The sequence below is a fragment of the Nannobrachium achirus genome (genome assembly GCF_963921795.1).
Source record: "Nannobrachium achirus genome assembly, chromosome: 12".
NCBI classification, from domain to species: Eukaryota; Metazoa; Chordata; class Actinopteri; order Myctophiformes; family Myctophidae; genus Nannobrachium; species Nannobrachium achirus.
The window spans coordinates 57,261,278-57,403,777 of NC_137832.1; the positions used below are offsets into that span (position 1 = coordinate 57,261,278).

At 43.8% G+C, this 142,500-nt stretch overlaps 2 protein-coding genes across 2 annotated transcripts in view; both read right to left on the reverse strand.

Moving 5' to 3' along the window:
- Nucleotides 1–16,983: 16,983 nt before the first annotated feature.
- vcana (versican a) lies at nt 16,984–92,509 on the reverse strand (the record flags this gene model as incomplete). The annotated part of the gene is made up of 14 exons (XM_080738792.1): nt 16,984–17,168; nt 17,743–17,925; nt 19,250–19,394; nt 23,254–23,336; nt 25,338–25,496; nt 30,223–30,336; nt 31,725–31,838; nt 77,218–77,441; nt 78,480–78,549; nt 83,668–83,795; nt 85,797–85,971; nt 88,933–89,063; nt 89,714–89,969; nt 92,491–92,509. 14 exons carry the CDS (start codon nt 92,507–92,509, stop codon nt 16,984–16,986), a joined length of 1,986 nt encoding a protein of 661 aa, XP_080594918.1.
- A 38,259-nt stretch (nt 92,510–130,768) lies between these two features.
- The window catches only part of LOC308295111 (DNA repair protein XRCC4-like), an 89,127-nt gene continuing 77,395 nt past the window's right edge, over nt 130,769–142,500 (reverse strand). The window contains exons 8-9 of the mRNA XM_080738079.1: nt 141,681–141,807; nt 130,769–131,072 (exon numbers count right to left, since the gene is read on the reverse strand). Coding sequence (XP_080594205.1) covers nt 141,689–141,807 — 119 coding nt within the window. The 3' untranslated portion in view covers nt 130,769–131,072; nt 141,681–141,688. The remainder of the gene's footprint in view (nt 131,073–141,680; nt 141,808–142,500) is intronic.

Consider the following 142,500-nt stretch of genomic DNA (forward strand, 5'->3'; position numbering starts at 1 on the left):
TGCTAACACCAACTGCTACACAAGGTTGCACACACTTAGCGAGCTGCAGGCACACTTAAAATGTCTTAGAAATTTTCTACTTAATTCTAAATCTAATCCTAGATTTTTCAAAGTACGATAACTCGGAAACCAATGGGTTCTAAGCGCCCGTCTTTTAGTACGTTGTATATTTCATCGAGACGAACGCGTGGATATGAAATTATACTATAGTATGTTGTCAAAACATAGATTTTAAGTCTTAAGTTTCCGATAGTGCCTATATTTTACTATGTTGTATAGCTCGTTGAGACGAACGCGTGGATATGAAATTAATTCATTTTTTTCAGATTGTCTTCAAACCCCCCCAAATTACATAAGACTATAGTAAGGCGTCAAAACATAGATTTTAAATCTTACATTTCGGATAGTGCCTATCTTTTGGGATGTTGTATAGCTCGTCGAGACGAACGTGTGGAACCCTACTTTTTTTCGACAAATGCAATCCTAGATTTTTCAAAGTGCGATAACACGGAAACCTATAGGTTTTAAGGGCCTGTTTCTTAGTATGTTGTATAGCTCTTCGAGACGAACGTGTGGATGTGTGACACATTGCTGTGCGACCCCTGGAACCCTACTTTTTTTTCGACAAATGCAATTTCAAAGTGCGATAACTCGGAAACCAATAGGTTTTAGGCGCCTGTCACTTAGTAGGTTGTATAGCTCTTCGAGACGAACGTGTGGATATTAAATTAATTATTATTATTTTTTTCAGATTGTCTTCAAAACCCCCAAAATTACATAAGACTATAGTAAGGCGTCAAAACATAGATTTTAAGTCTTAAATTTCCGATAGTGCCAATCTTTTGGTATGTTGTAGCTCGTCAAGACGAAAGTGTGGATGTGTGACACATTGCTGTGCGACCCCTGGAACCCTACTTTTTTTCCGACAAATGCAATCCTAGATTTTTCAAAGTGCGATAACTCGGAAACCAATTGGTTTTAAGTGCCTGTCTCTTAGTATGTTGTATAGCTCTTCGAGACGAACACGTGGATATGAAATTAATTCATTTTTTTTAGATTGTTTTCCAAACCCCCAAAATTACATAAGACTATAGTAAGGCGTCAAAACATAGATTTTAAGTCTTAAATTTCCGATAGTGCTTATATTTTGGTATTTTGTATAGCTCGTCGAGACGAACATGTGGATGTGTGACACATTGCTGTGCGACCCCTGGAGCCCTACTTTTTTCGACAAATGCAATCCTAGATTTTTCAAAGTGCGATAACTCGGAAACCAATAGGTTTTAGGCGCCTGTCACTTAGTAGGTTGTATAGCTCTTCGAGACGAACGTGTGGATATTAAATTAATTCTTTTTTTTTTTTTTTCAGATTGTTTTCCAAACCCCCAAAATTACATAAGACTATAGTAAGGCGTCAAAACATAGATTTTAAGTCTTAAATTTCCGATAGTGCTTATATTTTGGTATTTTGTATAGCTCGTCGAGACGAACATGTGGATGTGTGACACATTGCTGTGCGACCCCTGCTGGAGCCCTACTTTTTTCGACAAATGCAATCCTAGATTTTTCAAAGTGCGATAAATCGGAAACCAATAGGTTTTAGGCGCCTGTCACTTAGTAGGTTGTATAGCTCTTCGAGACGAACGTGTGGATATTAAATTAATTCTTCTTTTTTTTTTCAGATTGTCTTCAAAACCCCCAAAATTACATAAGACTATATAGTAAGGCATCAAAACATAGATTTTAAGTCTTAAATTTCCGATAGTGCTTATATTTTGGTATTTTGTATAGCTCGTCGAGACAAACATGTGGATGTGTGACACATGTGCGACCCCTGGAACCCTACTTTTTTCGACAAATGCAATCCTAGATTTTTCAAAGTGCGATAACTCGGAAACCAATAGGTTTTAGGCGCCTGTCACTTAGTAGGTTGTGTAGCTCTTTGAGACGAACGTGTGGATATTAAATTAATTCTTTTTTTTTTTTTTCAGATTGTTTTCCAAACCCCCAAAATTACATAAGACTATAGTAAGGCTTCAAAACATAGATTTTAAGTCTTAAATTTCCGATAGTGCTTATATTTTGGTATTTTGTATAGCTCGTCGAGACGAACATGTGGATGTGTGACACATTGCTGTGCGACCCCTGGAACCCTACTTTTTTTGACAAATGCAATCCTAGATTTTTCAAAGTGCGATAACTCGGAAACCAATAGGTTTTAAGCGCCTGTCTCTTAGTATGTTGTATAGCTCTTTGAGAAGAACGCGTGGATATGAAATTAATTCATTTTTTTCAGATTGTCTTCAAAACCCCCAAAATTACATAAGACCATAGATTTTAAGTCTTAAATTTCCGATAGTGCTTATATTTTGGTATTTTGTATAGCTCGTCGAGACAAACATGTGGATGTGTGACACATTGCTGTGCGACCCCTGGAACCCTACTTTTTTCGACAAATGCAATCCTAGATTTTTCAAAGTGCGATAACTCGGAAACCAATAGGTTTTAGGCGCCTGTCACTTAGTAGGTTGTGTAGCTCTTTGAGACGAACGTGTGGATATTAAATTATTATTATTATTTTTTTTTCAGATTGTTTTCCAAACCACCAAAATTACATAAGACTATAGTAAGGCGTCAAAACATAGATTTTAAGTCTTAAATTTCCGATAGTGCTTATATTTTGGTATTTTGTATAGCTCGTCGAGACGAACATGTGGATGTGTGACACATTGCTGTGCGACCCCTGGAACCCTACTTTTTTCGACAAATGCAATCCTAGATTTTTCAAAGTGCGATAACTCGGAAACCAATAGGTTTTAGGCGCCTGTCACTTAGTAGGTTGTGTAGCTCTTTGAGACGAACGTGTGGATATTAAATTAATTCTTTTTTTTTTTTTCAGATTGTTTTCCAAACCCCCAAAATTACATAAGACTATAGTAAGGCGTCAAAACATAGATTTTAAGTCTTAAATTTCCGATAGTGCTTATATTTTGGTATTTTGTATAGCTCGTCGAGACGAACATGTGGATGTGTGACACATTGCTGTGCGACCCCTGGAACCCTACTTTTTTCGACAAATGCAATCCTAGATTTTTCAAAGTGCGATAACTCGGAAACCAATAGGTTTTAAGCGCCTGTCTCTTAGTATGTTGTATAGCTCTTTGAGAAGAACGCGTGGATATGAAATGAATTCATTTTTTTGAGATTGTCTTCAAAACCCCCAAAATTACATAAGACTATAGTAAGGCGTCAAAACATAGATTTTAAGTCTTAAATTTCCGATAGTGCTTATATTTTGGTATTTTGTATAGCTCGTCGAGACGAACATGTGGATGTGTGACACATTGCTGTGCGACCCCTGGAGCCCTACTTTTTTCGACAAATGCAATCCTAGATTTTTCAAAGTGCGATAACTCGGAAACCAATAGGTTTTAGGCGCCTGTCACTTAGTAGGTTGTATAGCTCTTCGAGACGAACGTGTGGATATTAACACTTATGTTGCAATGATTTTTTCTCTTCAATGTCTCGCGTTGCCATGGTTACCATAGACTTCCATGTAATTGTGCAATTGTGTAAAAAGTGCAAGCCCATGCCTAGATGATGCACCACGTGTGTAGATGCTGTTCACAGCTTTCAAACAAAAAAATCCGCTTGGAAATCCGTTCAGGCATTCATGATTTATGGGCCATTATGTTTTCTTCAGATGTAAACAAACATGGCTGCCATGTTTGAAAGAATGGGTTGGTATGGGGGTTAAACATGCAATTTCGCGATCGCGATCATGCCTAATACATTTCTGGAGGTCCAAAAAAAAAATTGGAAAAAAAAATTTTGAAAAAAAAAAAAAAAAAAAAAATTCAAAAACGGCCCAAACTCGGGAAACTCGGGGTTGGCACAGCGTTGGTATCAATACAAACTCGGGAAACTCGGGGTTGGCACCAGATGTGTTAAATTAATTCTTTTTTTTTTCAGATTGTCTTCAAAACCCCCAAAATTACATAAGACTATATTAACGCGTCAAAACATAGATTTTAAGTCTTAAAGCTATACTGTGTAAGATGCCCAACTAGTGGTCATTAGCCCTATAGCAAACCGCGGTCGCGTCCGCGTCTTTCGGCCGTTTTTCGTACCTTCAGACCCCCGCGTCTGCCTCCACCTCGCTGAGATCTATCTTTTGAGGGGTCCCTTGTTCCTGTGCGTTCAGTAATTCCAGAGATACGGACTCCTTCACCCTGCCTGGTAGGCGAAATTACCTAGAGAAGGGATGGTACAAACGGGCGACAACAAATATGGCTGCCATAGCGACCCCACTTCAAGATGCGCTGTGATTGGCCGGCAGTTGTATAACCCTCGCTGTGATTGGCCGGTAGTGTGATGACGCAATTTTGGCGCGAGATCCGGTCCCCGGCAAGGATCGCAGTTTACATATATAGAGAAGGCTTTACAGGCTGAAATTCATGGAGTGGGTGTTCTAAAACTTAAGCGATTTAACAGTTAGGACAATTTTAAGATTTGTTTTATAAAAAAAGTTACATGGTACAACTTTAAATTTCCGATAGTGCTTATATTTTGGTATTTTGTATAGCTCGTCGAGACGAACATGTGGATGTGTGACACATTGCTGTGCGACCCCTGGAACCCTACTTTTTTCGACAAATGCAATCCTAGATTTTTCAAAGTGCGATAACTCGGAAACCAATAGGTTTTAAGCGCCTGTCTCTTAATATGTTGTATAGCTCTTTGAGAAAAACGCGTGGATATGAAATTAATTCATTTTTTTCAGATTGTCTTCAAAACCACCAAAATTACATAAGACTATAGTAAGGCGTCAAAACATAGATTTTAAGTCTTAAATTTCCGATAGTGGTTATATTTTGGTATTTTGAATAGCTCGTCGAGACAAACGTGGATGTGTGACACATTGCTGTGCGACCCCTGGAACCCTACTTTTTTCGACAAATGCAATCCTAGATTTTTCAAAGTGCGATAACTCGGAAACCAATAGGTTTTAAGCGCCTGTCTCTTAGTATGTTGTATAGCTCTTTGAGAAGAACGCGTGGATATGAAATTAATTCATTTTTTTTAGATTGTCTTCAAAACCCCCAAAATTACATAAGACTATAGTAAGGCGTCAAAACATAGATTTTAAGTCTTAAATTTCCGATAGTGCTTATATTTTGGTATTTTGTATAGCTCGTCGAGACAAACATGTGGATGTGTGACACATTGCTGTGCGACCCCTGGAACCCTACTTTTTTCGACAAATGCAATCCTAGATTTTTCAAAGTGCGATAACTCGGAAACCAATAGGTTTTAGGCGCCTGTCACTTAGTAGGTTGTATAGCTCTTCGAGACGAACATGTGGATATTAAATTAATTATTATTATTTTTTTTCAGATTGTTTTCCAAACCCCCAAAATTACATAAGACTATAGTAAGGCGTCAAAACATAGATTTTAAGTCTTACATTTCCGATAGTGCTTATATTTTGGTATTTTGTGTAGCTCGTCGAGACGAACATGTGGATGTTTGACACATTGCTGTGCGACCCCTGGAACCCTACTTTTTTCGACAAATGCAATCCTAGATTTTTCAAAGTGCGATAACTCGGAAACCAATAGGTTTTAAGCGCCTGTCTCTTAGTATGTTGTATAGCTCTTTGAGAAGAACGCGTGGATATGAAATTAATTCATTTTTTTTAGATTGTCTTCCAAACCCCCAAAATTACATAAGACTATAGTAAGGCGTCAAAACATAGATTTTAAGTCTTAAATTTCCGATAGTGCTTATATTTTGGTATTTTGTGTAGCTCGTCGAGACGAACATGTGGATGTTTGACACATTGCTGTGCGACCCCTGGAACCCTACTTTTTTCGACAAATGCAATCCTAGATTTTTCAAAGTGCGATAACTCGGAAACCAATAGGTTTTAAGCGCCTGTCTCTTAGTATGTTGTATAGCTCTTTGAGAAGAACGCGTGGATATGAAATGAATTCATTTTTTTCAGATTGTCTTCCAAACCCCCAAAATTACATAAGACTATAGTAAGGTGTCAAAACATAGATTTTAAGTCTTAAATTTCCGATAGTGCTTATATTTTGGTATTTTGTATAGCTCGTCGAGACGAACATGTGGATGTGTGACACATTGCTGTGCGACCCCTGGAACCCTACTTTTTTCGACGAATGCAATCCTAGATTTTTCAAAGTGCGATAACTCGGAAACCAATAGGTTTTAAGCGCCTGTCTCTTAGTATGTTGTATAGCTCTTTGAGAAGAACGCGTGGATATGAAATTAATTCATTTTTTTCAGATTGTTTTCCAAACCCCCAAAATTACATAAGACTATAGTAAGGCGTCAAAACATAGATTTTAGGTCTTAAATTTCCGATAGTGCCAATCTTTTGGTATGTTGTATAGCTCGTCAAGACGAACGTGTGGATGTGTGACACATTGCTGTGCGACCCCTGGAACCCTACTTTTTTTCCGACAAATGCAATCCTAGATTTTTCAAAGTGCGATAACTCGGAAACCAATTGGTTTTAAGCGCCTGTCTCTTAGTATGTTCTATAGCTCTTTGAGAAGAACGCGTGGATATGAAATTAATTCATTTTTTTTCAGATTGTCTTCAAAACCCCCAAAATTACATAAGACTATAGTAAGGCGTCAAAACATAGATTTTAAGTCTTAAATTTCCGATAGTGCTTATATTTTGGTATTTTGTATAGCTCGTCGAGACGAACATGTGGATGTGTGACACATTGCTGTGCGACCCCTGGAGCCCTACTTTTTTCGACAAATGCAATCCTAGATTTTTCAAAGTGCGATAACTCGGAAACCAATAGGTTTTAGGAGCCTGTCACTTAGTAGGTTGTATAGCTCTTCGAGAGGAATGTGTGGATATTAAATTAATTCTTTTTTTTTTTTTCAGATTGTTTTCCAAACCCCCAAAATTACATAAGACTATAGTAAGGCGTCAAAACATAGATTTTAAGTCTTAAATTTCCGATAGTGCTTATATTTTGGTATTTTGTATAGCTCGTCGAGACGAACATGTGGATGTGTGACACATTGCTGTGCGACCCCTGGAACCCTACTTTTTTCGACGAATGCAATCCTAGATTTTTCAAAGTGCGATAACTCGGAAACCAATAGTTTTAAGCGCCTGTCTCTTAGTATGTTGTATAGCTCTTTGAGAAGAACGCGTGGATATGAAATTAATTCTTTTTTTTTTTCAGATTGTTTTCCAAACCCCCAAAATTACATAAGACTATAGTAAGGCGTCAAAACATAGATTTTAGGTCTTAAATTTCCGATAGTGCCAATCTTTTGGTATGTTGTATAGCTCGTCAAGACGAACGTGTGGATGTGTGACACATTGCTGTGCGACCCCTGGAACCCTACTTTTTTTCCGACAAATGCAATCCTAGATTTTTCAAAGTGCGATAACTCGGAAACCAATATGTTTTAAGCGCCTGTCTCTTAGTATGTTGTATAGCTCTTTGAGAAGAACGCGTGGATTTGAAATTAATTCATTTTTTTCAGATTGTCTTCAAAACCCCCAAAATTACATAAGACTATAGTAAGGCGTCAAAACATAGATTTTAAGTCTTAAATTTCCGATAGTGCTTATATTTTGGTATTTTGTATAGCTCGTCGAGACGAACATGTGGATGTGTGACACATTGCTGTGCGACCCCTGGAACCCTACTTTTTTCGACGAATGCAATCCTAGATTTTTCAAAGTGCGATAACTCGGAAACCAATAGGTTTTAAGCGCCTGTCTCTTAGTATGTTGTATAGCTCTTTGAGAAGAACGCGTGGATATGAAATTAATTCATTTTTTTCAGATTGTCTTCAAAACCCCCAAAATTACATAAGACTATAGTAAGGCGTCAAAACATAGATTTTAAGTCTTAAATTTCCGATAGTGCTTATATTTTGGTATTTTGTATAGCTCGTCGAGACGAACATGTGGATGTGTGACACATTGCTGTGCGACCCCTGGAGCCCTACTTTTTTCGACAAATGCAATCCTAGATTTTTCAAAGTGCGATAACTCGGAAACCAATAGGTTTTAGGAGCCTGTCACTTAGTAGGTTGTATAGCTCTTCGAGAGGAATGTGTGGATATTAAATTAATTCTTTTTTTTTTTTTCAGATTGTTTTCCAAACCCCCAAAATTACATAAGACTATAGTAAGGCGTCAAAACATAGATTTTAAGTCTTAAATTTCCGATAGTGCTTATATTTTGGTATTTTGTATAGCTCGTCGAGACGAACATGTGGATGTGTGACACATTGCTGTGCGACCCCTGGAACCCTACTTTTTTCGACGAATGCAATCCTAGATTTTTCAAAGTGCGATAACTCGGAAACCAATAGTTTTAAGCGCCTGTCTCTTAGTATGTTGTATAGCTCTTTGAGAAGAACGCGTGGATATGAAATTAATTCTTTTTTTTTTTCAGATTGTTTTCCAAACCCCCAAAATTACATAAGACTATAGTAAGGCGTCAAAACATAGATTTTAGGTCTTAAATTTCCGATAGTGCCAATCTTTTGGTATGTTGTATAGCTCGTCAAGACGAACGTGTGGATGTGTGACACATTGCTGTGCGACCCCTGGAACCCTACTTTTTTTCCGACAAATGCAATCCTAGATTTTTCAAAGTGCGATAACTCGGAAACCAATATGTTTTAAGCGCCTGTCTCTTAGTATGTTGTATAGCTCTTTGAGAAGAACGCGTGGATTTGAAATTAATTCATTTTTTTCAGATTGTCTTCAAAACCCCCAAAATTACATAAGACTATAGTAAGGCGTCAAAACATAGATTTTAAGTCTTAAATTTCCGATAGTGCTTATATTTTGGTATTTTGTATAGCTCGTCGAGACGAACATGTGGATGTGTGACACATTGCTGTGCGACCCCTGGAACCCTACTTTTTTCGACGAATGCAATCCTAGATTTTTCAAAGTGCGATAACTCGGAAACCAATAGGTTTTAAGCGCCTGTCTCTTAGTATGTTGTATAGCTCTTTGAGAAGAACGCGTGGATATGAAATTAATTCATTTTTTTCAGATTGTTTTCCAAACCCCCAAAATTACATAAGACTATAGTAAGGCGTCAAAACATAGATTTTAGGTCTTAAATTTCCGATAGTGCCAATCTTTTGGTATGTTGTATAGCTCGTCAAGACGAACGTGTGGATGTGTGACACATTGCTGTGCGACCCCTGGAACCCTACTTTTTTTCCGACAAATGCAATCCTAGATTTTTCAAAGTGCGATAACTCGGAAACCAGTTGGTTTTAAGCGCCTGTCTCTTAGTATGTTCTATAGCTCTTTGAGAAGAACGCGTGGATATGAAATTAATTCATTTTTTTCAGATTGTCTTCAAAACCCCCAAAATTACATAAGACTATAGTAAGGCGTCAAAACATAGATTTTAGGTCTTAAATTTCCGATAGTGCCAATCTTTTGGTATGTTGTATAGCTCGTCAAGACGAACGTGTGGATGTGTGACACATTGCTGTGCGACCCCTGGAACCCTACTTTTTTTCCGACAAATGCAATCCTAGATTTTTCAAAGTGCGATAACTCGGAAACCAATATGTTTTAAGCGCCTGTCTCTTAGTATGTTGTATAGCTCTTTGAGAAGAACGCGTGGATTTGAAATTAATTCATTTTTTTCAGATTGTCTTCAAAACCCCCAAAATTACATAAGACTATAGTAAGGCGTCAAAACATAGATTTTAAGTCTTAAATTTCCGATAGTGCTTATATTTTGGTATTTTGTATAGCTCGTCGAGACGAACATGTGGATGTGTGACACATTGCTGTGCGACCCCTGGAACCCTACTTTTTTCGACGAATGCAATCCTAGATTTTTCAAAGTGCGATAACTCGGAAACCAATAGGTTTTAAGCGCCTGTCTCTTAGTATGTTGTATAGCTCTTTGAGAAGAACGCGTGGATATGAAATTAATTCATTTTTTTCAGATTGTTTTCCAAACCCCCAAAATTACATAAGACTATAGTAAGGCGTCAAAACATAGATTTTAGGTCTTAAATTTCCGATAGTGCCAATCTTTTGGTATGTTGTATAGCTCGTCAAGACGAACGTGTGGATATGTGACACATTGCTGTGCGACCCCTGGAACCCTACTTTTTTTCCGACAAATGCAATCCTAGATTTTTCAAAGTGCGATAACTCGGAAACCAGTTGGTTTTAAGCGCCTGTCTCTTAGTATGTTCTATAGCTCTTTGAGAAGAACGCGTGGATATGAAATTAATTCATTTTTTTCAGATTGTCTTCAAAACCCCCAAAATTACATAAGACTATAGTAAGGCGTCAAAACATAGATTTTAAGTCTTACATTTCCGATAGTGCTTATATTTTGGTATTTTGTATAGCTCGTCGAGACGAACATGTGGATGTGTGACACATTGCTGTGCGACCCCTGGAGCCCTACTTTTTTCGACAAATGCAATCCTAGATTTTTCAAAGTGCGATAACTCGGAAACCAATAGGTTTTAGGAGCCTGTCACATAGGTTGTATAGCTCTTCGAGAGGAACGTGTGGATATTAAATTAATTCTTTTTTTTTTTTTTTTCAGATTGTTTTCCAAACCCCCAAAATTACATAAGACTATAGTAAGGCGTCAAAACATAGATTTTAAGTCTTAAATTTCCGATAGTGCTTATATTTTGGTATTTTGTATAGCTCGTCGAGACGAACATGTGGATGTGTGACACATTCCTGTGCGACCCCTGGAACCCTACTTTTTTCGACAAATGCAATCCTAGATTTTTCAAAGTGCGATAACTCGGAAACCAATATGTTTTAAGCGCCTGTCTCTTAGTATGTTGTATAGCTCTTTGAGAAGAACGCGTGGATTTGAAATTAATTCATTTTTTTCAGATTGTCTTCAAAACCCCCAAAATTACATAAGACTATAGTAAGGCGTCAAAACATAGATTTTAAGTCTTAAATTTCCGATAGTGCTTATATTTTGGTATTTTGTATAGCTCGTCGAGACGAACATGTGGATGTGTGACACATTGCTGTGCGACCCCTGGAACCCTACTTTTTTTCGACAAATGCAATCCTAGATTTTTCAAAGTGCGATAACTCGGAAACCAATTGGTTTTAAGCGCCTGTCTCTTAGTATGTTGTATAGCTCTTCGAGACGAACGCGTGGATATGAAATGAATTCATTTTTTTAGATTGTTTTCAAAACCCCCAAAATTACATAAGACTATAGTAAGGCGTCAAAACATAGATTTTAAGTCTTAAATTTCCGATAGTGCCTATATAGTGCCTAACCATTTTCAAGTTGTTTCTCACGTACCCCCTGCAATACCCCCAGGTATCCCTAGGGGTACACGTACCCACATTTGAGAAACACTGGTCTAGGCCAAGTCCTTTCCTCTATGCTATAGAGCCAGAGAAACTTTACTGGACAACATAGTTATTAATCTCATAGGATTCAGAAGCCATGTAGGTGGACAGTGAAAGGCAGAAAATGTTCATAAAGGTGTCAAAGGACATACATTTTTGCCATTTGTCATGAATGATGATGAAGTATAGGGCCAAGGGTGATGTATTGACAGCTAGCAGCTAGCACACAACACATTTTAAAGCCTTGTTTTAGCTTGTATCCAAGTAGATGAGAAGAAATAACGTGCAGTCAGTAGGCCTTAACATCAGTGCTCATTGGAATTTTTGTATTCTATGACTCTATGGCACAGAGGAAAGAACTTTGCCTAGACTATCAAAGGTTGGTGGTTCAAGACTAGTGAAATGCTTTTTTTTGTCTTTGTCTGTTTTGTCTTGTATGTCATGACTTTTGAATAAAGATTTATTAAAATAAAAAAACAAAAATAAAAAGCTTGAGCAAGTTGAAAAAATCCACCAAATTTTCCTCTTCTTAGGAAATGGCACATCACATTTTAAGTCTTAAATTTCCGATAGTGCTTATATTTTGGTATTTTGTATAGCTCGTCGAGACGAACATGTGGATGTGTGACACATTGCTGTGCGACCCCTGGAACCCTACTTTTTTCGACAAATGCAATCCTAGATTTTTCAAAGTGCGATAACTCGGAAACCAATATGTTTTAAGCGCCTGTCTCTTAGTATGTTGTATAGCTCTTTGAGAAGAACGCGTGGATTTGAAATTAATTCATTTTTTTCAGATTGTCTTCAAAACCCCCAAAATTACATAAGACTATAGTAAGGCGTCAAAACATAGATTTTAACATCGCAGAGGCTTTCCACCTATTCTTTCCAACACTTTCCTCCTCAGTGGAAAGCATAGGTGGAAATTCTCTGCGCTGTCATTTCCTACAGAGGAGGAAAATGTGGTGGATTTTTTCAACTTGGTCAAGTTTTTTCTTTTATTCAAAAGTCATGACATACAAAACAGACAGTGAAAGACAGATGTTTTTCACTAATCTTGAACCACCAACCTTTGGTTGTCTAGGCCAAGTCCTTTCCTCTGTGCTATAGAGCCATAGTAAATTCACAGGACAACAAACTTATTAATCTCACAGGATTCAGAAGCCTAAGCTCTTTTTCCATGTAGGTGGACAGTGAAAGACAGAAAATGTTTATAAAGGTGTCAAAGGACATTCATTTTTGCCATTTGTCATGAATGATGATGAAGTATAGGGCCAAGGGTGATGTACTGACACTAGCAACTAGCATATGACACATTTTAAAGCCTTGTTTTAGCTTGTATCCAACGTGCAGTCAGTAGCCCTTAAGATCAATCCTGATTGGCTACTTTTTCACTCTATGGCTCTATAGCACAGAGGAAATGACTTGGCCTATACATCTAAAGGTTGGTGGTTCAAGACCAGTGAGAAACATTTTCTGTCTTTCACTGTCTGTTTTGTATTGTCTTGTATGTCATGACTTTTGAATAAAGTTTATAAAAAAATAAAAATAAAAACTTGACCAAGTTGAAAAAGTCCATCAAATCTTCCTCCTCTTAGGAAATGGCACAGCAGATTTTTTCAACTTGGTTAAGTTTTTTCTTTTTTTTATACATCTTTATTCAAAAGTCATGACATACAAGACAATACAGTACAGAACAACACAAACACAAAATACAAGTTATCAATACATCAATACAGAAAAAGGAATGGAGGAAAGAAGTCGCCAATCAGCATTGATGTTAGGGCCTACTGACTGCACATTCTTTCTTCTCATCTACTTGGACAGAGAGAAGAAATACCCTCATGGCATGGTAGGATATAGCCTATAGTCTAATAGCACAATCTGCTGGCAACAGAGCTGTACTGCATGCATCACAAAGCTGTGAAATATATTTTTTCTAGTAGCCTACAGGAACTTCAATCTTGCGATGTAGCACGCTGTGAGCTTGTACATCGGCTATTTTTTAATAGCAGAAGTTAAAAAGAAAAAATAGCTTAAGTGGTAAACCTACGTTTTGTAGCCGGCATAGAAGTCAGTAGGTCTAAGTAAGTAAGTACCACTGTCAAATAATTGTGATGTAGTAGAGTAGAAGTTTCTTTGAGTATAAAACAAAGCGAAGTGACACACGTGAATATCTCCTTAAGGGGCTGTTCTGTCTGTGACGTCAGTTACTTTATGTGTACAAGCACGGATCATACATTCTGGCTATCCATACATGGAGATCCATACTAATTCACACAAAGTGAAATGTAGGAGCGGTGTGCACCACTCAAAAAAGAATTGTCAAGTACAGTACTTATAGTCACTAATTACAAGCACTTAGTTAATTTCCACCAGTGGGAATATATTGTTTGAAGAGAGAGAGAGAGAGAGAGAGAGAGAGAGAGAGAGAGAGAGAGATAGCAGAATTAAGAACAGTTCGTCACATTTACATTTTGGTTTCATACTGTACCGTATGCATAGGGAAAGTAAAGTGGTCAATATTATATCATAGTCCTCTCCATTATCATTGTTGCCCACTCCTGAAGTAGGGCATTAATTTACAAAACAAACACAACAAGTTACAGTAGAATGTAGTGATCAGAGGCTTCTGCCTGGCAGCAACTAAATGCCCTCTAAATCCTGTAAAACGCATTATTACGCATTATTACTTAAACCATTATTTTATTCTTTAGCTATTGAAAGAATAGCAGATATATAAGCTCACAACGCGGCACTCGAGCTTGTAGATCTTTTAGAAAAATCGTGACATTTTGTGCAAGGCTTTGAATATTGTTGACCCGATTCTCTAAGTGTCTTCTAAATCCTTCTAAAGGCCTCTCCATACTTCGACCGAAACCGCCGTTTTCGGTCAAAAGGTCCTTTTCTACCATAAAATTATATCCCTCTGGACTTCTAAAAAGCATTGGACCGAACGAGAGTTCGGAAATGTGCACGTCGGAAAACACAACTCACCGAACATTTCGGTCGAAGTATGGAGAGGCCTTAAGGGTTTTGAAAAACACATGTTTCTACGTCAGCGGTTCTCAAACTTTTTCATGTCAAGGACCCCTAGAATTATATGTATTTGGCCGCCGACCCCCGTCTCAAAATATTATGTATCAGGGACCCCCCCCCCCCCCCAGAAGAAAATATTTGAGTTACAAATGTTCGCTTTTAAAATGCTATACTAAGATTTGCAAAAGTATCATGATTTTTCAATAGTAGCAGACCTACAAGCTCGCAGTGCGCGTTGCGAGCTTGTAGATCTGCTATTTTGGAATAGTTAAAAAGACACGTTCCCAGTTTGAATGGCTTAACATGTTCTACCATACAGATTGGACAAGACAAAAACATAATAGAGTTTTTATGAAATCAAATGTATATTTTGTTCTTTTATTTCTCTTGGTGATTGGGAGCAGGTCAAGCAGCTTCATCTCAATTCAACAAATTCACTAACAGCCCAGACATTCACATTGTAAAATACAAAACAAAAAAATAAAAATAAAAATGTTATTATACTATAAATATAAAATGATATTATGTGCACGTTAATGCTGAAACAAACACACACAAACACACACACACACACACACAAACACATGCACGCACGCACGCACACACACACATACACACACACACACATGCACGCACGCACGCACACACACACACACACACACACACACACACGCACGCACACACTCTCAAACACACATTCACAGACCAAACAAAAAAAAAACATCAGACATTTTCTTTTCCCACCAAAAAGGAGCAAAATGCTGGAGAATGCACATTTCCATCAGTATCAATACAGTATCTTTACAATGTGTATTTCAGTAAAGTTAGAAAACAAAGACTATTGCAGCTGTCAGGGGGGTGTCTCCATATACTCTTTGGTCCATTCATGTCCTTTTTTTACCTTGCATAAAAGCTGTGTTTATCTACCGTAAGGTTTTGTAAAGTGTCACTTTCACCGCTTTGCATTAAACTCATGGTTGTGACGCTGGCTTCTTTGGGTTTTGGTCAACGCAGGAGGTGACGGGGGGGGGGGGGGGGGGGGGGGGGGGGGGGGGGGACAAAAGCCACGAGAAAGAATGAAAAGCAGCTCGGAAATAAATTACACCCATCTCTGGTTAAAAACAAAAACAGGCATTACGTTCAAGTGTCTCTTTTTTTTTCTTTCATGTTTTTTTTTTGTGTTTCACAAAATACATTCTCTGTAGTGAAAGATAATACCTTGACCCAAGACAAACAGAAAAGGCAGAGACGACAGAATAGCTGCTACCTCTAAAACTACTCGATGCTATTATCGGTGGGAGGAGGTTGACAAGTGAAAGCGATAAATGTAGAAGTGGATGTAAACAAAAGCAGGGAAGAATTGCTGTACTAGAGACTGTAGAGAATCACCATAGGAGAGAGATTTTACAACACGACTTGAGTCACACTTCCCTTTCTTTTGCTTTTAAAGAACGGCTGTTTGACTATATGGCTTTGCCTCGGTACACATCTGCGGTTCTATCTTTTTTTCTTTCACGTCTATACAATAGAATCCATTAGAACGTTTGTTTTTGTATATATTCACTCTGTATAAATCTATCTATCATAAATATTTATGTCGGCGCGGAGTGCCGTCCTCAACACAGCTGACGCAGTTTGTTCAAAACCACCGTATATATCACAGAGGGAGGTCGCCAGCAGTTCAAAAAAAACATATAAAATCGGAAATTGGACGAAAGGTTTCCCGCCTGGCTTCCAACACCTCTTAATAATCTGTAATGTGATTGGCAGCCATTCAGTCATCTTTGAGGTTTGATGAATGGAAGACTGAACATTTGTATAAAGGTTGCCTACGTAATGCATTTGATATATCAGTCTACTAAATGTAAACATTGAGGCCATTAATATCACTGGTTGCCTCTACTGGTGTTCTCGGAAACCCCAGTATAGTTTTGTTTCTACCAGAACAATGTAATAGTATTACTCCAACTTAGCAGAGAGCTTCGATGTAGATATTATGCATACAAGTCCAGGTCAAACTGCTCTGCATCACAAATCTTTACATAACCTACCGTAAGCGCTATCATTTCATAAAAGGTGGTTTCTGGTTATAAGTAACACTTGGGTGATTTTTTGGTTTTGTTTGTTTGTTAGGTTTTCTTGAAGAGCGCAGTCATGCGTGAAGCTATTTTCCAGTACATGTTTGTTCCATGAATGCGTTGTTTCGGTCTAAAGTTACGTCTTCTTCTCCAGAATGAAGCAATGAAGTGTTTTCTCTTTTCCAGTAGCCAGCTGAAGGTATGCGTTTTTCTTGATTTCCCATTGTTATATAAAAAAAAGAAAACAGTGTCCGTTTATGAGAATATCCTTTTTTTCGAAAACGAACGTCTTTGACCAAAAAAGTTAAAAGAAAAAAGGAACTCGTTCAGATCCCATCGTCATGGAAAAACACGGGAGGGGTTTATTCCCACCCCCCTAAGCCCCTGGGTCCGCTCCACCCAGAGACAGACGGTGTAATCCTGACATGGCGGTCAAAGGAGGCCGCCAGCCCGGCACAGGGCAGCCAATCACTGTCTCTTCAGCTTGTGCATGGTCCGCCTCCGTACGCGGTTGCGCTGGTGGAGGTTGAAGAGGCTTTGCGGGGCGGAGTCGTCGGGCCTGAGTCGGAAGTTGTTGATGCTGTACAGGCTGCTGTGTGTGTGTTTGTGCTGGTGCTGTTGCCTCCTCGTAAACATCCTCTGGTAGGTCGACGCTGAAATGGCACGGGAGATGACGGAGAAAAGACAGTTAATCAAACTGTTTCCATCTATTTTTTCACCCCTTTTTGTAACCCGGTTTAGTCATTATGTGACAGGTATCTTTGACAAATAGCATTGTGCAAGAAAAATACAAAGCCTTTTAGTGTTCTTTTTCATTTTCCCAACAAAGTGAATTTTTCAGATAGGAGGTTTTGTGCGATATATGGGGCCCTATTTCCGTCCATGCTAAACCCCTTATCCCTAAACTTCTTTGCACTTTTTTCACTATTTCGAAAAACACAAGTATTTCAAAATGTATTTTAAAATAGTAAAACAATATGTTTAGGGATAAGGGGTTTGGCATGGACACAAATATAGCTGATGGAGTCAAATACACATAATAGCCCCCATCAAATGCACATACAGTACATGGAGTCAAATGCATATATGGATATCAACATGCACTGACATTCAGACACATCATAAACCATGCCAAGCACATCAAACATTTTGAGTGTCCAACGTAACTAGACTAGCAGCAGGTTCTGTCAGGTATGTTTGGCACATTAGCGAGGGATTTGAACTCACAGCTCAGGCAGGTGATTTTGGGGAGGTCCCATCGCCCGTCTCCGCGACAACGGATGGTGGGCTGGTGCCTCTGGATGAAGCCGTGGCGACACTGGTACCTGACCAACGAGTTGATCTCGTACCGCTCCCTCATCTTGCCGAAGGTACGGGCGTTCTCCACCAGAGGGGGCTGGGTGCACGACACTGCACGGGGGGAAACATGACAAAAGGTCAGATACAATTTAATGTTTTTTTGTTTTGTTTTTTCACACTCTTGTGTGTGTGTGGGGGGGGGGGGGGGGACTCATAAGAGGACATATATTTAGCCCAGCATGATGTCACAACCGTACAGTATCTTCATTTCAGCGGTATCTTCATAGAATCGTCCCTCGCTCGTGCTTATTATCAGACACCACCATTTCCGTCTACTCACTCTGTGGGCCCCATCTTGCACGCTGCCTTACCCCTCATGCCTAAACTCTTTTTTAAATAGCCAAAGCTGGCTGTTCTATGCATGTTCTAGGTCAGTGTTTCTCAAAGTGGATTTCAGGGACTCTCTAGGTTCTTTTATGGTGGTCTAAATTGGCCCTTACATGTCTGTAACTTTGACAGCGTACAAATGGTACATTTAGTTCTTAACTCTTATACCGCTTTGGACGTTCCTGTTCGCCCCAATTCTCAAGAGACCTCCGCGCCAATACCGCGCTCGTTCGCGTTCATTCGTTCGTTCGTTTACCTTGTTGAAGCTGATGAGGGGTCGCGCCGCCGTGTACTGTAAACACATTTTCCGCGGTGATGGTGTAAAAAATCCATTATGCGTTAACATCAACGGAGACCAATTCACTTCCTTGTTGATTTCTCTGGCTGTGAGGCTCTGTGGCCAGTGACTGGTCTGAATCACATAACAGGCAAATTCACATTCCTTCTCGCATGACGCCGCCCTCTGCTGCCTGGCAGACCAAAGTGCACTATTGCACAATAAAAAAAATAAAATAAAAAAAAAATGTCTATCTATCTACTATAACGTGGCAAAGGTAAGCTGCTTTTTGATGGCACCAGACCCAATAAATAAATAAATAATCTGGCAGTAGGAGAGTTAAGGGGACACCTTCAATATTCAAAGTTTGAGAACCACTATTCTAGGTGTGTGTTAGCCTCGGTACCAGGGACGTGCAGAGAATGACATTTCTCCAAGCTCATAATGTGTCGCAGCGGGTATTTTCGGTGATTGGTACTTTACCGGCATGTATTTCTACTCAGAGAGGGCAATTCTTTCAACATAAGATGCTGCATTCAAGTTCAGGAGAGTTTGGACAAGGCAATTCTCTTGAATGCTGCCTTCGGCTATAGCATGGAAAGAGGGCATTTGCATTTATTTCACCATAGTAAAAACTGCATTCATGGTCTGGAGAGGGCACTTTTTTACAGACAGGGGCAGGGGCTCAAGCCCCCTTTGATGTCTATGTGTGCACGTGGCTGGTTCTAGGTGTGTGTTACCCATGTGTTGTTCTAGGTGTGCGTTTCTTACCGGTGCCCTTCTTGCAGGTGAAGGTCAGATGGTAGTTGCAGGGGACGTCGTTCCACTGTCCGTCCTCGTGCCAGATCATCACCACACAGTCCTCTCCTGACGAGAAGAAGCTGTCGGGCTGGTGGGGCCTCCAGTTCTCATATTGCTGCACACAACAGAAAACACACGTCCGTTTTAGTGGGGAGACAACCAATCGAACAAATCAATCCGGTCATTTTGGTAATCGATTTCCCAGAATAGCGAAACATATGGTCATTTCCATCGGCCATTATCTTTTCTTTCTTTTTTTTTTAAGCGGGCAGGAAGGGCACACGGCCCGGAGTCTAGGGTCCCACCACCACCAGTCTAAAACAATCACACAAACACAAATGACTAGGGTTGTGAGCTTGTAGATCTGCTAATTTTGGCAAAAGTTCTCAAAATATGAACACTAGAGTTCAAGTGGTTAAAAAGGGGAAAAAAGGTTCTATCACTCAGTTTTGGAGGACCCCCTGTAGTAACTCTGAGGACCCCCTATAGGGTCCCGGACCCCCTGTTGAAGACCCCTGCTATAGCTACTGTATACATGTCCTCCATCCATCTGCCCGGCCTCACTGCCACACTGACGCGTGTGCAGCAAACTTATCTGCAAAGTGACTGCTGGATCATAGGAGCGCCGCTTATCTTCAGGAGGGTAATTGCTGAACCCGATAAAGCCAAGCGATATCACGCTGCAGACAGCCCAGGGGTCGAAGGCCAGCGGTGCAACGGGAGGCTCATAATTAGCACCTCTGCTGTGCATCCTTCTGATAACAGGACACAGGCAGCGGCCTGTGATTCCCTGCACGTCCACAAGAGGGGGTAGCTACTTCTAATATCAATCTCTGTCTCTCTGTCTCTGTCTCTGTCTCTCTCTCTCTCTCTCTCTCTCTCTCTCTCTCTCTCTCTCTCTCTCTCTCTCGTATGTGCAATTAAATATGAAATATAATTAGGCGTAAATAAAAGTGTAAACAGAGCTGTGTTACATTGCAACTTAGAGGGAAGACAATCTTATGAAACTGTGAAAGTTGTGCACTCTCTCTTTCTCTCTCTCTCTCTCTCACACACACACATGCACGCATACATGCACACATACACACACACACACGCTCCCTGGGAGTCTCTCCCCTCGTTTAACCCGACCATGACATCATCATTACAGTACAGTTTACAGAGACTCTGACAGCGGCACACACACACACACACACACACACACACACACACACACACACACACACACACACACACACACACACACACACACACACACACGCACACATGCGCGCACGCGCAGCACACACAATGTCGACACAAACCTCGGTGAGAAAAGCAGCCAAAATGTTTCATTGCACCAACGTTGCTTTTATGAAGCATTCTGTTCGTAGAACAAGAATATCTGTCATAGAACATGTACAAACACATACATACAGACGCACACGCATGTGCACAGACATACACACACGTGTGTGCGTGCATGCGTGCGTGCGTGCGTGCGTATACATGCATCAGTGTTTCTCAACCACTGTGCCTGGGGACCTTTGGTGTGCCCCTGAGAAGGGTCAAGTGTGCCCCTTGAAACTGCTTGAAAGCCACTATTGTATTCATCATTTTAAAAATGATTTAAACTAGTGAAAACAGACGATCTACAAGCACACAACGCCTCGCACCGTGAGGCGTTGTGTGCCTGTAGATCTGCTGTTTTCACTACTGTTGTGCGACAGCCTTGTATGATGAAGCAGGGCTTTTACTTTGCGAAGAAACAAGGCTTCTTCCAGACAGTGACGATATTTACACCCCCGTATTATGTTGGTGTGCCCATGGATTCTTGGGACATGAAAAGTGTGCCCATGCAGAAAAGAGGTTGAGAAACACTGCACTACATACACAGCTGTATAGCTTCCACCCGTGAGGAATGCCAGTCTGCACTGATCACATCAATAGTCTTTCAGCACATTCTGGGTTCAAACGACGTGTCTTCAAAGCTGTGACCCCCCCACATACTCCCCTGGGGGCAACGCTAGCCTGTTATTATGGTTTACACACACACACACACACACACACACACACACACACACACACACACACACACACACACACACACACACACACACACACACAAACGCACAAGCACGCACGCGCGCCAGTACGCGCACAGGCCTGCACGCATACACACGGTTAACCACACATCCTACTCAAAATAATCACACTTGTATCAGCCGTCCGGCCATGTGTGCCATGGGCGCTGACAGACATAACATAACAAAAACAACACACACACATACACAGACTGTAATACACACATACAAACAGAGTAACAGACAGACACACACACAGAAACGTGCACACACACGCGTGCGGTAACGGAAGCACATGCATGAGCGCTACATTGGCGGTGGCCTAAAGGCGCATATGGGTGAAAGGTTCTCGGCTCGAACCCCTGGACCTGCGGGGAAAATCTGGCTTTGAGCAAGACAGAGAAACCCCAAATTGCTTAGTGGCGAACAACAGTAAAACAGTGGTTGTACTGGTCAGCTCCCCGTAAGGTCAGCTCCTAGTACAACAGTAGACTGTGGTTGTACTGGTCAGCTCCTAGTACAACAGTAGACTGTGGTTGTACTGGTCAGCTCCTAGTACAACAGTAGACTGTGGTTGTACTGGTCAGCTCCTAGTACAACAGTAGACTGTGGTTGTACTGGTCAGCTCCTAGTACAACAGTATACTATGGTTACTGGTCAGTTCCTTGTACAACAGTAGACTATGGTTGTACTGGTCATCTCCTAGTACAACAGTATACTATGGTTACTGGTCAGCTCCCAGTGCAACAGTAGACTATGGTTACTGCTGGTCAGTTCCTAGTACAATAGTAGACTGTGGTTGTACTGGTCAGCTCCCAGTGCAACAGTAGACTATGGTTGTACTGTTCAGCTCCTAGTACAACAGTAGACTGTGGTTGAACTGGGCAGGGTTTGATGAGTGAGGGATTGTGAAGCAGGGTGTTGCTATAAAAGAGCATTCTGTCTCAGCAGGCGCTCACGCACGCACGCGTACGACCCCTGCTGACTCGGATTCTCCCTTTCTGCAGCTTGGGACAGGTGTGTGTGCATGTACACACACACACACCTCTCTACAAGAGACTGACTGTTTATCTTCTTAACCCTCCTGGTGGAGGTGTGGGGGTATCTTTGAAGTTGGGGGGGCCTCAATCGGTTTGACATGTACATACATAGTAATTAGCCACTTTCCTGTCTACTGTGTGTGTGTGTGTGTGTGTGTGTGTGTGTGTGTGTGTGTGTGTGTGTGTGTGTGTGTGTGTGTGTGTGTGTGTGTGTGTGTGTGTGCGTGCGTGTGTGCGTGCGTGCGTGTGTGCGTGTGTCCTGACAGGCCGGCCAGGTCCCCAGACATGATCACATGATGATGTCACAGGGAGGCTGCGTCATGAGAAACACGCCACCGGTTTCCTCCCCTCGCTCCGTGAAGGAGGGCGAGAGACAGAGAGAGACAGAGAGAGAGAGAGAGAGAGAGAGAGAGAGAGAGAGAGAGAGAGAGAGAGCAAATGCACAATTCTAGGTTTTGTAAGCAAGCTTGTCCTGAGTTGCAGTGTAAAACAGCTCTGTTTACACATGTTATCTCTCTCTTTTAAATTGTACATACTTTATTTTGTTTTGATTGTTTTACTCCATTCTCAAGAGAGAGAGAGTGAGAGAGAGAGAGAGAGAGAGAGAGAGAGAGAGAGAGAGAGAGAGAGTCTTCGAGCAAACCTCATCGTTGTCATGTCATTTGTCATCAGCGTCACGCACGAAATATTCACAGTGACTCCGTTTGCCCTGCTTGTTTGGGCCCAGAATGGCGCGAGAAAGCGTTCATTCGGTCACAACATGCATGGCACTGTGCGTGTGCGTGTGCGTGTGCGTGTGCGTGTGCGTGGGTGGGTGGATGGATGTGCGTGCGTGTGTGTGTGTGTGTGCGTATGTGTGTGCCTCTCTCACCATGGAGCTGCCATCGGTCCAGCGGAAGTCGTTGTCAAACATCTTATCGTTGAGGCCGATCCACTGGTAGTCCTGGCCCAGACCTGCCGGCCAAACACAACACGTTACACTGGGTCCTTTTTAGGACTTTTACCTCTCGCAGAATGTGAGAGAGAGAGAGAGAGAGAGAGAGAGAGAGAGAGAGAGAGAGAGAGAGAGAGAGAGAGGTAGCATTTTCTACAGATTAATGCATTTGGGACGGGAACACCTTCTGGGGTTTTACCTTTCAAGATGGGAACGCCTTTTGGGGTTCTTGTTGCTACTGTACAGCATAAATATTAAATACATTTGAATAAATATTTTGTAGCTGTCGGGTGTAAACCTTATGCTGTATGTCGAAAACCTTCCTTTTTTGTTATCATTTTAAAAACGATTTAAAATAGTGAGAATAGCCAATCTACAAGCACAGGCGTTGTGTGCTTGTAGATCGGCTATTTTCACTACCTTTGCGCAACACTTTTGTATGATGAAGTAGGGCTTTCATTTATGAAAGAATATACAGATTTGAAACTTGAGATACAAGGTTTGAGATACAAGGTTTCTGCCCGACAGTATTTGAAGTTTCCGAAAACTTAGGTAAGGATTTAGAAGGCATTTTTTTAGAATCGGTCTCAGTCCTAAAATACTTAATCATCATCCTTCCTGAGATAAATAACATGCCTGTGTTCTCTCTCCCTCTATTCATGATTTTTGTACCATTATCACATTAACTATTATATTGTCTCTGGGAGGAAACCTCATATGTCCAAAATCTGTTACTTTTCAGGATTCAAATTAGAAAACAATCAAAAGCAGCAGACCTGAAAGTTTGTAGATCTGCTACTTTTGATGCTTTTGACACTGTGACACTGTAGTGTAATCAAGTAGGGGGCGTTAGTTTACCGAAAAACACAACGAGTTAGGAGGTTTCCCGACAGTGACAATATTGTTATCTATCTACTTTACTTGACGCTGAGCACTGAGAAAGACCGATGGGGTGGAAGCACGTCCAGTGCTTTTCTAGGTGAGGCACATAAATAAAAGAAAGGGCATTTATCAAGTGCTGGCTGGTTTTTATATAACCTAAAAATACTTTTTTTTCCATCTGCTGTTACACAAGCTTAAATAATTAAACCTATTTAAACCAAGTCCATTCTAAAAACACCTTCTAAATTCTAACCTAGGTTTTCGGGGGAAAAACAATCTATCAAACAATCTAACATATTGTTGTTGTCGGGTGGAAACCTTGTATGTCCAAAACCTTTTCCTTATTTTATAATCATTTCGAAAGCGATTTAAAACAGTGAAAATAGCCGATCTACTAGCACACAACGTGTGCTTGTAGATCGGCTATTTTCTGCTACTTCTGTGCAACACTCTTGCATGATGAAGTAGGGCTTTAACCCTCTAAGGCCCAAATATAGAAATACTTGAAATAAAAAATTTAAAAAAATCAGATGGTGTTGTAGGAGTCCTAATAAGAGGAAAATGTAATGTTTTTTTCAAAAAAATGTTTTTGTAAGGTTTTATAGCCATAAATCATAAATCATGCTCTAATTTACATATGGGGGATATTTTTCACAATAATAACATATGTACATGTTCTAGACATTCTAATGATCACCAAAAGAAATAGTACAGGCATTTTACTTATGTTTTTGTGTGGAATAGCTTCCATGAAAAAGTGAGATGTTGTTCGTCAAAACTCTGGAATGTCAGCGGGTGTGGCGGGTGTGAATGTCAGCCCCTGTGGGGGGTATTTATATGCAAATATTGTGGCCAATGGCATTGTAATACTAAACAATAGAATCCAATGGTGATGTTTAGGTGGTAGGGGGAGCTAAAATAAAATGATTTAAACCTTTTTTTGGATAAAATACAAACGTTGTAATATTACAACAGTGGGCCTTTACCAAAAAATAACCAAAAAACTTGGAGATCCAAGGTTTATACCCGACAGTGACAATATATAGCAGACAGATGCTTTCCTGGAGTGAAAGGTATAACAACGTATTGGCTTTCCAAGTCTAAATGAGTTGCAGTAAGAGCTAATGTTTGAGACGTACGGTTGACAAACTGCTGCTCCTCGTGCGACAGCAGGCTGGTCAGGTGGGCTCCTTGCACGCGGCACTCCCTCTCTGCCGCGTCCCAGCTCTTCCTGTTGGGGAAATACTTGTAGCAGTGGCCCTGGAACTTGTGCCAGCCATAGTCACACATCTCCGTGTCTGGTGGAGAGGGAGAGAGAGAGAGAAAGAATCACAATCGGTTTTGTTGTCACTTCCACGATAAAACACATTATACTCAGTAGGCGAGGGGAGCGAAATACCATCCTCCTCGAATCATGATGCTTCACAATTAAAAACAACAGAGTAGAGGCAAAGGCATTAAAAATATTAAAGAGAGAGAGAGAGAGAGAGAGAGAGAGAGAGAGAGAGAGCAGACAACATTAGTAGGAAAGTTAAATGAGTTAGGAACCAAATGGACCCTCACAGGGCAGCAACTCTTAGAGTGTACTCATGGACACTTACAACCGTACACTCTTAAGAGTTAAATGAACAGATTGGGATGTCAATAAATAAATATATCATATCAAATGGTGGCCCGTGGCCTACAGCTTATCAAACCGGGGATCCTTGAAATGCAAAAGGTTGTGAATCAATGCATTAAACACCAAACTATCAAAGTTTGTGTTTTAATCTAATCTGACACCTGGGTGTATCCTGCAGGCCTTCCGCTATCTCCGACTATTGTCTCTAATCTGGAGGCAAGGACAAGATGTCCTCCCAGATGACAGGACAAAGATGTCCCTCACAGAAACACTACAAGTCATTATCAACATCACAGAAGGAGAGAGCAGGGTGGAGGGAAGGGGGAGGGGGGCACTTAAGAGTCTATTTATTAAGGCAAGAAGCACCTGGACAGCTATGGGAACCAGAATGTGTCTGCGTTGTGTGGCCGTCACATAAAAAAATTGCAGAAAGTAAGTGATATTTTTGGGGGGATTCAATTAGTGTTAAATAGCTCTGTGTAATAATCATTGCTATAGATCAGCCGGTTTTCAACCTTTTTCATATCAAGGCCCATTATTTATTCTGCATTTGAGCTACCATGGACCGCATGAGATTTAGCCTCTCGGACCCAAAACTAAAAATATTTTGTTGTCGTTGGATAGGATTTTGTCCACGTGTGTCCATGGATGTTGGTACCATTAGGAGAGATAACAGGCCAACGCTGACCAAAACATATATTTTCTAAATCCTCTAATTGTGTAGACGTCTTGTAAATTAAGTAATGCAGATGTTTAACAATAATTTAACTAATTTTCACGTAAAATGTAACCAAATGATTTGGTTTCATGTTACGCTCTCAAGAGTTAAAGCTCTATAAGGGTCCATTTGGTTACCAAGTCTCCATAATTTAGCTGGGGACCACTTGGAATCCCCTCAAGGACCACTGGTTGAAAACCACTGTAACAGCACCCTGTAGACAATATGCCTTCCGGTTGGTTCCAAGATTTCTAACGGAAGTTACGTTAGGGGAAAACCGTGGAAGCTCTCTTCCAGGGAAGCTCACACTGCGGAAGTTGAACGTTTTCTGCCTTATATTGTCACCAGGCTTTTCTCTTCGCTGATGAGTAAAGCCTGGCTACGCGAGGCTACTGTAACAGGCGTCTCGTCTTCCAGCTCTTCGATAAATCAGAAAGCACATTTGCAGGTCAGGATACCAATTTTATCCAATCAGGGGAGAGAGCTCATAGGATACAGTGACATTGGAAGTGATGACACAAGGAAGTGGGGAGACAGCATTGGAACTGGAACACCATAAAACTGAAGCTGATGCATATCAGTTCTCTCTCCTGATTGGCTGAAAGTGGCAACCCACCTTTGAAAATGTGAATTGTCTGCGTATGAAAGAGTTGGAGAGACAGGGAGACCCCTGTTCACTGGACCAAGCACTATATAGCAATGATTACAAGCACAGTGTAATATTTGAACAAAAAGCCTTTTGTTTAAACCAAAAGAATATCACTTTACACTACACTAATTGCACAAATAGTAGTAAAGTGAAAACAGGTTGAGGCTAATGACAGTCAAGCCCTGCAGCTTTGTAGGTCAAAGACGAGATAGAATGTTTGGAGCTGAACGGGGCCTTGCCAAAGCACAAGGGTCTGAAAACATTGCACTGCACGCGATTCAATAAGGTGTGTACATTTTATCTGTGCGTGCTTGCGTTTATTGCTACTTGTGATGGCCAAATGTCCCCACAAGTACAGTATATGAATACCTGGAAATGTATTGCGCTTTTTGAAGTACGTAAAGTCGCTTTGTGGTATAATAAATTAGAATTTCAGGAACATACATTGTGAGGGCAATTTCCCAGAGGGTTACTTTTTCAACACAGTAATGTAATGGGGGAAAAAAAGGAAAATAAGAAAATGTACTTTGTACACCAGTGAAGTACTTTTACTTCTACTCCATTACATCTCAGAGACAAATATTGTACTTTTTACTCCACTAAAACGTTTTAAACTTCTGCATAAGGAGTACTTTCTACTTTTGGTACTTTCACCACATTTTGATGCCAATACCTTTGTACTTTTACTCATGTAAAATTTGAATTCCGGACTTGTACTTGTAACAGGGTATTTCTACATTGCAGTATGAATACGTTTTTTTTTTCCTTTTGAAACAATTGAGTACTTTTTCCACGGCTGGACTGAAGTGCTGGGGGCTGAGTCTATATTCGTTGTCCACACCACTGGGTTTAAGTAGTTAAGCTTTATTTTTTCCCCCGACCGTTGAGCGAGAGCAGCTGTGCGTGTGTGTGTGTGTGTGTGTGTGTGTGTGTGTGTGTGTGTGTGTGTGTGTGTGTGTGTGTGTGTGTGTGTGTGTGTGTGTGTGTGTGTGTGTGTGTTTAGCACGCGCTCTGAGGGCGTTCCCGGGGTGTGGACGCAACTGGACTGGGACGACCGTGCCCTGTGTTCAGCAGCGCACAGCGCGGACCGGGCCCACCGTACAGCAGAGTGGACGACGAGGGGAAACGAGGGCAGTCAAATATAATATATTGTCTGCGTCGCTGTTGTGGCAGAAACCTCTTACTGTATGTTTTTTTCTCCCGTAAAATGAATGCCCAAACTTGATCACACTAACTACAATGTCACACAAAAAGCCTCAAATGTAGTACGGCTACTTTTGACGTTGGCTGAATTTGAATCCTGAGAAGCAATAGTCTTGGACTGACAGAGGCGATAAGGCCTGAAGAATTGTGGCTAGGGGAACGAAATCATGAGCTCATTCTCAGCCCTCTGAAGTGAAACAACGTCAATAATGTATTATGTCTTACGACCGTGAAGATTTGTCCTCATTATACGGTGGTGAGTGTTGAGGATTTACAACGTTAGTTTAGTGTTCCAATCTTCTATATGAGCTCAAGGTTCCATGTCCCATGCTGTAACTGTCAAGACTACCTGGCTGCAGACACTAGGGTCCTGTTGATGTCCACGGGAGACAGGAACATCAACAAGTGGCAGGAAGTGACCTCACACCTCTTTCTTGCTCTACCCCATGGAGGTTCTGTTTAGGGTTAGGGGGTAGAGTTGGGTTGTCTAAAAGATAAAAGATAACATGTACACATAGCGACAATGCGGCTCAAAGGGACTGTAGTGCCTTGGACTGCAAGGCAGAGACGTCACGTGACCTCCACAAGCGGCATGAAGTCACTTGACACTGTGAGGTCACTTCCTGCCACTTGTTGATGTTCCTGTCTCCCGTGGACATCAACAGGACCCTAGTGTCTGCAGCCAGGTGCTGCTCGTAACTGTAGCTACGCTGGCCTAGTGAACTAACTGCGCCTTCTTTTTAATCTCAATTCATGGCAGCACATTTATGTAGGCTACACATCTGCTAATACTGTTCGAAATATCATCCTACCTGCTGCTACATAATTATGCTGTGTATGTGCTTATATATTTGTTTTATTTTCTGGGGGATTCTTTGGCCCGTTTCTGTCCTGCTGTGTTTTTATTTTCTCTCCTGCTCATACTCTATCTCTATCCTCGACAGAGTTAGAGATATGTGGTGTGCCTGTGATATGTGGCACTAAAGTTGACTCTGATTCAGATTCTGCTCGTACAGCATAAATAAAATGACCTCCCTACAAGGATGATAGCTATACGCTGAGGTCCATGCATACCTGAAATGAACACCCACAACACACCTGGGCTCACAGTGTGTGTGACATCATCAGTCATGGACATGTTGTCAACCGTCTGTCTTAAATGTCTGTCGATAAGCGTCGCCCCAGGCTACCTGTTCTAAACACGCAAGTATTTACAGTAACAGAGGCCTCTGCTCCTGGGAATTAAGATGCAACTGTAACATGCGGTCGATATGGCGAGACAAAGATTATATCTATTACTCAGAGCTACCGCCTACAGAGAGAGAGAGATAACGTCTATTAGACCACTGCCCAGATGTTGGGAAACAGCGCATAGTAGACAATACTCGGCTGTGTGCAACTGCCGAGTGAGTGAGTAGTTCCACAACCCAGACTAAACTCCAGCCCTATAGCGAGACCATTAGAATGATTCATGGTCCCATTGTCTGAGGGTTTCTCGACGGGGCCGAGATAAAGACGAGCATTCGAAAGACGAATCAAATAACGGCGCAAGATTGATTTACGGACGGGGCATTGTGAAATGCGTCGCAATCTCCGCGTCATCACTCGTCTAAACAGACATGCCCACAGCGCACACATTGTTTATTTTAGCATGTCAAGAAAATGAAAAAGGGAAAAAAACACTTGGGGATGTTGAGACATGTTGGAGCAAATTAAACCACAAGAGAAACACATAAAAAAAATATCCATCTGTCAGTGAATATTCAAAGCAGATGATGGGTGAAATAGAGAGAAACAGAGAGAGAGAGAGAGACGCCAAAAAGACAAACTTACCCTCTTCACAGAACGGTCCGGAGTAGCTGGGAAGACACACGCACGAGAAGGACGCCAATCCGTCCACACACGTGCCTCCATTGCGGCACGGGTTCGACTGGCACTCATCAGTGTCTGTATCAAATACATAGAATGTACATAAGACACAGGGTGGGGACATACAGTAGTAATCACATAGTCTTTGCCTTGGTTGGTTAATAACTATAGAAGAGACAGAGGAAACCAAATACAAATCATAAAAGTTGTATTGCGTTAACATACTCTACCATACATATTGTACATAGTGTATATAGGCTATACAACAGAAGTGTTGCTCTCTGGGTGAAAAGCTTGTATTTCCAAAACTGTTGCTTTTCAGTAAATGGAAATGGTGTTCTTTTTCATTTGGTCACAAGCTCCTGTTAAAACTTGTCATTGGAAAGATTGTTTCAAATACTGTTTCAAAAAGATGTTCAAATACACCGTAGCAGATGTATAAGCTCACAACCTGTTGCGGTGCTTGTAAATCAGCTATTTTTGCTTTTCTTGTATGATACTGTCACACGACAAAGTATAAAATAGGAGATTAATTCATGAAAAAATACAACAATACAAGGTTTTTGCTGGTATCTGTGTGAGGATAACCACTTAAACCTCAGCATCCTTATTGTGGTAAAAAAAAAAAAAGAAAGAAAAAAAGAATAGGCAGATCTACAAGCTCACAATCTGTTAACTATTTTCAGTGAATATATATATTTTAATGTACAGCGAAAGTGGTTAAAAGAAACTCTCATGGCTCATGCAGCATTCCAGGCCAGAGCTAGACTAGCTGAGGCATTGCAGTTTGAACAAGGCATTTACAATAGTCAAGACATGATGTAATATGAGCTGGAATGAGTTTGTGTGAATCATGGAACAAACGTGCAGCGCTGTGAGGGAGACTCTCACTGTACTCCTAGATCGTACCCAGTGGTGGAAAAAGTACTACATTTTTTTACTCAAGTAAAAGTATCAATACTGCAACATAGAAATACTTTGTTACAAGTAAAAGTCTGAAATTCAAAATGTACTTGAGTAAAAGTACAAAAGCATTGGCATCAAAATATACTTTAAGTACCAAAAGTAAAACTACAAAAAAAGTTTCAAATTTGTAAATCTTTTCGCAAAGTAAAGCCCTGCTTCATCATACAAGGTCGTCGCACAAAAGTAGTGAAAACAGCAGATCTATAAGCACACAACGTGCTTGTAGATCGGCTGTTTTCACTAGTTTAAATCATTTTTTAAATGATAAATACAAAACAAACGGTTTTGCACATACAAGGTTTCCACCCGACAACGACGAAATATAACTCATGTAATTGGCCCACTGGTCACTTGTCATGATCTGAAATGGCAAATCTTTGAGTAGCAGCAGCGCCATAGAGCGATCTCTCTCTCTATAGCGCGCAATGAGGGCCTCTCCAACTCTTTTTCCCGGGCTGAATCAGAGGCCCAGCACGTCCCTGACTGTACTGGTACTGTACCTATTTCACAGCGGTCTCCACTGTAGCCAGGGGCACAGCCGCACGACTGGATGCTGCCCGTCTTGAAACAGGAGCCTCCGTTCAGACACACGTTCTCCGAGCACGAGTGAACACCTGATGTGGTCAACGAGAAGGAAAGAGAAATTGAGAAATCAAAATAGGTGACTTTTGGAGAAATTTCCATTAAGTCAGTGTTTCCCAAACCTATTCCTTAGAGCCCCCCACCCATTCTTATGACCGAAAAAAGCTGAGAGCCCCCCCCCCATACACACTTGTGTTTTTTGCAGAGTTGCAACTGGCAGTTTGTGAGCTTGCAGAGCTGTTAATTATGAAACTTTCACATTGTTTCATGTTTGACAAGCTGCAGCTGATATCACATTGACTGGATGAACGCAAGTTATGAATTTGGGCAACATTTTTTAATATTTTGGACTACCTCCAGACCGACCTCACCCTCCTCGCCCCTTAGGCACACCCCCGAGGGTCCCACAGGTTGGGAAACACTGCTTATTTAAAAAATGTTTTAACAAAACATATAATCTATCTTACAACTTTAGATATAGACACATACCTAGAATTTCCACTGCCCCACCATCCATGGGATGAGCCATATCATGTTCCGTGTCAGAGGACATGGTCGATTCCTCCGCTATGATTGGTGGTTTTCCCTCGGGGAGCAGAGATCCTGCGCTGTAGTCCACGTTATCATCCTCGTCGGTGACGGATGAAGGCAAGGTCATAGTAGTAGTAGTGACCACCCCTGATTGGCTTTGTGGGAGCGCTGTTGTCGGCTCGGCCACTTCCCGTCCCGGTGAACCGGCGTCAGGAGTGACGCCGTCCTGGGTCTTTCCCACTGCTTCCTCTTTCTCTGAGTAGCTGTCCGTGACACCCAGGTCCACCCTGGTGTCTGGGGACGGGGCCGGTGGCGGACTAGTGGTGGCGTCTGGCTTGTACACCTTCTGGATGACGTCGGGGGATAGGAGGGGTCCCTCCATGCTGTCGGCCATTGTCTTCTCTGTAGTCGTTGCCTCTCGAGAGCTGCTCTCGGAACTGGACGATTCTATCGTCTCTGCGGCTGAGCTAGCGGTGCCCTCAACCGTCGTCTTCTCCTCTGAGCTGCTGCTGCTGCTGCTGCTGCTCCGTGAGGTGGTCTCGGAGCCGGGGGACGGAGCGGAGGCAGAAGGCACTACGGCGATGGCCGCTGCGGGCAATTCCGTACCCTCAGAACTGCTCTCTGAGATGGCAGACGACTGACTGCTGGCCGTCTGGTACACAGAGGAGGGCGTGGTGGAGAGGGAAACGGTTGCTGCGTAAGGTTTCGCTGTCTGGGTGTGTGCTGGACCCGAAGGGGTCAACGTGGCTTCTACATCTTGATCCGGTCTGCTCTCTGCACTGCTTGAAACTTGTCCTACTGTGGGTTCGGCCGTTTCATCTTCCTCTGAGCTGGACCCTGCTTCGTGGCCAGAAGAGGTCATTGTTATCGTGGTCTCCCCGTCTGGCAACAAGGGACTGGTGGTGACAGTGGACGCGGTTTGAGGACGGTGTGTTTGTGCAATCTCAGACCTGGCTTCCTCAAGTGATCCCAGGGCAGTGGTTTGCTCCGGGGCGGGGGCAATTGTTGAGACGAATTGAACCTTTACGTCAGGCTCCGAAGGTGCTTCTGTAGAACGGGCAGTGGATACAGAATGAGAGGAAGTAATGTCCTCATCTTGTGATGTCAGGGTTGATGTTGTTGGGACTGCAACTGTAGTCTGATCACCTGAACTGACTTCCTCTGAATCTGCGGAGGCAATGGGTGCAATCTCTTCATCTGTTGGAGTAACTGATGGTTTCTCTGTCTGAGATGTGGCGTCAACCTCTGCTGCTGCAAGTGACACTTCTGTCGGTTTCTCTGTGCTGTAAAGAGATGAACCTCCGGTGAGGGCAGATGTTGATGAATGGGCTTCATGTGATGCTGTAGTCGATGTTTTCTCCGTCACAACGCTTTCTGCTGAATCGAACGGCATTGCTGTTGGTGTCTCGGTACTGAACAGGGAAGACATGGTTGGGCCCGACTCAGACACTACTGAGTGCTTATCTGTGGTAGAGCTCCTTCCTGTGTCAGCTGACATTGTGCTTGTTATGTCAGTGTCTGTTGTCCTCTCATGATCAGTGCCTGCAGTACTGGAAACCGATGAAGTGGATGTCTGCAAGGATTCAGCGGTGCTGACAATTTGAGGTGCCTGTGTCGAGGACGCTTCAGCAATTAGCTTCTCTGTACTCATGTCACTCGAGCTTTCTTCCGTTTCTCCTCTCTCATCGGTTGGAATTTCAGGCGACGCGACAGGCGACAGCGTGGTAGCACTTGGAGTGACAGAGACCGGAAGAAGGTTATCAGCAATGTCGTCACCTGAGCCGGAGCTGTCTTCAGCTGTTGAAGAGATGCTTTCGCTTGCGTCACCTATCACAGGGACAGGTTTCTCTGTGCTGTGCATAGAAGAAACGGTGGTGACAGATACTGAGTCTTCAGCCGATCCCCTCTCATGTGGCATTGCAGTCACTGCTGGCGTTTCCGTGCTGGACATGGAAGAAATTGCGGTAGCTGCAGTTGATGTCTGTTTAGCTGACCCATCAGAGGAGCGTTCACCTGAACTAGTGTCAGTGCCTGCAGGACTAGGAACCGATGGAGTTGAAGTCTGCAAGGATTCAGCGGTGCTGACAATTTCAGGTGCCTGTGTCGAGGATGCTTCAGTGATTAGCTTCTCCGTACTCATGTCACTCAAGCTTTCTTGCGATGCAGAGGTTTCCGTTTCTCCTCTCTCAACGGTTGCCATTTCAGGCGACGCGACAGGCGACAGCGTGGTAGCGCTTGGAGTGACAGAGACCGGAAGAAGGATATCAGCGATGTCTTCACCTGAGCCGGAGCTGTCTTCAGCTGCTGAAGGGATGCTTTTGCTTGCGTCACCTATCACAGGGACAGGTTTCTCTGTGCTGTGCATAGAAGAAATGGTGGTGACAGATACTGAGTCTTCAGCCGATCCCCTCTCATGTGGCGTTGCAGTCACTGCTGGCGTTTCCGTGCTGGACATGGAAGAAATTGTGGTAGCTGCAGTTGATGTCTGTTTAGCTGACCCATCAGAGAAGCTTTCACCTGAACTAGTGTCAGTGCCTGCAGGACTAGGAACCGATGGAGTTGAAGTCTGCAAGGTTTCAGCGGTGCTGACAATTTGAGGTGCCTGTGTCGAGGATGCTTCAGTGATTAGCTTCTCTGTACTCATGTCACTCAAGCTTTCTTGCGATGCAGAGGTTTCCGTTTCTCCTCTCTCGACGGTTGCCATTTCAGGCGATGCGACAGGCGACAGCGTGGTAGCGCTTGGAGTGACAGAGACTGGAAGAAGGATATCAGCGATGTCGTCACCTGAGCCGGAGCTGTCTTCAGCTGTTGTAGAGATGCTTTCGCTTGCGTCACCTATCACAGGGACAGGTTTCTCTGTGCTGTGCATAGAAGAAACGGTGGTGACAGATACTGAGTCTTCAGCCGATCCCCTCTCATGTGGCGTTGCAGTCACTGCTGGCGTTTCCGTGCTGGACATGGTAGAAATTGTGGTAGCTGCAGTTGATGTCTGTTTAGCTGACCCATCAGAGGAGCGTACACCTGAGCTAGTGTCGTCTGTCGAAGGCAGAATAGAGCTTGTTTCTGCAGACTTTGAAATATCCTCATCCTCTGTTGATTTATGAGTTGAGTGAGTGTCTGCGTCCTCTGCGGATGTTGAAAGCTCCTCACTCTTAGTTGAAGCTGGTTCAGGTGCCGTCGTTACAGCTGTAGGGGTCTCGTCAATTGAGCTCTCTACTTTGGCTGACGTGGCAAGTATTTCGGGTGACATTGCTGTTGGTTTCTCAGTGCTGTAGAGAGAAGAGGTGGTGCTGTCTACTGCAACTGTTTCAGAAGATATTGTGGAAGCCCCTGTTGTATCAACAGCCAACCTCGGAGGTGCAACTTCAACGAAGATGGGCGTGTCATAATCTAAAGTATCATCTTCAAAAGGCAGCAAAGTGCTGATGGTCGATGTCACACTAACCAAGTCGGGAACTTCACCAGCTGTGGTGGATGTTAGCTTGACTGTTTCCTCTGATGTGGATACAGCACCGGCCTCTGTAGCGGCAGCAGAAACGGTGGGTCCTGAAGACTGACTTGTGTCCTTACTGGGCAGCATAGAGCTTGTTGTGGCTACTACCGTTGCCTTAGAGGAGATGTCAGGAAGGTGAGTGACTGAGATCTCAGACTTGGCCTGCTGGAAGGACTCCTCGTGTGTAGCAACTGGAACTGGGACAAACGTGGACACAAACTGAATCTTCGCCTCGGGCTTCGCAGATATAGACAACGTGGAGTAAACAGTGGGAATGGTCTGAGGTGGTGGTTTGGACGGGTCACCAGTACTGTACAGGGATGATACTGTGGTTGTAAGAATTGATGCTTTAGTGGACATTTGGACTGGCCCACTCTGGTCATCTGCGGTCTCCTCTGTTGTTGAAGAGGGGGTGGAACGCAATGACGTCTCGGAGACAGATGCTTCAGTTAGCGGACCCTCGGTAGCAACGGTCTCTGATGATTGAGCTTCTCGCGACTCTGTGAGGGGTCTCTCTGTGCTGTATAGGGAAGATATCAGGGTAGCGACAGTCTCTTGACTTTTGTCTGTAACCGTTACAGGTAATATTGTTGCCGTCACAGTAAGCCTTTCTCTGATCTTGTCAGAGGTTTCGTCTCCCGAGACCTCCACGTCTATACCTTCTGTTGCCTTTTCAGTACTATAGAGAGAAGATACGGTAGTTGTAGGTAGAAGTTGGCCAGGTTTCATGTCGCGGTCCAGTCCACTAGTTGCCACTGTGCTTTGAGTGATCATATCAGTTCTTTGGTCCACTGGACTGTCCTGATCGGTGACATCTGAGACAGCCGCCACTGTTGCTTTCTCTGTGCTAAACAAAGAGGAGGATGCGCGTGTCACTGCCTGTTCAGACGAACCTTTGGTGATGTCGGGTGAGCTTGTGGATGTCACATCCTTTGATATGGCTGTGCTGTACACAGAGGGCCCTACCGTTATAGGCTCTTTACTAAACATAGCAGGGGTGTCATCAGTTGAGCCCTCCTCAGAGTCCATATCGGCTATAGAAGGAATGGTTGGCTTCTGTCCAATCTGTCCAGCTCCAGGCTCACTGGTTTGGTCCACTGAGCTTCCCTCAGCTGTTATCTCTGAAACAGAGGCGATCATTGTCGTCTCGGTGCTGTACAGAGAGGAGGGTGCACTCGTTTGTCTTACAGACGCTTCCGTGGCAAGTGTTCCAGGTACGGTTGGTGAGATTGTTTTTTGACCATCCTCATCTGTTGCACCATGTACTTCTGTGAACATACCAGAGGGCTGGACGTCATCCGACGGGGAGTCAGTTGGTTTCTCAGTGCTGAACAGAGACGACATTGTAGACTTCACCGCTTCTTTGGTTGCCGTCCCACGTGGCATCGATGTCACCGTTCCTTCCAGCCTTTCTGTGCTAAACACGGAAGACACTGTAGTTGCAGACGTCGTCTCACCGCCTTCTGCTGTACTGAGCAACGATGCAGTGATGCCGGGCTCTTTGGTGGACATATCAGGGCTTCCTGAAGATGAGACAACTGATGGTTCCTCTGTGGCTGCGGTCTCCACAGCAGAAGGCGTGGTCGTTTTCTCCACGTCTTCTTCGGCTGTCTCACTATCCTTTGAGGGTGTGCTTATCTTTTTAGTGGGGGCTGTTGTAATGTCAACCGGGGAGATCTCCCATGTGTGTGGCGTGACTGACACTACAGCGGCATGTGTGGTTGTTGCTGAGGCCATGTCTGTTGTTCCCTCAGTAGTGGGTTTAATAGTCGTGGGTGATGCAGTGATAGAGGTTCCTGTCTCCACCGTGCTGACGACCATGTACTCTGCGCTGGATACTGCAGTGTGTGAGCCCACGTCTGTGGATTCACTCACAGCCTCGGAGGGCATGAAGGAGACAGAGGCGATCTCAGTAACAGACTGAGTGACATCTATGTTAGCGTCGTCTTCCACCAGGGGGACGCTTGAGCTCGGTGTGAAGGTTTCCTCAGAGCTCGACTCCGACGACACGGCTGTGGTTGAAGCTTGTGTGGTCGCGGTCTCTGCACTGCTGTCGATCTCTGTAGGGCTGCTAGTTAACTCTGAACTGGAGGCAGCATACTCAGTAGGCGTTGATCCTGGTAATAAGTCACTGATTGACGGCGTCTGGGCCGTGAACAAGCTCAGCAGCTCAGGAGTGATTGAGGTGACACTACCCATCGCAGAGCCCTCTAGCTCTTCTCTGACGTCCAGCGCCTGTGGTGTCATGGTAACCACCACGTCGCCCCCTGCCTCCGACGTCTGAATAGTAGGGTAAAAGGAGGAGGGGACCATGGAAATGGTATCAGCATCGATGATGCGATCATCTTTGGTGCTGATGCCAGGCGTGGGGCTGCCTTCCCTCACGCTGTCTGTGACTGTGGAGAACAGATCCTCGTCCCTCGCATCCTCCGTGAATATGATGGTGGTGCTCGACGACAGTTTGGTGCCATGCAGGACCATGGTTGGGGTTTGTTCCGTCAGGTCGGTCTTGGCTTGGCTGCTTGTAGGGCTAATGATCATAACCTGCTGGTCTGTCACACCCTGGTAAATAATGGAAGGAATGGGGGTGGTGATGGATGTGAAACCGGGCGGCATCTGGTCACCGGTCAGGCTTACGGTGGTGAGGTCGCCCGGGGTGTCATCGCTCACTGAACTCACAGCCATGTGTGGTGTCATGGTTGTGTGTTCTGGCTGCGTCATGTGCTCAGATAATGTGACATCGTCCTCTACAGTGCCGTGAACAGGAGTGTCTGTCACTTCAAGGGTTTCAGGATCCAGGGAAATATGTCCCTCGTGTGAGATGGCCTGCTCATCTGAGCCTGGGGTCAATGAAACAAAAGATTCTGTTTCACCCGTCGCCTCCCCAAATATGGCTGGATGTGAAATGTCTGGACTAGATGAAGATTTGTCAGCCACATACATAGTAGTGATTTCTGCATGAGGCGACGTGGAAGTATGAGCTGGTTTCTCAGTGCTATCGAGAGAAGACATTTCAGTAACAGCGGCCTTTGAAAGTCCAGACACCGCTGGAGACTCTGTGCTGAAAATGGAAGACACAGTACCAGTGGCTTTAGTAAACATTTCAGGGGTCTTCGCACTTGAACTGTCCTCTTCTGTAGATGATGTGCTTGTGCCTACGGACGGAGTACTACTGACAGTATCTGGCTCAGGCTTTACCGTTGTGCCTGCGAGAGGAGACACCGATTCAACCAACAAGGCCTCTCTACTAAGATCGCTATCTGATGTTGAGGACGTAGCAGTGTCTATGACAGGAGGTTCTGTGCTGTGGATGGTGGAAGCAGTGGTAGACACCACAGGAGCTCCTGTGACTGCTGTGGTCTTCCCAGACGGGACATGAATGTACTCCCCTGAGCCCTCATCCTCATCCTCGCCGCTGCCTTGCTCAGTGCTCGGGACTTGTGGAGCCGGGGTAGAGGAATCAGGGTCTTTGATGAACTGTGTGCTTGTCCGGGTGGACGACTCAACGCTCAATGTTTCAGATGTACTCACGGTATCATCACCCTCAGTCTCGTCCGTTGCCACCATGAATTCATCCTTTTTGGTGGTGGCCTCTGCTGGAAGCTCTTCTCCGGAACCATCGGGAGTTGTCTCCAGGTCATCCTCTATGGAGGTGACCCCGCCGGATCCCTCCATGTCAACATAGGTGGAGGTCTCCTGCTCGGTGGACACACTAACTGCTGTCTGTATGGACTGAGAGGTTGTAGACACATAGGGGCCTGTTGTGATGGATGGAGATGCAGACGCTGAATATTCCACAGCAGGCTCTGGGTGCTCGGTTGATGTGGGCGTTTCTAGAGGCGTTTCATCTGTGGGTTCAGGAACAGCAGCTTCAGACACGTTTTGTTCAGCATGTTTGGTTTCGTCACTGACCCCTGTAGATGTTAAGGGTGCAGCCGTTTGCAGAGGGGATGTTGCAGTAACAGGCGTGTCTTCTCCGGAGCCTTCTGCTTCTGGTAATTCTCCACTTCCAGTCATAGAAGGCATCCATGTCACCAGTGAGATAGGATGTGGAGTCGAAGATGGGGATTCCTCTGTGGTTAGCTGTGAGAGGTGTTGGGTTGATGATTCAACACTTGGAGTCGTAGATGTACTTTCTGTCTCAGAAGTCTCAGCTTCATCTGTGGTCACAGAGAATTGATCTTGAGATTTGCTGGTGACCTCTGCTGGTAACTTGGTTCCGGAAACATCTGGTGGCAATATACCTTCAGTGGGTGTGATCTCTGACCCATCCATGGATGTTGAAATAGATTTATCTGTCTCCTCTGTAACATCTGTACTGTCGTGTGCTGTTGTTTCTGTGCTGAACAGAGACGTTGGTGTAGTAGTGTGAATACTGTCTGAAACTACCGAGGACATTTGCTTGGACACTGTGCTGGTCATGACATGGTCTGGTGCCTCAGTGCTGAAGAGAGATGTAGCAATGGAAGTAACAGCACTTTGAGAGACAGAGGTGACAGCAGAAAATGCGGGCAGATGAGTGTGAGCCTCTTTTACTGAAATCTCTTTATCTGTTGGTTTCTCTGTCTGAGATGAGGCGTCAGTCTCTGCTGCTGCAGGTGATGCTTCTGTCGGTTTCTCTGTGCTGTAAAGAGATGAACCTCCGGTGGAGGCAGATGTTGATGAATGGGCTTCAAGTGATGATGTTGTCATCAGTGGTTTCTCTGTGCTGAAAGCTGAAGAAACTGTGGTTGCAGCAGCGTCTGTTTCTTTAGTAAACACATCTTGCGTCTGGACTCCTGAACGCTGCTCTGTTGATGTGGGAGAAGGTACGGTTTTAGGACTAATTGATGATTTCTCTGTCACATCGCTTTCTGCTGAATCAAGTGGCATTACTGGTGTCTCTGTACTGAACAAGGAAGACATGGTCGCTGATGGACTGAAAGTATCTTCAGTGGACATACCAGAACCTTCTTCAGTCAATAATGATTTTATGGATGTGGTGGAAATTGCCTCGGCTCCAGATACATCTGGTGGTGTCACACCTTCAGTAGGGGTGATGCCTGACCCTTCCGTGTCCATGGATGATAAAATAGTTGTATCTGTCTCCTCTGTAATATCTTTACCTCCATGTGCTGTTGTCTCTGTGCTGTGAAGAGACGTTGGTGTAGTAAAATGAATAGTTTCTGAAGCCACTGAGGACAATTCTTTTGACACCTTGCTGGTCATGATATGATCTGGTGCCTCTGTGCTGAAGAGAGATGTAGCAATGGAAGTTACAGCACTTTGAGAGCCAGAGGTGGCAGCAGGAGATGCAGGCAGAGCAGAAGAGGGAGACTCTGTTACTGAAGTCGCCTCATCTGTTGGAGCAACTGACGGTGTCTCAGATGTGTCGACAGTCGCTGCTTCTGCAGGTGATGCTTCTGTCGGTTTCTCTGTGCTGTAAAGAGATGAACCTCCGGTGAAGGCAGATGTTGATGAATGGACTTCATGTGATGCTGTTGTCATCAGTGGTTTCTCTGTGCTGAAAGCTGAAGAAACTGTGGTTGTTACAGTGACTGTCTCTTCTCCTGAATGCTGCTCTATAGAGGTGGTAGAAAGTCCGGTTTTAGGAGTAGTCGATGTTACCTCTATCACAACGCTTTCTGCTGAATCGAGCGGCATTGCTGTGGGTATCTCTGCACTGAACAGGGAAGACACAGTTGACGATGGACTAAAAGTATCTTTAGTGGACATGTCAGAGATCTCACTACCAGAACCCTCTTCACCCGTAAATAATGATGTTATGAATGTGGTGGAAACTGTCAGCAGAGTTGTTGACTCAGCAGGCCTTACAGTTGCTCTTGTAAATGTAGGAATGGATTCCACAAATGTGCCCATTGCCTCATCTGGCAGAATGGATACTGAGGTACTCTGAGACACAGTGCTCACGGCAGATTCAGAAGTCTGAGTTGCTGTTGGTTTCTCTGCACTGTCGATAGAGGATACTGCAATGTCATCTCCAGAGCTTTCTGCTTCTTCTGAATCTCCACTTCCTACCTCAGACACAGAAGGTGCTGCTGTCATCATTGAAACTGGATATTGGGTGGAGGATGAGGGTCCCTCTGTGGTTAGCTGGGAGAGGTGTTGGGTTGAAGATTCAACATCAGGAGCCTGAGATGTGCTTTCCGACTCCGCAACCTCAGCTTCATCGGTGGCCACAAAATCTTGCTCTGTTGGAGTAACTGAAGTTTTTTCTGGCTGAGATGTGTCGTCAGTCGCTGCTGCTGCAGGTGATGCTTCTGGCTCTGTTGGAGTAACTGAAGTTTTTTCTGGCTGAGATGTGTCGTCAGTCACTGCTGCTGCAGGTGATGCTTCTGTCGGTTTCTCTGTGCTGTAAAGAGATGAACCTCCTGTGAAGGCAGATGTTGACGAATGGGCTTCATGAGATTCTGTTGTCATCAGTGGTTTCTCTGTGCTGAAAGCTAAAGAAACTGTGGTTGCAGCAGTGGCTGTCTCTTTAGTGAACACGTCTTGTGTCTGCTCTCCTGAACGCTGCTCTGTTGATGTGGGAGAAGGTCTGGTTTCAGGAGTAAATGGTGTTTTCTCTGTCACCATCTTTTCTGTTGAATCGAGTGGCATTGCTGTTGGTGTCTCGGTACTGAACAGGGAAGACACGGTTGCTGATGGACTGAAAGTATCTTTAGTGGACATTTCAGAGCTCTCAGTGCCAGAACCCTCTACATCAGTAAATAATGATTTTACGAATGTAGTCGATGCTATCAAAAGCTTGTGGAGAGTGGTTAATTCATCATGCTTCACTGCAGTTTTTTCTGTACTGTAGATGGAGGTCACAGCAGCGTCATCTCCAGAGCTTTCTGCTTCTTCTGAATCTCCACTTCCTACCTCAGACACAGAAGGTGCTGCTGTCATCATTGAAACTGGATATTGGGGGGAGGATGAGGGTCCATCTGTGGTTAGCTGGGAGAGGTGTTGGGTTGAAGATTCAACATTAGGAGTCTGAGATGTGCTTTCCGTCTCAGCGGTCTCAGCTTCATCTGTGGCCACAGAGACTTCATCCTGAGGTTTGCTAGTGATCTCTGCTGGTACTTTGGTTCCAGTAACGTCTGGTGGGGTAACACCTTCAGTATGTGTGATCCCTGACCCTTCAATGTGCACAGATGTTGAAATAGATGTATCTGTCTCCTCTGTAATATCTGTACTGATCTGTGCAGTTGTTTCTGTGCTGTACAGAGACGTTGGAGTAGTAGTGTGAATACTGTCTGAAGCTACTGAGGACATTTCTTTGGACACTGTGCTGGCCATGACATGGTCTGGTTCCTCAGTGCTGAACAGAGACGTAGCAATGGAGGTTACAACACTTTGAGAGCCAGAGGTGACAGCAGAAGATGCAGGCAGAGCAGAAGTGTGAGTCTCTTTTACTGAACTCTCCTCATCTGTTCGAGTAACTGAAGGTTTCTCTGTGTGAGATATGTCGTCAGTCTCTTCTGCAGCAGGAGATGCTTCTGTCGATTTCTCTGTGCTGTACAGAGATGAACCTCCTGTGAAGGCAGATGTTGATGAATGGGCTTCATGAGATTCTGTTGTCATCAGTGGTTTCTCTGTGCTGAAAACTGAAGAAACAGAGGTTGCTACAGTGGCTGTCTCTTTAGTGAACACATCATGCGTCTGCTCTCCTGAACGCTGTTCTGTAGATGTGGGAGAAGATCCGGTTTCTTGAGTAATCAATGGTATCTCTGTCACAACGCTTTTTGCTGAATCAAGCAGCATTGTTGTTGGTGTCTCGGTACTGAACATGGAAGACACGGTTGCTGATGCACTGAAAGTATCTTTAGCAGACATGGCTGAGATTTCATTGCCAGAACCCTCTACTTCAGTAAATAAGGATTCTATATTTGAGGTGGAATCTGTTTGGAGAGTTGTTGACTCAGCGGGTTTTACAGTTGCTCTTGTAAATGTAGGAACGGTCTCCACCAACGGAGGGTCTACTTTGCTGTCATAGTCTACTACCTCATAATCTGGCAGCATGGGTACTGAGACACTTGGAGAGGCGGTGCTGGAAGTTACAGCACTTTGAGAGCCTGAGGTGACAGCAGAAGATGCAGGCAGAGCAGATGTGTGAGTCTCTTTTACTGAACTCTCCTCGTCTGTTGGAGTGACTGACGGTTTCTCTGTCTGTGATTTCATGTCTGTTTCAGTTACCGCAGGTGATGCTTCTGTCGGTTTCTCGGTGCTGTCGAGAGACAAACCTGCGGTGAAGGCAGATGTAAATGAATGGACTTCATGTGATACTGTCACTTGTTTCTCTGTGCTGAAAGGTGGAGAAACTGTGGATGATACTGTGGCTGTCTCTTTAGTGAACACATCTTGCGTCTGGTCTCCTGCACGCTGCTCTGTAGATGTGGGAGAAGATTCGATTTCAGTAATTGATGCTGAATCGAGTGGCATCGCTGTTGTTGTCTCGGTACTGAATGGGGAAGACACGGTTGTTGAGGTCTGACTGCCCAAACCCTCTTCATTTGTAAGTAGGGATTTTATGTACGCAGTAGACGCTGTCAGCCACTTTTGTAAAGTGGTTGATTCATCTGGCTCCCCTGAACCATCCTCCTCTGTTGGTATGAACACTGATCTTGGTTCAGACACTACTGAGGGCTTATCTGTGGCAGGGCTCTTCCCTTTGTCAGCTGACATTGGTGTGGGCTTCTCCGTATCGAGGAGAGAAGGAGCCTCAGTTAGAACAGATGTCTGACTGTCAGTTTTCCAGATGTCATGAGATGTTGTTTGTCTTATTTCTGTGCTGACTGTTGAGGAGACCACAGTGGGGGCAGTGAACAAACCCTGCGTTTTATCGGTAATAAATTCAGACTCTGTCTCGTCAATGATGGGTACGGATGAGGGCTTGAGGGCTCCAGAAGTGAGCTGTGAGCTGTCAATCACTGTAGTGGACAAGCTGCCGGTTTCAACATTTTGGTCTATGGTGGAAATCAAAGGAGAAGTAGAAGATCCCTCCGTGATCATTTCAATTGTTTGACCAAATGAGCTTTCATCTTCAGTAGATGAGGAAATCGACTCATCGATGATCGCCACTGCTACGGGTGTCATTGTGCTGAATGGCTTCAGAGTCTGCTGGGTCGTGTCAGCATCTGACGTTGACTGTGAATGTGGGGTCGTAGTGGTCAGTGGCGTGCTTTGATCCGGAGAGAGTGGAGCGGCAGCGCTCACCGTTGAGTCTCCACTGGGTGGTAGAGATGGCGTGACGCTTGGGGAGCTCGCTGAAGTTGCAGTCACAGATGAGTCCAATGACTCAGCCAATGAAGCTATTGCTTTCTCTGTGCTGTATAAAGAAGAAGCTACAGTAACATAGGTTGAGGAATCTGTCTTTTCATCTTTTGGTTTCTCTGTGGTGTCGAGAGATGTTGCAACATCTGACTTTGGACTTCCAGTTGACCGAGTTTCATCCAATGCTGCGGTCACTGCTGGTGTCTTTGTGCTAAATAGTGAAGAAGCTGTGGACACTATAATGAGTTTGTCTGCTGTAATCTCCTTGTCTCCTTCTGTGGTTGTTGCACGGGAGGAAGGAATGGTTTCAACCGTCGAGTGATCTGTCATAATGCTATCATCTGGGTCCACTGCATCAGTAAATGATTGTACAGGAACTGAACTTGGCGAGGCGGTCGCTGAACCTGTTCCTGTTACATCAGTGACGAGAAACACGGACGGTCCTTCTGAGGGGGATGGAGTCATCATTTGTCCTGCGAGATCAATTTGCGCTGCTTCAGATGACAATGCTGTCGCTTTCTCAGTGCTGAACAGAGATGACGCTGTGACTGAAGAGGTCTGGGTGAAAATGTCAGTTAACGGGTCGGTTGAACCCTCCTCATCATCTATAGGGGCGAGAACGGAACTCATCTGTGTCAGGTCAGCAGCAGGAGACACAGAGGACTTTTCTGTGGATGTGACTTCAGATGTCTCGGGTGACAGTGACGTCGGTTTTTCAGTGCTGTACAGAGAAGAGGCTGCGACGGTTTTCAATGAACCATGTGTTGTTTCGGGTGATGTTGTTGTTATCGCTGGCGTTTCTGTGCTCTTGTCAGCTGCAAGAGAGGACGTTTCTGTCTGCCTTGTTATAAAACTCTCCTCTGGCTCAGGTGAAATTGCTGTTGATTTCTCAGTGCTGAACCAAGAGGAAGCTGTCTCCTTAACCGATGCTTCAGTGGTTTGGTCACCTGACCTTTCTCCCTCTGCTGAAGTGTGAACAGAGCTTGATTGTGGAGTAATTGAGGGTGTTTGTGTTGATATGATGTCCAATGTTTCAGCCAATGAAGGTGTCGGTTTCTCTGTGCTGTATAAAGAAGAAGCTACAGTAACATAGGTTGAGGAATCTATCTTTTCATCTTTTGGTTTCTCTGTGGTGTCGAGAGATGTTGCAACATCTGACTTTGGACTCCCAGTTGATCGAGTTTCATCCGATGCTGTGGTCACTGTTGGTGTCTTTGTGCTGAATAGTGAAGAAGTTGTGGACACTATAATGAGTTTGTCTTCTTTAATCATATCAGTCTCCTGGTCTCCTTCTGTGGTTGTTGCACGGGAGGAAGGAATGGATTCAACCATCAAGTGAACTGTCATAATGCTATCATCTGGGTCCACTGAATCGGTAAATGATGGTAGAGAAGCTGAACTTGGCGAGGCGGTCACTGAACCTGTTCCTGTTACATCAGTGACGAGAGACACGGACGGTCCTTCCGAGTGGGATGGCATCATCGTTTGTCCTGTGAGATCAATTTGCACTACTTCAGGTGACAATGTTGTTGGTTTCTCAGTGCTGAACAGAGATGACGCTGTGACTGAAGAAGTCTGAGTGAAAATTTCAGTTAACGGGTCGGTTGAACCCTCCTCATCATCTATAGGGGCGAGAACGGAACTCATCTGTGTCAGGTCAGCAGCAGGAGACACAGAGGACTTTTCTGTGGATGTGACTTCAGATGTCTCGGGTGACAGTGACGTCGGTTTTTCAGTGCTGTACAGAGAAGAGGCTGCGACGGTTTTCAATGAACCATGTGTTGTTTCGGGTGATGTTATTGCTATCGCTGGCGTTTCTGTGCTGGACAGTGAGGATGAGGCTGTGACTGGAGTGGTCTGACTAAACCTCTCGGAGAGCTGCTCATCTGAGCCGTCTTTGCCTGTCGTAGTGGGGACGGAGCTTGGATCTATCTTGTCAGATGCAAGAGAGGACGTTTCTGTCTGCCTTGTTATAGAACTCTCCTCTGGCTCAGGTGAAATTGCTGTTGATTTCTCAGTGCTGATCCAAGAGGAAGCAGAGGTCGTTGCTGTCTCCTTAACCGACGCTTCAGTGGTTTGGTCACCTGACCTTTCTCCCTCTGCTGAAGTGTGAACAGAGCTAGATTGCTGAGTAATTGAGGGTGTTTGTGTTGATATGATGTCCAATGTTTCAGCCAATGAAGCTGTCGGTTTCTCTGTGCTGTATAAAGAAGAAGCTACAGTAACAGAGGTTGAGGAATCTATTTTTTCATCTTTTGGTTTCTCTGTGGTGTCGAGAGATGTTGCAACATCTGTCTTTGGACTCCCAGTTGTTTGAGTTTCATCCGATGCTGTGGTCACTGCTGGTGTCTTTGTGCTGAATAGTGAAGAAGTTGTGGACACTATAATGAGTTTGTCTTCTTTAATCATATCAGTCTCCTGGTCTCCTTCTGTGGTTGTTGCACGGGAGGAAGGAATGGATTCAACCATCAAGTGAACTGTCATAATGCTATCATCTGGGTCCACTGAATCGGTAAATGATGGTAGAGAAGCTGAACTTGGCGAGGCGGTCACTGAACCTCTTCCTGTTACATCAGTGACGAGAGACACGGGCGGTCCTTCCGAGTGGGATGGCATCATCGTTTGTCCTGTGAGATCAATTTGCACTACTTCAGGTGACAATGTTGTTGGTTTCTCAGTGCTGAACAGAGATGACGCTGTGACTGAAGAGGTCTGGGTGAAAATGTCAGTTAACGGGTCGGTTGAACCCTCCTCATCATCTATAGGGGCGAGAACGGAACTCATCTGTGTCAGGTCAGCAGCAGGAGACACAGAGGACTTTTCTGTGGATGTGACTTCAGATGTCTCGGGTGACAGTGACGTCGGTTTTTCAGTGCTGTACAGAGAAGAGGCTGCGACGGTTTTCAATGAACCATGTGTTGTTTCGGGTGATGTTGTTGTTATCGCTGGCGTTTCTGTGCTCTTGTCAGCTGCAAGAGAGGACGTTTCTGTCTGCCTTGTTATAAAACTCTCCTCTGGCTCAGGTGAAATTGCTGTTGATTTCTCAGTGCTGAACCAAGAGGAAGCTGTCTCCTTAACCGATGCTTCAGTGGTTTGGTCACCTGACCTTTCTCCCTCTGCTGAAGTGTGAACAGAGCTTGATTGTGGAGTAATTGAGGGTGTTTGTGTTGATATGATGTCCAATGTTTCAGCCAATGAAGGTGTCGGTTTCTCTGTGCTGTATAAAGAAGAAGCTACAGTAACATAGGTTGAGGAATCTATCTTTTCATCTTTTGGTTTCTCTGTGGTGTCGAGAGATGTTGCAACATCTGACTTTGGACTCCCAGTTGATCGAGTTTCATCCGATGCTGTGGTCACTGTTGGTGTCTTTGTGCTGAATAGTGAAGAAGTTGTGGACACTATAATGAGTTTGTCTTCTTTAATCATATCAGTCTCCTGGTCTCCTTCTGTGGTTGTTGCACGGGAGGAAGGAATGGATTCAACCATCAAGTGAACTGTCATAATGCTATCATCTGGGTCCACTGAATCGGTAAATGATGGTAGAGAAGCTGAACTTGGCGAGGCGGTCACTGAACCTGTTCCTGTTACATCAGTGACGAGAGACACGGACGGTCCTTCTGAGTGGGATGGCATCATCGTTTGTCCTGTGAGATCAATTTGCACTACTTCAGGTGACAATGTTGTTGGTTTCTCAGTGCTGAACAGAGATGACGCTGTGACTGAAGAAGTCTGAGTGAAAATTTCAGTTAACGGGTCGGTTGAACCCTCCTCATCATCTATAGGGGCGAGAACGGAACTCATCTGTGTCAGGTCAGCAGCAGGAGACACAGAGGACTTTTCTGTGGATGTGACTTCAGATGTCTCGGGTGACAGTGACGTCGGTTTTTCAGTGCTGTACAGAGAAGAGGCTGCGACGGTTTTCAATGAACCATGTGTTGTTTCGGGTGATGTTATTGCTATCGCTGGCGTTTCTGTGCTGGACAGTGAGGATGAGGCTGTGACTGGAGTGGTCTGACTAAACCTCTCGGAGAGCTGCTCATCTGAGCCGTCTTTGCCTGTCGTAGTGGGGACGGAGCTTGGATCTATCTTGTCAGATGCAAGAGAGGACGTTTCTGTCTGCCTTGTTATAGAACTCTCCTCTGGCTCAGGTGAAATTGCTGTTGATTTCTCAGTGCTGATCCAAGAGGAAGCAGAGGTCGTTGCTGTCTCCTTAACCGACGCTTCAGTGGTTTGGTCACCTGACCTTTCTCCCTCTGCTGAAGTGTGAACAGAGCTAGATTGCTGAGTAATTGAGGGTGTTTGTGTTGATATGATGTCCAATGTTTCAGCCAATGAAGCTGTCGGTTTCTCTGTGCTGTATAAAGAAGAAGCTACAGTAACAGAGGTTGAGGAATCTATTTTTTCATCTTTTGGTTTCTCTGTGGTGTCGAGAGATGTTGCAACATCTGTCTTTGGACTCCCAGTTGTTTGAGTTTCATCCGATGCTGTGGTCACTGCTGGTGTCTTTGTGCTGAATAGTGAAGAAGTTGTGGTAACGGTAGCCATGGAACTGACCGTTGCTCCAGTTTCGTGTTGCCCTGTTGTAATGTGTGTTTCATCAGTCAGTGATCGGTGCTGGGTTTGCTGCGTGGCCTTATCGACACTCAACTCTGATTGGTCCGTGACAGAAACTGAGGACGTGACGGACTCGTCTGGTCTAACTGTGCTGTGGACCAACACCATGGTGGTAGGCTCTGCGGCAGCGGGGGAAATCACTGTTTCCTGGCTGGGTGATTCTTTTTGTCCAGGTGACTCAGTAGTTACTGACTCACCAGTGGCTGGTTCACTGGTAACGTATTGCGTGAAAAACTCCTTTATCATATCAAAGGTGCTGTATAATGGAGAGGAGGCAGCTGGTTCAGTTGTGGAGGGAACAGGGGTTGTCTCGTCTCTGGGGCTCTCCTTGTGTGTGGAAGTGGGCGGAGAGGTCTGTCCGGCCTCGTCGACAACAGGAACTGTCGTTTCAGCCTCGCCTGCTGTTTCTCCCTCTTGTGACGACGCTCCAGCCTCCGTTGTGTGCTGTTCCTCTTCCTCTGCCAGGCTTACGCTCGGAGATGACGCGGCGGTTCGCGGAGAGCTCTGTTCTCTCGTGAACGTTGCAGGGCTGCTCGTAAACATGTCAGGCCCTTGGGTTCCCGAGCCCTCCTCTGTGAAAACAATTGTTGTTGTGTCCTTCCCTGTAGACGAGACAGAGAGCATTGGACCGTCTGTTTTTCCCGTATCATCATCTGCTGACGTGGATGTTCTCTCCTCGACGTGAGCGGGGGTGGGCGTGGACGCAGTCTGTGTGGAGGTTCCTGCAGATGTGCTTTTTGTCTCCGCGCCGGTGCTTTCGGCTTCGTCTGTGGCCGCGCTTGTTTGGGAAACGGAGGAGGAACCTGTGGATGCCTCCTCTGGGGTCAGCGCTGAGTCACTGGTCCCGGCTGGCGATGGATGGGTGGTTTGAGCTTGTTCAGATGCCTCTGTTCCCTCCGTCGTAGACGGCTTCGGTGTGGAAGCTGAATGAGGAGAAGCATAGGGTTATTAAATTATACTAATGCAATAATGGAAACTAGAATAGGGAAAAAAGGCATTTTTGTGATTTGTGTGTGTGTGTGTGTGTGTGTGTGTGTGTGTGTGTGTGTGTGTGTGTGTGTGTGTGTGTGTCCTTTAGTTCCAATATTTGCAGCTGTGCGCAGCTGTGTCAACATTTCTTTTTATTCTTAAAAAATGTTGAAAATAGCCGTTGTACAAGCTCACGATGTACATAAGCTTGTAAATCGTCTATTTTCAATTTCTTTCTGAGCTTGTAGAATCTCACTGCTGACCACCCCATATTATATATATTTTTTAAGACATTAAAACGAATATGAAAAAAAAAAAGGTAAACCTTGATTTAAAAAAGGGAAACTAAACTAGCAAACCCACTTTAAAAACACATCAAACCAAAACTGAAATTGAAAACCAAAGTTCAATAAGACTTTGAAACTTCAAAACTATAATGACCTTGAGCGTCTGCAGTGGTTGTGACGTCACTCACGGCCTCACAACAGAGAACAGCCTCCTCACTGTGAGTGGTTTCTGCTAACTCTGCTCCTTGTGTTGTCTGCTCTTCCTCTGCAGGGAGCGTGTGAGGAGGCGGCGGCGGCGCTTGCACACCCGGGCGATAGTCGATGCCGTCATCGTCGGGTCCTGTACAGTGATAATTTTGACAGGACATTTTTATTTACAGTTTAGTCACAGTCTTTTGAACAACATGTAATTTTAGTTTTAGTCATATTTGTGAAAGGTTTTAGTTTTAGTCTGCTTTTAGTCGACTAAATATCAACAGACTGAATCTACAGTTGATTTTGTCGACAAAAGTGTATTCTGTCGATGGCATCGTAATGGCCGATAATACACACTGCATTGGTTGCATGCTGAAAATAGCCGATATACGAGTTCACAACGCATCGCAAGCTTGTAGATCTGCTATTTTCAGAGCGCAACACCTGAGAGCAACCAAACATAAAATGACGTCTTGTAAAAATATCTAGTCTTAGTTTTAGTCATCATAGCTTAGTTTCTATTGTTTTTATTTAGTTTTCGTCAGTGGAAAAAAGGTAGTCGACGATAATTTTTCGTCAAAGTTTTAGCCCCGTACCCGCTGAGAGGGAGTCATCTGTCGGGTCGAGGGAGGGCCAGCTGTAATCCACCACAGTGGTCATCTCGTCGCTGGCCCCCAGATCGGTCACGTTGGTCGCAAACTGGTCACCCCTGGCTTCCTTCTCGTGCGGGCTGGCCGGCGGCTCCAGCGTGATCTCCTGTTTGCCGTTGACGAAGCTCACGGGCGGCGTGACGGTGACGGACGGCAGGGAGATGAGTTCGGGACCTCCGTGGCTGAGGATTGGCTCACCGTCCGCCAGAGAGGGGGTGGGTTCATCGGGCACCACAGGGACCTCCGCGTGCCCCAGGAACTTCAGGACTTCTTCGACTGAAGGGGGGAAAAGGAGAGGAAATTAGGAATGTGACGAGTGGACTCCAAGTGTGATCGTGTTGTTCAAAATATCGTTATATCGCTGTTGGGTGTGGAGACCTTGTATGTCCAAGCCGTACAAAAATGTTTTTTTTTAACCAAAAAGCATTCAAAGTTGAAATATGGAGATACAAGGTTTCTGCCCGACAGTGACAATATGATGAATATGATCAAATGAAAACCAGCAAATTCAACATAAAAGAGTTTATGTGTGCATGTCCTGAACTGAACCGTGGATAGAAAGAAAGGAAGAGAAGAGAAGAGAAGAGAAGAGAAGAGAAGAGAAGAGAAGAGAAGAGAAGAGAAGAGGTTTCAGAGCAACACTATCAAACCTGAATCTGCGTTCACATTAAAACTAATAAAAGGTTATCCAGCAATATAATTACATCCATGTGTTCGATAACGATAAGTGATAAGTGTAAATTCTTTCTTGGTAAGATTTCAGCATTTCTGCTTCACTTTGACAGAGACAATGAACAGCCTTATGTTGGAATCCAACTTGGGCAACGCTTTGACAAGGAGTTTAGCCTTATTTCTCACTATGTTATGCATCCTGGGTCTAAATCCTTTTCAGAAAATGTAAACACCTATTTAGTTGTACAGAACTGAATGCACGGTATGACCATTTACAACCCAACGAAAAACACAAACATGTCCAGAAAATCCCGTAATAAATTTAAAAAGGAACAAGGCCTGGAGAGACCCGGTACGTGTAAAGGTCTTGGCTTCCTCTGCTTATCTGAACACGATCCCAAGCCACAAATCCGCGATGAGTTATACCCCCAAATTAACCCGAAAACAAAATATTATCCAGAGTCAACGCGACCCGTTATAACACTCGGGAGTCCACAGTATACCAATACAAAGAGCTTTTTGTTGCGTCGAGGCCAAAAAGGGGAAACCGCAGAGATCACTCATGTCCACGGGACAGGCGAGGGGACACCGAGGATCGTCTTTCAGCGCGAAGACAACTTATTAGATTCATAAAAATCGGAAATTATAGTGTCCACCGCAGCCTCTGGAACGCTGTTCCGGAGGCTCTATGCAAGAACACGCACCACTGGATGTGACCTGCGCAGCGATCCGTTGACCTTGAGTGACCTCAGAATGACATGGCTCGAGGAATGTCTTACGACCAAAACGTTGCTTTTAATAAATGTATCTCTGGAATGTGCAAATGGCAGCTAGTGTGCGGGTGTATTTCTTCATTGAAATTCATTAATTCTACGGCTTTGTGACCTACGCACCTGCTTGAGAGGAACTACTGGGTGTGCGACAGTCTTCTCTTAAAAAAGAATGACATGGGTGAGACGCCCCCCCCCGATGCATCTCAACCAGTGGTAGAAACAGTACTACGTTTCTTTACTAAAGTAAAAAGTATTATCAATACTGCAATGTAGAAATACCCTGTTACAAGTAAAAGGTCGGAATTCAAATTGTACTTGAGTGAAAGTACAAAAGTATTGGCATCGAAAAACATACGTAAAGTACCAAAAGTAAAAGTACAAAAAAACGAACTTGGAGATACAAGGTTTCTGCCCGACAGTGACAATATTTTAGTGATTATGTTGCGAGGAAAACGTTGAGTTTTTTGTGCAAAACAAATGCTTGCAATGGATTCAGAATCATGACAAACCCCTAGTTAGACCCCTCACATCCTACTTAGAGCAGATTCTTTTCTGGGTATTTCCCTCCTGTATAGAAAGTCGATAGGAGCCCAACTTGAAATGAATAATTCTATGGGTAAACTTCAAAATAAAGTTTGGTACCCAAGGCTAAAATCCATCGTTATGTCCTAAAGAAGCCTCGCTTTTATCCGCTTCGTTTCGATAATGTCAAAAACCAGGGGTTAAGCAACCACACTATAACCCTATGGTCCAAATAAATATTTTGGCAAAGGTCTTTTTTGGGGTGGGGAGGGGGGAGCGCACTGACTGACTCACACGGCTGACTCACGGAACCTCTGGAAACAACTGGATCACGAGACGAGACAACACACTGCTGTTTCGTATCCCCTCCCCTCGCTGCCAAATATCCTTCACAAATCCCACCAGTTCCACACGGTCTTCTCTGACACATTCCACCAGGGAAAGGCAGGTGCTAAATGGAAAGGACTAATGCTTGATTTAGTGTACAGTCGTTGTGTGTGAGGTGGTCTCTGAGGTGGTCTGAGGTGGTCTGTGCTTGTAGGAAACAGCTTGGATTGTTTGTTGGACCGTGATTGGTTTACCACTGTTTACCGGTCAGAGGCACAGGGGGGAGAGAGGATGAATGACGCAAACGTCTCACTCTGCTGCCATGTACTGTACTGTACTGTACTGTACTGTACTGTAGTGCAGGGGTCTTCAACAGGGGGTCCGGGACCCCTAGGGGGTCCTCAGAGTTACTACAGGGGGTCCTTCAAATCTTTGTGTGATAGAAACCTTTTTTCTCCTTTTTTTATATTAACCCCTTGAACCCTAACGTCCATATTCTGAGAACTTTAGCAAAAAATAGCAGATCAACAAGCTCACAACGCCTTGCAGATCGGCTATTTTTGGCAAAGAGGTTTGGTGTAGAGGGGCAAAAGAGCAGACTAAGTACAGAGTGAAAGGTCAAGTTTATTAAGTATTGACGGTTCAAGTAACACAAATTGACATGAATCCAAAATACACTGATGATTGTGCTGTCAAACGATGAAAATATATGGTCCATTTGGAACCCCTGTAGCAATCCAACCCCATGTACTCTCTCTCTCTCTCTCTCTCTCTCTCTCCCTCTCTCCCTCTCTCTCTCTCTCTCTCTCTCTCTCCCTCTCTCCTCTATGTCTCTCTCTCTCTTCCCACAGCCACTGTGATTATTGGTTAGAATACAGAAACACCTGCCGTGCAGACACACACACACATACACACCTGTTTACACCTGGCCCAGCCTGTGAAAAAAGGCTATATTCACACACACACACACACACACACACACACACACACACACACACACACACACACACACACACACATATGCACACATGCACACACACACACACACACACACACACACACACACACACACACACACACACACACACACACACACACACCTGTTTACACCTGGCCCAGCCTGTGAAAAAAGGCTATATTCTCACACACACACACACACACACACACACACACACACACACACACACACACACACACACACACACACACACACACACACACACACACACACACTCACACACACACACACACACACACACACACACACACACACACACACACACACACACACACATGCACGCAGGCACACACGCCCGCACGCACGCAAGCAAGCATTAAATTGAAACATTGAAACATGTGGTTTCAGTCGTGTTAGGGATTAAGTTTACCAACAATATATACGATTATTATTACATTACATCCACCCAGAGTGGATCAGGGGAACGACATGCTGATTTAATTTGTAGTGCGTTTGATGTGCCTGTCACGTTTTGTCATGGATATCTGTATTGTTCCACATGGGCACAGCACGGGTCGGTGGGTGGAAAACCTTGTATGTGCAAAATAGGGATGGGACGTTAAGCGATATTATCGTTTATCGTGAATAAAAAACACTCACGATAATCGCATCGTGGAGATTTAATTTATCGTGATATCGTCCTCTGTCATGCACCGGGATGAATTCACCTTTTATTTGCCGAGCTGCATATCCGGTACCACTTAAACCCTCTATAATTGGTAAAAGGTACCAATATACGTACTTGATAGTCTTTTTTTCACTCTCTATCAAATGTCTTTGGCAAACAATAGCAAATCTACAAGCTCACAACGCGTTGCGTTTGTGACGCGTTGTGAGCTTGTAGATCTGTTATTTTTGGGCAAATGTTCCGCCCCAGGATAATGGATTTTGATTATCGCGATAATATCGTAAATGGCGATTTCTTTTGTCACAATAATCGTGATATGATATTTTCATATCGTTCCATCCCTAGTGCAAAACGGTAACTTTTTCAGGAAATAGGCGGAAAAAAAAGAACCTGTGTACCGATGTAGTTGTTATGAAGCCACAAGCTCCTGTTAATACTCTTCATTGGTTCAACATGTACGTATAAAAACACACAGACACACGTAACCACTTTCAACCTGTTTCATAGTCGTCAGTGACAATAGCCGATCTACAAGCAGACAAAGATGCTCGAAATCATTCGTGAAAGTAGTCGATCTACAAGCTTCTAGACTTTTTGCGTGACGCTGTCATGATATGAAAACAACAAAGTTTAAAATAGGGCGTCGATTTATGCACAGAATAAATAACAAACACGTGAAGTGTGGAGATGCGAGGTTTCGGCGCGGCAAACGGCGGCGATGTGAAATATAAGCTGGGTGGGCCCCCGGGAGAGAGAGTTGAACGCACGCTCCCATCATAGACGCCAGCGTTTTTTGGCGTTCCCCCCTCGTTGTGTAATTACACGTGGTGTTGACAACCTTCACATTGTTAACGTGATGTAGACACGCTCTGTAAACAATTAACTCAATTTCTTCAGCTAATCGTTCACGAGATTCCTCCATCAATCAAAAACAACACACATGGATCATTCTGATTGGACGATAGCAATAGCAACACTTTTCCCCTACACTTTATTATTTTTTTTTTGTAAACTTTCCTAATCCAATTTCAGACAACATCAGATGACAAATGTGTTTGAAATAATATAATAATGGTGTGTGTGTGTGTGTGTGTGTGTGCGTGTGTGTGTGTGTGTGTGTGTGTGTGTGTGTGTGTGTGTGTGTGTGTGTGTGTGTGTGCTTAGACTAGAGTTATAATGTTTAATACTTAGTTGTGTGCCAGTGTCTTGCACCAAAAATAGCCAATGTACATGCTAACTTTAACAATTATTTTATACTTTGGCAAAAATAATAGCAGATACAAGTTCATATGTAGATCTGTTATTTTTGAAGAATTTGTGTGAATTTTTCTTTCTTTTAGATTTTTTTAAGCGAACATATTTAAGTAAAATCTTTGCTTCCCTGTGGCAACGTACATATAAAAAATGATATATAGCAAGCAACATACGTGATATATAGCAACATATCGTCATTGTCGGTTTCAAATGTGTACTTTTTTTCGTAAAGTAAGCCCTGCTTCATCATACCAGACTGTCGCACAACACTTGTGAAAATAGCAGATCTACAATCACACAACGCCTCGTTGTGTGCTTGTAGATCTGCTATAGATCTGCTATAAAAAAGATCTGCTATAAAAATTGTGTGCTTGTAGATCTGCTATAAAATCACTATGAATACAAAACGAACGATTTTGGGCATACAAGGTTTCCACCCGACAACAACGATATGTTTTTTTTTCTTTGCTTTTTTCTTTTCAGAAAACTATTAGGATTTAGAAGGCTTTTGGGCCTCAGGTCTTCTAAAGGGTTAACTGTGCCATGGTGTTTTCCCAGTGCGCCCGGGTCCCACAGTGCTGATGACATCATGGCGGCGCTACGAGGCTGTTCCTCACACAGAGCGGAGACTCTGCGTTAGCGCTGACATCACCCTCTGACCACTGATGTCACTACGGTACACGCCAGTTATGCCATGTGCTAAGGACATCATGTGGGCATCTGGGTTCGCTGGGATCGTATCGCTGTTGTCGGGTGGAAACCTTGCAAGTTCCAAGAACGATCGTGGTTTAAACTAGTGAAAATATCCTATATCAACAAGAACATAACGCCTCGCGTCGCGAGGCGTTATGTGCTTGTAGATCTGCTATTTTCACTAGTTTTGTGCGTCAGTCTTGTATGATAAAGTCCTGCTTCATCATACAAGACTGTCGCACAGAACTTTGCGAAAAAAACGTACGCATGTTTGAAACTTGGAGATACAAAGTTTCTGCCCGACAGTGACCATATTGTATGAGTCTGCCAACGTGCGCTGCATGAACTCTGCCAGGAACATGCACACACTGCTGCCCGTGCACGTGCGTGCTCTACCAGGCATACAGCACGTACACACACACACACACACTACTGCTGTTGGCTCCAGGTCCACTCCTCATCGCCTGTGTACTGGCCCGCCTCCGCAATCACTCGGGCCAATCGCTGCTCAGCCCCAGCAGTGGTCGGCCAATCGCTGCTCAGCCAGCCCATCATTGGACCGAGCCATGCGATCAAAGATCTCCGCCTATACCGGTACGTCTAAGTTCCAAACCATAGGCCGACCGCAGCCGATCATCTCAACGATCGTTTAGCGTAGCACGGTGGTTCTCAAACCTTTTAATTCCCAAGGACCCCCATAACTCTGAGGGTGTTCAGAATGGAACCAAATTGACTCCTACGGGTCCATTTGGTTCCATTTGTAACACTCCCAGAGTCACACACAACTGTCAAGGGGCCATTTGGACCCCCTCCCCGCCATTTGGAACTCCTTCAGAAGGAACCACACGGGGTCCCTGGACCACTCTTTGAGGCAGAGTGTTTCCAGTGAGCCAACATGCACAACATCAGCACCCTGTCTCTGTCTCAGAATGGAACAGAGCCTTCATTAGTATCATTGGTAACACTTGGAGGAAGTGATTTCTTTCCAATATGGCTGCTGTTCATAGGGCCTGTTAGTTAGCATCCCCCTGGGACTCCAAAATTACGTCCCCGGATAATAATAATAACATATCGTCGTTGTCGGGTGGAAGCCTCGTATCTCCAAGTTTCAAATGTGTACGGTTCTTTCGCAAAGCAAAGCCCTGCTTCGTCATACGAGGCCGTCGCACAAAAGTAGTGAAAACAGCAGATCTATAAGCACACAACGCCTCGCGGCGCGAGGCGTTGTGTGCTTCTAGATCGGCTGTTTTAACTAGTTTAAATCGTTTTTAAAATGATAAATGCAAACCGAACGGTTTTGGACATACAAGGTTTTCACCCGACAACGACGATAGGCTATAATAATGAAAAAAAAGTTTGAGAACCACACATCTGATGCAGCACTTTGGCAGAGCTGGTGTCTCTGAGGACGACCGCTAGCCAACAGCAGGTAAAGCGAGCTGGAAGGACTCAAGCTGGACAGCAGGTAAACACCACGGCTCTGCTCGCTGGCAGAGACTCTGAGCCCTGCTCTGCTGCCTTATGTTATGTGGTGTTATTATGAATGATGTGTTGTTATGTTATGTTAACCAGAACACCTGCTAATCCAATAAACCACCCCCTGCCTGCGGCCAAAAAAATAAATAAAAAGCTTTCTACTTTGCCTTTTTTTCTCCTCCCCCTCCGATTCGATCCGTCTCCCTCTACATTTTGAAGTCCCCCTCTCGTTCTCTCTCTCCCTCTCTCTCTCTCTCTCTGTCTGTCTGTCCTTCTGTCAGGGACATGCTGGGCCCCTGATTCAGCCCGGGAAAAGGAGTTGTAGAGGCCCTCATTGCGCGCTATAGTATAGAGAGCGATCTCTCTCTATAGCGCTGCTGCTACTCAAAGATTTGCCATTTCAGATCATGAGAAGTGACAAGCCAGTGGGCCAATTACATGAGTTATATTTTGTCATTGTCGGGTGCAAACCTTTTATGTCCAAAACCATTTTAAAAATGATTTAAAGTAGTTAAAACAGCCGATCTACAAGCACACAACGCCATCGGCTGTTTTCACTACTTTTGTGTGATAGCCTTGTACGATGAAGCAGGGCTTTGCTTTGCGAAGAAATGTACAAATTTGAAACTTGGAGATACGATATTTCTGCCCGACAGTGACGCTTTACTTTGTTGGCTGCCCAGCCCCCAAAATGGAACGAAGGCCGACAATTTATTTTTATTTTTTTCCTAATGGCCGGCCTGGACCGGCCGGGAATGAATCGGCCGTTCGGGAGTTGTCCCACTTTTCCCAATGGCCAGCACGTCCCTGCCTTCTGTCCATCCTAACACATACACGTGAGCATGAGGGAACTGTAAAGAGAGACTGAGTGGAAACCAAACGGAGGATGACTCAGCCTCCTTTCTGGAAGCGTTTACCGTGTCATCGCAACAATGGGGAGTTTGGGAGCGGCGGCCTGATTCATGCATTTTATCCATGGATTTATACTTAGCTAGATAACGTGGAACGACAAGAACCTTTTAAAAGCTCTTTAAAAGGGAAACTTCGCGGTCGAGGCCGCCGGAAGACCCTCTACAAACAAACCGCCACAGCCGTGATCGTATCAGGGTGGCTCGGAGCCTTGTGTCTGAGCGTTACAACTCTCAGTTCCTTGGAATCACATCTAAAAAATAGTTTTTTTTATTTTTTATTGAGATGTTTAAAATTATTTCTCTCTCTTGTTTTTCTATTTCATGTTCACCCCTTTTGATTTTATTTGTATTCAAATGACCTATAATATTGTGGCTTTTACTTTGTGTCCTGAATAGGCATTTTCACACCCTTTTATTTTTGTTTCGTTGTCCCTTTAACGTCCCTTTATAATGCATTTATTCAGCTTGATGTTTTCTGCAAAAGCACACTTCTCTTTGCCTTGCCTTGCCTTGCCTATCTCCCTCTTAGGCTAGTGGGCAACCACTTTCACAGAAAATAGCCGATCAACACTATTATTTCCAGCTAAAGTTTTCCCCACAATAACAGAAAACGGAAAAGTCCCTAGCATAAAGCCCTGAGGGCCTCCGGCCAACAACATACTGTAGGATGGTTAAGATGTTTTGGCTTCAGTGTCCCTTCTGACGCAGGCTTGACATGAGGAAAGAGACCAGCAGCTATTTGAGCTGTGTGTAATTGTCTCTGGACTCGCTCCCAGCCAGCACTATAATACTATACATCCACACTGGCACAGAGCCAGCTCAGCACCCTGGACAGCGGCCGCTCTGCTCTACATACAGACATACTGTACATGTACTGTATAGCGTCTTTGGGCAGGCAAAGAAAACCTGGTATGTCCATATAACCACCACTGGCGTGTCCCAACAATGCGGTACATATTGACACAATTTACACGTTTCCACATGGTAAATGGTCTATTCATATTACAAGCCATGTTCTAACCCTTAGAACAGAACAGTACAGAACAGAACAGAACAGAATAGAATAGATCTTGTTTGCCTGACTATCGGCATAACATCGTATTTGGTCAACGGTCTTATGCCTCATTCCCACCGGGCACGATAAAGATAACAAATATCTTTGTAAAAATCGTTCGCAACTGATGTGGATGGTAGCGTCCTGTTGTCGGCAGGACGGCAGTTGTTGTTAATTATTATTAGTTATCTTCATCGTTCCCGGTGGGAATGGCGCTTCATACATCTTCCGTCTCACTCTTGCTGGTGCCTACAAATGGCTCCTGACACTTTCCTCCCTCCGTTCCACCCAGCCTGCGCTCTCTTCTTCACCTCTCTTCCACAACTCCCCGCTACTTTGGATTATATATATATATTTATATACTGCTTACTGCTTAGAATGTTTTACTGCTTCGAACATTAACGCTCGTCCCAATTTTTTTTGCGGCGCAAAGCCAATACGAACGCTCATTCTTTTACCTTGTTTGAGCACTGTAAGCTGATGAGGGGTCGCGCGTGTGTGTACAGTAAAAAAACATCTCCCGTAATGCTGCTCTCAAATTTCCACCACACGCAAACATCAATGGATGTCCCAAATCACTTCCTGGCTGTATTCTGTGGACCTGATGTAGAAAATGCATCTCTACGCTCTGAAAGACGGAGAGAGGGGAGGGCCATTTCACATTCATTCCTTGCATAAGGCTTCCCCCCTGCCGTCAGTTTGGCTACAGTACAGATATATGTGTCCTTTAAAACGATTATGTTTGGAAATGATCCATAGGTAATTTTCTATAACATCGCAAAGGTAAGCTACTTTTTGATGGCACCAGCACAAATAAAATAATAAATATGGCAGTAGAACTGTTAAAAATATATAATAAAATATATAATAAAAAAAAAAAAACTACGATACAAAAGAAAAACAACACTTACCAGATTCGTTGAGCTTCTGCGCGTCTACGTGGGTGAGAATGACTTGGATGACGGGGCCCTCGGGTCCCACAGCTGCTGAAGAGATGTGGCCCTCGGGTGCTGCAGAGGTGGTGCGGCTCTCGGGTGCTACATGGGTGACGTGGCTCTTGGGTGCTTCATGGGTGACGTGGCTGACAGCCGCCATGGTCGGCGCTATAAAGTACTCGCCCTCGATGTCCCTGTTGTCGGACAGAGCCTCGCTGCTGGTGGCCTGCGTGGCCTGCGCGGTCGACTCGCCGATGACACTGATGCCGCTCGATGACGTCACGTCCTCCTCCGAGGTCTCGCTGGCGATCGCCATGCCGACGGACGTGTGAGGCGGTGCGGCGGTACCTATAGGGGGCGATAGCAGACAATATGAAATTATTGAAATATCACAGTATTTCTCTTTTTTCCAAACACATACTGGAGATAGCGATAACGTGACAATAATATTGATTGTCTTTTTTTTTCACCCAGAGAGTGGATTCTTGTCCAACCTATTAGCAACAGCAACAAATGGGTACGGAAGAGGGGCGGGACTTGATAAAAAGGGTGAATTTGGAAGAGAGAATAAAATAAGACTAGAAATCATGGGGGAAAAGCCAACGCTGATGCCAAACAACACCTATAATCTCACATCACGATTATCGATGTAATATCGATATCGTTAAGGGTTATTTACAGCAGTGGTTCCCAAACATTTTAGCTCGAGACCCGGAAAAAAAAAATATTTGATGTCTCCCTGGGTCCCAAATGAGTGAAAATAGCAGATTTACAAGCTTATCAATACTTCTTAAACATTCGTTTTCTGATTAATGGAATTTCTTGGATTTATTTATCCAAATCCATGTCCATGTAGATCTGCTATTTTCACAATTTCTGACTCTAATATTTGACAATTTGGCCAATGTTTAATTTGCCATTTCAGAGGTATTAACAAAATCAATAACCAAAGACAATGCATAGCTATTTTTTCCAGGACCCTTGATCAATTCCAAAACTTTTCCAGTACTGGAAGAATATTTTTCTAATTTCAAAATATTTCCAGGAATGTCATGACCGTGGGAACCCTGTGGTTATTTCTCAGCCCTTCAAGTTGTACCTGTTACGGGCGTGTCGGGCACAGGCGTGTGGCCGGCGTCCTCCTTGTAGACCACGGCTGGCGTGTGGACGGCGTCCTGGGACTCGGGCAGGGGACGTGACGCTGCTGTGGTCTCCATGGTGGCCGGGGTCGCGGCGGTGGTGGCGTCTGCGACGGGGACCGCCGCGGTGGTGGCGTCTGCGACGGGGGCCGCCGCGGCAGCGTCTTCGGTGACTTCGGCAGACTCCGGCGGTGCCACCGTCTGGTATGGCAGCACAATATGGACAACATTTCATATCTCTGTATTTATTGTGAAATATTTCGATGTCCATACGATATACAATATGACCGACCGTACAAATGTCACGTTCAATATGTTAAGTGTTGCAACAGGGAAAACTAAGCATTATTCCAAAAAACAGCATAATAACAAGTCAATATCACTCTTGATTTTAAGTGCTATTTAATTCCCACACTTGTTACTCGATATTGTAGTGTAGCAACAGTGAAATCTAAGCATTCTTTAAAAAAATTGTAAACGATTAAAAACAAGGTCAGTTTCACTCTTATTTTGAATTTCTCCGACCGAAAGTAAAATGCTTACTTTCCTAGGACGCACGCTCTTATCTTGAGTCAAATCTCTGAGTTCAATTTCGTCCATAGATGGGTTAAATTGAACTGAGCGGCGATGTATCGCCCATATCATTGCCTTTTGCGATAGGCTACCGATATTGAGCATGGTCATACCGCGATAACGATACGATAACGACATATTATGCAACACTACCGTCTGGTAGCGGTCCGGTAGCGCTTCTACACCAGGCACCAGTGTCTCCAGCTCGTCCAACGGCCAGCTGTAGTCCTCTGGCGTGGTGGAGTGGAGGTCGGGATCGGGCATGGGCGTCGGCAAGGACTCCTCCTCCTCGTCAGAGGACGGCTCGGTGGTGGTAGACGGATCTTCCTCCACGTAGGGCTGTCACACACAAGACATGTTTGCCGATGATTAATTGTCGTGCACATAATTGCTTTTAATGATTTAACTGTGGTCTTTCTTTTTCTGGCTTTGGAACGCTGGAACGTCTAAATCTAAAAACACAGTAATATCAGCCGCATCGGAAAGAAATTGGGCCTCTTCCTTACTTCCTTCATACAGTAGGTATTCTTTTTTTTTATTTTTATTTTTTACCAATGATACTAATGAAGGCTCTGTTCCATTCTGGTCAAACAGATTCAGGGTGCTGATATTGTGCATGTTGGCTCACTGGAAACACTCTGCTACACCTGTGGGTCTCAAAGTGTGGTCCAGGGACACTCATGGTTCCTTGGGGGGGGGGGTTCAGAATTACACACGCAGAGAGTGTAACTCTCAGAGTTATGGGAGGGTGCATGACATTTTTAAAAAGGTTTGAAAAACACAGTGCTACATTAAATGGAACAGAGCCTTCCTTAGTAGCACTGGTAAGAACAGTGACGGGGCCTGCCCTACTGTACCTCCGTGGCGAGGCGGGACTCCACGATGGTCTCCTCCGTCTTGCCCAGGGCGGCCATGGGATCGGTGGCGGGCGAGGGGTCCATGACGATGGCGATGTGAGGCTGGACGGTCCCCACCTTGATCACCTCCGGGTCCTCAGACGGTGTGGCGGACGGCGGGGACTCTGACGGGGTGAGGTTATTACGGTTAACGAACTAACAAAGTAAAACCCCAAACTAGCACTGAAAAGAAATGTTGGTTTATTTACAGATGTGCCGTTTCATGTTTTCAGGCTTTACTGCTCTTTTCCTGAACATGTCCTGCAAATGCATGTTTTTCCCCACAGGTTTCTTTCCCTGTTTTGCCTTTCAAATTTTTATGGAGAATAGGCTATTATCACGGAGCGGGGCGGGACTTCCGCTTTTACGGCAAACAGGCAGCCCGACATCCGCCGCCCTCTAACTCTATGGTGCGGGCTACTACGACAGCCCTTTATTAGTTATTTCTCCGCGTTTCCATTATTCCAAACATTCAACGTTGATAATAAGTTGATAGGATAGAAAATTATAATATTATAAAGCATTAAGGCTAAATGAAAATAGCCGATTTACAAGCTCAGTCACAGTCACAGTATTGATACTTTTACTTGATTACTTTTTCCATCACTGCACATGCAGTGCACACACACACACAGAGCTCCGCATTCCTCCCTCAGCCCTCTCCTCTCTCGTTCTCTCCTCTCAGTCTAGCCGGCGCAGATCGATCCTATCAAGTCCCGCCTCGCTCCGTGATAATAGCCTATGGAGCGTATTTTTGCAGAAACCCGCAAATGGCAAGAAACCACTCCATTCCCATTGAAAAGCAGAAACGTCCTTAGTTGTAGTTCTATGTCGACATTTCATACACAAATAATTCAGCCATGCCAGTTTTTAGCACAGCTGCAGAAAATGGTCAGAGATATTCAAGAAATACTGCAACTAGCCCCCGACTACCCCATATTATACAAATAATACAAACAAATAATGGCTAAAAACACCAAAGCGAAGAAAAACCAAAGTGTTTCACATTTTTAAAACTAAACAAGAAAACCCACTTTAAAAAAAAAACTGTTTAAAAAACCAAGCTGACACTGAAAAAACGAAATCCAAACCCTCCCCCACCAAATAATAATTTAAAAACAAAATATATATATATATATATATTAACCTTGTTCCACGGTACTTCCGGTCAGGAGTACCGCCGCGGTTTCTGGCCGGGCGGGGAGAGTCGTCGTCGTGATCGTCGCCGTCGTCGTGGTGACGGTCGGTGCGGGGAACGTGTCGCCGCGCTCGGCCCCCTCCGCCTCCTCGGTGCCGCTCTCGGGGACAAAGTCGCTGATGTCGAAGTCGGCGTGTGGCGTCGTGGTGGCCGTGGCGTGGTGGCGCCTCGTGGAGGGCGTGGTGTACGCGGCGGCGTTCACCTCCTCTAGCTCCTCCTCCGTGCCCGCCGCGGGCGTGGCCCTGGGCGGAGCCATGCTGGCGGAGAACATGGACGTCACGGGCTCCTGCTCGTCGTCGGGGGAGGTAGCGGACGCCGCTTGGGTGGTGGAGGTCAGAGGATCCTGTTCTTCCATGGGAGACTGGGAGGTGGTGATGGCACCCAGGGGAGACTGGGAGGTGGTGATGGCACCCAGGGGAGCCTGGGAGGTGGTGATGGGGGAGGTGGGGTCCAGGGGAGACTTGGTGGACACGGTGGTGGGCAGAGGAGCCGACGTGGTGAGGATGGACACCTCCACGAAGGACGTCTGGTTGAGCACGTCCAGCCGTCCTGTAGAAACACGCAGCAGGGACGTTTAGAGAATGTTAGAGAGGCAGGGGCTGAAATGTCTAAAAGGGCCTTTTGTTGGAAATATCGAAAATAGCCGAGCTTGGAGGTCGGCTATTTTCGACTCACGATACCACACTGAACTAAGCATAGTCAAGTCAATACTGGAGATGTGGTTTAAGGCATGGATGTCATGGAAAGGAGCTGCATTTGCATTTCTTTCACCATAGTAAAAACTGCATTCATGGTCTGTAGAGGGCACTTTTTACAGACAGATATAAGGGCAGGGGCCCAAGCCCCCTTTGATGTCTAAGTGTGCACGTGCCTGGAACACACACCAACAAATACATTAATCCAAAGAAAAGAAAAGAAAAAAAAAAGGCTGAAAGTATCGTGAGGGACATTTACCACGCCAGCCATGGTCTGCTCAAAACCACTGCTGCATCCACGGCCAAGCAAACGACACAAGGAGCATCGGGAGCAAATACAACCAACAAGACTCCTGAGCGGCTTCTATCTAGCATCAAGTAGACATGGTGAATAAGAGATAAATAAGCCTGTGGCCACTGCACACTGAACTGAACTGGGTCTCTATAATGCACAGACCGATCTGATCTGTGTTTTAAATGGACTCTCTTTTACATACAATTCATGACTCGTAAATTTCACCCACGTTACTTGTCATGGGATGGGACAATAAAGTTTGTTTCCGTCAACGTCACAATTAAACCTTTCAGTGTGTATGCTGTCCACAGTTCCACTTTTTATGCTGTTTGTGGTCATTTAATGCCATACTGAGTACTTCATCATACAAGAGTGTCAAGCTAAAGTAGTGCAGAAAGCTCACAATAGCTACAAGTTCGCAAGAGAGAGAGAGAGAGAGAGAGAGAGGGAGAGAGAGAGAGAGTGAGAGAGAGAGTGAGAGAGAGAGAGTGAGAGAGTGAGAGAGAGAGAGAGAGAGAGAGAGTGAGAGAGAGAGATAGAGAGAGAGAGAGAGAGAGAGAGGAACAAGACAAACAAAGCAAGGTGATGCGGGGTAACAGAGGCGCTGACCCAACTGATTGTCCAAGCGTTCTATTTTTGGAAGGTAATTTAATCAGGGTCTATTTATAAAACCTTGCTTTTCCTGACTCTGTTCTCCTGGTATGTTAAAGTGTGACACTGCCAGGCAGCGATCACACAGCCAACGTACTGGTGTTGCTGGCATTATGCCACAATTAAGAGCAGTTGTGGCAGAGCAGTGGTGGCTGAGTGGTTAGTGTCCACACCTAGGACTCCGGAGGCCCCAGAGGTCGCAGGTACGATTCCCCACTCCAGCTACCACTGCTCCCCTTCCCCCTTGTGCTCCTTGTGGGCAGCACTGGGTTGAGTTCAGCTGGGTTAAAGCTGATAAAAAAAAGCAGCTGGGTTGGGCTGCGATATCTGAATTTCCCCCGCGGGAGGAGTATGTATTCATTGTATTATCATTCATTAAAACAACCCCCCCCTCCAAATCTCTTCACTGATCTTCCAGCTCATAGTGCAACTTGTAGACCTGCTACTTTTACTGAATGTTTGGCAGAAATTAGATTATTAAGTGGTTAATTTCAAGGACAGTTAGTTTGATATGCATTAGATGACGGACCCCCGTTTCATATGATTCTTTAATCCCTGGGACCCCAATCTACTGTTAAATAACTATTCATTTAATTCCATTTGGTTCCATTAGGTACACTCTCAGAGAGTTACAGACTTGTGGTTTTGGTTCCTGACTATGAATAAGTCATTCAAGTATGTTGTTGGAAGTATTTATTTGTAATATGAGATGTAAATTAGATTACAAAGAGTATAAATTAAAGAGCTTAAAATGATTAACTTCAGTAATCAGAAATATATCTATCAAATGAATGAGATGAATCTGGGTGAAATAGGAGGCGCTGGCTGCAACAGCGGAAAATGTGAAAATAAACAGAAACCAACCAAATTGAACAACAATCCCTTGCCAAATTGACACATTGATTTATGAACAGATATAAAGCCATCAAAAATGTTCCTCCGAGGCAAGAGGTTCGTGAACGTGAAAAACGAATTAGCTGCAGATCGATAAATCAAACAGCGTGTCAAAAAGTCACTGAGAAACCGCAGTTATTGTGACAGTTGTTCAGTGCCACAGTAAACAGCCAGGGTCCCATGCAGCACATTGGGAGGCAAGGTTTACCAGCAGTGGTGGAGAGTGAGTAGAGTGTGTTTGCTACAAGTACTGTACTTGGGAACAGGTTTGAGGTACTTTTACTTCACCAGCTCAGCGGCCTTGGGGTGTAAAGTGTCCACCTTGAAATTGGAGGGTCAAGGGGTTTAATGCCCCGGACCGGGACATACCAAAGACTAAAAATGGGACCCAATTCCTCTCTGCTTGGCACTCAGCATCAAGGGTTGGATTGGGGGTCCTGCGACATACTAGCATCACATCCAGGGTGTGTACTTGTACATCAAGCTGCCTCACGCTACAGAAACAGGAGATTTCCAATTTTGTACTTTTAAATCAAATGTATTTTGAATTCCGGACTTTTACTTGTCACAGAGTATCGCTACATGGCCGTATTGATACATTTGAGTACTTTTCTCCACCACTGGTGTTGCATGTCTTGCAGCACATGCTGGATTCAGCATGAAGCGATTATGAGTAGATTAGTGACCAGCAGGACTCTCTAGAGCTTCTCCCCTTGGAACTGGATTTCCCAGAAACTTCTTTAGACTTAACAATGTTTGGCAAAAATCGCCACAGCTTGCTGCTGCTCTTCAAAAAACTGCCTCCGTCAAAGCCAATACGATCAAGCTGCAAAAAAAAAGAGCCAGTTCCTCCAAAAAAACTAAACAGAACGCATCAATTCTCTCTGCGGTTTCTCTAGGGGGTTATTAATGTACTGGACGTTCTTAAACGACTGGTCCCTGGCGGTGTTGCATTGATGATTTAATGTCTACACGCGTGACTGGACCAATACAAGACCTTGTTCAGCGGTCCAAAATGTGGACCCTCACGGGTCCCCAATTTGGTTCCATTTAATACACAAGGCTTTTACAATGTCGATTTAGGGTTCCAGAAATAGTTACGTTCGGTTATTCTCAAACCTTTCTTTTTAAATTCAAGGACCCCCAGTTTGATATGCATTATAGGCTCCTATGTTTGTATATTTATCTGTTAATCTCTGGGACCCCGATTTCGGATCTACATGGAAAACCCTCAGAGTGTTCATTTAATTAATTAACACCTTAAGGGTCCATTTAGTTCCATTTGTACACTCTCAGAGTTACAGACCCTTAAAGGAGTAGTTCACCCCTGAAATGATTTTTAATTTTAATTTTTTCTATTGATTACTCATGCCATTGAGTTCAGTACTATTTTAGTTTTTTGTCACATTACTAAGACAATGATGTGATTACAATAAATCTACCCTCATTGATTCCGGATGGGCACCGTCCCCATCCGGAATCAATGGGGGTAAATTTACTATAATCAAATTTTTGTCTTAGGAATTCGACAAATACAAAAAAATATTATTGAACTCAAGTCTCCATGGCTCGAGTAATCAATAGAAAAAAAGGCATGTTGGGGGTGAACTACTCCTTTAAAGGTCCATTTAATTCTCATGAGTCACTGACCCTCAAGGTCCATTTGGAACCCCCTGATGGTCCCCTGGAACCCGGCGCTAAGAACCAGCGATGATGGAGATTAGCTCATTTTCTCAAAGTTTACTTTTCCCCCCCTCGGTTTCTTTAAACAACGCCAAGAAGAGCACTTTGAGCTAGTTTTTGTTCCTTTTTTTTTCTTTTTGCTCAACATCCCAACCAGGGTCTGAAAACACTCACTCACAGGGCCATTAAGAGGAAATTACAACGGCGTATAAACGTCTTGCAAAAGAAATAAAAAAGGTCCAGTGTTGTGGGTTCCGTACTGCTGAAAGCTGTGCTGTGTCTGTCCTCCCACGCTCCTGTCTCTTGTCTGTCTTTGTCTTGTCTGTCCTGTCTGGATGTTTACTGGTGTTTCCCCTCGCGGCCTGCCCTGTGGTCCAGCCGTTGTTCGTTTTTCCGTTTTATTTGATCAGCTGGCTGCCACGATGACCCTCGACTAGTATCACGATGCACGCAGTCACTCTGCCCCCGGTCAACTCAGTACGCAGTGGTTCTCAAACTTTTTTGTAACTTTTTTTTTCCATCCACGGCACTCCTGAATCATTGTTACTTTATAGCACCATACATTTTTACATCAGACAGGTTTCTGGACTGTCCAGAGTGAGTGGATGGAGATGGTGTCCTCTTATGATCAGGGCCGGATCTAGCCATAGTACTAGGGGGGCAAGAAGAAACACAAGGTGGGCGACCTTCCCGGCTGCGTGGCTTGGCGAAAAAATAAATAGGGAGTCAAACGCCCCAAAACCCCCGAAATGTATAGGAAACTATGCATTTTAGCACAGTTATACCTATAACACACTACCCCCCATAACAGGCCACTGCTTATGATGAACACCAGAGAGGAGGACCAACTATATGAAGATAAGGTAGAACATTTGCAAAAGTGCTCCTCTAAGCGACAAATGGTGAATCCCACAGTAGCTGCCGAGTGACAAGCAGAAGGTCCTTCTGGGTGGCATGGGCCAGCTACATTCTAGTAATGTGACATCACTCAAATTCACCATTTTTCCTGGAAGTGTCATTGATTGGGAAAACTTTCTCTGCAGCTGACATCTCACACCACTTTTTCCGCCTTCTCTCTCTCTCTCTCTCTCTCTCTCTCTCTCTCTCTCTCTCTCTCTCTCTCTCTCTCTCCCTCTCTCTCTCTCTCTCTCTCCCTCTCTCTCTCTCTCTCTCTGACTACCTCACACACAGTGGACAGAGTGCTCAACCTCAGTACCTGAGTCATAAAGAATATATAGACAGTCATAAAGAATATATATACTCCTGGTCCAATATTACTCCACTACTAAGTGTGAATGTTGCTCAGTCAAAATTGTATTGAGTAAAAGAACTAGAGCGCCTGCTTTTAGAATACTAAAACTTTGACTTTCACAAAGAATTTCAAAGATTTTCAAGAATTTCCCCCCGAAATAGCCAGGAGTAAAAAGCACAGTATTCATCTTCAAAATGTAGTGGAGTGAAAGTATCCCAAAAATATAAACACTTAGAAAAGCATAGTTACAAAATATATACTGTATACAAAATATATAGGCCTATATTTACACAAGTAACACTAGTAAATGTAGGCTACTATAGTCACTGTCCACCACTGGGCTCTCACACAGCGAAGCAGCAGAGTGGAGACAGGTTTGTGTAAAGCAGACTCCAGCTGTTGTGTGAAACTATCTGTGATGTAAGGACTGGGGGAGTGAGGCACTTTTTTCCCTAGCAGGGGGAAAAACACACCACGCCACTGGCCAGTGCATTATCTCACTCGCCCGCCGGTTTGTGATGCTGTCACCGTTTGCCCGGCAGCAGGCTTTTGTTTTGCCCAATGGGCAAAACCCAGACACCAAATCACACACCGAAGTTATCCTCCCCTGCCCTCTGGCCCCAAACGCCCTGACCCCTTTTCTCTTCCTTTCTGTGTAGTCTAACAAACTCATGTTTACATGACAATCCCTCACCCCCACACCCTTTTTGCTCGCTTAATCCAGTGGTTCTCAACCTTGGAATTTGAAGGTCTCCTCTTAACTTTGACAGTGTACAAATGGAAGCAAATGGACCTGTTACGGTCCATTTGGTTCTGTTTGTACACCATCAGGGTTACAGACCCCCATAAAGGAACCTAGAGTCACTGAAACCCACTTTGAGAACCACTGGCTTAACCAATGCTTACTTACTTGTTCTGCATCAGGCAGACTGTATAGCAGGGTTTCTCAAAGTGGGTGCCGTTGGCACCCTAAGGTGCCTTGACGCAAGTCCCGGGGTGCCGGCTCAGAATACTTTGATAATATTTGGAATGTATCAATGTCACTTGAACTTTAATTGGTGTGGGTACACCAAGTGTCTACACCAAAAATAGCAGATCTACAAGCTCATTGTGATGTTAGTCTTCCTATGATTGTGTCTCAGTCTACTTTAATGAACCTACAAAGGACCCCAATGTAAACACGCCATAGTGTTTTCTTGGGTTTAAATAAAGTATTCAATCAATCAAAAATCCTGCATCTGTAACTTGAAATGCTGTGCTGTCTCTGGCGCTTGTATTTCCTCTGTATGGGACCAATAAAAAGGTATCTATTTTGTTTTTGTTGTTTTGGGGGGCGGCGCTGGGCTGGGAAGCTGGGAAATGACAGAGAGAGAGTTTAGCTCCCACGAAAACACGAAAGAGGGGGCACTTGAAAAGCTCTTAGGCGAGAAGTAAAGCCGACATGATGATGATGTGGGGAGGGGGGGTGTTTGTGTGACCTATGAACCCCGGCGGGGGGCTTATCGCCATGAGAGACTTTCGTTTAACCACTTAAACCCTCTAAACTTAGTAAACTGGACATGCGTTGCCTCGGCACTTGTTGTTTTGTCTTTAAAAAAAAGGTACTAGGTATGGGACGATATGAAAGTTTCATGTCACGATTATTGTGAGCAAAGTAAATCACGATTTATGATATTATCGCGTTAATTACAATATCCCCGACATCCATTATCCTGGGGCGGAACATTTGCCAAAAAATAGCCGATCTAAATGTTGCGACGCGTTGTGAGCATGTAGATCGGCTATTTTTTGGCAAAGAGATTTGGTAGAGTGAAAAAATAAACTGTATCGTATATTACAGTATAAGTACGTTTTACGAATAGAGGGTTTAAATGGCACCAGATATGCAGCTCGGCAAATAAAATGTGAATTGATCCCAGTGCATGACGGAGGTCGGAGGACGATTTCACGATAAATTAAATCTCCACGATACGACTATCGTGAGTGTTGTTTTATCACAATAATATTGCTTATCGTCCCATCCCTAAAGGTATGCCGACGAACATTTTCCGTCATAGCTTTAGTCGAACGCCACCGGCTCTGGATGGGCCATAACTGGGATTTGTCCAGTTTTGAACCTAAGTCTTACTAAGCTCTGCCCCTGAGGGCGAATGCAGGCGAGGTGACGTTTGAAATCACCCGCTTACACCCAAAAGTAACAAAAGTCAGAAATGCCACACCTCAGCCTTTTTTTCTGTCGGGGTCCACCCCCTCCCCACCAGGGTGTCACAAGGGGGGAAAAGTGGAACTGAGTTACTACTAGGGCCCAAGGTGGAGGGGCCTTCGTTATTTTATACATTAGCTATTGAAAAATAGCAGATATACAAGCTCACAGCGCAGCACCAAGTGCCGCGCTGCGAGCTTGTAGATCTGCTATTTTTGAAAAGTCGTGAAAATGTGTGCAAATCTTTAAATATCATGTATTTTTTAAGCTCAAATTTTGCTTCTGGAGGGTCCCTGGAACTAAATAATTTGAGATGGGGGTCCGTGGCCAAATACCTATCTTTTTGGGGGTCCTTGACCACCACTGACATACATAGACTTTTCAAGATTTTTCAAAAATAGTAGATCTACAAGCTCGCAAAGTGGCAACCACTTGTAGATCTGCTATTTATCAATAGTTAAAGCACAAAATAATGCGTTCCCAGTCTAAATCTACTCCCCCTATGAAGAACATTCATAAGGGGGCCCGGCAGTGAATCCTTGTACCCATGCAGGGCCCAGGATTTGGTGCGTCGCCCCTGGTCGCGGTCCACCCCCTCCCCCTCCCCCCCGCTACTTCCCCTGCCACGGTCCGGCCGTCCTCCGTCACTCTCACTCCTACTTATCAGAGCAGACAGCTGGGATAATGGACGCCTGGACGCTGCTACCGGCCGGACTTCTAAATGCACTCATCCTCGAATGACCTCTCGACCCCCCCGGCCTTTCCATCTTTACAAATGAGGGGTCGTGTGAGATAACCCCTCCCAACGGGCCGAGGTGCCGCTTCCCAAAGGTCCCTTTCTGAACCCTCTGCTCTGGGGGTGGGTGGAAATTAGGCCCCGAAATAGCACTTACATGACCTTTAAGTAGGGCTGGGCAATTAACCGGATGTATATCAAAACATATTTTTTAATCGGATCGAATCAATTAATGAAGAATGTATTAATCAACATGAAAAAATGTACTAGATTTATTATTGAAATGTATTATTGAAATTATAAAATGTTTTAATGAATACATTATTGTATCCGCTTTGACGTAAGTATGTCACGCCGCGCTGTGCCATAAGTTTGTAGGTCTGCCACTTTTGCCCATGTCGGAGTAGCCTACACTTTGACTGGGTCCATTTGGTTCCGTTTTATTCACTCTCAGAGTTGGCGTTGAAAAGGAGCTTGTTCTCAACGGTCCTCCGTGGATGAATGAATGAAGGAATGGATTACAATTACAATTTAGGCATTTAGCAGACGCTCTTAATCCAGAGCAATTTACAATAAGCAAGGTAACACATCAATATCAATACATCAAATGAACAGCAATAGTAAAAAAAAAAACGCAATAAGAGAGAACAGATCTAAAAACATGTATGGTCATTGAGCGCAGGCAAGTGCTATGTTAAGTGCTATGGGCTAAGGTGGAGTCTGTAGAGGTGAGTCTTCAATGGATGAATGAATGAATGAATGAATGAATGAATGAATGAATTGCACTTAAAACCCTCTACATTTCTGAAAATAAATGAAAAGAAGAAGAAAATAACGTCTTAAGTATGAAATATGAGGTGGAAAATAGTAGAAAACTAAAATCAATCCTTCACCATACTGTAAAGCATCATTGTTATGATGATGGTGATGCGTAGAGGGTGTGGCAGCAAGAGTCAATACACAGAGGGGGATGACATCACTGCACTGAGGAATCCTCAGTCAGTGTTAACTTTTACTGTCCATGGCTGTTCCCCCCGACCGTAAAAATCTGTGTGTGTGTGTGTGTGTGTGTGTGTGTGTGTGTGTGTGTGTGTGTGTGTGTGTGTGTTTATTTGTGCGTGCGTGCGTGCGTGCGTGTGTGATGTGGGATAAACCGCAAAAATATCAATGAGAAATATAGAGTCATCACGCTGCTAAACATCAAAGGTTTTATTACCACCGACATGAGACGTTTCCTATTGGCTCATCCTCAGTCTGAGACCGGTGGTGGAAAAAGTACTCAAGTTTTTTTTAAGTAAACGTATCAATACTGCAAGTAGAAATACTCTGTTACAAGTGAACGTCCGGAACTCAAAATGTACTTGAGCTCAAGCTCAAGCTTGTAGATTGGCAACGCATGTTTTGTGATGATAATCAAAATCTACAAAGTAACTTTTTCAAACAAATGTAGTGGAGTAAAAGTAGAATGTTTGGATCTGAGATGTAGTGGAGCAGCAGTGAAAAGTATTGGAAATCGGAAATGCTCAAGTAAAGTTCAAATAATGTGTCTCAAAAGTGTACATCAGTACAGTACTTTAAGTAAATGTACTTAGTTACTTTACATCACTGTCTGAGAGTGAGGATGAGCCACTAGGCAGGGAACGTCTCACGTCGGTGCTAGAACAAACCTTTGATCTCTGGCAGCGTGACACAGTGTGTCAGGATTGCATTCTTTCATTGATATTTACTTCTGCCCAGCAACCAAGGTTGTGCGTGCTTTCTTGTTGATACACTACAAAGTAAGCATGAATACAATATCGCTGCCGTCAGGCAGAAACCTGTGCGTGTGTGCGTGTGTGTGTGTGTGTGTGTGTGTGTGTGTGTGTGTGTGTGTGTGCTCGCGAGCACGTGCGTGCGTGCGTGCGTGCGTGCGTGCGTGCGTGCGTGCGTGCGTGCGTGCGTGCGTGCGCGTGTATCAATACTGCAATGCAGAAAAGCTCTGTTACCATTAAAATCCTGAATAAAACATTTACTTGAGTACAAAAGTAGTGGTATCAAAATGTGAGTAAAGTACCAAAAGTAGAAAGTACTCATTATGCAGAATGGCAACATTTCACAAGTTTTCAAATGTGTAAATTACATTAAAGAATCGTTTGAAAATAGCTGATCTACAAGCTCACAATGCGTCGCATCGCGACACATTGTGAGTTGGTATATCGGCTAATTGTAAATGGACGAAATGTACAGTATAGGGTTTAAGTGGGTTTAAGTGATCTAAAATATGAACCCTTGTTGTAAAAAAAACAAAGTTGTCCTTTAATGTATGTATTGTAGTTTGTAATCATAACAATTGTAGTAAAAGTACAATATTCGCCTCTGAGACATAATGGGGTAGAAGTAAAAGTACTGGCGGAAATACTCCAGTAAAGTAAAAAAGAAAAAAAAGAAAACACCTCAAAACTGTACTTCACCATTTTTCAACCTATCTTCATATAATTGGTCATCACAAAAAAATTGCTTTTCTTTTTTTTCTTTTTCTTTTCTCATTGGAGGGTTGTGGGCAGGTCAGAAACCCATCGTCTTGTGACATCATCGATTGGGAATCCAAGCTAATAGAAAATGCAGGCTTTCTACTACTGAAAAGTTGCAATGTTAAAGTGGAAGCCATTGTTCTCGTGATAATAAAAATCTAAATATTTTTTTCAAAAATATTGATTAATTCTTTTGGGGGAAAATGATGATGTCACAAGACGATGGATTTCTGAACTTCCCACAGCTCTCCTAAGAGACTTGGACCGAGTAGAAAAAAATTGTGCTATTTTATTATGAACATTAGTGAGGACCTATTATATGAAGATGGGTTGAAAAGTGGCAAAGTCCTCCTTTAAGTACAGTACTTGAGTAAATGTAGGCCACTTTAGTCACTGTGGTTATACTTCCACGTGGGTAACCCTTACCTCTGAAGCAGAACGCTCCCAGCTTGGTGGAGGGCAGGGGGAAACCCGTCTGGTTCTTGAAGCGGTACATCGTGCGGACGCCCAGCAGGCCGCCGCCGCACTGCGTGCGTGGCACTGCCACGGGGTGGCGGGCGCTGCCGTCCGACAGCCAGCCGTAGTCGCAGCGGTCCAGGCCCTGGCGCCACGCCGAGTGCAGCTGGCCCGGCGACGCTAGCTCGCCGTTCCTGAGTGGTGGGATGCAAACAGTTAATTTAACAACCCATTCAGAACGGGTACACAGTATTGTGTGTATCGTTATTTTATGCTTTAACTATTGAAAAATAGCAGATCTACAAGCTCACAGCGCGGCACCGAGTGCTATTTTTTTGAAAAATCGTGAAATTTTGACCTGATTCTTTAAGTGTCTTTTGAATCATTCTAAGGTTTTTTGAAAAACCTATGTTTCTATGTCAGCAATCTGGCTGGCCATCGTCAAAGAAAAGTTCCTTTTCACTTAACTGGAGCTCAGTTAGTCTGTTCTTGAGAGACTACTATGTCAGTGGTGCTCAAACCTTTTCATGTGAAGGACCTCCAAAATGATATGTATTTGGCCACGGACCCCCATCTCAAAATATCTAGTTCCAGGGACCACCCAGAAGCATGGGCGGAAATATAGGGTACGTCTGGGAGCTAAAGCACCCAGCTATGAAACCATTGATTTCTCAACATTCTCAACATTCTTAGCACTCGGCCGAATTCACACCTTCGCTTTGTCCCTTTCATTTGAGTAGATCTCGCAGAGCGTCAAAGCCCGCCCCCACATCCTGGCTGTCTATCTGTGATGTAGGCTAGCTCTGTTAATGCTCCCCCCCCCCAACTAGGCAACTGTAGTATTATGTTCCTTGTTCTCCCTTATAAACTGTTTTTATTTTATTTTTTGACACTTGCTTTGGCAAGACGGGCACCCATTTGAATATTGAAACTTCTACGCCCCTGCCCAGAAGCAAAAGTTGAGTTACAAACGTTCGCTTTAAAAAGACAAATATTCAAAGATTTGCAAAAATGTTCATGACAGCCACGCTGTGAGCTTGTATAACTGCTATTTTTCACTGGTTAAAGCATTCAATAATTCTAGGCCTAAATGGGTTAATTGATCGAGACAGGCAGGCAGATAGATAATAATAATTACGCTTTATTTACTGTATAGCACCTTTCAAAACTGGCTTAAAAGAGCTTTACAGAGATAGACAGACAGACAGATAGACAGACAATAATCTCCCTACCTGTTTTTGCATTCTTGTTCAGCTTCCTCGAACGTCATTTTATCCGTCACAGGTGCGTAGAAGACTTCACCTATAACACAGGAAGAGGAAGAAGACGTGACTCAGTGGAAAATCACAGCTGTCCATTTAGCACAATTTCTGAGAATCGCTGAAGTGCACGCGCTTGTGTTTTGCACAAGCGGGGTTCAATCAAGCATTGATTTAACAAGACAGATACTTTTGTGTCCTTTGTATCCACCTGTTTCCGCGGGAGTTTACTGGAGATTATTTGGACCTGTTTGGACCACACTTCCGGTTTAACAGCAGACATACAAGCTCACGTCGCGTCGCAGATGCAACCGTTGTGAGCTTGTAAATCACACTCAGCTGCGGCGCCGGAAGCTCGGTACAAGGTCTGCGCAATGCACTATGGGGCGTTGGAAAGTCGTGGATATATTTGTTTTACCTCTTAGTTCTTATGCTCACAGGACTTTAACTGTTTTGTCTCCTTTTCTTTCCCTCCTTACGGGAAAATATCTTTCAGATATTTGCTCTGCTTTGGGGTTTCTGGTTCAACAAGTTTCAAATGATCATATCTTCTTCAAAGGACAAATATTGTCCAATCTACATTATACATCATAATGACAGCTTACATTCTGCACTTTCATAATTATGTGAAAAGCTGAAAATGTACCATGGACTTGAGCCTATATCATTCAAGAACCGAGGTTGTTCAGCTCACTGGAATCCTTCACTAGTTTCCTAATGAATTAGCCTACCCAAAGTCACAGCCAGGGACGTGCTGGTCATTGGGAAAAGCGAGACAACTCCCGAACGGCCGGTCATTAGGAAAAAAAAAAACTGTTTGCACAAAAGTAAAAATTAAACCGTTTGCACAAAAGTAGTGAAAACAGCCGATCTACCACGAGGCGTTGTGTGCTTGTAGATCTGCTGTTTTCACTAGTTTAAATAATTTTTTAAATGATGAATACAAAACAAACGGTTTTGGACATACAAGGAATATAACTAATGTAATTGGCCCACTGGCGATCTGAAATGGCAAATCTTTGAGTAGCAGCAGCTACTATATCTATCTCTATAGCGCGCAATGAGGGCCTCTCCAATTCTTTTTCCCAGGCTGAATCAGGGGCCCAGAACGTCCCTGGTCACAGCTGTGCAGGGCCCCGGCCCAAACGTGTCTCCCAGCGTTCCCATGTAGGACAATAGCAGTGCATTCATTATGCGCTCGATGCTGAGGTGGGATAGCAATGCTGACTATGTGCCTGGCCCGTGCTGGCGTGCTCACATGGTTCCCCCTCCGACGTGGGTGAGAGTCAGGCAGCCTCATACAGCACCTCCTGTGGTCTACATCTGACATTAGGATTGACATTTTACTTTTTTTTTTTTTATCTTGATGATGTCAGCAAGAAACCCCCCATATTCTAACTGCTTGTGTTTTTTTCTTTTTTTTCTAAACACGCTACTTCATTCATTCTGCAGCGTCGCTCAAAAGTATCAAAAGAAGCAGATCCGCGAGCTTGCAGACCTGCTATTTGCTGTTTTTGAATTTGAATCTTGAGAAGTAACAGTTTTGGACATGAGCTTGCCACCCGACAAAGACGATCTGTTAGTTGAAAGTTTTCCATATTATACAAAAGGCATTTATAAGGATTAAAAGCGACCCCGGGATTTGACAGATATAGACCACAAGTCAGGAGAATTGACATAAAACAATGCTTTGCACACTGATGGGCAAGTCTAAATCATTCCTGTAGTCACAGAAAACAAAACAGTGACAAAACAGTGACATCACCAGTAGACATTCCGATACCAAAGATTTAAAATGTTTATTGTTTTGTTACAAGAACCATTTTAAATCATGCAAACGTTCTGCTGTAGTTGATCTATTCTGGAATCCTTGGAATTACCATGCGATTGGTCAGCAGGTTTCTCAACCGTCCACACCCGACCGAGGGAGTAAACAGAAACGGTGCCATTGTGTAATGAGCACTAGCGAGGAGCGACCATAATGAAGACTGTATAACAAGGGTCTTCAACGTTTTCAGGCCAAGGACCCCTTAGCTGAGAGAGAGAGATGAAGCAGGGACCCCCGGATTCCATATAATTTAGTTTCAGCATTTGACAGCACAATCATCAGTGTATTTTGGATTCATGTCAATTTGTGTTATCAGATATGTAACCACTTGAACTGTCAATACTTAATAAACTTGACCTTTCACTCTTTTTTCCCCTCTAAACCAAACCTCTTTGCCGAAAATAGCCGATCTACAAGCCGATCTACACGCTGCGAGGCGTTGTGAGTTTGTAGATCTGCTATTTTTGGCTAAAGTTCTCAGAATATGGACGTTAGGGTTCAAGTGGTTAATATAAAAAAAATGAGAAAAAAGGTTTCTATCACACAAAGATTTGAAGGACCCCCTGTAGTAACTCTTAAGACCCCCTAGGGGTCCCGGGCACCCTGTTGAAGACCCCTGCTGTATAAGGTTGGAAACTCCTTTAAAGTCATGAAACAGTATCTCCGCTCCCATGGCGACATAAATCAAAACCAAAAGACGAGATCCTAATTGAAACCAAATAGGCGCAAAGGCGGGGTGAGTTAAATGATTGGCATGTTTTCACTGGGGTTTGGGTGTTAACATTTCAAAAGGGAGTCCACGGCGGTTTTGGTTTGCGCGTCCCATATGATTTATCAACTGAATAAAGTCGTCGCTTTCATTTCCTCCCGGAGAGGCGAGTGTGTGGAAGGCCGTCTTTTTTCACTAGACGCCGTGAGACGCGCACCACACTGGCGCAGTGAAACCTCTCGCTGTATAAAAGGAGACCGTCTGTATTTTGCAGAACAGTGCCCTCTATGGTAGGGCCGGGCAATTTGACTTCAAATTAATAATCAGTGGATTATTCTCAACTTTTGCCTCGATTACTATCAATGAACGATAAATACAAAATTTAGACAAATAGCTCTACAATGCGATGCGATTGTGAGCTTGTAGATCTGGTATTTTCACTATACTTGCACGCCACCATTGTTAAACAAAGCATTACAGAGGGCCAAGTGGTTAAGCAGACTAATCAGATTATGACAATGGACTAGCGGTTGTGATACGTCGAGAAGACATGCGGACAACAGTGATCGTCCAGATAACTATTACAAAAGAAAAAACATTATCATCCTCCGAGCAAATCGGGGAGGCTTAAGATCTGATCTTTGAACATCCACTCCAACTATATACGGGACAATCTTGAGAGATATTCGCTCTCGATCTAAGCAGGAGTGGGGGAAACCCCTCCACTTCCCCTCCCCCTTGGTTGTCGGGAGGGGTGTTTGGTGCCTGACCCCAAGCGTCCCGGAGGAGGAAGCATTGGCTTTCGACTATAAGAACTCTCATTCTCATCTGCTGCTGCTCATCCGCATGTCGTCACTGTGAGAGACTCGCACGTATAACACAGATGTTGTCACCTCTACTGAACCATGGATCCTGCACTTTATTATGATAGGTACCGAGTCTACCGACCGACTGGGAAAACATGCAGAGTCACCGTGTCCTGAGTGTGTGTGTGTGTGTGTGTGTGTGTGTGTGTGTGTGTGTGTGTGTGTGTGTGTGTGTGCGTGCGTGCGTGCGTGCGTGCGTGCGTGCGTGCGTGCGTGCGTGCGTGTGTGTGCGTCATTGAAACACAACTTAGTTCAAGTCATCGCGTGCGTGCGTGCGCACGTATGTGTGTGTGTGTGTGTGTGTGTGTGCGCGTGTGCGTGTGTGTCATTTAAACACAACTTAGTTCAAGTCATCAACTCCTTTTTAACAGTCAAGACAAGAATGTGTTTGTGCATTGTGTACTTTTGAGAAAATTGAAAATGAAAACAAAATATTCAAAAGAATGTGACTTCCTGCCAATCATTTCTATGGTAAAAAAAAGACATGCTGGATTCTGTGTAAAAAAACAATAATAATAAAAATAAAATGCTTTTCCGCTGGGAGAAGAGGGGGCTGAAGAAGTGTTGTCGGAAGCGTTTTGGGCCAAGGTGATAAACAGACGGATAAAGACCGCTGGCCGGGAGATGACAGGATCCGGACTTCCCGAAACGGCCCCTTCGTTCCAGAGGCATCCGAAGCATCATTATCACATATTTGTTGGTGTCTTATATGAGAGGAGGAGGTCTGATTTAATGGCGGAGAGCGAGACCGGCAGGCAGGCCGCCCTCCCTCCCTCCCTCACTTTCTCTGGCGAGTTTGGCGGTCGAAAGCAATTAGCGTTCGGAACTGTCGCCCGTTTTTGAGGTCTGTCTCTCCGACCCGGAGAGGTGCACGGTGAAATCCTGATTCAACCTTGAGAGTGATTTGTACACTCCCAAATTAGATAAGGCATATACCTATTCCAGTGTTGATTCCGTCGACTAAAACTATGACGAAAAATGATTGTCGACTGCGTTTTTTTCACTGACGAAAACTACATAAAAACAAAATAAAAACTAAGCTGTGATGACTAAAACTAAGACTAAATATATTGACAATTTCGTCAACAAAATAAAAACTAGACTAAAACATTAGAGGGACTAGTGGAGAAGAGAGTGATTTTATGTTTGGTTGCTCTCAGGTGTTGCGTGCTGAAAATAGCAGATCTACAAGCTCACAACGCGTTGCGCTGCTACGCGTTGTGAGCTTGTAGATTGGCTCTTTTCAGCACACAACCAAGTGTAAAATCAGTCATTACGATGCCATCAAGGCCTGCCAAAATACATTTCATTTGACTAAATCAACTGTATATTTAGTTGACTAAAATTAGACTAAACTAATACTTTTAAGTAGTTATGACTAAAACCAAGTTACATTTTATTCAAAAGACTATGACTAAAACTAAAAACTAAAATTTGCTGTCAAAAACAACACTGACCTATACAGGTGATTTTTCAGTTAAAAAGGAACCCTTTTCGCTAAAAGGTCAAAACTCTATATTCTGATATGAAACAATTGCATGTTGGTTCAGTAACAGGGGTCTCCCTGTCTCTCCAACTCTTTAATAAAAAGAAAATACATTTTCAGGTCATCATGATACCAATTTGAATTGACCCATTCATCAGCTTCAATTTGACAAGAGTTCCAGCTCCTATTTTGTCTGCAAATCTTTGGTTATCACTCTTCCAATTTCACTTGTTCATCCCGTATGTATTCTAATGTTTCCTAACGTTGCTTACCGTCCAGCTTGTCCACGTAGCAGTAAACATCGTAGGTCTCCGTGGGTTTCCTGAGCCCGTACGACCTGACCCCGGGTTTCGTCAGCAGGTTCCCGAAGCAACCGCGTCTGGGCTTGGTGATCGGGTATCTGCAAAGGAAAGGGGAAGCAAGGAAGTCAGTGATGTATGAATTATTAATTAGTTAAATAAATATGGATATGGATAAATCCATAACCAAAATAAGACAGAGACGAGCCAAAGGACTATCAATCAGTTGCTGTATTTGAAGAGAGTCAGACAAGGAGACAAACAGTGAGCATACCACCCTAGTGGTAGCTTGATAATTCTCTCTCTTCCAAGATGGAAGTTAACATACAGTATATAAAGAGTACAGTTATGACAGTAAGATCTTCGTGGGACTCATTGATTCGTTCCCAGATCATAACAAGGAAGACAGTGACACGTAGTGTTGGTAACTTTCCACTAGTGACATACAGTACAAACCAAAACAAGCCTGATTTCGTAGTCAGGGCAACCAAAGTTGCCATGACCTGTAATCTTTAGCCTGAACTCACAGTATACGACCAAAAACATGGTCTCCTATAGTATACTGTAAGTTCAGTTCATAATATAACCGTATATAGTCATATGAGCCTCATACACAAATCATAGAATTATGTATCATAATTCATATCTAACAGTCAGCACGGAGATCTACAAGCTCGTAGATCAGCTAGTGCGACGCTGTGGTATGACGCAGTGTAAATCACGTCAGGCTTGGCTTATGAATACATTCAAACAACTTTTAAAACACATCCCAGTTTCCTGGTAACATGTCGTTTGGGCAACTCAAGTTCCTCCATGTGTCATCATTAAACATAATAGTACAGTTTTTAACCCATGACCAATGCAGTAAGTTTGATTTGTGCAGGGCTGAGATTTCACTGCAGATAGTCTACATTTCTAAAATCATCCTAACCCTTAAATTCAATTAATTATTTCAATGGACTAAACCTTGTTTTATTTGGTGGCCTTCCTGCCTTAGCATTTGGCCTTTGTGCCCTCCCAAAATTGACAACAACAAAGGCCAATTGGCCTTGCCCCTAAAACGACAAAGTTCTAGACATGCCCCTGACCATTTATGGGCATAGCGGTCGGATCTGTGGCTCAGGACATTCGGATGTCTATGCTCAAATATGGGTATGCCCTCTTTTGTGCCCATATGGAGCTGACTGATTTGTTTGCGGCTGATGCCATGACACATAGGTTAGAGAACTTATTATGATCTCTATGACTCTAGTCATGTGATCAAGGCACATCTTTCAGATATGTCATATTCCTTCCTGATAGGCTAAGATTGGCTTCCGTTCCAGTGAAACAATTTTGACCTCACCCATGGTACACCATATCTGTAATCATAATCATTTGATCAAGATGTAGCGCTCGATTTTTTGGATTCCATTCCGGTTGACTATGATTGGCTTCCCAAGTGGCTATGACTCATTTTTCAGGCCTTGTTAGGCAACACGGCCTGGTAGAGACCTCTGATCCGAAAGGCAAACTTTTAAAATGTTGTATTTATTTATTCCACCTGTGTACATTTTTTTGAATTGTGTTAATTTCAGAATAAATGACATTAAAAAAGTAGTTGAAAATAGCCGATCTACAAGCTCACAATGTGTCGCATCGTGACGCATTTTGAGCTATTTTCAAAAAGATTTGAATACGTTTTTCACATTTTATTTGAATTCCATCCACCAGTGACATCATCGTTTGACAGATTGTTTTTTTAAACAATATTTTTAAAGAAAATATTTAGATTTTTATTATCGCGAGAACAATGGCTTCCACTTGCAACTTTTCAGGAATAGAAAGCCTGAAGTTTCTATTAGCTTGGATTCCCCATTGATGATGTCACTGGTGGATGGATTTGACCCGCCCACAGCTCTCCTATGAGACCCAGACTGAGTAGATTTTTTTTTTACTATTTTGTCATGAACATTAGTGAGGACCTATTATATGAAGACAGGTTGAAAAGTGGTGAAGTCCTCCTTTAAATACGTTTTGACACCAATACCAAGTCCATTTTGAATTCTGGACTTGTACTTAGTAACAGAGCATTTCTACATTGCAGGCGTAACTTGACTCACTTGACGGACTGGTCGGCCAGCCAGCCGGCGTCGCAGTGGTCGAAGCCGTCCTCGTAGGCCGCCCTCAGCTGGTCAGACGTGGCGATGCTCGCCCCCACGCTCCGGCACGCCTGGGCGGCGCCCGGGTAGTCCAGGCTGTACCTGCTGCTGCTGGCCCGGTAGTGGAACACCACGCCTAGAATGTCACACACACGCACAAACATTACAATTTAGACGTATTTTTTGTATTCATATTTTAGATTAACCCTTTAGTTTAAGACATACAAGCTCACTGCATGGCACCGAGTAGATCTGCCATTTTTGAATAAAATGTGTGCAAGTCTTTGAATATATTGATCCAATTTTATAAAGGTCTTCTAAATCAGTGGTTCTCAAACCTTTTCATATCATGAATTATTCAAAGACTTGTAAACATTTTCATCCATGTAAACATTTTTCCAAAATAGAAGATCTACAAGCTCGCAGCGCGAGCTTGTAGATCTGGGGTCCCACTCCCTGCCTCATCTCTGTCTCAGCTATGGGGTCCTGGCATGAAATACGTTGAAGACCCTCAGGTCTAAACAATATACTGTCAAAATTATAATTTATACATTGAAAGCAAAGCAATGTAAAAATTGCTATCGTTATGCTATCACTAAAATCCTAGCATGCTATCTAAATGACATTTTTAACATTGTGGTCAAGAAAAAAACAAGCCTATGAGTAACAAGGGCACATGCACACGCACACGTACACACAATCAGATATTTGTTAAGAAAGAAAAAAACAACAAATACAAAACAAAAACACATAATCATCGGCAATCTCTTCAACCTATAACTCTTCCTCAACTATGTGACAAAGGCACAGCACACCATGCGTTGGACGCCGTAAATCTCGCCAGAGATTTCTCCGTAAAGTGAGGAGGCTTCTCTGCGACGACGCGAACCGCGATGAGTCAAATAGTCTGCACCTCACCACAAATGAACACAGATGACTGCGGGATGATTTAGGACGATGCCACAGCCCTGCAAAATCCCCATATTTGTGGACAAGCAAACAGGCGCAGAAGTCACGATTGATGACGCTAATTAACATTGCAGATAGTTTGGAGTGCAGAGGCGTGTGGATTATGTTCCCGGCGAAAACCCAAAACTAGCCCCCGCCCTCCACCCATGTTTTCTACATGCCCCGACAGACATGAGTTATTGTGTCCGCAATTCCCCCTACTCCTCCGGCGAGAGCGCAGGGTGTAGCGCTATAGCATGGCACTGTGCGATGATGACGACGGATCGGAAAACCGCACGCCATGTTTCCCGAGCGTGTGGAACAAAGGGGCTATTGCTAGCGAAGATAACGGATCTCCAAGCTCAGACATAGGTACATATAGGGCATTGATATAGCGAAGATCACACACTTACAACCTAGCCAAATCCCCTACAAGCAAGATCTAGGGCATTGCTAGCGAAAATAGCAGATCTACTACAAAAACTCACACATATAGGGCCCTATTTTGCTGGCGGAACTTTGCGCTCAATGGCGCATGGTCTTGGTCAATTGTACTATCTACAGGACGCATTATGTGGTGTTAGTGCCTGGCACAACACTCCCTGAATTAGTCATGGGTGTGTTTTGGACATTGCATTAATTAAACCAATCAGATGTAGATCAACCATCACCTTTAAGAAGGCCGTGCGTCGGTGGCAGAGACGCACAGCAGGCAAAACGTCCAGTGAATGACCAATGTCCTTGTGCATGAAGTGAAAGCACGCAAGATTAACATCTATGGGAGCGGAATTAATAATGTGACGTAATGTTGTCAGGAGACGGGCGGGGGAAACAAAAACTCTCTGTGCTCACCGAAAAGAAACTTCACATGGAAAACGAGAGGTGTCCAAAAAAACACAGCAAAAGCGTTGCTGCGGTCAGAATCATGATCGTAGCCTAATGTCTCCTCGTGTCACAAGAGACATCTGTGATGTCTTGATATTTCAACACTCTGCTATTTTCTGAAATTGTGCCCCTTTCTTACGTAATATTGTCCAATTTGGTATTAAAAAGGCCTTTAAAAGGCCCTTAAAATTGTCACTTAAGAAATGTGCACAATGCACATACCCTGTATACACCTACAATGCCTTTAGTTATTTTTGTTCGCCACTAGGCGGGCGAGAAGAACTTCTGAAAACTATGATATTCCTGGCCAGGAAATTGTCCCAGGCTCAGAATCTGAGCTGGGATTTTCAGGACGGCAACGCCAGGCGGACTACGGCTGCTATGACATAATCGCCGTAGCGGTGAAAAAAGCGGTGAAAAGCCTCGGCGGCGACGGGTTCCCACCCCTTTCACTGAACGCTTTGTTTACCATGGCGACGCGTACGCGCAGCAGACGAAGTAGGCGCTACGTGGGAAGGGACCTTCTGCCATAGTAGAGACGGCTGGTTTATCTATCGAGCGCGGATCATTTCCGGTTACTGTTGTCATCTGCCGTTGCCGTTGCGTTGCTTAAACTGGCTAATACCGGATGTAGAGACCGGTGCTAACCTTCAAAACATTCAGAATAGAAACCAAACAAACAACAACACTACAACAATCTGTAGCCCATGTTTTGAGGTGAATCCTACCAGACTATGAGCAACACAACACTCTTGTCCAATGACTTCTATGTTTTTCGTTTTGGTAAAGATCACAAGGCAACCCCCTCAATAACCGCCCACCACCCGGGAACCGCTCGGCAACCGGCCCGGTACGACATCCCGGCAACCGCCCCCGGCAACCCCAGAAAGCAACCACCCCTCTGACTGGCCCCAGTAACCGGCAACCACCTCACATGTGTAAAGAAAGCTGTTGACATCGTATTTGGCAGAAGGAGAGAGGTTGCATGAGTTCCCTTGAAGCGCTGGATTCCCGCTGGATTCTCCCAACCAAAGCACATGTGTTTCATGTGTTACCCGCTGTCTGTCCAGCACTGGTCATCACATCTAACTCGTGAAAAGCTTTCTCCACAATCATGAAAACAGAAAATACACTAGTACAGAGCCCTGAGGAACTCCATGGTTAAGTGGTTAAAACATTGTGCTCTTTAGACTTCTTTCTTTCTTTCTTCAACCCCCCCCCCCCCCCCCCCCAATTTGGTCATTGCTCTAGACGGGATTCTCACCGTTGACGTCGAGGTTGACGGTGTCCTGGGTGTCCTCGATGCCGTACATGACCTCACAGCGGTACGTGCCGGCGTCGCTGGCACGCAGTTTGACCACCGTCAGCGAGGCGTCGCCCACGTCCTCCGGGTGGCTGGGGGGGACGGAGCACCGGGGTTATTACAGTTCATTACAACTACAAACAACTAACTACAGTAACTACCCCAAAAAAAACCTTCAAGGTAGGGTAAGTGATTTCCTTTAATTCAAATAATAACAAAATGGGTCTATGTTCTGATAGGACTAGTTACTATAGAGTGTTGGGTCCATGTTTGGACTTCAGCCTTATCCCCTGTGAGGAGAAAAAATGCTGTTTCAGTTTTGGTGGAGGAGACAGGTTTTCCACCAATCAGGATAGAGTGGGGCCTTCCTCCAATCATGGTCAAGTGGGGGCAGGCCTTATGCGCACTTATGTGCACCAAGACCCGCCCCCCACTTGATCATGATTGGAGGAAGGCCCCCGCCTGTCACCTACATGAAAACTGAAACTGAAACTTAAATCAAATCCCTTACCCTACCTTTAACTGAAATTGAATGAGAAAGGTCTAAAACATGGGGTCTTCAACAGGGGTCCGTGACCCCTAGGAGATCCTTTTTTACATTAACCACTTGAACCCTAGCAACCCTATTCTGAGGACACCTTTAGCCAAAAATAGCTGATCTAGTGGTGAGCTTGGCGATTGGCTATATTCGGCAAAGAGCTTTGTTGTAGAGAAGAAAAATATACTAAACTATTGGACTAACCTTGGGACGGACACGCGGTTCCTGAAGATGGAGCCTATCTTGATGATGCCGTTCTGGGCCACCAGCACGGTGGACTCCACCTCGCCCTCGATCTTGGTCCACTTGATGCGCAGGTAGTCCTGGGCCAAGGCCAGGGGCGTGCCGTTGGCGGCCAGGACGGGCGCCGACGTGGGCATGGTGGAGAAGAAGCACGGGAGCTGCACCTTCCCCGAGAGGGAGCCGCTGACCGGCCGCAGCATGGTCAGCGTGTCGGTGGCTGTGGGGCGAGAGGCAAACACACAGGATGGATCAATATGATGGCAGGGCTTGACTTTAACTTTTTGAGGACCTGTCCTCTGGACAAGTACATTTCCCATTCACTTGTCCAGGCACAAAAGTCACTTGTCCGGAAATAAATTTGCCATTTCACAGTCATTTATCTTTCAGTTTTTTTCTTTATTATTTTTTATTTTACACATAAATAAGCCCCCCCCCTGTATTAGTTGTCCCGGACAACAATCTACAACGTGACTTGTAGATCTGCTGTTTTGCTCTTGTATGGAAATTAATTTAGTCGATTGTTGAAAAATAGATCTTTTAGGGCCTAAATTTCTTTCAAATGCTATTTTTGAAGATTTAGAAACATGCTTCTCAATAATTCGATTCAAACAAAATATTTAATTGAATTGAATAATTTCCAAGAAGGTAACCGATAGTATTAACAACATGAACCCCAGACAGCCAGACACATACAGTAGACAGACAGACAGTCAGACATACATAGACAGACGCACAGACAGAGAGACAGACAGATACAGCAGTCACACAAAAGGAGAGGAGGCAGCCTGAACAAGGAATGTGATTAAAATCTGATTAGCGAAAAAAAAAAAAAAAACTTTCCATGTGGTTTTGTGCTGTTCAGACATCAAATCAATTCGATATCCAGTCTGGTTACACCAAAAATCTGATTAGGGGTGTGAACATATCCCATAATTACAGGGTTTAAGGTTCCACGATGGTTGGGGAATCGCCGGTTTAAGTGGCTAATCCCAGAGGGAGTGTTTGGCCAAGGCCCATTTCATAGGATAGAATAGTTGAATGCACACAGTAGATTATTCAATAGGCTCTATGCACAGCAGCCATATTGATCCTGCACAGGTGTTACCGATGATACTGATTAAGGTTGTGTTCCATTCTGGTCAAACAGAGTCAGGGTACTGATATTGTGCACACTGGCTCAATGGAAACAAATGGAGCACAAATGGACCCTTTACAGGTCGATTTGGTTCCATTTGTACACTCTCAGAGGTATGGGGGTCCTTGAAATTAAAAGGTTTGAGAACCACTGTGCTACACTAAATGAAACAGAGTATAATTGGCAAGACCTGCGAAGGAATTAAGGAGGAGGCCCAATTTCTGTCCAATGTGGCTGCTGCGCATGGAGCCTGTTCTATGCGAATCTCCAAAACGTAGGGTACATTCGTGAGACATCAACAACTAGTGAGCGCATGTTTTCCCATAAACATTTGTCTCACTCTGTGTACCTCAAACATAACCGGATAAACTTAAACACTGGTGTTTTCATGCTCGCTCATGGCATGGCCTTGTCATTCTGTTATGAAGTGTCCAGCCGCTGTAGACAGGGAGTGACCGCTGCTCGCAGACGTTTAATAAAACAAACACACATACATCATGACCCCAAAATGACTCAGAAAAGTCACTCCTTGTCCTCAATATGGGTGTGGGAACCAGTGGAACAGCAGCTGTATTGTACACTGACACTATTCAATGTTTAATTATGTTACTGTGAAGTAGGCTAACAAGATAATAGGCACAGCAGCCATATTGGAACGAAATTGCAGGCATCTTGCCAATGATACTAATGAAGGCTTCGTTCCATTTAGCACAGTGGTTCAAGGATGTCGGGTACATTTGGTTCCATTTGTACACTCTCAGAGTCACACACCTGTTAGGGGCCATTTGGTTCCATTTGAACCACACCGGACCACACTTTTGAGACCCACACGCACTGATGTAGCAGAATGTTTCCAGTGAGCCAAAATGCACATTATCAGAACCCTGACTCTGTTTTATCCAGAACGGAACAGAGCCTTCACATTAGTATCATTGGCAGCACCTGGGGTGTGACTTCACAATCATTACATATGATTAAACTGTCAAATGCTCAGTGGTCATTTGATTGATTGATGGATGGAAGTATTTATTATAAGTTTGCATAAGGAAAGGTACAGTTTCATGACAGTATTTAGTGGTGTAGCGGATCTTGTACGCCAGGCCCATTGCAAGATATGCTGTAATCTGTCATCTACCCTGAGCCACCCCACGCTAGACTGGTGAATAGGGGTGAGGTGAGTCAGAGGATGAAGGTTAAGCAGGACCCTAATTATTTTGTTTTGGGCTGTTTGGAGCCTTGTTTTCAGGCGCCGCTATACCATACGGTACGTGGACTCCATAGTTATAGAGGGGCAGAATGCCCACGCTAGAGTCTTCAGAGTATTCTTATTCTAATGCTTCAGTGCATTGCTATATGTTGCTAAATCTAATCTGTATTGAATTATAATCAATCATGTGACCATCCCGTCATATTCCCATTATCATGTGTATTCTGCCGACCGGTCTGGATCCAAGCGCTGTGTTTTCTGCAACGTTTTGCAGAAACCACACAGTGGAGGAGCCAATCAGCGTCTGCGATCAGAGCCCTGAGATTGACCAACTGTGATTGGCTCTTCCACTTTTTGGTTCCTGCAAAAACGCCCGCACAGCGCTTGGGCCCAGACCGGTCTGCAGGAGACACATGATCATTAAACTAGTAAGCTGCCCTAAGGGCGAGACGGTCGCGATCTCCATACAGTATATCGGCATAAACTCTCCATATATGGGCATATATTGATGACATCAGGGATCTCCATATATGGGCATAAAATGGAGCATGGCATGAGGCATGACTGACTGACATGAGCTGGCCCTTTTCATACGTGACATGAGCTGGCCCTTTTCAAGTGCGACCCACAGTCGCAATATACTGTAATAAATGTATATAGCAATGCACTGAACTAGGCCTACAGTATATAGCAATGCACTGAAAATATAACAATGCATTGAAATACAGCAATACACTGAAACATGCCAATGCTCTGCCGATCGGCAACACTGAGCAATACACTGGAAATATAGCAATGAATGTACTGAAGTATGTACGGCAAGGCACTGCATGTGCTTCCTGACAGCTCCCCTGACGTCTGAGCTCTCACAAGGACCTAATCATAAGCTAGTTATGATGCAGCAGAAACGACTGCAAGAGTGCAGGCGTTCATTTTAGTCAATCACCATGCCGGAATGTTCTCCCTATGTTCGACCACAAGCCTGCATGAGTCAAGCCCCATTCACTGCATCAAACATGGAAGCCCTTAAAAACCACGGCACTAAACCACTCCTTAACACAAAAACCATTTCAATTAAACATTTCATTGCCATATCGTCCCTTCTGCTCCGGGGTTCTTGGGTGTGCGACGGAAACGAGCAGTCGCCCAGCGCCAATAAACGCCGCCGAGAGACCGCGGCCCGATGACTCGACCCAGACGGACAGACAGACAGACAGACAGACAGACAGACAGACAGACACGACTCCTCCAAGGCAAGCGGACCTGAATCACTGCTGTGGAGGAGAGGAGTGATCTCATCTGATGCTGGGGTGGACAAAGTACTCAACCTCAATAACCTGAGTCAAAGTATAGACACTGCACTCACGATCAAAGTGAGAGTTGCCTGTAATGTTTAACCCAGTTAAACTCAACCTGACTCTGCCAGATGGTGGCGGTATTCTGAGTCAGATCAAGTTAAACCTACTAGAAACGTAGCGGAGTAAAAAGGTACAATATTTCGTTGCTGTCGGGCAGAAACCTCCTATCTCTGTATTCTGACTTTTTGTGTTTTTACGCGAATCAATTTCCTAATACGACAGTATCACACAAAAGCATCAAAGGTAGCAGATCCACAAGCTTGAAATGCGCTGTGTTTCGAGCTTGTGGATCTGCTGCATTTGATGTTTTTGAATTTGAACCAAAGCAACAGTTTTGGACACAATGAGGTTTCCGACAGAGACGATATACTCCTGATCAATTATTACTCCGCCCGCAAGTGAAAGCTGCCCTGTCAAATTAGCACTCAAAAGTACTGGAATGCTTGCTTTTAAAATATAATACTGTACTAGAAATGTAGTGGAGTAAAGTAGCCTACTTTGAAATGTAGTGTAGTGAAAGTCATCCAACAAAATATCTGTGTGAACTGAGCGGCGAAGGCTGCTCAACAGCACCGCTGGGTGGCTGCAGCTGGTGTTGCCATGCTCATACGGACATACATACACACTCGGTCAAATATTGGAGCGGCAGGCACAGCTCAAAAAATGAATAAATACAAACACTCGAGTGAAGTGCATTTTAACCCAGGCGGATGAGAGGCGAGCTCATCTCTGCAACGGAATAGACTAGGGTGGTGTTTGGGGAGGGTGGGGGGGCTGTGAGTGTGGTGTTTAGAGGGGCGGGTGGGGGAGATGGAGATAAGAGCAGTGGTTCTCAACCTGTGGGTTTGGACCCCCAGTGGGGTCCCCAAATTGTTTTTGGGGGGTCCCTAGATGATTAACTTAATGTGCAACATTGTTTTCTCACTCAACAGTAAACAAACCAACATGAAGTTTGAGTGTATAGAGGGTTTATGCACATTACTAAAGGACCTTTTAATACCTCTAAAATGACAAATTGAACATTGGCCAAATTGTCAAATATTAGAGACAGACATTGTGAAAATAGCCAATCTACATGCTCACAACGCCTCGCAACGGGAGGCGTTGTGAGCATGTAGATCGGCTATTTTCACAACAGAACCGTGTTATACAAAATGCAATTCCTCAACTCTTAGTGTCAGGGTTGGGGTGGGTTAAAATATGAGTATGGGGTCACAGCCTGAAAAGGTTGAGAACCACAGAGATAGAATGGGGGATGGGGGGCGGTTGGCTTCATGGGGAACAATGCGGGGAATGCCGCGGAAAACAGCAGTGGGGACGGCGGGGGAGAGACGGCCCGGGGGGCTTTAAAACAGACAACCTTATTAAGGTGGAAGAGGGTCTGAAAAGCAGCTGTCGGTCGGTTGCAGTCATGGGACAGGATGACCCAGGGCTCTCTAATTGAAAGGTGTCTTTCGGTGTGTTTTCCGTAATGATGGCCGCCACCAGACGAGAGAACCAGCTGTGGGAGGAGGAGGGAAGGGCAGAGAAAGCCACGCACCGCTCTCATCACCACTCGCCTGCGTCCACGAGTACGCCACGATTTGTTGCCTAAAAGGAGTATTAGTTCACCCTTGAATCATCTAACACCAGTAAGACTCCCTAATCGGGAGATAAGCGACTGTCAGGTCGCATACACAAACCTTAGAAGGCAATGGTGGCCAATCAGGAGGGAATATGGGACAGATCCATGTTGATGACATGACTTCAGAGACACTGTGTACCGCTTTGTGTGATTTTAGGGCAAAATCTGTAGGAGCAGTGTCCAAAAATGTGTTTGGCAAGGATCGGCCTCATGGTGGCGCTAGAAGAGGGCCATGTGAGAGGGATGGAGGTTGTGGTTTGGCAGCCAAGGAGTGTGTGACAAAGTTTGGCATGGATATGTGGCAGAGATATGAGTAGGGCAAAAGCGTGACGTGACAGACTGACTGACTGACTGACAGCCGGAGTATTAGTTCACCCCTGAATCCTCTGACAAAACTAGGACACGCTCCAGTGCATGGCTCACACTACAGATACCCAAAGAAAACACAAATATTATTTTATTTGCATATTGCCCACAAATATTACAGGTGCTGTAATATAGTGTCGTGTCAACACGATATTACACAGCACCTGTCGACACATCCCGGACAAATACACAAACACCCCTCCGGAATGGGTGTTTTTGGAGACTTCAATGACAGAGAGATGTGCAAAGATTTCAGGATTCAGAGATGACACACATGCGCAAGCACGCACGCACACACACAGATAATGAGTTGGTTGGTACAGATATTTAAGGTGTAGAGTTTAGACGGACACAAAGAGACAGATACACGGAAGATGACAAAACAGACAGACACGCAGAGAGACAGACAGACAGACAGAGGGACGGACAGACAGACAGACAGACAGACATACAGACAGATATGAACTCAGTAACTCACCCATGGTAGTTGCAGCTTGACAGACACAGAGTAACCAGAGGATGTGTTTTATATTTACTATCATCTGTTGGTGACAAAAACAAAACAAAACACACATTAGTACTACGGTACACAAACTGTAGCGTACACATAAATTACATACTGTAGTAACTGTACACAATATAGGCCTAAAGGTACACATACATACTGTGAACGCATGCACATAATGTACACACGATCCACCAGCTCAGCTTGTATCTTAAGGCGAAGAGGGTTACAGACCCGGTCATTAAGTATTTCGTTTGGAGAGCAGGGGTCTTCAGTGTTTTCCAGGCCAAGAACTTAAGACCCTTCCCCCACTACATTATATTGTATAAACGTTTTCATAGACTTTATAGATCGCTTCATGAACTTCAATTTACTGTTTGTATGATCCATTATCTTCTATCAATATGTTGGATTCATTTTCATGTGTATCTTCAGGCATTTAACCTCACAGCCTCAATACTTAGTAACCTTTGTCCCCATACTTGGTCGGCTCTTTATTTTCCCCCTCTACACTCTGCGGACGCCCTAAGGGGTCCTGGACCACCTGTTGAAGACTTGTGGGTTTAGAGGGTTTGGGAGGTTAACAGTGAGAATCAACAGTTCTCTGAATGCATGATGCATGTTGTCGCTGAGGGTCAAACACGAGGATGTTTTTGTTTTGTTTCTCTGTAAACTAGACGACAGACGCTCAGTTAAACCACGCAGGTCTGGTCTCTTTGGTGTGATGCTTTCTTATCATGCCCTAGTCTGCACGTGTGTGTGTGTGTGTGTGTGTGTGTGTGTGTGTGTGTGTGTGTAGGCCTACTTGTATTACTACATTTGTGAGGGCCAAATATCCACAAGTATAGTAGCATTTGAGGACTAGACATTGTGAAGACACTTTTCCTGGTCCATAAAAGGTTGTTTTGTGGTTCAAAACATGGATATTTTAGAGGTCAGGTTTGGAGGGTCAGACTTAGAGTTATGCTGGTTCGGTGCAACACACCTGAAAATAGCCGATCTGCAAGCTCACAGCGCGCCGTGCAGCATGATGCGTGCAGCGTCATGAACTTGTGGATCGGCTATTTTTGGCATGTGACACTTCAATGTACCTCTGTGTTGTTGTTGTTTGGTTTATTTTATAACCCTGACCATAGGGCTTAGCCTAGGGTTATACAAATGTGGTTGTGTCCTCACAAGCATGATAATACAAGTGTGTGTGTGTGTGTGTGTGTGTGTGTGTGTGTGTGTGTGTGTGTGTGTGTGTGTGTGTGTGTGGTGGCCTGTCTGTGGGGGCATCGCAACGTGTGTTAAAAGGTCTCTAAAGTCGTGGGTGGGCCCCAGCCGGGGCTCTCTGGGGGGTGGGGGGGCGGGGGGCAGGGTAGTGTGCCCTCATCTGCACTCGCTGTGTAAACACTGCATCCATTACATTACAACAGTGGTTCTCAACCTGTGGGTCGGGGGGGGGGGGGTCCCCGCATGTTTATGGGGGGGCGGGTCCCCTCGCAGCAGCGTGAGGCACTGCATGTGAGCTTGTAGATCTGCTACTTTCACAATATGCATCAGTGGAAACCAGTCAAACTGAGTTGAACACGTCCACTCCTATACATTCCAAGTCCTGTTCAGGTTGGGGGGGGGGGGGGTGATCAAATATGATCATTTTGGGACCCCTAATCCCCCCCCCCCCTTGTGACAACTATTTCCTAATAGTCATATCCAGTAGTATAGGGTCAAAGTGCTTAAACAGGATTGTTGATGCCATAGTAACTCTTTTTTTTCTGCAGGACCCCCCAGAACCCACTTTGAGAACCATTGCCGTAATACTGTAAAAACCCTCAGTTTATTAGAGTGTATATAGCCTTACAGACCCTCAAGGGACCAGACATTGAGAAACAGTGTCTTTATAACACACACATCACAAGCGCACATGTTTCTCAGACAAGACTGAGGACAGCTCCAAACGACTTCCCTCTAGTGCAGTAACAGTTGAGAACGGTAATAAAATGGCTGTGATCACCAGTCTAAATATCTCTGGGATGAGTAGTATAATGTCTGCCATGTATTTCCAACACACACCCAGAGAGTTCAGTCAGTTCTCCTGAGTCAGTTCTCCAACCCACAAGTATTGGATGAAAGAAGGGCCGAGGTCATGGAAAAAAGGAAAAGTCATGGGAAACTGGGACATGTCAGTCTCCTCATGATTCAAGTTTCAATGTATCTATCTAATCTATCTGTCAGACTGACTAAAGTTGGGGAACGAAAGAAAAAAATCAAAGGAGAGTTTGATGTGACAGGATTTGGGATTGGGAAATCGAAACGTAGGCTATAGGCGTGATGTGAGTTTTTACTATTGTTGGACTATATACAGTAGTCTAGTCTACTCTGGCACTTGGCAATATTTCCAATGTCAAATGTCATGCCCATTCATCTCTATTGCCATTAGGCTATACTTCATAGGGAATGAGCCATGCCAGTAGCCTATACATACAAATGGAACCAAATGAACCTGTTAGGGACCATTTGGTTCCTGAGTTGACATATAGTGTCAATTTAGAACCACCTGAAGGAAGCCAAATAGTCCCTGAAATCCACTTAGAGAACCACTGTGGCCCCATATGTGCTGCCTGCCCTTCACCACATGTGTCCAATAACGGATAAGCCACTACAAATTAACGCATAATATGCGTTACAGATACAGAGTAAAATGAGTTCCAGGGGCTGTCATGCCAACAACATAAACGACAGCCGCTGGAACTTATTTTACTCTATATCTGTAGCCTGTGCTGTGTTGTGCTGACCCATGGCGACTGGATGTCCTCCCCCGCCATTTCAATAAAGGTCTTGACTCTATGTCAGTAGTAGCTATGATCTATAATAGCCTGATGCATCAATAATCGGTCTAGCCTATCCGTGGTCACCAGCCATTATATGCAGCAATGGATGTGAAACATGGATACCTGCTAATTGCCAATTACTCTCCAACAGTGGTTCTCAAAACATCCCACTCTCAAGCACCACTAAAACCAGTGGTGTAAAGTAGGCTAACTAAGTAGATTTACTTAAGTATGTACTTAAGTACAATTTTGAAGTAGCTGTATTTTTACTTTACTTGAGTAATTCCAAGTTCTGATACTTTTTAATTCTCAGATCCAAATATTGTACTTTTACTCCACTACATTTATTTGAAAACTTTAGTTACCAGTTACTTTGCAAATATAAATGATTATATAATAAAACATATATTACTCCACTTTAGCCCTATATTTTATACAGAGGCTATTTGACAATAGCTGTGCGTTGTGTGCTTGTAGATCTAAACATTTTATACTTTTACTTTTGGTACTTTAAGTACATTTTGATGCCAATACTTTTGTACTTTTACTCAAGTACATTTTGAATTCCGGACTTTTACTTGTAACAGAGTATCTCTACACTGCAGTATTGATACTTTTACTTAGGTAAAAAAATGTGATTATGCAGGCTTACTTTTTTCACCACTGCCTATAATAACTCTTTGAGAGTGTAGGCTACAGAAGGTGTACAGTAGCCTACTCTCTCAGTTACAGACAGGGGCCATTTAACACTCTCAAGGAACCCCGTTACCCTGAGGGTCTCATATGATCCCACTTTTGAGAACCACTTCTCTCAAATAAATATACGATTCCTTCCAGACAGTGCGTATACCGTATAGGGCAGGCTATTCTATAACTTGAACCACATGCATGGGCAAAGGCACCTGTTGCTTCGGGTGGATGCTGCTGTGTAGGCGTTTTTGTTTGTTTGTTTTAAACAAAAATAGTTGTTAACAAAAAAGCTATAAAGCTATATTGTGACAGGTATTCCAAGTGTTTGTGTCTTTCCAGCACTTTAAACAGTAAACACATTTTCGGGTGGGTTGCCAATTTGCATCCAATCAGTTCCCAAGTGTGTCCGCTCATGTTTGTGTCAACATCACTTCCAAATGTCACCCTGTATCCCGCACGAGTTATCTCTCCTGATATCCCAAACTGAAATGTGTTCCGTTATACCCTGGGCCTGGCACTAAAGAACCGGAGAGAGACGGCCGGGGGAGACCCCCGCGTCACTGACCAAACACTCCACAACAAAGACGATTACCATCACAGTATAGAGCTATTTAACATTTATGTCAACACAAAATGTCACTTATAAAGCAGCCTACACCCACCGTTTAACAACTTGAACCCCACCATAGCATCGTCCCTTCATTCTGGGGGATATTCACCCTCAAACATATAGCATTGTCTACAAGTTCACACACTGTGGGTAGGTAGATCAGCTATTTTCGGCGAAGAGTTGATGTGTGTACTGTATAGGTAGGGCTTCTTGGGAAACTGCTCTCAACCAGGCTACCGCTGTCTGACTCTGTCTGTGTGTGTGGACACGCACGAGACCGGCTCGCACAGCGCAGCGCGCAGCACCCGGCTGGGCTGGGTTGTGGGTTATGTGAGGACATTAATGCTATGACCGGGGCGGGCTTCTCTGCAACCCAGTGACAGTGCAGTGCAGGCTGCAATGACACAAACGTTTAACTCTTAAGTTCATAACGTCATGGATTGATAAGTGAAACACTTGTTTATTTAGAAAATAGGCTATGCATCCATCCATGCAAACGTGAATCAAGTCTTCAATCAATCTGTGTCCCACTACTCCCATCATAGCCTAACTCAATGGTTGTCAAACTTTTGCACTTCAAGGTCTCCCCTTAACTCTCTGACAGTGCACAAATGGAACCAAATGGACCTGTCAGGGTCCATTTGTACACTGTCAAGAGTTACATACTTGTAAGGGTCAATTTAGAACCCCATTAAGAAACCTAGGGAGTCCCTGAGATCCATTTTGAGAACCACTGGCACTGAGCATGTCTAAATTGATTCATAAAGTGGCACTTACGTTGAACATGTTTTCTTTTTTATTCCATAAAATGAAGAGGTAAAAAAAAAAAAGAAAAACGTAAGAAAAAGTTATATCCTAAAAAAAATCCAGATAGTCCCGTTGCGCATGCATGCGTAAAACGTGTCCAAAGTATATCTCCAAACAAACACAGCCCGGTGATGTAGAGCGCTTATCCCCCGGTGCTCAGCTGCCCTATAGCTGCCTCTCCTCTCCTCTCCTCTCCTCTGACTCCTGTCCTGTCCTGTGTGGTGATGTGTGATGCTGCTCTGACCCGGGACGACACAAACTGTGGAGTGCTGGCAAGCAACAAGGTCAATTTTGCCTTAACATCCCACTGTTATTTCGTCAGTGCTGGGAGGGGAGGGGCAGGGCCAGAGAGACATGCAGCCAGGGCCTGATCGTTCCAAAAAAAGTGAATGGAGACACCTTAGGGAGGGAGGGGACAAGCATGATTAGACCCTGTCTGTCCAACAGGGACATCCAAATGTTGCCTAATAATCAAGCTCGCTCGCTCACTCCTCCTTTTTGGTTTGAATTTCACTTCGGAATCTCCAGGTTAGCTTTTCTGCTTAGCCTTACATTTTGAGCTATAGCCTAATCAATAACCAACAACAACATCCTCTCTGCTGAGTAGCCTAATCCGAGTTTGGTTCACACCTTTTCGCGCTTGACCGTGAGAAAAACATACTTTAAAGCAAAGTAAGTTAATCACGCGCTATCTTTTGATCATGTCAAGCTCTCCAGACAATGCGCTCTGGAGAGCAGAGCGCAGCGCGCAGAGCGAGCCAAAGCGCACAGGGCGGAGGGGCTCCTCTCTCTCTCCGGTGGCGGTGTGATGTGCACTGGTGGAGAAAGTATTATTATTGTGTTTTACTTAAGTAAAAGTATCAATAGGCCTACTGCAATGTAGAAAAACTCTGTTACAAGCAGCAGTTCAGAATACAAATATGAATTATTATAATAATAATAATTGCGTAAAAGTAGCTACAAAAGTATTGGTATCAAAATATATAGCCTACTGTAGGTCTACTTAAAGCAATGGTTCTCGAACTTTTACATTTCTTGGTCTCTGACTGACAGTATTCAAATAGGGTCCATTTGGTTCCAGAGTTACAGACTTGAAAGGATCAATTTCAACCCCCCTTTAAAAGGACAAATAGTCCCTGAAATCCACATTGAGAATGAGAACAATGGCTTAAATACCAACCTACTAAAGTAACTTGTAACAAAGCTGTCAAATAATTGTAGTGGAGTAAAAAGCACTAAAATCGCCTGTGAGCTGTAGTAGTGGATAAACAGACATAGGCTAATCATTGATTAGGCTAACCAAGTAAGTAAAAGTAAGGCTACCTCAAACTTGTGATTAACCCTCTAAATTAAGAAATACTTGAAATAAAAAATTGAAAAAAATCAGATGGTGTTGTAGGAGTCCTATTAAGAGGAAAATGTAATGTTTTTTTTCAAAAAAATGTTTTTGTAAGATTTTATAGCCATAAATCAAAAATCATAAATCATGCTCTAATTTACATATGGGGGATATTTTTCAAAATAATAACATATGTACATGTTCTAGACATTCTAATGATCACCAAAAAGAATAGTACAGGCATTTTACTTATGTTTTTTTGAGGTATAGCTTCCATGAAAAAGTGAGATGTTGTTCGTCAAAACTCTGGAATTTCAGCGGGTGTGGCGGGTGTGAATGTCAGCCCCTGTGGGGGGTATTTATATGCAAATATTGTGGCCAATGGCATTGTAATACTAAACAATAGAATCCAATGGTGGTGTTTAGGTGGTAGGGTGAGCTAAAATAAAATGATTTAAACCTTTTTTTGGATAAAATACAAACGTTGTAATATTACAACCGTGGGCCTTAGAGGGTTAAGTACTGTAGCAGTAACAGTTCAGCTGGGGGTTGTTGGAAAAGGATGCTTGAACCTAGTCTAAATAATCATGGATTTTAACCTTATGCAAGTTAACTGAAAAGTGATTTACTGTATATAGCCTACATAAGTTTTAATTTGTGATGCTGCTGCCTGTCTTGGCTATAGGTCTCCCCCCAAAATAAAATTATGAATCAATCAATGAATGAGTTAATGAATGAACGAATGCTATAGTTTTGACAGGCTGGTGGTGGTAATGCGTTAACCTGAACACACACAGCGTTGAGGAAATATGAGGTGTGTGTGTGTGTGTGTGTGTGTGTGTGTGTGTGTGTGTGTGCGTGCGTGCGTGCGTGCGTGCGTGCGTGCGTGCGTGCGTGCGTGCGTTCGCGCGTGCGTGCGTGTGTGTGTGTGTGTGTGTGTGTTTATATGAGATACTTCAATGGTTTCCAGTGGAAATAAGCTTAGTCTTTTCATGGATCTCCTTTTAGTAGACCTTGTACCAGTGAACTGTACCGTCATGAAACTGTACCTTTTTCTATGCAAACTTCTAATAAAGTCTTCAATCAATCAATCAATGTGTGTGTGTGTGTTGAGAGCAGTGCTTTCAGTGAGAGGTTTAAGGGGAGGACTGGGATAGAGATAGATCTCTGCTTCATGGTCCCTTCCACATGGGGGAGAGAGAGGCTGCACCACAGTTTGACATCACCCCCCACCCAACAATCACTGCCATTGGCCAGAGGCAGATAAGAGGGTGGGCTGGCTTGCAGAGGTGTGTGTGTGTGTGTGTGTGTGTGTGTGTGTGTGTGTGTGTGTGTGTGTGTGTGTGTGTGTGTGTGTGTGTGTGTGTGTGTGTGTGCGTGCGTGTGCCTTGCTCAGAGTGAGCAAGACAGACTTGTAATGGATAGCACAATTGATCTGCCTGTCTGTCTGTATGTGTCACCTTTCTGCCCAGACATGGAGAGCCTTTTTTCTTACCACCGTGCTCTGACTTGTCTGGTCCTCTTAGGTCATCAGCATTGTATAGGTAATGGATCGCACACAGTGGCAAGAGTTGATTTTATTTTACTTTATTGCACAGACTGAGGACCCAGCCCCTCGTTGCAGGTTATAGACACCCTGAGATAGACGTGTGCCGTGACACGGTGCCCATGTATATCTCCTGCTGGTCCCTAAAGAAGGCTGGATCGCCAAAACGTTTGTTTCTCATTGAAAATGCAATAAGTGGTTCTCGACCTTTTTACACCAAGTATACCACCTCAGAAAATGTCTGTCTATCCAAGAACCACCATAATAACTGATGTTAAAATACAGGTGCGTAGGCCTATACCCCATCCTATTCAGATATAACACAGGACAGGAGGCAAATGTATTCCTTGAATTCATGGATAGGCCTATTATTTAGTTTTTGTTGCATTCCAAAGCCAATAATTTGATCACTGGGTCATCAGCCAGATTTAGCTACTATGTCTGTAGTGTTTTAGTCGTGGCCATCGCCATCACGGTGCCAACTCACTACTGCCGCGCAGGTCAGAGGACCACATTAACAGAGCATTAGTCTCGTTGGGTGTTATTCGGCTCTGCGACGTTGGAAGCGCTGTTTCGTCTTCAACCAGGAAGAGTGTCTCCGTCCGGTAGATTATTTTTCATTTCGCCCTAGAAATGTATTGATCCCTGTCTGTAGAACCAGCCACACAGGTATGGGCTGTCTTGGCCATATATGGTTTCTGTTAGTGTGGTATGTGGCCGATGTGGCCTCCATATATGGGCATTCCCATGTGAAGTCCTGTTAGATATGGGCTTAATATTGATGACATCAGGGAACTCCATATAAGGGCATAAAAGGGATTCTGTTAGTGTGCCATCATAGTGAAGCCAGAGCGTGATGTCAGAGCGGCAAACCCATTCTGTTAAGAGTGGTTCCCCAGCATGATGTCAGAGCGACAAGCTCACAACGCCTCGTGTTGTGAGGTCTTGTGAGCTCATAGAAGCGAGTCAGACTAAATGTAATGCCTCACTTATTACAACGCCACGTGCTTGTCAGGGTGGGGGTTCCCCAGACAGTTCAAATATAATTATTTTGGGGGGTCGCAACCTGAAAAAGTTGAGAACCACTGTTTTGGTGTTATGTTCATTATTGATGGTGTTTCTTTTGAGTGTTAATTCCTTTTCTGCGCCCTGCAACTGTAAATTAACCGCTGTAGGCTGCTCTTTTTGACGACTGAATGTCCCTCGGGACAGTGGTTCTCAAAGTGTGTTCCTTTAGGGGGGGGTCTACCCATACAAGTCTGTAAAGGGCTGTCCATACCGTCTCCGACCACAAAACCTTTCGACGGAGAGTTCCGACTTTCCGACGTGCAGCTATCCGAACTCTAATTCTGGGTAATGCTTTTCACAAGTTGTGTAGAAATAACAGGTTAATTTGGTTCCATTTGTACACAGTCAGAGTTAAGGGGAGAAAGAAGTAGTCGCCAGCACTCAAGGAATCTCCTTTTTACATGATTTTATTTACCTCAATGGACAGAGTCAACGGACGCGTTTCGACCCTTCGGTCTTCTTCAGTAGATGAGACAACGCTGAAGAAGACCGAAGGGTCGAAACGCATCCGTTGACTCTGTCCATTGAGGTAAATAAAATCATGTAAAAAGGAGATTCCTTGAGTGCTGGCGACTACTTCTTTCTCATATGCTATTTTGAGCCATGCACCTAAAAGCCTTCATCTAACTTGGAGTGTTGCAGGCTGTCTGCTTTATTGCAGATACCTTTCTCTAAGAGTTAAGGGGAGACCTTGACATTTTAAAGTTTGAGAAACACTGCCTCAGGGGATCAACAAAAGGTCTTATCTGATCTCCCCTTTTGTTACTGACAATTCCCTATGCAAAGTACTGTGTTCTATCCGTCTGTCTTTCAATGTTATATGAGATACATAAAGTGGTTCCTGCTGTAAATAAGCCGTAAAGCTTACTAGGATCTCCTTTTAGTTGACCTTGTATCAGTGATTTGGTACTGTTATGAAACTGTACTTTTTCCTATGCAAACTTCTAAATCAATCAATCAATCAATCAATCAATCTGGTTAAGATGGCTGACATCATAGCCTGGCCTGCAGGTACGCTGCACGAGTAGAGTAAAAGTAAAGGTAAAAGTAAAAGAGTAAAAGTACTAGAGAAAGAGAGAGAGAAAGAGAAAAGGGTAGATAATGGTTAGTTGTCTGGTCAAAGCTTACAGCCCTGGTTCTCAACCATCAACCCATCAATTACTCGCCCCATCAAGCCTTGAATTAACCCATTAAGGCCTGAGGCCCATTCTGCAGATGCCTTCTAAGGGCACGGTCACTCCACACTTCATTTGATTCTTTGATTCTGCCTATGCATTTCAATGGGAATGGAGCGGCTTGCTGCCACTTGCTTGATTTGATTCCCATTGAGATGCATTGGCAGAATCCGCCCTCAAAATGTAGAATAAAAGTGCAGTGTGCCCATGCCCTAAATCAGTGGCTCATTCTCATGTCAAGGACCCCCAAATTAACACTTATAAGCCCGAAAAGATATCAGGGACCAGGGACCCCCTATAAGAGAAGATCTTTACGGCTCTAGCAGTGATTCTCAACCATTTTAATTTCAAGGACCCGTCATGGTCAATTTGGTTCCATTTGTGCACTCTCTGAGTGACAGATAGCCTGACACTCAGCCTGAATTGACATTTCGTTTCACTTCAAAAATTAAAGGGGTGTGGCTAGCGATTCAGGGTCTGGAACTGGGCTAAGTGACAGACACATAAGGGTCCATTTGGTTCCTAACTATCATTTACTCCCTGAAACTCCCTCAAGGAACCCAGGGGGTCCCCGGACCCCACTTTGAGAACCAATGCCCTAAATCAGTGGTTCTCTTCACTTTCGAGATTTAAAAAAGAAATAAAAAAGAGCAGATGTACTGCTATTTCCAACTATATTAATCATAATAGAGAGGCCTAAAAGGGTGTTTTAAATAGGCCTATTGCTCTAGCAATTTAATTTAATTTGTGAAATATTGGTTTATAGGCTCAGGAATGCAAAATAAAAATAAAATAAAACCTCCATGATTTCAAGGCATCATGGGGTGAGAACTTGATAGAAAATAAGTATTCCTTTAAATTAACGCTGACGATTTTGTACTGGGGTCCAAGTGATAACAAATGGTGTCAAATGGGGTCCGTGGTCTGATGCATATCAAACTGAAATTTAAATTGACAAGTTGGAGAAACACTCACTACACACGTTGCATCACACACATAATAGTACACACATTACAACACTAATCTACAAGCTCACACATAGTTAAGGGAGTAGGACATAGGGCACTGCTACCGATGCTAAATGCCTAAACTGTACCTAAACTGTACCGAACATTACACAGGTTATTGGAAGATTGTAGTTCTGCTATTTCCTATACATTTACATTGTATCTGTGAATGACAGGGTGCTCTTTTCTTTTTTTGTCAAGCGTGAGAATTGTGTTGGAGTTCAGGCAGTTAAGTGAGAACACCTTGCAAATGATGCTTATACTGCTGTGGTCAATAAAGTTAATAACAGTGTGTGTGTGTGTGTGTGTGTGTGTGTGTGTGTGTGTGTGTGTGTGTGTGTGTGTGTGTGTGTGTGTTTGTGTGTGTGCGCGCGTGTGTGCGCGCGTGCGCGTGTGTGTGTGTGTGTGTGTGTAGGCCTACATTTACTCAAGTACTGTACTTAAGTACGAATTTCAATTTGTTTTACTTTGCTTGAGTATTTCCAATTTTCAGTACTTTTACTTCTACTCCACTACAATTCAGAGGCAAATATTATACTGTTATTCCACAACAATTATTTGAAAACTTTAGTTACTAGTTAATTTGAAGGTTTTGATTATTATTTCAAAACACACATTTACCCACTTCAACTCTATATATACATTTCGGCCATTCGAAAATAGCCGATCTACTGTAAGCTCACAATGCATCGCAATGCACATTTTACACATTTGAAAACTTGTGAAATGGGACATTCTGTGTTAGGGGTGTAACGATACACTTTAATTGCAATTCAATACATATCACGATACATGGTTGATGATACGATACATGGACGATATTGGTTCATTCATGGCGATACGATACGATTCGATTCAATGATTTAAAATCGATATAGTAACTATTTAGCAAAGACATTAAATCTGTGTGAAAGGTGTGGATAGTGCAGGTTTTTAAGGGAAACATGTATTATTATGGATATAAATAAGTGATGAATAAACACTGTGATTATCTGCCAAATACATGGACATTGTATATTGACAAACCTGCACCTTGACATGAACCCAGAGATTACACACATTCATCGATAGACCAGTGTAGCTATATGGTGTACTTTTTCTGAAGTACATTTTGATGAGGTGACAAAGTGTCACCCTGTGAGATCCAATCCATGCCTGTCTGTGTTATAATCATCCGAGAGACCGCTATTTACCAACAAAACACTCTGACGAGCCTGGACAGGTGTGTGTGTGTGTGTGTGTGTGTGTGTGTGTGTGTGTGTGTGTGTGTGTGTGTGTGTGTGTGTGTGCATATGTGTTTGCATGTATATGTGCACGTGTGCATGAGCCGGTGCGTGCGTGCGTGGGCATTCGTACGTGTGCTTGTATCATTCCCTTTTCTGGCCCTTAACTTGCACCGTGACGGCTGTGCTGCCTTTGGCGACTGAATCTCTCTCGCGAGATCCAGCTGGGGAGAGAGGCCACGGGACCGACCTTAGGGACCAGGTGGGAGGTGGGACTATATCTCCATGCTGGCCTGGGAACGCCTCAGGATGTGGGGCCGTTAAGACTCCTTCAAATTGTCTCCACTTTTGATATTCTGCATGACATCTATAATCCACTGTTTGTGTCTTTCGATTTAAATAGGATAAAGCATCTGACCAACAGTGATGTGAAAGCGGCTTTCTGTATACTGTATAAGCATGGGGGCCTCACACCGTCCCTATCAGAGATTCTAAAGCGGCTAGTTCCATTCCTTGATTCTGATTGGCTGGTTGCTGTGGTATATGAGACTATAATCCACACCTTAAATCAGTTTATATCAAACCCAGGTGCGTTATTTCTTTCCACAGTGTTCCACAGTGCACCAATTATCTGCACCTGTGTTGTTTCTGCAGCCTGGCCGGGAACTACTTTCTTGTAGCTGGGGACTACTTTCTTGCAGAGCAGACCTTATAGTGTATTATTAGTGAAATAGAACAGTTTTAATTGGTACATCTATGATTTTTCATGTTGCCATATTGTAACCGTTTTAGAAAAGCAATAAGCCACAAACAAGGCTTGTGGTTACCTGTATTTTACACCAGCTGAGAGGGTTGGAGACACTCGGCTGCGCCTCATGTCTCCCTACGCCTCTCAGCTGGTGTAAAATACCAGGTAACCACTCATAATTGTGAAAGTGATGACTCATCACTAAACCATATTTTTGTTTGTCTGTTTATAGGCCAAGGAATGTTTTTCATGCCAAACCAATGCTTGCATGGATTCAGAATAATTATAAACCCCTAGTTTGACCCCTCAGGCCCTCACATGCTACTTAAAGCAGCTTTTTGGGGGTATTTCTTTCCTTTATAGTATAGTGTATAGTAAATGAATGGGCCTCACACTTTTAGCCCCATAAAATAAATTGCTCAATGCTGATAGGCGGTCAGCAGGTGGTTTCATGAATGTATATATATATATATACTGTATAGACAACATTTTAGGCCAATAAAAAAGTTGGCAGCCGGACTATTGGCACTCTTCCCTTGTTTGATACATTGACAAATAATAAAGAATCTAGGCAAGATAGTGTTGAGATGGTGGAAATTGGGACCCCCTGGAACTCCCTCAAGGACCCTTGGGGGTCCCTGGACCCCACTTTTGGAACTAATGCCCTAAATTAGTAGTTCTTTTCACTTTGGACATAAAAAAAATTAAGAAATTGCTGATGTACAAGCTTGTAGATCTTCTCTTTTCAATATAGGCTTATAGGAAGTGGTGGGAGACCAACGAAAAACTATATAAAAAATAATTATAGAGAGGCCTACTGAAGACCCAAAAGGACGTTTTAAATATAGTAGGCCTATTGCTCTTGCGATTTAATTTAATTTAATTTGTGAAATATTGGATTATAGGCTCAGGAATGCAAAAAAAGAAAAGAAAAAAGAAAGAAAGAAAGCAAAAAAGAAAAGAAAAGAAATTGTCGATGATTTCAGGCGTCATGGGTTGAGTAATTGATAGAAAATAAGTTATTTCTTTAGGTGTTAAATGAACGCTTTTGGTCTGGGGTCCAAGTGATAACAAATGGCATCAAAGAGGGGTCCGTGGTCTAATGCATATCAACCTGACATTTTAATTGATAAGGTGGAGAATCACTGAACTAAAGTATAGCCTAGTTACGGTACTTGACTCCACTGATTAGTAGACACATTACAACACGCACATTATAGTACACACATTGCAATACACACATAGTACACACATTGCAATACACACATTATTGCATAGGTCGCAGTTTAGTTGCCACCATAGGTTGCAAGTTTAGTATGTGAACGGTCACAGCTTGTCCGTATGTATGTATGTATCTCTGTCTATAACGCCTGACACTATGGTTCTATGGGTTTGACACTCTGACATCATCGCATTTGATCCCACATCTCCCTCAGACTATGTGTCATATTTACAGTAAGTGGCAGTATCTGAGCTGTGCGTCTACACAGTATTTACCTTCATGTGTGAACGCATCTGAAATTGACATTCTCCCGTTGCATGCTACAGGTGTGAAAGGCCAACACGCAGGCAACACGGGAAAGGGGGCCGATGGACTAAACTCTCTTGTGTTGTGAAAACTAAAGGCCCAGGGCTCCACACGGCACACAGATATACGCAAATGCACACACGCAGAAAGGCGCCGCGTGCGCGCGCACGCACACACACACACACACACACACACACACACACACACACACACACACACACACACACACACACACACACACACACACACACACACACACACACACACACACAAGGTCAAGGAGACAACTTGGAGAGGAGCTCAGGAGAGAGAGAGAGAGAAGACCCTGACCTGATTGTGGGTGGAATGTAACACCTGACCTCGGCCTCCATTAACCACCCCGGCCATCACTTCATCATTTTACTGCCTCAGCCTCTAAACGCACTCATAATGAAGTTCAAACCCTGTAAAAAAAGAAAAAAAAGAAAACGCACTGCTGGGTACATTTACTGCTGCTTAAGTACAATCTTTGAGGTGCTTTTACTTGTACAGTACCTGTGTAATATGCATATTGTCAGTTCTTTATATACTTCTGGTCTAATGCATCTCAGAGGCAAATATTGTCCTTTTTTAATCCACTACAATAATTTGAAAACCTTACTTGGTAGATATAGATTGCATCAATAAGGCCCTATTTTATACGTTGGCTATTTGAAAACAGATGATTCACTATTTTCAAAATTCAGAATTCAGAATAATGAGCACTTCCAGTATATTCTTTGAGAATAATTCTGATGCCAATACTTTTCCACTTTCACCCTCAAGTAAAACCTCGACCACAGGCCTTCTTTTTCTTCTTTTTTTTTATACCTGTAACAGGGTACTTTTAAGTGCTACTTTTACTTAAGTAAAAGTACATGCCTCTTCCGTGCCGGGTTGTAAAACGTCTCTCTACTGTATATGGGAACCAGAGACGCCCTGTCGCTCTACCCCATGTCAGAGAGCCAATCAAAGGAGTCGTTTGATCCTGGGGGTCCGCTGTGCAGGCCCCGCCGTGACCTACATATCACATGGCCTGTAAAGGTGGTCCACCTCCGGACCCATGCCAACCTCAGACGACTTGAAACGGGCGTTAAAATGTCTCCGACCCACAGGGACGCCTTTTTCACGGGACATCCCGACGCGTGCTGCTGAGGCCGCCGCGGTGTCGCCAGAGGAAAGATTCAAAAACGGTTTAGTAAATTAACACCCGTCTTGATCACACTACGGTGTCACACTACGGCATCATAAGTAGCAGATCAACAAGCTGGAATCGTGGCTGTTTTTGAATTTGAATCCTGAAAAGTAGTAAGGAGGCCAAAGCTGACATTGATGCATAAGCTGACGGGGACTGCCCCATAGGTCGAACTCCCGTTGGGTCGAACAGCATCGGCAGGTTAGATAATCACCCGCGAGCGTCGGCAAGTTAGATAATCACCCGCGTCACGGTTACTGAGGTTAGGTTTAGGGTTAGAGTTAGAGTTAGGCATAGTTTTACTGAGGTTAGGATTAGGGATCGGGTTAGAGTTTGGTGGTCAATGCAAAGGGTGTTCGAACTAATGACATGTTACCTAAGCTAGTAAGCTGACACCTCTGGTCTGAGCATTTCGTGCACTTTATGATAGAAAAATGACATTTGGCACACAGTTAGAACATGCCATGCTATAGGGACATCGCAGATTTGTCTTGGGAAACTTCTGAGAGCCAATCACAGTTGGGCTCTCATGGACTTTACTATTCAGTAAAAGCTAAAAAAAAGTCAAAAATGTTCCATATGGCATATCTAACTGTGTGCCAAATTTCATGCTTCTATCATAAAGTGCATGATTCCATCAACATACTGCCCAAAATGCCCAGACTACTCTGGGTACAAGCATAGTAAAGTAAAGTAACGTTTCAAAGTAAAGAATTAGATTACTATAGCATGAAATGGGCATTCAATTATTAAAGGGCTTCTAAAAGTCACCAGAAAATGAATTCAACCACCCTAAAATGTATTCTATAGATACCTTCTAAAAGAGAGAGAGAGAGAGAGAGAGAGAGAGAGAGAGAGAGAGAGAGAGAGAGAAAAGGGGAAAAAAAGCCAAAATCTTGTACGCAAACATGTCAGCAAAAGTCATTTCTAAAGCACTTTTCTGCATGGCCCCCTGATTAGTCAGGAGGCCAAATTAAAGCTGATATTGAGACATAATTAAGCTGATACCTCTGGGTACAAGCAAACAACCAATCCAATATTAGTCTTACGTCACTAGCCTGTTGACTCGTCATACAGTCTGGGAGATGGAAGTAGTGATTATGAGCATCCGGCTTGAGAAGCGATAAATGGATGTGAAGCCTCCTCCCCACTTCCGTTTTGTTTTTACAGTCGCAAATATTTATCTAAGCATATACGTATATTGCTGCTAGTCAGAAATTACATTATAAAATATATTTTGGTGATATGAAATGCCAGCTTCCGTTACTCGGATTTCAGGAGGTATACAGTAGTTCTACACACTAAAAACTAATGGGTCATTTCTTGACCCAAATCATGGGTCATTTGTGTTAGGTCAAATTTCGGGGTCATTTCTCAGAGCCACAACCCTTCCTTGAGTTATTGGGATATTATTTTGACCCAATTCCAGGGTTGTTCGAGTTAGGTAATATTTATCTGGGGGTGACCCGTTTCTTGGGTTAGTGGTAACCCATATACTTGGGTCAGTGGTCTAGCTTTGGGCCAATCAGGGGACAGGCACCATACATCTGTTTGCAAAGCATGCTGGGAAAAGCATTTGTCTAGGTTTCCAGGGACATTCTCTAAGCTGTTGGGAGCTAAAAATGCTAAATATGTCATATCGATGTGTCTGTCTCGGTAAGCTGACTGTCATATGTCTGAATTTGATTTGTCAGTATTTGAACCTAAACCCTAACCGTAAGTGCTTGGCTGCTAGCTTAGGGTTGAGCTCCCTCCTCCAGCTGGTCTGAAAGAGAAGAACTCATGGTAATTTTGAAATTATTTTGTGTATCTTCTCTAAACTATTCTGATTATAGTATTATCAACATTGTTGCATATTTAATTATGAAATTTCATGTTGATATTACTAAACTTTGATCAAATCATCTGAGATGAAACCCTGAAACATTTCTGATTATATGTTAATGTCAGATAATATTGGCATTGTCATTCTCCAGACCATGCATTATGTAGGTTGTATTCATTTAGCCCACTCAACCCCAAAACTTGGGTTATATTGACTACAATCTTGGGTCATTTTAAACAAATAATTTGGTTATTTATTTGACCCAAAATATGGGTCAACATTCATAACCAAATTTCTTGCGTTAAAATAACCAAACTGGGCATCGGTCCCTATTTGACCCGTGAGTTGGATCAAAAATAACCCAAGTTGAGTTGTTTTTGACCCAGCAGTTTTTAGAGTGTAGACTCTATATACCGTAGCTAGCATTCGGAGATTGTGGAATAGTTGTCTGGCTACGCAAGACTAATCCAATATTAATCTTTAAGCCCTTGTCATGTGTTCTAGCCTGGTTGGAATCTCTGAAAATGATTTTTAGGACATTTTATCACCTTATACTTAAAACTGGTAAAATCGGATGTTGCTGCTATAATGTTGAGCAAATTTCCAAATGCAACTGTGCTGCTAATATGTAATAATATAAGTAGCAAGGCTTATTATTTGATCCTGGCTAAAGTGATGAATATTATGGGATGGAGGATGGCTGATTCTGTGTGTGCAGTCACGCCTGGTAGTCAGTGGACAAAGCTAATACCTAAGTAATGGGACACATGTGAGCTTGTAGATCGGCTATTTTCAAAAGATTCTTATACATTTATACAGTTGAAAACTTGTCATGAGTACTTTCTACTTTTGGTACTTTAAGTAGATTTTGATACCAATACTTTTGCAGACTACTTGAGTAAACGCAAGTAAATTTTGAATACCAGACTTTTACTTGTGACAGAGTATTTCTACATTGCAGTATTCATACTTTTATGTACGTAATACAAATTGTAAATATTGATACCTTTTCCACCACTGAATGCGAGTCAAGATTTGATTTTACCATGCCATAACTCTAACCTTAAAGGTATAGCATGTATTTACATAACAAAGCAATATTATACATTTTCTACCATTTCCACCCACTTTTGTATGATGATAATCTACAAAAAAAAACATACAAATTTGAAGCTTGGAGATACTAGGTTTCTGCCTGATAGTGACGATATGTATTGTTTTGTTATGGAAATACAGGGCAAGTCACGTACTATGCCTTTAACCTCACAAAAATGCATACATCTAACCCTAACCTCAACAGCCTGTAATTTCATCTTTTCTTTTTTCATTCGACATCCCAACATCTGGTGATGGAAGGTCGTTTGTGAAGGGATGAAAGTCATCAATGTTGAGCAGAAAACCTTGTTTTATAAATATTGAACCAATTATGAAGAAGTATTTACAAGAGCTTATCGACTAAATAGTAACTACACTGGATCCATTGGAAACACATGCAGAAATCCTGGTCTCTATAATGCCTCCCCCTGGCCAGCCGGGGTGCCTGATGGAGGGGAAAGGCAGGGCCGTTTTTAGCTATCGGTATAGGCGGCCGCCTAGAGCGCCATCCTAGAGGGGGCGCCGAAATGGAGGGATTAGACCCAAACCAGCCCCAAACCGGCCCAAAACGGACTAAAATCACGGAAAAACCCACAAAAAGCGAGAGTGGAGAGAGGCGCATTCGAGAGAGCTCGCCTAGAGCGCTGATCAGACGCGCTACGGCCCTTTGGAAAGGAACCGGTTGGAATAATGTGTTCCTTCCACGCACTTGTCCAGCCGGGAAAAAACTCCCCCCTGTCAGGTGAAAAGAAGTGGCATGTTCACTCCTCATGCACTGAAGGAAGCATGAGCTCAGTTCGGGGCCCTCCCCAGGTTGGCAGAGGGACAGCAGAGCCCAGGATTACAGCTTATAGGCAATTGCCACTGGGCGAAAATGGGTTACAAAATCGTGTGCTAAAAACGATTTGAATAAATAAATAAAAGTATAGGGCGTCGATAAAAAAAACAAAACAAAAAAAAAACGTTAAAACATTCTACAGAGATTAGAGGTTTCTGCCCGACAGTGACGATTCGTAACTATACCCACGTGGGCGCGAGCAGCGAAATGCAAGTATAAGTGTCTGAGCTCTGCGAAACACTTCGCAACAACAATGCAAGAATAACAATAATAAAAAACTAATAAACGGTGGGGTTTACGAACAGCAATAAGTGGATCATTAATACGTTGTAACAATTACACGCTGCCTTGTCCCATAATGTCCACGGATTAGACGCAGGGGGTCCACCCCCTCCGGGGTCAAACAAACCCCTCCACCACACAAAATAAACTCAATACAAATGTCTTCACAACACATTGTTCTTGAAGGAGGGGGGGATACAACAAAAAGTGCCAACGCTTGATGAATTCAAGGTTTTTTTGGAGACTGACCGTAAAAACTGTTTTCTGTATTGTTGACTAAATACCCCCCGCAAAAATATGCAATTTAATTGTCAAACAAAAGCGGAGAAAAATGAGGGCAAAAAACCACCGTGGAATGTTTTCCCAAGGTATTAAGAGATTGTGAAAGAGGGTGAGTGCATGGGGGGGAGTTGGGGAGTGAATAAGTGAACCTCTTGTGTTTTAGGAGGAGGGGGACATGTGGGAAAAGGAGTGAGAGTGTGTTTGGATGGCGATGGATCCTGATCCGCTCTGAGCCCCGGGACCCTGCAATCCCCACACACTGAACCAAATGAAAGGTGCCCACTGGAACCTCCAAAAATGGTTCTTCAGAGCAGGGTTTTTTAACGTGGGTGACGGGGCACCTTGGGTTGCCGCGACGGCAGTCCAGGGGTGCCGCGAGATGATTTGATAATATTTGGAATTTATTTGGACACTTGAAAAAATATTTAGTATAATTTTAAACTTGAAGTACAAAGTTATTTTCAGTCAGTTCTAACCAAAATGGCTATTATCTCAACGTTTTCCACGCAACATAAACACTAAAATATCGTCACTGTCGGGCAGAAACCTTGTATTTCCAAGTTACAAGACCGTCGCACAAAACTAGTGCAGCCGATCTACAATCATCAGTGCAGCCGATCTACGATCATTTTGCATCATCGGTGATGCGTTTTGCATCAAATGATGCAAAACGCATCACTAGTACATGCTGAAATACTAAAATATCTCAAAAAACAGATTGAACACAAAAAATAACTCAGGATTGTGTTGATCGTGTCCCAAACGACAATAAAATAAGATCTGGTTGTCCCAGAGGTGAAGTGGCCCTTTAAGTAATTGTAGTTACTTTACACCTTTGGTATCTTTTGAGTCTCGAGCTGAAAAGATTGGGATCCCATGACTTTATAAAGCACCATTACTTTTTCAGTGTGTAGAGAGACCACCAATGGATGATCCATCAGGTTTAGCGAGGGCCCCGAAGTGAAGCTCAGCTCAGCTTGATCCGCGTTTCTTTAGAGTCGTGGCATGTTTTGACATGTTTGAACGCACAAGAACGGCCGCGTTTGCTCATAGTGTCGGCTCAATTTCAAATAGTGAAAATTGCTGATCTATAAGTTCACAACGCCCGATCGTCTATTTTCACTACTTCTGTATAACGAGGTAGGATGTTAAAGGTAGGCTAAGTGATATTCTTTTACTTAATACAAGATGTTTTTTTTGGTATACTCTGATAGTAATCTTTGCTATAGGGTGTTTGTTCAGTAACGGGAGTCTCGTCTCCCCATCTCTCCAGTTCTTTAATAAACATAACATACCGGTACATTTTCAGGTGGGTTGCTTAACTTTAAGCCTATCAGGAGAGAGCACCCATTCTTCAGCTTAGCTTTTCCAGTTCCAATATTGGCTGCTCACTTCTATGTGTCATCACTTTCACTTGTCTATCCTGTATCCTGTGTGAGTTCTCCATCCCGATTGGATAAAATTGGTATCCCAAGCTGAAATGTCCGCGCTGGTCCCAAGAAAGACTAGGCACAGAGTGCAAGCCATCACAATTACCCACCTCGACCATGAAGAAAATAGCAGACCTCCAAGCTCACAACGCGTCGCGTTGTGAGCTTGGAGGTCACAAAACTAAGCATAAAAAAGGCAATACTGGAGATGTGGCGTAACGGCATGGATTTCTACACAGCGAGGGCAATTCATAAGATGATGCATTCAAGTTCAGGAGAGTTTGAACAAGGCAATTCTCTTGAATGCTGCCTTCATGTATGGCATGAAAAGAAAGACGGCATTTGCATTTCTTTAATTCACCATAGTGAATTCATGGTCTGGAGAGGGCACTTTGTCATGGTAAGTAACCAATACCAAGTGGTTTACAGTATGTTTTAGTCACGGTTCCTCAACCGGTACCGGCACCCAACTTTCACAAGCTCAGAATCTGGGAATTTGAGGTCACGCAATGTCACTGGCTAACCACCCCTCTCCAAGGTCCTTACCCTGACCTTAACCGCACCAAACCCATGCCTAAACGTAACCGTCTAGGCCAGTGGTTTTTCAGGCCGCGACCCCCAAAATAATCATATTCTAACTGGGGACCCCCCACCCTGACGAGCACTAAGAGTTGAGGCATTGCATTTTATATAAATCGGTTCTATTGTGTTGCGAGGCATTGTGAGCATGTAGATCTGCTATTTTCACAATCTCTATTCTCTCTATTTTCACAATTTCTGCCTCTGATATTTGACAATTTGACCAATGTTTAATTTATCATTTTAGATCTATTAAAAAGTCCTTTAAATTGTCACTTTAGAAATTGCAGATACCCTCTATACACTTAAACGTTATGCTGGTTTGTTTACTGTTGAGTGAGAAAACAATGTTGCACATTAAGCTAATCATCTGGGGACCCCCCAAAATAATTTGGGGACCCCCCACAGGTTAAGAACCACTGGTCTAGGCAAGGCAAGTCAATTTTATTTGTGTGATGCATTCGGAATTCAATGTGCTTTTACGTAAAACTTTAAGCAAAACAAACACATAAAATTAAATTTGAATTCAGTCAAAAGGAAGGGTGAGAAAGATGTTAAACACCTATCTACTTAATAGGGAACAAAACATTTAATAGAGTAACAATAAAATAAGTAAAGTAAAATATACAGCGCAGAAGAATAATGACAGAAATCTTAATAAAAGGCAATAAAAGCTGTGATTTAAATAACAGAGTTTTAGCAGACCTGCCGTTTTCTGGGAGTTTGTTCCAGGTATGTCTTCTTCTTCTTCTGGCCAATGCCCGCCGGGGCTTCCACAGCAGATCATCCGTTTCCATCTGGTTCTGTTTTCTGCATCCTCCTGTCCTCTCTCTCACCACATCCATAAACCTCCTCTTTGGCCTCCCTCGTCTCTTCTTGCTCCATCCTCAGCATCCTTCTACCAATATGTCCAAATGTCCAAACAAGGGATATGGGCTGATAATCGGTGATATCGTTTATCGTGGATATTTAAATTCATCGTGAGACTATCTTCCGTCATGCACTGGGATCAATTCACCTTTTATTTTCCGAGCTGCATATCCGGTACCATTAAACACTTTATAGTTGGCAAAACGGACCTGGAAATAACATACTCGATACAGTCTTTTCTTCCACTCTCTACAGCTGATCTACAAGGGGATATTTTTGATTATCGCGATAATATCGTAAATCACAATTTCTTTGGTCACACTAATCGTGACCTGACATTTTCATATTGTTACATCCCTAGACCAGTGTTTCTCAACCTTTTTTCTAGATGGGCACACTTTTCATGTCCCAAGAATCCATGGGCACACGAGGCGTTGTGTGCTTGTAGATCGGCTGTTTTCACTAGTTTAAATCATTTTTAAAATGATAAATACAATACTGGCTTTCAAGCAGTTTCAAGGGGCACACTTGACCCTTCTCAGGGGCACACCAAAGGTCCCCAGGCACAGTGGTTGAGAAACACTGCCCTAGACCATACCATCTCAACCTCGCCTCTCTTGCTTAATCTCCAAATCTCCCAACATCTAACGGGTGAAACTCTTGATGGAGAAGGGAAAGGGGCTGCAAGGTAATTCAAAATAATTGTAGTGAAAAAAAAGAAATCAATATTTTCCTCAGAGATAATAGTAGAGAAGAGTAGAAGTATAAAACTATTCCATGTATTCCACATACAAAATGGAAATGTAAGTAAGCCTTGCTGAGCCACAAGGCCCATAGGGCAGGAGCCTAAGTATCTCCTGCTTATCTTGCGTGAGGCAGCTTGATGTACAAGTACACCCCCTGGACATGATGCTGGGATGTCACAATCCAACCCTTGATGCTGAGAGTCAGCATTGGGTCCCATTATTCTTTGTCTTTGGTATGACCCAGCCAGGGATCAAACCCTGACCTCCCAGCCTCAGGGCGGACACTCTAACCACAAGGCCACAGAGCTGGTCAGTAAAAAATATCGTCGTTGTCGGGTGGAAACCTTGTATTTCCAAGTTTCAAATGTGTACGTTCTTTCGCAAGTAAAGCCCTGCTTCATCATATAAGGCCGTCGCACAAAAGTAGTGAAAACAGCAGTTCTACAAGCACACAACGCCTCGCACCGCGAGGCGTTGTGTGTTTGTAGATCAGCTGTTTTCACTAGTTTAAATCATCTATCTATAAATGCGAGAAGTCTCTGCGTGCGTGTGTGTGTGTTTGTAATCCGCGTATCTCGAGAACCGTTCGTCCCACCGGCTTCAGATTCGGCACGCGCGTTCCCCGCCGCGGCACGGAGTGCAGTGCCGGGTCTCGACCCGACCCGACGCGCGGTTTTCCCAAACCGGCGCGAAACGTTCGGAATCTCCTTATGCGGGGTTGATTGTTGACATCAGGCTGTTTCTGAGGAAATCGGCGAAAGCTCTGACTCATTGTGACATCACTTCATAAAAGGCTCTGACATCACGTACGCCACATGAGTCAACAAAAATCTCTGTGAGTGTATGTATGTAGGTAATCCGCGTATCTCGAGAACCGTTCGTCCCACGGGCACGCGCGTTCTCCATATATGGGCATAAAATGAAGTCTCTGCGTGTGTGTGTGTCTGTAATCCGCGTATCTCGAGAACCGTTCGTCCCACCGGCTTCAGATTCGGCACGCGCGTTCCCCGCCGCGGCACGGAGTGCAGTGCCGGGTCTCGACCCGACCCGACGCGCGGTTTTCCCGAACCGGCGCGAAACGTTCGGAATCTCCTTATGCGGGGTTGATTGTTGACATCAGGCTGTTTCTGAGGAAATCGGCGAAAGCTCTGACTCATTGTGACATCACTTCATAAAAGGCTCTGACATCACGTACGCCACATGAGTCAACAAAAAATCTCTGTGAGTGTATGTATGTAGGTAATCCGCGTATCTCGAGAACCGTTCGTCCCACGGGCACGCGCGTTCTCCATATATGGGCATAAAATGAAGTCTCTGCGTGTGTGTGTGTCTGTAATCCGCGTATCTCGAGAACCGTTCGTCCCACCGGCTTCAGATTCGGCACGCGCGTTCCCCGCCGCGGCACGGAGTGCAGTGCCGGGTCTCGACCCGACCCGACGCGCGGTTTTCCCGAACCGGCGCGAAACGTTCGGAATCTCCTTATGCGGGGTTGATTGTTGACATCAGGCTGTTTCTGAGGAAATCGGCGAAAGCTCTGACTCTGACTCATTGTGACATCACTTCATAAAAGGCTCTGACATCACGTACGCCACATGAGTCAACAAAAAATCTCTGTGAGTGTATGTATGTTGGTAATCCGCGTATCTCGAGAACCGTTCGTCCCACGGGCACGCGCGTTCTCCATATATGGGCATAAAATGAATGCCCCCATATGAGAACCGTTCGTCCCACGGGCACGCGCGTTCTCCATATATGGGCATAAAATGAATGCCCCCATATATGGGCATAAAATGGATAAAGGGACACAGACAGACAGATTCAGAGATCTCCATATATGGGCGTGAAATGGACGCAAATAGACAGATATCTCCATATATGGGCATATATGGGCATAAAATGGACCCAGAACTATATGGACGCAAATGGCATACATGGGCATAAAATTTACGCAGAATCACAAAGATCTCCATATACGGGCATAAAGGGACACAGACAGACACACAGACAGACGGATACAGAGATCTCCATAAATGGGCATAAAATGGACGCAAATGGCATATGGGCATAAAATTTACGCAGAATCACAAAGATCTCCATATACGGGCATAAAGGGACACAGACAGACAGATTCAGAGATCTCCATATATGGGCGTGAAATGGACGCAAATAGACAGATATCTCCATATATGGGCATATATGGGCATAAAATGGACCCAGAACTATATCTGCAGTGATCTCCATATATGGACATAAAATGGACGCTGACAGACAGACAGATAATAGATATCTCCATATATGGGCATAAATGGACACAGGCAAACAGATGGTCAAAACGGGTCCTATGACAACAGGTATAATGGGGTTTGCATTAAAGGGCGGGGCATTCATTCCCTATTTACATTGTTCCGAGTTGGCCAGGTCGCCGACTAGACGCTGGGCCGCCCGAAGGGCGGCCCAGCTTCTAGTTTTTAAAATGATAAATGCAAAACGTTTTGGACATACACGATTTTCACCCGACAACGATGATACAGTATATAGTACTTGAATACAGTACTTGAATAAATATACTTAGTTACTTTCCACAGCCTGCCTCCCAGCATTGTGAAGCAAGTTAGCAAGGCAAGACATGTATAAAGCATGTTTTAACAAGTGTGCTGCTTTACATCAATCATTAACCCATTAAAACCTGGAAAACATCTGTATCATTTAACATTTTTAGCATTGGCCATTCACAAACAGCAGAAAACATCCTGAAAGTGTGAGAACTACTGATTTAGAAGGCATTTTGTAGAAGCGGCCTCAGGTCTTTTTAAGCCAGTGGTTCACAAATAGTTCATGTCAAGGACCCCCACACTATTTTGTCCCAGGGACCCCCAAACAAAAATGTGTAGTAGTTAAAGGAGCTATAGTCAACTTTTGTCTTGAAAAATGGATGCTACAGTAACATAAAAATAATGTTTCGAAAATATTTTATAAAAAAATAAGCTTCATACATGTGTTTCTATTAAAAAATGACCACAAAAAGCGTAAAATCATGATAAAATAATAATTTTGGCCATTGTCAGACCGACACTTTGTTTACATTCTAGTCTATTCTTTGATAGCGTTAGACTAGGATTTAAACAAAGTGTCGGTCCGACAATGGCCAAAATGATTATTTTATCATTATTTTACGCTTTTTGTGGTCATTTTTGAACTGAAACATATATGAAGCTTATTTTTTTATAAAATATTTTTGAAACATTATTTTTATTTTAGCATCCGTTTTTCAAGAAAAAGTTGACTCTAGCTCCTTTAACTAATAATGCACTCTCCCTTTCCTAGAAATGTGGTGTGGTCACGTATCTTTATTTTTCAAGTCAATGTTATGTTCTTGAAGAAACCAAACCGCACTTTCAGATGACATGAAGAGAAAGCCCTTTGAATGATTAACAGTACGAGTATTTGGGGTGGGGGGGGCGTCCTGTCTTTAATTGGTTGAGTGTGTGTATAAGGGAAGAAGGCCTTTATGGCCCCCGTTGGTGTGTGTGTGTGTGTGTGTGTGTGTGTGTGTGTGTGTGTGTGTGTGTTTGTGCGTGCGTTCGTGCGTGCGTGCGTGCGTGCGTGCATGCGTGCGTGCGTGCGGTTACAGGTAAGGAAGTAAAAGCAGCAGGCAGGTCATTACAACACTGAAGGAGTATATTTCAGGGCAATACAAAACCAGCAGTGAGCCTTCCTGTTGGGCCGCTTTGAACTCTGTGTGAGAGCGTGCGTGTGTGTGTTTGTGTGTGTGTGTGTGTGTGTATGTGTATGTGTATGTGTATGTGTATGTGTGTGTGTGTGTGTGTGTGTGTGTGTGTGTGTGCGCGCGTGCGTGCGTGTGTGTGTGTAAAAAGTGAGTGACTTTGCACATCACGCTTAGGATTACGTCATCTGAAATATATTGACGCCGTTGGGGCTGAAAGCTTAATACCTCCATATTTCAACTTTCAACTCCCTTTTCTTTTCCCATAAATTAATGCCCTACCCCCACGTACGAGAATGGAAACTTTTTGAAAAGTGAAAGTGGTTACGTGTCTGTGTGTTTTTTTTTTGTATATATATATATATATATATATATATATATATAAATATTGAACCAATGAAAAGGATTAACAAGCAGCTTGTGACTAAATAATAGCTACATTGGATGCATTGCAACACATGCTTCTTTTTTTTCTCCATTTCCTGAAAAGTAAGGGGTTTTGGACGTAAAAAGGTTTCCACCAGTCAGTGATCATGTGTTCCAATGGCTACAATGCAGTTATTATTTAGTCACAAGCTCTTGTTGTTAATATTCATTAATCACTTTGATTTAAGTAAAAGAAAAACGTGTGAGCTTGTAGGTCTGCTATTCTCTGCGAGAGACGCCATCGAGTGACTGAGCATAAAGGGGCTACACCATGAATTTAACTTTTATACATACACATACACAGGCCTGTTCACAGTTCTGCTGCCCCCGTGACCCGACTCCGGATATGCGGTTGAAGATGGATGGATGGATGGAGCTGAAAAGGCTTGGAATGACAGACAGACAGAACATGACAATTCTGTATCTATATATATAGAGTGGTTGTTTAGGCTTAAACCTGTATAAATGTAATATCAGCCAATATTTATATTATATATATATATATATATATATATATATATATATATATATATATATATATATATATACTTTTTTTTATTTGCATGGTGTATGCCCTTTAAGGCTTAACCCAGTAAGATCTTGATACTGATTCTACAAATGCCTTCAGTTTTAAAATGAGTGGTTCTCAAACTGTTTTGTGAGCAGCCGTGGATTCCCATCAGATAAAAACGAAATAATTATTAACGTGAACATTTTTGAGAGTTTCAGAGTTTCAGAAATAGCAGCTGTACAAGCTCACAGCGCGGCACGAAATGACACATTTGGCTCCATTTGTACACTCAGGCCTCAGACACACATCAAAAGCATGCGGGGGGATCTATCTGTCAAACTGATAAAAGTCAGCTTTCTTCTTCTAAACCATGTGACTTCCATAGGGAATTAATTGGACACTGCTTTACCCCCCGCCTCCACCCAGGTAAAGCATAAAGCATGTGCTTTTGATGTGTGTCTGAGGCCACAGATTGAGGCCATAGATTGTGCATTACATTCACCCATTCACACACACACATTCATACACCGATGGTGGAGGAAACCGTGCAAGGCACCAACCTACTCACCGGGAGCACTAGGGGTTCAGAGTCTTGCTCAAGGACTCTTCGACACTAAATCTGGAGGAGCCTGAGATCAAACTGGGAACCCTTTGGGAACCCTCTGTGTTCTAATGACGGTTTCTCTACCCCTGAGCCATGCCGCCCCCTTGGGGGGTCCTTGAAATGAAATGCAAACATTTAATCTCTGTTGGGAGCAGCAAACCTCATACGTCCAAAACTGTTACTTTTCAGGATTAAGTAGGGCGTTCATTCACGGAAAAAAGAAAAACCCACAAAAAGTTAGAATATGGAGATAGGAGGTTTCTGCCCGCGGCGACAGCAACGATTTCCATTCCCCGGTTGGCACCGCAGAGCAAACACGTTTCACCACCGCCGGGGCCAAACTATGCTTGCTGTGGCCAAACACTCCCCCCCTCTCCCCCTAAAAAACATCTAATGACAATTGTTTGTGATTCCCAGCAGCGTGTGAAGCTTTTATGAATCACTGCAATCTGCCACCTTCGACCAAACCCGGCCTGTGATCAGGCTGAGAGGAAGCGGAATGGAAAGAGAGAGAGAGAGAGAGAGAGAGAGAGAGAGAGAGAGAGAGAGATATAGAGAGAGAGAGAGGGAGAGGGAGGGGAGAGAAAATTATTCCCCAATAACCAGAAACAGACCGTCCCTGCGTCATAGGATCAGCGAGAGCCAATTACAGTAAACAGATTGCAGCATTTGTGGGATCAAGTTAATTCTCCAAAACTGATCCTCTGTTGTGCTGTAAATAAGCTAATCAGCCCGGTTTGCTGCTCCTCTCCTCCTCCCCGAGGAGACTGCTATCTAGGCTCCAAAATCCCATCGGTTTCCAAAATGACACGGAATCAGGGGATGCGGGGGCAAAGCCAGAATTGAACGGCTTCGACATCAATTCAAACAGATTGCTGGGAGAGTTGTGCCAATCGTGCAAAAAAAAAAAAAGGAATCATCGGTCTCCATTGGTAGGATAATCGAGGGGACAACGACACAGGAAGTTCAGTGGGTTGTCTAGCCATGCAGGCGGCCATTAAAGTTGACATGAGAGCAGGCCTTGTGGCCTGCATGCACGCTATTGTAAACCAATAACATGCGGCGCATTGCGATTGCGTTTATGAGCTTTTAGATCTGCTATATTCTCACATAGCCAAAGTGTTACATTTGGGTTAAAGTGGTCCCTCTAGGGATGGTCCCCGGATAGGCCCCACTTTGAATGGGTTCATCTTAATCCATGCGGATATGTGCGGCGACGCGATGAGAGAGTGCGCGGTCTGGCCAACACCAACTCCTGAATCGCTGCGCTCCAGACACCCTCTTGTCTAGCGTCAGGGCCTTGAGGTCTGCAGAGTAGTTAGCTCCGCTGTGTCTACGTACTGTAGGGTGGGGGGTTCTTTCCTTTCCTGGCTGTGCCCATGCCAAGTGGTTGGCTCCCACTGTGTCAGTTTGCTTGCCATGGCAAAACTCAAAAGTTTGACGTCCCATAAATCCGACGGTGGTCAGGGTTAGGTTTAGGCATAGTTTTACTGAGGTTAGGGTTAAGGTTAGGTTTAGGCATAGTTTTACCAATGTTCTCAAAGTGGGGTCTAGGGCAGTGGTTCTCAAACCTTTTTCATGTCAAGCTAGGACACCCAAATTTACACTTTATCTACAAAGTAACTAGTAACTAACGTTTTCAAATAAATGTAGTGGAGTAAAATCTGAAAAGGTTTTGTGCCAGGGAGAGGAGAAGATCAGTGTTCAATTCAAAATTATTATTACGTTTTCAAACACTTTGAACATTTCTCCACGTTTTTGAGAAGCTACTGTTATAAACCACTGTTTTCTGGAAAATAACATACAGTACGTTGCTACTGCATATACATATAGCCTGAATCTAAAATGACATAGGCCTAGATGCTTACCTGGTTTTAACGGGTTAAGGGTGTTACCTTCAAGCTACTCATTAGTTGCGTTTCCATAAAGCTTATTCGAAAATAGGAAGCGAATTATCACTAATTCTTAAAAAGACAAAGCGAATCTAGCCTGTTTCCATTAAACTGATGCGATTCTTGGGAGACCCTGGGTCCGTCTGACTGACCTGCTGTAAATGACTTCCCGGGCCGCGGGCCTGCACACAGTGCACAAAGCTGGGATCGGTCTGATTTTTTCAGAACGAATCCGAGACGTGCAGCACTGCAAGTCTGATTGCTGTGACTCGCTGCACACACATCCGGCAGCGTCGCGGATGCGAGCTGCTGTGAGCTTGTACAGTAGATCAGACACTTTTGGCACACAACACGGTGGGATGACGAAGGGTTAGCCAAGATTTACTTAGGTGATGTGACGGATGAGGCCCGCTTGCACAGTGCACACAACAGCGGGGTAAAATAAAGATCCAATGCAAGGTACAGTAGTTGGGAACACGGCGCTAACAAGTTGGTAGCTCCCTTCAGCCAAATCGATATCATGCAAGTTCAATGCACTTTTATTCAAAACTTATTCGCTTAGTGTTTCCATTAACTAATAGGTTTTTTCGATTAAGCCTCAAAATCCACCTCCTCCAAGCGCATACATGTTTTTGCGGATAATGAAAGTTTATTCGAATTTTGAAGTGTTTCCATAAAAAGATTTATGCGCAAAGCTTAATGTGCATTAAACGGCTTTATGGAAACGCCACTACTGTCTACAGGTGTGAAATGGACCCCCGATAAGAGAAGATTTTTACAGCTGCAGCAGTGATTCTCAACCATCAAGGACCCCCAGTTTGACATGCATTTGGCTACGGCCCCCCATTTAATGGTATCTCGGACACCCCAATCTATTATTGTAAAATCAATGTTAATTTAACGTGTGCATTTGGTTCCATTAGTACACTCTCAGAGTTACAGGCCCATAAGGGTCCATTTGGTTCCTATCTATCATTTAGCTGGGGACCCCCTGGAACTGAATGTACTTGAGTAAAGGTTAACTTTCCACCATTGGTTGAAAGGTGAAAGTCTGTCAAGTCTATCATACACACGTGCGCACGCACACACAGTTTTTTGCACTCTCTCTCTCTGTCTCTGAGATACAAACCAGATCAGTTAAAACAGTAGATCCGACTGTGCCGCGTTGGCTATACCATCTTTTATAGCCCCCAAAACAGAGCGCTTTGGTTTTAAATCCAGATAATTAGGCCCAATCAGCATCATCTCTATAGAAGAGAAACCACTGGTTATGCTGCAGTGATCAAAAGGCTCCTTTTTAATCACTGGTTTTCTAACAGAGGCATTGGGGGAGTTAAAAAGCCCTCTCTCTCTTCTCACATGTCCTCTGGACACATCATACCGGCCAGAGGACAAGAGGAGATCCAAGAGGACAGTTCAGATCAGATCAGATAAGAGGTTGACACACACATTCCCGCAGGGAGGGAAATCAACGCGTCGTTATCTGCCTGCAAGTTCCAACAAGATGATAAAATCAACTGCATGGGATTTCATGCGTTGATGCGTTGTTTGTTTTGTTGTTTTACAAATGAATGCCTTTTTACATTGCTTGGAAATAAATTAACATTAAAAAGCCTGGGGTGGGGGGAGTGGGCATGGGGGGAGTCCTTCTCACATCAACCCCCGTCATGCAGTCACTATGCGTACCCCGCCAACACTTCTGAATTTAGCAGGAGGCTCCTGGATTTTTACACTTATTTCTCCTTCGAGGCAATAATCCGTAAAGCGGCACTATGTAAGTTAGTTTTTAATTAGTACATTTTAATTGTGTCCAATCTGGTAGAATATGTTAATACAGTATAACTGCTCTTCAGGTCAAAGGTCATGTCTCACCAACTGTAGTCACTTTGTGACACTTGCTTTGGCAATGTAAACGTATGTTTTCTCATGCCAATAAAGCTCCTTTGAATTGAATTGACACAGGATCTGAATTTTGACTCAGGCTCTATCAGCTCAATGGTAAAAGGTTTCAGCACTTGTGTAGAGAACTGGGTTCAAATCCCGGGGTAGAAGAGGAAAGTACATACATAGTGCAGCTTTAACCACTTGAACTCCAGCGTCCATATTCTGGGGGAAGAAATAGACAGAAAATAGCAGATCTAAAAGCTCACAATGAGTCACTTTTGCGACGCATTGTGAGCTTGTAGATCTGCTATTTTTGGCGAAGAGATTTTGGTGTAGACGGGGGAAAAAAGTAGTCAAAGTACACTATTGTAACTGAAGGCCAGTTCTCTTGGGGGTTTAAGTGGTTAATTTGGACAACTCAAACCAGACTTCTATAGTAAAAGTGAGCATGCCCATGGGTGATACACATCCCACTGATATGCAGACATGCCCATTGTATTCAAACACTTGGAAGTAAAAGTCTTTGAATACTTTAGACTTTCTTTTTTACACAAATCCTTTCTGGGGGTCTCCATGGAACAAAACATGTTCAGATGAGGTTATCTGTGGGCAAACACATACATTTGATTTGGGGCGGTCCTTTGAAAAGCTTTGAGAACTACAGATTCAGAAGGGCACTCGTACAATCGGCCTCAGGTCTTGACGGGTTAAGTAAAATAAGAAAAAAATCAGAGTATACTTCTTCCTCCGCTTGGCGAGATATCAGTCCCGAAAGGCACAACAATGGCTCTCTCTGTGCACCGGGCAGGAAGACTGGCTGTCATTTATGGCGGACAGAGAGCGGTGTACAGGTGCACAGTTTAAGTGAAGGACGATGATAAGCCAGCACGGCTGTTGGGTTTAATTGAACGGCTGGCAGCAGTCATCGCTCTCTCACTACAAACGGCCTCCTCAACTGAACTCCCCCCTCGGCCCGTAGGTTTTTATCTCCACATCGCCCTTCTCTTCTAATGCCTTACAAAACGCATGCTATTACACAGACCTACTGTATAGGGCAGCGGTTCTCTCAAAGTGAGGTCCGGGGACCCCCAGGGGACCCCAGGGGATTGTGACATATAGTGTCACAATCGTTGCAACCACTTTAACCATATTTTATACTTTGGCTATTGAAAAAATTGCAGATATACAAGCTCGAGATTGTATTCTTTTTCTTTTTTTGTGTGAAAGACTGTGAATATTTGTGCAAATCTCTGATTTTTTGAATATTTTTTTAGGTAACACATCATTAGGTCGAACACCCTTTGGATCGACCACCAAACTCTGACGCTGTTCGACCCAACGGGAGTTCGATCTATGGGGCAGTCCCCATTTTTTAAGCAAACAAAACTCAAATATTTGCTTTTGGAGGTCCCTGGAGCACAATATATATTTTGGGAGGGTTCCTTGACATCAGAACGTTTGAGAACCACTACATATGACATTTTTGCCTGGGGAGCCCTGGGACCCAAACCTACCAGATTGGTCAGTCTGATCAGGGGACGTGCATGTGTTCAAAACATTTGACCTTTAACTATGTGGAAGTCGTACACAATAAAAATGAAAAGAAAACATTCAATCAATGGACAGTTTGGTTTAGTATTCTTACAAAAGGATTCTTGCAACAACTACTTATGTCGTTATGTGCATAATAACTTTAGTAAACCAAATAATGACTTACACAAAAATATGTCTTTATTAAATCAACTGTAAGTAGGGACCATGCATGGCTTCACAAGAACATGCATGAGAGATCCCAGAACAAAGCAGGAACGAGTCTTCATCAAAGTCCCATTGACTGGAAGAACTTCACACGATGCTTCCTTATCGTCTCTGTCGGGTGGAAACCTCTGTTGTGTCCAAAACTGTTACTTTTCAGGACTAACGAAACCTCTTATCTCCATACAGTATTTTAACATTTTGTGCGTTTGTTTTTTTCTTCTTAAATAAACACCCAATTTGATCATACTAGTAGGTTACACAAAAGCATAAAAAATAGCAAGATCCGCAAGCTCGAAGCGACATGCTTCGAGCGTGCAGACCTGCTACCTTTGATGCTTTTGGAATTTGAATCCTGAAAAGTAACAGTTTCGGACATATGGGGTTTACACCCGACATCGCCCCTCAACAGTTGGGGCGGTCGTAATACCGAAACAACCTTACTGTAGGCTCGTGTATCACGTTTCTTCCACCCCACTTCACGCAGAGGATGCCGTTTGGCTCGGTCAATCGTCCATGGCCAATCGTCCTTCGGAAATGTCTCTTTGTGCAGTGTCCGTCCGTCCATGCCCGACGGCGTGGTTCTAAACCTGGGGGATGCACGGCGAGGAGGACCTATAGGGGAGAGAACGTGTGACATTCTTATGAGGATTACATAGCTGGGCGGATTATCCTGCTGACCACCCGTCGTTCATCAGGGGATGTGTAAGGTGTGTATCATAACACGCAGCGGGACGTGGCACCCGGGCGAGTTCTAAGAATGGTCAAACTGGAGGCTATCTTTACATCAGTCCGGGGGGGGTCCACTCGTAGATACCGCAAGTGCCGGCAGCGCGCGGCATCCAGTTGGTGTTTCCGTGTGGCACGCGCGCATCAATACCGCAATGCGACGCTGTGCAGCCGCCCACGTCCGGTGTGTGTTTCCCTTTAGAGTGGAGCCTATAAGCCTATCACTTTTACACTATTTGTTGTGGTCAAGAGTGTTTCTTTTATCAATCACTTATTAGATGTCATTACACATGCATCCATGCCATCATTGCCGCAAAGTGCGCAAACAAGCCACCACATTCTGCTAAACAGATGTTAGGATGTTATGTTTTTTTTTGCCAAGTCCCGGAAAAGACTCACTGTGATCGGCCAGTACAGGGGGGGCATTTCTGCCTAATAGACCACATGGACAGTAATTTGGGATCAATATCATTTTTACTTCTTTTCCACTACATCTCAGAGACAAATATTTACTTTTACTCCACTACAATCATATGAAAACTTTCCATTACTTTTTCATTGTCTCCGCCAGGCCAAAGGCCTGGTGAGACTATGTTTTTGCCCGTCTGTCGGTGTGTCTCTCCGTGTGTCGGCCCGGTCGCTGCCAAACTGTGCACACACACTCCCCGGATGCCAATTCAGAACCTCAACTTGCTCTTGTTAGGTCTATCAAGAGCATTTTTGAAGAAAAAAAAGTGTTTATTGCGAGCGCAACCGAAGGAGCCGGAGAGGTAGAGCAGATTTCTTTTTCCCAGCGGGGAATACGATTGCAGAAACACCGCACTGTGAAAAAAAGACAACTTACGGGGAAATCCACAAGGTGGAAGTCCCACCTTTCCAACCACTCTCTGCCTCATGTCGTGCCCAGGCTTTTCTCTTCGCAGATGAGTAAGCCTGGGAACGCGAGGTTAGGATTATCCAAACAACAGCCGTCCACTGTGTGCCTGCACAAGACAGTGAGGTATGATCATCACACCTCAGAAGGCACTCAGCATGGGGGAGGGGTTGAGGCAGGTTCAAGCACAGAGCATCTCCATACGTCTACAGGTCTACTCCAGTGCTGCCATGTCTGCTTGTTATAAGCCACTTCGGTCGCTTGTAGATATCGGTAGGTGCGGGTTGTGGTTTCTGTGCTCGTTTCTTAAGTGTAGTTGCTTAATTCACACTTTGTCAAGTCCCACCCGTTGTCCCGCCCCTCTTCGCACCCATTGGTTGCTGTGTCTTGGTGGGACAAAAGTCATTTCTCTCCTTCTACTACCATTGAAATTCAGTTGCTTCTTATTTTTATTTTGTGTATTCAATTCTCATTTTAAACTTGGTTTCAGTAAAAAGGATTCTCTCAGGTGCAGTATAGCGACTGGGCATGTTTTTAAATGACGTTTTAGCTAATTCAACATGAAGAAGGCGGAACAAGGGCGGGACAAGGCAGAAAGAGCCTGCTGGTTGGTCAGTCAGTAGTCTCGCGTAGCCAGACAACTATTCCACAATCTCTGAATGCTATATAGAGTCTGGAACAGCAGCTCCCTAACGGCGAGTAATGGAAACGGCATTACCGTTCAAGAAAATATATTTTAAAATGTAATTTCTGCTAAGCAGCAAGCTAAACATGCTTATATGATTTTTGAGCGGTGGTCACAACGCTCCTATACGTGGCCGTGTGTGTGGGTCTGTCTGTCTGTCTGTCTGTCTGTCTGTCTGTCTGTCTGTCTGTCTGTCTCCGTGTCTGTCTGTCTGTCTGTCTGTAGCCTGCAGTAACCTTTTCTGACCACACATGTTAAGGGAGGGGCGCTGTTGCACACACACACACACACACACACACACACACACACACACACACACACACAACCACACACACACACACACACACCACCGCTCAGTTCACACAAGTGTGATTTTTATTTATATAATGATAAATGTGTGCGATGTGAGACTGAAACGGAAGTGACGTGGGGGCTTCACTTCCGCTTTCATCTCGCACTCATTTTTATCTTTCTGCTTGCCAGACTGTATGCTGGGAGCATTTGACCAAATCGCGGAGGCAACCGTCTGGCCACGCGAGACTAGTCAGTCAGGGACCAATCAGAAAGCTGACAAAAGGTGACTTGGGCCTGCTTCTACAAGCTGACATTGTCAGCTTGTAGATCTGTGATGTGCTATTTTCAAATGTAATTTATATAGGGTTAAATTGGTGAAATTGACGTTGATGTTATATTAACACATTTAACCTTGGGACCCCCTGGAAACTGATGGTTTCCTTTTGGGCATCCTTTCCTAGACCTGTGCCGCGTGTTTCTCTCGCAATATCTGGCAACGCCGGTCCTAACAGGTCTGCTCATTACGTTTACTGACCCCAAGACCTCCAACTGGCAGCAAAGGGCGCGAGGCGAGACGATACCAGAGAACATAATCCTATTAGGATCCATCTAGAAGATACCCTTCAGGAAGTTTGGGACAAACAACATAAAAAAGGGGGTGCTGATGAAATGGTAGCCATGAGATGATGTCAGTCATGCTCCTCGAGGCACTTTATGAACTTAACGTGAGAGCATAGACACGGTATCGCTGTCGGGAGGATATCTTGCAGGTCAAAAGCAGTTACCTTTCAGGAAATGGGTCTGTGTTCCGCATGGACCAAATGTAGTTATTATTTAGTCACACGCAGTTGGTTCAGTAGGCCTATTTATATATAAAAAAAAACATGCACTTTTCAATTTCAAAATTTAATTTCTTGGCCAACAAAGTAGGGCGATAATGTAAAAAAAAAAAAAAAAAAAAGCAAAAAACATCAAAACAAAATATAACTCATTCTGGAGTGGATTATACGATGCAGACACCGCAGGGGAATTCACAAAAACATGACTTGAGAGGAAGGGACTCTGCTAAAGACAAAAACGACCAGATTTATGTGATTTTTTTCCCCCCCTCGACCACAGATGTTTAAGACTGTGATTAGATTTATATGCTTGCGAGGTACATTGCTTACCTGGTATCCTACAGTTTCAAAAGTACGTAATGTTATTTTAAACTTATCGATCTGCTATATTTGAATTGAAACGTGAAAAGTTACAGTTTGGGATATATGAGGTTTCCACAGATTTGTTAAACAGATTTCTATCCATTAACAAAATTGTCTGGGTGGGACCAGCTGTGGACCCAGACCACACTTTCAGAGCCCTCTCAGCCTTTGTTATAATATGCACGCGCCCGGGTTATAGCTGGCGGTTTTAGTGACAAAAACTCCAGACTTCCGGGAGGAACTTAACCGTGACTGGTGGTGGCGTTGGTGGTGTTAATGAGTGCTGAGGCCAGTGGCGGGGGGAAACCAGACCCCCGAAGTATGGAAGCAATTTCTTCTCCACTTCGCCCTCAGATTAGACTGCGACTGCCAAGGGCCGGCTCTGTGTGAAACCATACAGAGAGTGACTGGAGATTAACAGCTACTTGGGGACGACGAGTGGCCCACACCCTAAATACGATGGTGTCACCGCCGCCCTGTGACTGCCTGGGACGCTTCTCGCTTCGTATGCGTGGAAATGTAGGCATTTAGCAGGCGCTCTCTTTCCAAGGGCGACTCACTCTCGAGTGTGAGATCGGAATGCAGCGTGAACGCGAGCAAGGTGACATACAGTATAGTTGTGCATGAATTAAGGGCCATTCACAATGAGCACTATAATTAATACTATAGCTATAAAAAGTATAGTTTAAAAATTGTTCTATAGTCAAGTGGATGGCACGATATAGCTATATCTTTCTAGTTATCGTGCCCTGTGGTAAGGCGCTTTAGAGTGCAGAGGGAGCAGTGTAATCGCTTAAAGCAGTGGTTCTCAAACCTTTTCATGTCAAGGACCCCCAAAAAAAGTTAAAATATGGACATAAGAGGTTATTGTCCCGAGACCCGACAGCAACAATATACATTGACATTTACAGTATAGTACTGTACAATACATGTAAAACCACAAGACATAAGGGCTCAGAGCAGTCAAGTTGGGGGAGACACCAGGAGGGTGTGAGGACTTGTCTGCTTGAAGGTACTGTAAGTCCATGTTAAACTTGATTGATTGATTGATTGATTGATTGAAGGCTTTATTAGAAGTTTGCATAGGAAAATGTACAGATTCATGACGGTACAGTTCACTGGTACAAGGTCTACTAAAAGGAGATCCATGAAAAGACTAAGCTTATTTCAACAGGAAACCATTTAAGTATCTCATATAACATTGAATGACAGACAAATAGAACACAGTACTATGCAGTAGATATGTAAAGAAAAAGGGGAAAAAAAAGAAAAGAAAACAGTAAATCTAAACTAAACAGCAGCGGTGGAAAAAGTACTCACATTTTGTACTGAAACCAGTAAGACTCCCTAAATCGGAAGCGTCACACTAAAGCAGTGGTTCTCAAACTTTGAAATTTGAAGGTCTCCCCTTAACTCTGACAGGGTACACATTTGTACACTGTCAGAGTTACAGACTTGTAAAGCCTCTAACAGAGTCCAGGGTGAAGAGCTATTCACTTCACCGCGTTGTAGTTTCCTAGCTATCACCTAGGCTTTGTTATGTATTTTTAGGTGATAGCTAGAAAACAACAACGCGGTGAAGTGAATAGCTCCTGGACTCCGATAGAGGCTTTAGGGTCAATTTAGACCCCCATAAAAGAACTAGAGAGCCCATGAAATCCACTTTGAGAACCACTGCACTAAAAGTATCAAAAGTCTCACCTGCAAGCGTTGAGCTTGTCGATCTGCTACTTTTGAATTTTGAATCCTGAAAAGTAACATTTTTGGACATGATGAAAAGAGAGGAAAGAGACAACATGTACAGGGCATGGTGGTCGGAGCACGAAAATGATATGTTAATCTGTCCCTGTCCACCACAAGGCTATAATATTTTTTATAATTTGCAAAAAATGTACTTTTACTCAACTACAATTATTTGAAAACTTTAGTTACCAGTAAGACTCCCTAATCGGGAGATAAGCGACCGCCAGGTCGCATACACAAACTTTAGAAGGCAATGGTAGCCAATCAGGAGGGAATATGGGAAATGGGACATATCCATGTTGATGAGATGACTTTAGAGATACTGTGTACCGCTTTGCGGGATTTTAGGGCAAAATCTGTAGGAGCAGTGTCCAAAAATGTGTCTTGCAAGAATCGGCCTCATGGTGGCGCTAGAAGAGGGACATGTGAGAAATGAGGGGTGGAGGTTGTGGTTTGGCAGCCAAGAATTGTGTGTGCAAGTTTGGCATGGATAGGGGCAACGGTGACGGAGATATGAGAAGGGGAAAAGTGTGACGTGACGTGACGTGGCGTGACGTGACGTGACTGACAGCCGGTGGAGGTTTTGCCAATATTTGCCTCTGAGATTAATTGGAAATACTCCCTTAATATAAAAAAAACTAAAACTCAAAAGTACTAAATTGTACTTAAGTACAGTACTTGAGTAAATGCACTGCTAAAGTAAGCAGTGCCAGATTATTCATGGAAGAGGTGCTTAAGCCCCCTGGCCCGCAGGGCCCTGTGTGAATTATATATTTCTTATACAGCAGTTTAACGGCCCTGAGGGGCGTTGATCCGGGCCTGGCACTAAATCATAACTCGCTTTCATCCTACTGTCTGGAGTGTCTGCATACATATGTTCTCAACACGATGTCAGTCCAACTTTGACATACAGAAAACATTAAAGGACAACTCCTCCCTAAATCACTTCTAGGTTCATTTTCCTACTTATATTGATCCAAAAAGACTGTCCATGGGGTCTATTAGGCAGAAAAGCACCTGTTGTCCAGTTTCCCCAGCAGAACCCAGCAGCTCTCATAGCATAGAGTGGAGCTTGTAAGTCTATCACTTTTACAGTATTTGTTGTGGTCAAAAGTGTTTTTATTTTTCATGAATGTAGTACTAGTTGTCATTACAAACACATCCATATCATCGTTGTCCCACACAAGCCATCACACTCCGCTAAATAGATGTTATGCTTTTATGTGTTTTGCCAAGTCCTGGAAAAGATGCCCTGTGATTGGCCAGTGCAGTCACTTTGATTGGCACTTGTGCCGAATGCTCACCCCAAAACTTTATTTATGAGATTGTGGTGGCTTGTGTGGGACAACCAAGGCATGGATGTGTTTATAATGACAATTAGTAACACATTCATGAAAAAGAAAATCACTTTTGATAACAACAAATAGTGTGAAAGTGTGCTAGGACAGCTGCTGTGTTCTCCTGGGGAAACTGGACAACAGGGGCATTTCTGCCTAATAGACCCCATGGACAGTCTTTTTGGATCAATGTAAGTAGGAAAATGAGCCTAGAAGTGATTTAGGGAGGAGTTGTCCTTTAACTCAAACAGTGTTCATTTTGTCGACCGAAGCGTTGACGACGGATGGCGGTCGACTGCCTTTTTGCACTGACGAAAACAAAATAAAAAACAAAAGCTACGATGACGAAAAACTAAGACTAAATATACGGACAATTGTGTACGGACAAATAAAAACGACATGTTAGGGAGGGACTATAGAGGAGAAGAGATCCAGTAGAACTAAAAGACAAGTAATTTTAGGCTTAGTTGAGCGTGGGACCGCGGGTGTTGCACTCTGGAAATAGCAGATCTACAAGCTCACAAGACGTCCGCAGGACCACGACGCCTTGTGAGCTTGTAGATCAGCTATTTTTGGCAAACAGCCGAGTATAAATCAGACATCACGACGCCTTCAAAGCCTGGCAAAATATTTAGCAATAATATCTACAATAATATACTGTGGTGTGGATTTAATCGACTAAAATCATATGATATTTAGTCAACTAAAAAAGACTAAAAAGTAAAACATTTCAAGATGACTACAATGTGACTAAAAGTAATGGAATTCAATTCAAAAGACTACGACTAAAACCAAATGAAATCCTGCTGTGATCAATGATCACTGGTACTTTCTTTCTCCACCGCTGGCCAGTGGTGTAAAGCAGTGGTTCTCAATCTTTTTTGGCTGGAGTCCCCCCTTATACTGATTTCCGAAGCCAATTACCCCCTTCCCCTGACTACAGCAAGATTTACATCAAAAGTCCTGTTCCTTGCAGTACCTCTGTGTACCCCTAGGGGTACACGTACCCCCATTTGAGAAACACTGGTGTAAAGTAACAATTTTGAGGTATTTGTACTTATTATATACTTATTATATACTTATATATTTCCAATTTCCAATACTTTTACTTCTACTCCACTACATGTCGGAGCAGAATAGTGCACTTTTACTCCACAACATTTATTTGTAAACTTTAGCTACTAGTAGTTACTTTGCACATATAAATTAGGCTATAGTATTAAAAAAAAACATACATAAACCCTTTTAGCCCTATTTTATACCTAGGCTATTTGAAAATAGCCGATCTACAAGCTCACGACGAGTCGCGATGTGAAGAGTTGTGAGCTTGTAGATCTGCTATTTTCAAACATTTTGTACTTTTACTTTTGGTTTAAGTACATTTTGATGCCAACACTTTCATTCTCACGTACATTTTGAATCCCAGACTTTCACTTGTAACAGAGTACATCTACAATGCAGTATTGATACTTTTACTTAAGTAAAGAGTGTGAGTACTGTTTCCGCCACCGCGCTGGCCGTGAGAAAAGCGTGTCAGGTTGTGTTTCCTCACAGATCCACAGCGGAAGGGCTGGGATGGGGATGGCAGCGCACGGCATGCAAACAGAGCTTTTCTAAAATTGTTTTCACATTGTGCTGGGGAGAATATCTGGCATGATGAGAATGACTAGGCACCTCTCCAGGACAACACTGTTGCCTTGGCTGTGTGTCTTGTTTTGGGTTGCGTGCGTGCGTGTGTTTGTGTGTTTGTGTGTGTGTGTGTGTGTGTGTGTGTGTGTGTGTGTGTGTGTGTGTGTGTGTGTGTGTGTGTGTGTAAGACATTCAGCAGCCAAGCGGTAAAGTTGACTTTAATCACACTGACGATGACTCATCGATATATAGGGAGACGGACGGACAGACACTGAAATAGAGGTACCGGTATAGAGGCAGAGGGACAATAGGTCAGTTTTTGCTTTCCATTCAAAACAGAACCACAGCCCTGTTGGACGGAGCGGGTGCACGCGCGTGTCAGTGGTGTAAAGTAACTAAATACATTTACCTAAGTACTGTACTTCAGTACAATTTTGAGGCATTTGTACTTTACTTGAGTATTTCTGATTTCCAATACTTTTACTTCTACTCCACTACATCTCAGATACAAATATTGTACTTTTACTCCGCTGCATTTATTTGCAAACTTTGGTTACTTTGTAGATTGTGATTATTATTACAAAACATACATTTAGTTGTCTTCTCCTTCACTTCACAGAACTTATATACGTATACTTGTGCTTCAAAAAGCGAACAAAGGGGGCACAGTGGCGCAGTCGGCCTCACAGCTAGAATGTCCTTGGTTCGATTCCTGCCGGGGACGCTGTGGGTGCTGGGGGCTTTTCTGTGTGGAGTTTGCATGTTCTCCTCGTGTCTCCTAGGGTAGGTGCCCCCCATAAAAAACATGCAGTAATCCTGGTCTCTATACTGCCTCCCCCTGGCCAGCCGGGGCGCCTGATGGATGGGAAAGGAACTGGTTGGAATAACGTGTTCCTTCCACGCGCTACGTCCAACCGGGGAAACACCCCCGTCAGGTGAAAAGAAGCAACTTGGACTCCTCATGCATAGAAGGAAGCATGAGGTCAGCCTGTTGTCTCTCCAGGTTGGCAGAGGGAGAGCAGAGAAAATTGTGGGATAAAACAACAACAAAAAAGATATATATATTGGAGATATCACAGGTCTTTACCAATGATACCGTTCCCTTTAGTGTAACACAGTGGTTATCAAACTTTTTAATTTCAAGGACACCCCTAACTCTAAAGGGCTTATCAGAGTTGGAGGTGAAGAGCTATCACCTCAACTTTAAGGTGATAAGTTTATCACCTAAAAATGTGCACAAATGCCCGCAACCCGCAAGGGTCCATTTGGTTCCATTGTGCACTCTCAGAGTTACACACCTGTAAGGGACCATTTGGAACCCTCCCAAGGAACCACAAGGGTACCTGGACTTCACAAATCAAATTGAGACCCACTGGTGTAGCAGAGTGTTTCCAGTGAGCCAACATGCCGGTGACTCTGTTTGACCAAAATGGAACACAACCTTAATTAGCAGCATTGATAAAACCTGTGAAGGAAGTAAGGAAGAGGCCCAGTTTCTTTCCAATATGGCTGCTGTGCATGCATGGAGCCTCAGACGCTCATAATGGTTGAGCATGGAACCAATAATCTAATAACATAACAGCATTAATCTAGCAGACACAACACTGTGTGAACGATAGTTGTTACAACACGACATCAAAGCTACTTACAAGTGTGTTTAATCAACTGATTCGACAAGTTTGTACTTCCAATATTTCCAAGCGCAAGATGCGTTTGTCAAACAGACACGTTGTTGGACTCCAACCCTGAATGTTAACGACAACAAGACATGAAATCCACACTGACTGAAATCAAATGCACCCAAATACACATGACTGGAGTAGACACCGTCGGGGGGAAAAACCTTGTATCTCCATATTTCAACTTTTCCGTCCGTCCGGCCGCATATGTACGTGTGTCTGCGTGCGACCAGCTAATCTCCGGCACCGCAGGGCCGATCACAGCAGAACTGTGCATGCACACAACCTGGATGCTAGAGCAGAACCTTTGCCCAGATTTTTTCAGATCGGCTTGTTATAGCGCCACCAGGAGGCCAAGTTCTGGAAAAACAAATATATTTAATTCATATTACTCCTACAGATTTTGTCCAGAAGTCACGCAAATCGGTACAAAACATCTCTTTAGTCATTAAACGAAACAGGTTTTTCAGATTCCATCCTGACTGGCAAAGATTGGCTTTGATAGTTTGCAGGAGTGCTCCGTTTCGAACAACATGCCTCAAATAATGAACGGAGCGTCTGATTGCCGTGAAACTTTGCACGCACATTCGCAGTACAACATTGTCTTATTATAGCGCCACCAGAAGGCCAAGCATCACACAAATCGTTACACAAAATCTCGATAGTCTCATGTTCATACCGGTATATGAATAGTCATTCCATCAACGTCGCTGGCCAACAATAACCTACCTGACCTGACTCAGAGGAAACCTTTTTCTAGGTTTGTTTTTGTTTCCGTAAATGCTTCTCTTGATGATGCCCTGCTCCATACAGAAGTAGCAAAACTAGCAGATCTACAAGGCACCCATTTAGCTGCCGTGTTAAAGGAGTAGTTCACCCCCAAATGGCGACTTGAGTTCAATATTTGTTTTTGTTTTTTGTCGCATTCCTAAGACAATAATTTGATAACAATACATTTACCCCCATTGATTCCGGAAAACGGATACATTGTTAAATACGTGGTAAATAACTAAATACCCAAATAAATGCAGAGATCCCTATCCATACAGACCTGTGATTTCACTCCAGCTCGGACGTCTCTGGGCCCTGAGCACGACGAACGCGCCGCTTCCGCTTGGGGGACTTGTCGACGTCCTCCGTGTCCGCGATGGTCTCACCTACACACGACAGACTGCGGCCTGCACACACACGCACACACACACACACACCTGTATCACTATACTTGTGAGGATCATTTAAGGACAGCGTTGTAATCAATGATATTTATACAATGTTATTTTGATGGCACAAGGCACCTTGTATATTGTCACTGTAGGCAGAAACCTTTTATCTTCAAGTTTCAAAGTTGTATGTTTTTGGAGCGTTGAAGCGCTCCCACCTTTTTGTGTCGTGGACTGGCCCTGTCTTCAACCCTGTCCCGTTGAGGATGAACTTTGACCGAGTACAACGGTATGTGGCCGGAGTTATGTTTCATTAGTACAACGGTGCGTGGCCGGAGTTATGTTTCATTAGTACAACGGTGTGTGGCCGTAGTTATGTTTCATTAGTACAACGGTGCGTGGCCGGAGTTATGATTCATTAGTACAACGGTGCGTGGCCGGAGTTATGTTTCATTAGTACAACGGTGCATGGCCGGAGTTATGTTTCATTAGTACAACGGTGCGTGGCCGAAGTTATGTTTCATTAGTACAGCGGTGCGTGGCCGGAGTTATGTTTCATTAGTACAACGGTGCGTGGCGGGAGTTATGTTTCATTAGTACAACGGTGCGTGGCCGGAGTTATGTTTCATTAGTACAACGGCGCGTGGCCGGAGTTATGTTTCATTAGTACAGCGGTGCGTGGCCGGAGTTATGTTTCATTAGTACAACGGT